This window comes from Populus trichocarpa, chromosome 1, assembly GCF_000002775.5.
Source record: "Populus trichocarpa isolate Nisqually-1 chromosome 1, P.trichocarpa_v4.1, whole genome shotgun sequence".
NCBI classification, from domain to species: Eukaryota; Viridiplantae; Streptophyta; class Magnoliopsida; order Malpighiales; family Salicaceae; genus Populus; species Populus trichocarpa.
Window position 1 is genome coordinate 12,609,353 of NC_037285.2, and position 143,396 is coordinate 12,752,748.

Genomic DNA, 143,396 nt, shown 5'->3' on the forward strand with positions numbered 1-143,396 from the left:
CTAAATTACAATTTACAACCCAAATCCATTCATCACAAGTTACAACCCAAATCACGGTAAAATGACAATAAATCCATGCATCACAACTCAGCAGCAGCAGCATCATTCTAAATTATAATAAATCCATTCATCACAATTCACAACTCATTCACAACTCAGCAGCAGCAGCACTCTAAAATAAATTACAATAAATCCATTATCACAACTCAGCAGCAACATCATCAATCATCACTCTAAATTCCAAATTCAAGGTAAGAAAAAACAGAGTCTCTCCGGTCTCCATTTAGACACTGTCACACACACATACTGTCACATACACACACACTGTCACCGGTTATATTTCAATCCAAAATTCGCAGGCATACTCTCAAATTGATGGACACTTGAATATTAACATGTCTCAATAACAGATTAGACATCATTAAACTGTAAAGAAACGGAATGGTAAGAAACTAAGAAGCTTACCTTTGTTCTGAGCAGTGAGCACCGACGCTGAGAAGAGAAACAGAGTAACGGACTAAGCAACAAGACTCACAGTGAATGTTTGCAGTCAAAGTTGGAGCATCTGAATTCAATCAAACTAACATTAACATCAGTGATGAGATTAATAAACGGACAGGGACGAAAAAATAACCCACTTGAAGACTACAGAAACAAGATAAACGGACACTATAACTTACCTCGTGAAGACTGGAGAGACGTCGTTGACCGTTGTTGTGTGGACTGTGATTCTCACAGTGGCCGGTGGAAAGAACGTCGGCGATGATGGAAATAATGCAGATGAGGGACGAGCGAGGGCTATGACGGTGGTTGATTATTGGCTGAGAGGAAGACTGCAAGAGATTAAAAGAAGACTGAAGAGAGAAGACTGATTCGGTGAAGAGAAGACTGAAGAGAGAAGACTGTTGGTTGTTAAATTTGGGATTTTCAATTTAGGGATTTCGTGAATTACTGAATGTCTGAAATTCTGAATTGTGAAATGTGAATGTCAAGAGAGAAGACTGATTCGGTGAGTCACAGACTCACAGTTACTTTGCCTTCGATATGTTCAAGCCAATAGGCGGGTGACACGTGGCAACTACACTGAATTTTGTTCTCCTGCGGGCAAACTCGTTCAATCGGTGGTGAAATCGCGATTTTAGGCGATTTCACCCGATTTTAACGATTTTAACTGTTTTTGATGCGATTTTACTCATTTCCGATTTTTATGAACGATTTAGCACGTAAAGTCTATATTAACTCGTAAAAACGTACGATTTTACGACTTGAATCGCGATTTTAACAACCATGATAGACCCTTTTGACTGGTTCATTTGAAGCAGTTTATAAATATGTTTCTATCAAAAAGCTTTGTAGCAATGAAAACAAGACTTTTGAGGTACTTTAAGATCTTTATAAAATTCAGAATCTTCCAAATAAGCCTTTAAATATGGCTAAACTATTCAAACCTCCATGAATTTAAAGTTATTTAAAAATTAGTCCATGTATTCTTAATTTCAGTTTTGACCTCCTTATACTTTGGTATTTTGAAATCAAGCCTTTTAGTTATTTTTTCCAAAATTCCCTCCATGTTTTGCATATAAAACTAATAAAATTACTTAAACACTCTGAACATCAATAATCTTCAACTTAATTGATTATTTTTAATTTTTTGATAGAATTAATTTTAAATTCTGAAAATAAAATAAATAAATTTAACAATGTAAAAAAAACACCTATTTTTGTACCAGTTCCAGAAGAGCAAAGAAAAAAGGGGAGTTTTGTTCATTATTTTAATTCTCCATCCAAAAATTTTGATTTTAATTTTTTCAAAAAAAAAATAGTAGCATACATACCTTTCTTCTTTGTCTAAAAAAAAACCCCTCCATTAGCCTTGAAATCTCTTCTTCATTTTTTTTTCAAAAAATTAATTTAAAACCAAAATTTCAAGATGGAGAATTAAAATTATGATAATAAATTTTATTTCTCAAATTTAAAATTAATTTCATAGAAAAAAAATTAAAATTGATTAGTTAGGTGAAAGGTTATTGGAGATGAGAATATTTAAGTCATTTCATTAGGTTTTATATGTAAAAAGAACCTTGAAAAAAGTAAGAAAAGAAAATTTCAAATATATCAAAGTACAAAGAAGTCAAAAATAAAATTAAGAGTACAAAGACTAATTCTCAAATGACTTTTTAAGTTCAGAAGAGGTTTGACCCATTTAGCTTTTAAATAATATTAACACCAAATATTATTTGAGAATAGCAATAACTATTTGAGAATCACAACTCTTGATTTAAATTCTTACCAGCTATCACCCAATCGATAAATACCTTGTCCCTCTAGTAGCAGCAAACCATGCTGATTGTAATGCACCTCCTATAAAGCAAACATGCAAGTGAAAAAAAAAAAAGAGGGAACAAAACTTGCAATTTCACATCACAAATTCAAGGGATAGCAGCCTCAAGAAGCTGACAGTTGGGCCTATGTGGTTAGCAAAACACGATACTTTGAAGATTATTGCATCATGAAGATGAACAGACAGTATATTCTAAATTATTTCCCTTAAATAAGTTCCTTCTGTACTTCAGCATTTGGCTGGACCTTAGATGTGGTAAAAACTGGAATTCACATTCTTTGGATTTTTAGGCCCTCCAGAGAATTAAACCAGTACAGTGGTGAAAAAACATAACAAACAAAACTTAAAACCTAAGATCTTGAAACAAAGTACGGAGTTTCAATCAACAAACAAGGGAAGCATACCTTCACATTAAGGAATTCTCCAGGTTGGAAATCCATTATCTGCAGGCAGAAAATCATACCAACCAAGAATCCAGCTTGTTAAAAAGAACACAACAATTCAGAACTTTGTCAAAGTAATGTTTATGATCCTATATTTCATTAACACTACCACAGAGGTTTCCTACATAATGTAAGAAAAGGAACCTGCACTCCCTGGCAAATGGCTATATGCATGGAATTCAAAACTTCAAAATTGATACCATAAAATTAGGAGTTTCTAACAATTTCAGAACTACATTCCAGTACTGCAGCATAATCCTAAATTTCATGTTAAGATATTGTACAGTACAATATTTGAAGCATTAAAATATTGAAGATCCTAGCTTGCTGGCCCTTTAACCGAGCGACTGGCAACTTGTGCCATGTTTAATGAATTAAACTAATTCTGCAAGGACTTTTTGCATCCAAATCTTTTGACAAGAATATTGCTGGGAAGCATGCAAATGACAGGTAGAGGTGCTGATCAAAACTGCTACTCAACCAAACAGGTTCATAAATCAAAGTTGCTGTGTGCAGAGATATCTGATTATATAATTTCCAAAATTTCTTATCATATAAGTGCTCATACTGTCTTGTCCAGTTCCAAACCCTATCTATGAGAGCAATCTAAACTAGTCTATGAAAAATGCAGCTCAGAAAGATAGGTTCTTTGCTTTTTTTTCCAAAATATTAACTTACAAAAGTATAAGGTCGAACACTAGAAAGCAAAAGGGCTTACATGGATATTGAAGTCATATTGCAATGATGGAGGCAGAAGCTTTCTAAGTTCAAAAACCTGTCAATTAGTAAAATGAGCAATTTTGTTGCATGTACACATGACTACCAAATAATATCATAATATGCTCAGGAATGGTAATGTATAATTCCTAAGCATAATTATTCTTTACAAAGAAAAACAAGCATTTCTATATCAGAAAAACAAAGCACTCTGCAAAAGTAAGAAAACAATAATTGAAAGGTACCTCGCCTGCTGCTGGTCTGTTGAACCAACAATTTGCTCAGTAACATGACTTTCTAGAGAATCATACCTGACAGGATAAGAAACCCCCTTGGTGATCGTAATTATTAAGGATAATGTAGTAGCTATACTACACTAGCAAGCATATAGTAAACTTCATGAAAGACATCATTTCGATGAGCCTGATCAAACAGATATCTAAATAATAATCCCTGCACCAATTCCTGGCCTTAGATAATCAACTATAATACCGTCATAAGCAGAACATAAAAAGTTGAATAAAGCAATAGCAAAGGTGAGACAGCTAGACATTCAGTTAATCATACTTCATGGAGAAACAAACCTGTGTTCAAAGACAGCAAGAGTAGCAGATGCACCACACTCCAGAGAATGTTCAAAATTTGGTGGTAGATAAGCGTATGAATCCACTTATAAAGCAAAGAGTATGACATCAAAATTTTTGAAGCCAGCATTAACAAATTAGAAAGATTCCCTTTCTCTAAAGCTGAAAGATATATATCTACATGTGCGAGTTGTTGAGCTTTCAAAAACATGGTATCAAGTATCTTGGGTTACAAAAGCATAATTCAAAAAGGAAACCAAATCTCTAAAGACTGCCTTTTGGTTCCTTTTTATTTCCAACTTGCCTTCTGTCAATACTACCAAAAATCTACCACATGGTTGAGGTTTTAAAGGTAATAGATTTATGAATATGTCTGTGTGGGGTGGAGTTCCCAAAACAATTAGTTCTGAGTGTCATGAATCTCAAAACCATGGTTTCGAAAAAGGTAATCAGTCGTCATATCTACCTTTCAATTTCAAACTTGCTTTTGTCAACTCTACCAAAAATCCGAAACACACTCTTAATATGTGCCCTAAATTTGTAGACCACACTTGCCGTCATTTGGTGGTGGGCACCATATGCATTACTCAGAGTTGCAGAACCCTGAACCACGAACAAGAACCTAATAATTTAGGAAGCATGGGTTAGCCAGGATCATACTTGGATCAGGCCCACTGATAATGGAAACACATAAAAAAATAAAATTATTCCTTACCTCTCTACATCATTTGGAGGGAGCCCAGACCTTGAATTTTCTGCACATGGTAGAGTTTACATCAGCAAGCAATCCAAATTAGCAGACATGCATAACAAGCTGCATCACATTTTTCACAAGAAAATCACACAGAAGATGAAAGATTAATATGTACTATAAAAAGGAAGGAAATGGGTTATATCCCACACTGAAGAGATTCTACGTATTCAGTAAGAATAAGAAGTGCCTCAACTGTATCCATGTATGGTGCACTTTCAAGAGAAACAAAATTATTCAGCCTAATCACAGAAACGCAATTACACAAATCCTACAGGATTAGAGCTCAGCTGATCTTTGTTTTTTTTATTATTATTATTATTATTATTATTATGTTTGATGAGAACAGAGTTCTGCTGATCATTAAGACTGCAAAAACTACAATGAAGAAAACTATGCAGAACTCAATACCCAGGTCAGGTAACAACATTCAAGAAATGTGTCCACAAGCATAGAACTTCGTATGTTTTTGACAAGTATCATCTGCATGATTACAAGGCGTGCCATCAGGAAGAACTTGAGGTTTCCTATACCAGACATCGGAACCTCACCCACCATAAGTTATAGAACATGTGTATACATAAAGAGAGAAGACAATCAATTCAAATTTCTCACAATATGCATTCAGTTGAGTGGTTGATAATAATTACTTTCGGAGTCAACCACACCGCATATCATTGATAAACAGTGTTACCAAGTCCTCTGGTTCAGAATATAGGGGCTATCTCAGGGATTATTCTAATTCGCAGGTGAGGGAATCAAAGGAGGGGAAGACATGCTAAGAACAAGTAACCTATGCACGAAACGATGCATGATAAGTGCTAATACGTGACTTGAGAGTTTTTTTTTTAAAAAAAAAAAATCAACTTAGGAAAACAATAATCTTGCAAATATCTTAGCCTGCTTCAAGCCAAAAAAAAAAAAAACAAGACATTAAACATCCTGGGCAAAAAATAAAATATAGTAAGTGATCAATAACAAAAAGAAACATGAAATAATTGAGAAGAGAAAACCTTGCATCTTTGCGAGGTACATCACAAAGTGGGAACCCATAGCTGGCGTCATTAGATATGCCCCCAATGTATTTGTCCTGTACACATAAATTTGAATGGCTATAGCACCGGATTTCTTTAAAATAAATGGAAATTCAAAGAAAAGAAAAGGAGCAGTACCATTCTGGTAAAGGACTGAATACATGACTTTCTGGTGTTATTAAAGCGTGGTCTCTTTCATAAACACTGCGTGTGAAACCTGGCAAGTCTGTAAAAAGAAGAAACAAATTAAGCTTGTATTTCATCTTCAATTGACTGCTTTCTGATTAGAATAAAATAAAAATTTATGGCTCAATTCGTGCTTTCTTTTGTAAAATGATATAATTCAAAAAAAATAATTGATAACAAAAGTTCATCAAATTGATAACAACTATCATACATTTTCTACTTAGAATTAAAAAAAAAATGTAGTGACCTTGAAGGTGAGAAGGAGAGAGTGTTGGATTAGTAACTCTCCAATAGAGAGGTTTGGAGGAGGCCGTTTCGGTTTCAAAAGGTGAAGGAGGAGCAGAGCAGAATCCTCCATCGTCACTCAAAGCAGCTGTAATTGATGATAGAGAGAGTAGGAGGAGGAGGAGAGACGGTAGCGTTGGAGTTTGCATGGTATTTTGGTTTTAGGCTGTTAAATGAGCGAGCGTGCTAGTTCAGTAGGTTCAGTCTGAGCCTGCGGATGGTGGCGGACTGGGGTCGTAGGACTACTGACAGCAAATGAAAACCTGTTCGTTTAAAAACTTTTTTTTTTTCAAAATTATTTTAATTTTAATATGATAATATTAAAAATAATTTTAAAAAATATATATATTTTAATATATTTTCAAATAAAAAAATATTTTAAAATACAATTACTACTACACTCTCCATATAATTAGAATATACAATAGAAAAGTTGATTATTTATTTTTTAAAATATTTTAAAATAATATTTTTTTATTTTTAAAAAATTATTTTTAACATTAATATAAAAAAAATTCATTATTTGAACAGCATCCGAACACTATCTTCAATTTACCCAAAATACAAGATTGTTCAAAGAAAAAAACATAACACCTTAATTTAAAAAAAAAAAACAAAAAAACTAAGAAAGAAAACTAAGAAAACTACGCAGCTAGAAAAATAAAATCTATAACTTTATGCTTAAATGCATTGTTACATGTAAAAATTAAAAAGTTAAATGAACAACACAAGTTTTTTCTTTATATAATAAGCACTTTTAAATAATATAAAAATTAAAATTATTTTTATATTTAGTTAGTGTCATAAATTAATTTTGTATTATAAATTTAATATAAAACATATTAGTTAACAGTTTTCATGATAATTTTTAATTTGAATTAAATAAAATTAATAGTCCACAGTTAAATTGTTATAAATATAAAATATTAAGATGATTATTATAATTTTGATTTTTTATAAAGAAAAATAGTTGTAATCTTCATATATATATATATTTTCTGTTTTTAATGAATGAACGTGTTTTAAAAAAAAATTATTGAAAAACAAACTAAAAAGAAAGAAAGAAAACTGTTTACGTTACTAAACATACCTAAATTTTTATAAAACATTTTTCTTAATTAAACATTAAAAATATTACCTTGAAAAATTAACATTAACATTAAAAAAAAATAACAGAGATAGTGATTTTACCATATATCATCTCGCAGGACATTAGCCATTAGAATGGTTTTTTTAATCCATGTTTCTTTCTTAATTTCATAAATTTTATTATTAAAAATTGAGTTTCATGATTTATTATAATTTATTTTCTATATAGTTATCACAGTTTTATAAATTATGTTGTAGGTTTAACGGATTAATCTAGTTGACTCGAGCTTTTTTTATTTTTTTAATTGATATTTATTTCTCAATTTCATGGTTCAACATCAGGTTGAATCAAGTCATTTTATTGTGTCCTATTTTTTATTGAATTTTTTTTATTTTTATCTTTCAAAAATGTGTTTATTGGGAATCGGATTTCATAATTTATTTATTTTTGCTTTATATGGGGTCATCTCAACCTCGTGACTCGAATTACGGGATTGGCAAGTAAACCCTTGTTTACTCAGGTTGTTTTTCTGGTTCATTTTCTATGAGATTACCTAGTCTTATGATCCAAGTTGTGGGTTTGGCGGATTAACCTAGGTTTACTCAAGTTTTTTTTCTCATTTTTTTATTATTTTTTCAATTTCATTATACTTTGATTGGGAATTAGACTTCATAATTTATTTTGATTTAGTTTCTACAGGGTTATCCTAATCTCATGATCTAGATCGTGCGCTTGGTATGTTAACTTGGGTTAATTTAAGTATTTTTTTAAAAAAAAATTATTTTTCAATACTGGGTTAATTAAGAATTAGACTTCATAATTTGTTTTGATTTGCTTTATACCGAGGTTATCATGGTCTCATGACCTGGGTCATGAATCTGGCAGGTTAATTCAGTTTGACTAAGGTCAATCTAATATATTATCGTTTTAATTATTTAAAAAAAATATGTTGTTTTGAATTTTTGTGACTCAAACTATGTTTTTACTAACCGTTTGAGTTGTTTTTAAACTCGTCAAGTTATTCATGTCACATCAAGTCAACCCCCTCACTGTTTAATATTTTTTTTCTATAAAAATGTTAGCAATGCTTGAGGTTTTTTTTATTAAAAAAATTAATTTGACTTGCAGTGTAACACAGGACAGTGATCTAGTTACAACTAGCATACATCATAAAGCAATTAAAAAAAATCAATATAAATGATCGTGTAGTTAAAACTAGTCAGTTACCTTCGAGTTGTGATGGAGAAGTTTTTAGCAATTTTATTAGACTCGTTCAAGCCTAATGGGTCAACATGATGACCCGTCAACTGGTCTTTAAGCTAGGTTGAGTTTCAAAGCAAATCAAGTGGGTTACCTTTAAACTCGTCAAGTTATTCAAGTCAGATCAAGTCAACCCCCTTACTGTTTAATATTTTTTCTATAAAAATGTTAGCAATGCTTGAGGGTTTTTTTTAATTAAAAAAATTAATCTGACCTGCAGTGTAATACAGGACAATGATCTAGTTACAACTAACATACATCATAAAGCAATTAAAAAAAATCAATATAAATGATTGTGTAGTTAAAACTAGTCAATTACCTCCGAGCTATCGTGGAGAAGTTTTTAGCAATTTTATTAAACTAATTCGAACCTAATGGGTCAACATGATGACCCATCAACTGGTCTTTAGGCTAGGTTGAGTTTCAAAACAAATCAAATGGGAGCTAACCTACTATGGCTAAACCAACTTGTCCTTAACTCAGTCGACCAGGTTAAAACCTGATTTTACTATTTAAAAAATTACAAACGACTTTGATCTATTGTTTTTATATATAAAAAAAATCATTGAAACGATGATGTTTTGGATTGACCAAGTCAAACCCAGTTAAACCACCTAATCCATGAACCAAGTCATCACACTAAGAATCCGTTTGGCAACGCGTTAGCGTTCGCATTTCTTCAAAAACGCACTGAAGAGACGTTTGGTTACAGATTGTATGATAAATAAAAAACATGGGTCCCACCATTTAAATGCGGCAGGACCACAATTTTGCCGAAGCAGTAAAATCCTGCTTTTGTTTGAGAGTTTCAACATGTGATAGGCACACTGTTCAGTGAATTGCACTGTTCATGTGAATAGTGCAATTCACTTGCACTGTTCACGTGCACAGTTTAGTGTTTTTTTTTTTAAGTCTGTTAATTTTTTTAAGAGTTTTTTTTGAAAAAAAAATAGTTTAGAGTAAATTAAATACACTCGCATTGTGATGTGAATAATTTTTTTTTTCTCGAAAAACTAGTATAGAGTAAATTAAATTCACTCGCACTGTAATATCAATTTTATACCTGATAATATTTTATTTGATTTTATTACACGCTCACAAAGTTATGAAAACTGTAGTTCTTATCGGATGAATTTTGTATGTAATGAAATTATAAATAGTTTAATGGAATAATAAAAAATATTTTATATCAAGTATTATTTATTTCATGATGTAATAAGAGTAGTTAATTCTATAATATTTAAATTTAAAACCATCAATATTAATATATATATATTTTTTAAAATTATTTTATAACCTCAATTTCAAAAGCATTTTTAACCAAACACGTTAAACTACTTTTTCTTCAACCTCAATTTCAACCACAGTTTTAACCAAACACCTATTTTTTCAAACCAACCTCAACTAAAAGTATTTTTTATAAAACAACTTTTTTTAAACCACAACCATAACAGCTACCGAAATACCAAACACACTCTAACTAGTTTTAATAACCTAGCTCTTCGCAATCTGTTTTATATTTAATTAAACGATCATAAAAATAAATATTTACATGAAAAAAAAATGAATACAATTATTAAAAATAGATGTATTTATTCAAATCTAAACTTCATTTCCTTATTAATGCATCTCTTAATTGTTTTAACAAAAAAAATAACTTTAAACATTTTTAAAATAAAAATCTATCAGGATCTCAAAAGCAAGTTTAAGAAAATATTGTACTGCTATCTTAATATTTTGTATGTGGTTAAAGAAAAAATTAATAAAAATGATAAATTCATGTAAAAAAATCCATCAAAATTTTAAATAAATAAAATTTTATTTTCATTGAATATTTGCAAGCAATTTTTTATTTCTTATTTTTGAATATTAGGTGCATAATAATTGAAAAAACATTGTACATTCTCATATGAAACAATAATATTATTTAAGAATAATGAAAAAATTGAATAGAGATTTAAATATCATGTCAAATGTTTTTTTTAGTTCATTTCAATCAAAATCCAAAAAAATTAAAAAAAAATAGAAAGGCGTTAGGCTCCTTAACTAAAAAGATGGGTCTCGTGCACCTAGGCCAATATAATTAATGTGAGGCTTACGCGCCTAGTCTTGTTTCTCATGTTGTCATCACTTTTACTTTTTTCTAAAAAAAAAATAAAACAAACAAGACGTGTCTTACTTGTTCATGTTCTGACCATTATAGAGACGCGTGGAAACCGAGATGGGCTTTTTAGACCTATAAAAACCATTTAACCTATTTTCACTTAGAAATGTCTAATCCTTAAGAACCTTAATGAAGCAATTTCCCAACTTAAAATAATTTTAAATCAGTTTAAAAATACAAAATTAAACTGAAAAAAAAATTTCTCAGCCCGGATTAACTTTTTTATGGTGATATGGAAGGTAAAAAAACATTTCAGCAACACTTTGTTATTCAAGAGAACACATTGACACCATATTTAGTTTTTTTTTTTTTTTTTCTAAAGGAATCCAACTAACTAAGTGCTTCTCTCTCCTTCATCGTTTTTTTGACAATTCTCTCTTTTCTCTCAAACTTAGATTTTTAAATATGAACTAAATGAAGTATCATATCAAAATATAAAATTTTCAAATTAAAAAGATCAAAAATAAAAATAAAAAAATCTTGGAGAGAGAAATTTTTTAAAAGAAGCTTAATGACAATATATATATAACAAAACATCCTCATGTTTTTTTGTCACCATCAAAATTGATTCCTCCCACATTTTCAATTTATTAGAAGCAATAATACCAATTTTTTTTTTTTTTGCAAGAGCATTAATCCATTATCAAGATTTTTTTTGGACATCATGATAAATTTATAAAAATAAATCAAAACAAATTATTAAGTCTAATTTCTATATAACACAATGCGAAAGAACAAATTAAAAAAATAAAATGGCAAGTGCCCAGATCAGAAAATGATTTAAGGACAAAAAGAGAAAAAGACAAAATACTATTACAATCCTAAGTGGTTTTGTCTTTAAAGCTACAGTGAAATCAATAGCTCTTTCAGATTTATAACTAGTTAATGGATTCATGCTTTGCTGTCAGACAAATCAATTTTTTTAAGCTCTAAAAAAGAATGCGTAGGCACCGCCAATATATTTTCTGGCGTTAATTTGTTTTTTTTTGTTTTTAATTATGAAATGAAAACTTGATACATGTGTTTAATAAAATAAATTAATAATTATATATATTAATAAATTTTAAAAAGAGTTGCTAACTCTAATCCAAGATTGAGTTGGAAACCAATAGGCAAAGTTGTTAAAATCGCGTTTTGACTTGTAAAATCGTATGATTTTACGAGTCAAAACATGCATTACGGGTTGAATCGCTTGAAAAAATCGAAAATGGATAAAATCGGGTTGAAATCAAGTGAAATCGCAAAAATCGGATGAAATCGCGCAAAATCGTGATTTCAAGACCCATTTTGCGATTTTGATAAAATGAGGCCCTGAAACAAAATCTCCCCCTCTTGGACAGCTGTCAGATGCTTTGGTAAGAGCAAAAGCTTCGCGGGCACGATTTGCTTTCCCTAGGATTTGGTTTAAGAAAAATACGGAAAGCCGTTCACGTTTTGGTTTCTTCTGTGCATATTGTACAACATGCAATTATTAACAAAAATATCTAAAGGTGTTTTTACTGTATACTAGGAGGTATTAAAAGGAGAAACAACAATGTTTTTTTTTTTCCCGTCCTTTAATTTTTTTTTTCCGTCCTTTAAATTTTTTCTACTATGTTTATTGATTTATTTTTCATTTTTGTTATTCTACGTAATGTTCACAAGGAATTAAGCTTAAAACTTTATTTTACTTTTTTTCTAAGTGGTTATCTTAATGTCAAAAAGATTATGTTATTGGGTTAATGCTCAATTTTAAACAAAACAATTTAGTTTCATTGCTTGAAAAAAAATTTAAAATTCAAGGACCAAAATTTATCAGGAGGCAAATATTACTTTTAATATTATGATAGATTGTTGTTTAGAAAATCGTGTTTGCAATTTAAAAAAAAATATTTTCATTAAAATGATTAAGAGATGCATTAATAAGAAAATAAAGTTTAGATTAAAGAAATATATTTTATCTACATATTTCAAATGCCTTGAATTTAAAAAAAAAATCTTTATTTTTATTTAAATCATGAATTTTTTTATATATATATTTTAAAATTCTTTACGATTTTACGATTTTACGATCTGTTTTTACGATCCGAGTTTGTGAACGGCTTTCCGTGTCTTGTTAAAATCGCGATTTTAACAACCTTGCCAATAGGCAGATGTAAATCAAAATACAACATCTCGTGTTTTAGGAATCCTTTGATTTTTTTATTTAATAATTATATGAAAATAATTTTTGTGCAAGAAAAATAATAATTTAAATATCAATGAAACTAAATAATTTTCTAGTATAATTCCTCATTTCCTTATTATTATTTTTTTTACAAAAAATAGAACCTTTTTGTCCCATTTTATTTATTTAATAAAAATCAAAAGCAATCAAAATAAATATAAAACAGTTAGATGATTTGAAATAATGATAAAAAAAATATAATCTAATTAAAACCCCTTAATCTTATCAACGTGCTCCTTTTTTCTCAACATTTTTGTACCATAATATTTGTTTTCTAACCAACACCTTGTCATAATCATAAAATTAAGTTTTAATTATATATACAAATTATATTTTATTAACTTTGCCATGAATGTATTAAAAAAATATAAGATTAATAAACTACTCACGCATTGCCACAATGAAATCTTATGTCAATGTTATTAAACCCAACGTGATCCCTTTCTTGGCTCAAGTTTTAAATCAATCTACATGATAGTTGACTCAACATGACTTTAATTGACATGATCAAAACCTAGTTTGACTTAAAAAAAAAATTAAAGACAATGTCATTTTAAGTTTTTTTTTTAAATATTAAGATGATGATGTTTGAATTGACCCAGGTCAAAATCCGTTAACTTGCCACATCTATAACTCAGATTATGTATATGCAGTTGAGTTTAATAACCTTATTTTTTGGAATCAAATTTTTATTTAATTATGTGATAATATAAATAGACGTGTAGAAAAGTAGTCAAATAAATTTTTTAAAAAAATTATCATGAAGGCTGCACAAAAAGAACTACGCTAATATTATAAAAATAATGTTATAATCTTCATAAAAAATGAAATTTGAATAATATTTAATTGAACAACATCCTAGACCAACACATCCAATCCATTAAAAAGAAGGCCGCAAGCAAGGGTTTGCAAAGCCAAACCTGCGTGCTCGAGCCATTTTTGAAAGAAAAAAGAAAGTGGAAGACACATTATCCACTAGTTTGATTCCGGCTACCTCTAATGGTTGAAAATTCATGATCCAACTCCTTAGACCATAAAAACTCATTTTTCAACTCATAAAAAAACACCCAAGAAACATCTCATAAACCCCAACAAACTCATAGTCAACCTCAAAACAATCTTTAATAGGTTAAAAAATCACCCTGAATCAAAAAACATTCTCGAACCCAATTTATTTTTTCTAGTAAAATAAGAGGTTAGAAACACCTAAATGAAAGTTTTATTGTCAAACGAAACCTATTAACACTAAAACAATTATTATTATTATTATTATTATTATTATTATTTTGCTAGAATGTGCAAAACAAACATATTTCTCTTTTTCTCCTTTGACATTTTCAACAACTCACTCTTTTTTTTGCAAAAATTTTGGACTGAAATATAAAACAAATAAAGTTTAGAATTAAAATATCAAAACCTTACAAAACATGGATAAAAAAAATAAGGACTAATATTTCAAAAAAAACGTCTCATGTACAATAAAACAAAGAGAAAAGGCTGCATTTTTATTTGAATGTAAAATTTGATTTTTAGAGTTTTAACTTACTTTAAACAATAAAATTGAATTCTATTATGCCAAATCAAGCAACAACCTAATGATAAAATATTTTTTTCAAAACCATGAAAATCATTCAAAAAGCTAATTGAAAAAAAAATATCAGTTTCAAATCCTAATAAATTGGATAAAATAAAAAAAAATTAGTGATAAATTTAAAATTTCCTCAAGGACAAGGAAAAAAGTAAACACTATTAACAATATTTCCTCTCACCAAATATAATGAAATCAACATATCTTCTAGTTTTTTTAATTGTAATATTTAACAAACGAAGATGAACGGAAGTGGAAGGATAACCAACCACGTTAGTAAACCTGTAGTGTAGGGGTTTAATTAAGAAGGTTAGAAGATGATTGATCATTTTAAGAAACATCAAAAGTTCAGGGATTCTTGACATCATTTACACATGGCTGCTGGTAAGATCTGAAAAAATGGGACTGCCAACATGATATGACCAACGAGGAGGGGCATGGTTGCAAGTTTATAAACCCTGCACCTAGGGTTTAAACATTAACGGCCAATCCGTTTTTTTTTTTTAAAAAAAAGGGGAAGGCAAGCCCAGGGTTTATCGGGGAAATTGAAGTAAACGTCCATAATCCCTTGTACTTCCTCGAGACCCTTATCCGTGAAGATGAATGCAGAAGAGAGCAATCCGATGGTCTCGATAATCTCCTCTCTATCTGACAGCTTCAAGCAAGTCCCTTTGGCAGCTCTCCCAGCAATGCTTGATTGCATTTTAGCATCAACTGGGCTATCTCCATCTGCCCTTTTTGCTTCACTTCTTGATTCATTCTCTAAATTTATCAAGGTAACTCCTTCTGTGCTTATCTGGGTTTTGTTTACATTAAATTTTTCGTGGGTTTTTTATTAAGTGGCATTTAGTGTAAGATTACCTACTTGTAGTTTTTTTTTTATATATATTTTTTGGTTTAGCACTGTTTTTCAAGCAAATGGAGACAGGGTTATTGAATTTTGCAAGTTATTTTCACCTTGCTTCGGTTGTTTTTTGAGAAAATGCCATAAAGAGCTTTTAAGCTGTTAACTTGGCTTTCATAAATTAGAAAATGCTTTAATACTTCTACAATTATATTTATTCACTCGTGGGTTTATGAAATAAAGGATAAAATCGCAAGTACTAGACGGAGCTAAGTTTTTCTATAAGATTACTAGGCTCAATTGAGGCGAGTTTTCTAATTAAAAAATAACGAGTGTATGATTGGAAAGTTTATTTTTCTTTTACTAAAAAAATTCGTAACAAGTCAATTCCAGGTTGTATTTTAGTTGAATCTTGGTCTGATTGTTTTGCCTAGGATGTTAGGGAGAAGGACTTGAAGTTGGACTCTAGCATGTGTAACTACATCACATCCATGGTGGGTTCGCTTTGCCATCTTCTAAACAAATTTGGTGAGTTGTCCTTAGCCCAGCATAGAAAATGAGTTTTTTGTTTGTTAATTTTTTGTCCACAGATGCATATCTTAGTAGAAGTATTGTGACAATTCCCCATAGGCTGTCTTCGACACTTTAAGCAGAAATATTTTTGTCTGTTAGATTGTTGGGAAACAGCATAGAGATAAATATACATAGGATCTTATAAAATCCAGTTTAACACCTGCTTGTTACAGTGTGTTTTTTTTTTTTTTTTGGGGGGGGGGGGTGGGGCGGCTTGCGGGGAGCAAGGAAATTGAGGGTGGAATACAACTTTTCCTTTATTTGGAAAACGAAGAGAAAATGGAGGGAAATGAAAGTGAAAGGAAAAAAAATCTCCTAGGCTACCAAAAATCAATTTCTCCAAAATGGAGAGATAGTGAGGGGAAAATGAGTGCATTTACCTATTTGCTCTATACAGCTATACAACAACTTGCCTTTTCAAAGAAAAATAAAGACAAATTTGAAATTTTGTAAATTTTCTCTTCATTTTCACCCCTTCCAAATTCCTTCCATCCAAAAAACAGAGGAGAAAATTACTATATCCTCAATAACTTTCTTTCTTCTCATTTATTGTGCTCCTAAACATTGAGGAAATTCCTATATTTTCATTATTTTCCTTCTCTTTCATGCATGATTTGTCCTCATGTTCTGTGGTTTTTTAGGCCCTGTTTGTTTCACGGAAAGTGGTTTCTTGGAAACCACTTTCCAAACTTTCCTGTGTTTGTTTGTCATTAGGAAAGTTGGTCAACGGAAAACACTTTCCAGTCAAAGAAAAATTTGGCTTGATTTCCAGGAAAGTGTTTTCCTTTTATTTTGGGCGGAAAACACTTTCTAGAAGTTGTGAAAAATTTAGAAATGTCATGTTATTTGCTGATTATATCAAATTTGGTCCTCAAACTTTTGATTGCTATATATTTTGTTTTGAATCTTTTTTTTTTCAATTTTATCCTTTAGAATTTGATTTAATTTGATTTTTATATCAACTTTGATTCTTATTTTTATGATTGTTATTTGCTTTTCTCGTATCATTAATTGAATTTTTTTATTTATCAAATTTGGTCCTCATTATTTTGATTGTTATTTATTTTATTTGAAATAATTTATGAAATTGTATTTTTTTTTTAATTTCATCATCTTTCAACTTTTTTATCTGTTAGATTTGATTTCTATTATTTTGATTGTTATTTATTTTATTTGAGATAATTTATGAAATTAGTTTTATTTTTTTCAATTTTATTCTCATTCAACCTTTTAATTTGTAAGATTTGCTCCTCATTATTTTAATAAACTTGAAAAAAAATATTAACAATTTATTTTCCAGCTCATTTTCCATGATATAGCCAAACACTGGAAAGTGTTTTCCAACTTATTTTCCATGATACTACCAAACATTGAAAAATAATTCACTTTTCAGGAATTTATTTTCCAAGGAAACCACTTTTCAAAAGGAAACTACTTTCCAACAAACAAACGGGCCTTTTTGGACCTAAAATACAAAACCTATTTTGTATTTGAGAGATTAAATACATAAAGTTGCTTTGGGTAAAGTGTGTGTGTGTTTTAAATTTTGGTTGGGGTGTGGGGGAAGGTGTTGGCTGCTGTAGCAGTAAATGTCAAGGTACAAAAAGTTAAGTTTGTAAAAAATGATTTGTTCATGCAAGTGTTAAGTGGTGTTTGGTTGCTATAACATTTTAAGCATGTAATGAAGGAATTGACCAGAGCAACAGTTGAAGGGTGAACAATTGCCCATAAGGGGTGAGGATAACATTGTACCCTGAACTTCACCTTCTGAGTTGTTGTCTCTTACAATTTTGGTTCACCAAGCACAAGGGAAGGGATGAATGACACTCCAGCAACTTTTCACCCCTGTTCTATCTACTGAATACACTAACAGAATCTCATGCACGCCTAATTGATGCAATACCGAACCTTCATATTGTAAGCCTAGTGGAGTTCTAAATGTGCGCTGTCAGGCTCAATGGTGGTGATAATTTGATGCCAATATGTTATCAGTTATTTTCCCACCATCTTTTTAGATCATATCTCCTTTCTTTTTTAGCCCTTTCTACCGTGTTATTTATCATTATATATGTTTTCATTGCTCATTATCATTATTGTTGTTAGTGTTATTATTTTCTTAATTTGGGTTTTTAAATTAAATGGAAGAAGCTTTCTTATATGGGTAAAGAGCAGGTTGCAGCTAAACGTACCCTTTCTTGTTTCTTATTAATGTTTCTCCTCAGGAAATAATACTGATGGTCTGCAGTCATTTATCTGGAAATGTTTTATTCCATTGATGAAGATGGTTCATGCTTTTGAGCGTGAAATGCTTAATGAGGTAAAGTATTCAGCTGTTGTCACTCATGCTTGCTGGGTTCTTCATCATCTCATTTCCAATTACTTGTTTCTAACTTTCTATTTGGTTGCTTGTTTTGCACACTTCTTGTCTTAGATTGCAGAGTCATTCTTTTGTGTCGTTAGCTCAACTCATTCCTGGGGTGTTTTGGAAGCAAACTTGGTACCATTTTTTCTAAGATCAGTTGGTCTTTCTATCGGCATGATTCAAAATGAAGAATCAGATGCCTTTGAATGGGATCATTTCTCCATTTACCATGGTTTAAGTGACCTGGAAAATGATTTCGATTTGGATCAAGAGCCCATGCTGTCCCTGTCAGGGTCCTTTCCACTACCAATATCATGCCATATTCTAACCTTAATCCTGGATGCTGCTCTGCAAAGTTTCCAGGCAGTTTCAAGCACAAAATCAATGTTGGCAAATGGGTTCTGTGATGTCGAAAAGCTATTTTCTAATTTGCTTTGGGATCTATGTAACATGAGTGAGCGATTGCTTTCACAAAGTTTGGAACATCGTTCTTGCACTATTGGATTTCTGCTTCCAATCATTTTCAAAGCATTGGGTTCTCAGCGCTCTTTGGAAATCACAGTCCATGGGAAGATGTTTATACTGTCCAGGTAATGGATACGTGCTATGGACATTATTACATGCAGGAGTCTTATTGTTTTATTGCCTACTTGATTGCACATGCTTTCTAATTATGTGCTTTATTATGCAATGCTGACCCATTTAAATATATTGCAGAAACGTTTTCTTTAGGAAAATTTGGAAGCTGTGCAGATCATTGTTTTCTCTTGGACATTTAGAGAGAAGAGATGCCTATAATGTACTCTCTTTATACTTGTCCTTTTTCTCTTTGACAGAAGGATTTGGAAATGTTGATGCAAGTGTAAAAGCAGAAGAATTTGATGTAAGAGCTGAGAGGGAGTTTTGGGATGAAATAAAAAGAGGCCTGGTAATTGAGCACTACTCTTCTTACCAATGATATGCTAGTGATGTCACTCTCTCTCTCATTTTGTGATGGGTCTGTCAGGTTGATGAAGAAGGCCTGGTAAGGAAGCAATCATTACACATATTGAAGACAGTACTACAGATAAGTGGTGGAAGCCAGTGCCACTCTGGGGTTTCAGAGAAGAAATCACAAGAGAAACACCCAGTTCCACATGGTATGACAAAGAGGGAAATGTGGGCTGACAAGGAAGCTAAATCCTTAGGTGTATGGGAACCCTGCAATTCAGCCGATTCTCCTTTAAACAGTCAGCAGCAGTGGGAAGCGTTTATACTCCTGTATGAAATGCTTCAAGAGTATGGTACGCACTTGGTAGAAGCTGCTTGGCATCACCAGGTGCATAATCAGCTTTTTTTTTTTTTTTTCTCATGTCATGAATTGAGTTATTTTGAACCTCCTATCCGGAAATATATGATTTCAAAAGGTACTATGGAATGGTGAAAGGGGCACATAGCAAGAGAACATAGTCTGGCTTTGCATAAAAGTTGATAATTCTTACTGTTAATTTATTGTTTCTCTTGCAAAAGGGAATGTAATTAGCACACTTAGTGTTTTTCTTGTGTCCTGTGCAACATTTAATTTATTATATACCAATGCCTGGTTTCTTGCAGCTAAACTTGTTGCTTCAGTTTTCTGTTTCAAACAATAATTTTACAAGCTATATCTTCAGAGGATTTCATCAAAAGCAGACTGATATTTTGAGAGAAGCATTTAGTTGGGTAACAATTTTATGGCAACTGGGCTTTCAACATGATAATCCTCAAGGTACTTTATCATTTATTGGCCTAACTATGTGATCAGATCAACAATTCTGATCATGGACAATACTATTTCATCGTGAATCATGCAATAAATTTCTTCGCCCAATTTTTCTTCTTTTCCCATTCCAGGCATGCTATAGTTATTTGATTTGCTTCCTTTTGTTTTGTCTATGATTATGCAGTTAGGTGCTTGATCATGGAGTCGTTTTTGGGCATTGAGTGGATGAAGTATGGAAACACTGCCAAATCAGTGTCTGAAAGTTTTGTTCTTGGACCATTCATTGAAGGGTTGAATGACCCTGTGCACCACAAAGATTTCGGTTTGTTTTCGATATTTTTGGCCATAAAGGCTATTCAGTGATTGAATACTTTTTCATGAATTATTTAGTTGTTTTTAAGTGGACTGCATGGTGCTGGCCACAGGCAACAAGGTGGTGAAGCCCTAGTGGCTCTAGATTTTGTTTGTCCCTGGTGCTTGTAATTTGTTGATTTTCTTGACTTTTACCTCTGAAAATAGAAAAGAAAGATTTATAGTGTTTTGTAATCATGGTCCAGTCCCAGAAATGATTTTATATGTTTGGAGTTTTTCTTCTCTGTAATTCACATGTGCTGGCTACTAATTGGGTGCGGTGCTAAAAGTTGAAATTCTTGTAGCCCCTAATCTCCCATTACTTTGGTGTCAACTAGCAGTTGTTTCTGGTGATCTCATTTTCAGAACTGCTGTGATTTGTATGCATAAAAAATAAAAAAAATAAAGTCTTTGGAATCCTTAAGGTTAAGGGGGCATTGCAACCTTCTTAAGCCCTTCATTGGAGAGGAAGTGGAGTCACTCTCTTTGAACTTTTCATAGTACTTCTTCAGTCAACAATATCCTCATTCAAATCTGCAATGAGTTGCTCAAAAGGAAGATATATCATGTAGTAAATTATTATGGATGGGGCCAGCTAACTTGACCTATTTAGATTTTCATAAAATCTTGAAATTCAGAAATAGCCATAATAATTGCAGTTTTGTTTTTTCTGTTCCTTTGTCTTTTTATGCAAAGCCATTCGGTGTTCCCTTTTGTTGAGATTTTTTAATTTATTCTTCTGCTCCACTCGAATTTCATTAGCAAAAATATGGTTGGAATATGATGTTTCATTAGATTAATTGTTAACATGTTTTTAGGTGTAAAAGGGTCTTACAATTCAAAGACTATTGAAGGTGCAGCCAGGTTCTTGCATCAATATACAAGTCACCTAAATACAAGGTATGCCATCCTATATGTGATGATTTTGCTACCCAAGTGTCAATTAACTCACTTGTTTGTTGTGTGGAACCTGATTCATCTCATATATGGTTCTTCAATAAACTTTATTAGTATAGTTTATTGGATCAACAGATAGTTTGGCCAGTTTTTTATAGTTTGGCTTACATTCAGGGTTCTTTCCCTTTCCCCCCCTTTTTTTTTGTGTTTGTTTCTCCTTGGGATATTGCAGAAATGGGTCTGCATTATTTTGCATCCAACACCTTTTTAATAGAATTGCAGAGTATAATGGATCATTGGATCCTTGTTTTTCTCTTTCTAGAATTTTTTGGTGAGCTTTCAAAATGTTGCCTCAAATGTTTAATTCTATTTATTAGTTGCTTAATTAGATGGACTGTTCTAGCATTAGGGTATTCCTACATTACTATTTGAATAAGATTTGGAGGCCAAAGGACAACACTCCAGCGCTTGGGGTAACAAGAAGAAAAAAGAAAAATACATTGTTTGTGAATTACTCTATAAAAAATAAAAAAAATTGCTTCTTGGTAAATAAAGTGGGTAATGCATGTAATACATTACTGTTTGACTAAGAAGTGGACTCCAAAAAACATCACTCCATTGAGTGGGGACGCATTAAACAATCATTGTCTGTGCATCACTCTATTGGAAAAAAAAAAAGATTCTTGGAAAAGAAAGTGGGTAATTCATGTAGTTGACTTCATGTGGTTTGCAGGGAAGGGATTGCTTTTTTGCATAGTTTAGCATCTGTTGCCAAACATCACTCTTTTGGTCGAGCTGGATTAATGGGTCTTGCAGAATGTATTGCTTCAGCTGCAAATGGAGTAGGAAGGCATGATAGTGGAGCAAAATGGAGTGAAGATGCTTTTCCTGATGAGGTGCAAGTGGAATCTTCTCCTGAAAATTTTTCTGATTGTAGAACAGCCTTTTTGGATGTTCTGAGATTTGTTATTGAGAGCAGCAAGCAACATTTCAACCCTTATTATCGTCTTCAAGGTCTCTCATATCTATTCTGGTCAGATAATAACATTTGTGCATTTAGTTGAAATTCCACCTTTACCTTCCTGAAAATGATTTTGTTGGTTCCTTTTATTTTTTTAACATTTCCAGTTTGTGAAAAAGTTCTGGAGGCTGCTACTTCGCTGGTCAGTACACTTGATGTGCCTCTTGAGATTCTCTTGCACTTCATTGCTACACTACCACGGGCATTTACTGATTATGGGGGTAACTATGCCATGTGGATTCATGGCTTCTCGTTCACTTCAGTAATATATTTGTTCCTGCTAGCTTGAGTTGTCTTACTTATTTGTTTTATGGTCGTTCTGCTCCACCATCAGATCATCTTTTCCTCTTCTTGCTCCATGTACATGCTAGCATTTTCATCCATGACTTATTACCAATAGGGAACCTCTGTTATGTTTGTACCCTTTGTTTTTTCTTGCGTTTACTCTTTATCAAAATGGTTTGTTGTGCCTTTTCTAAACATACATCATTGCATGTATATCTTATGGTTATGAAATCCTTTTTTAGCTGTTAAGAAATAGAAATCACGATACTGATTAGGTTCTGATGCCCTTGGAACAGTGCACTACCAATTTGGTTAGATGTCCATTTGAGTGGGTGCCTACTTTTAACTTAGTGAAGCATCAATTAAATTTGCTCCTTAGTGAGCTACTGAGCATGGCGGCCTTGTCCTAAAACAGCGAGGTGGGTCCTCGTCGACCCAAAGGGCTGGTGTGACTCGGGATAACTAGTCTCAAGCCATGGCCCTAAGGGACCCATAGATATCCAATTGCTTGTAAATATGAAAAAAAAAACACACTAAATTTGCTATTTTGGATCACATCCCCTTATCCATGCCTGTCCTGAGCACTGACATTGGATATGTAGTGAATATTCACAAATAACTCTGATGGTATGTTGGCATTGAGTATGATGAACTGCTGGAAATTGCAATTTTTCTCTCTCTAAATTTTAGTATTTAGTAGCATGGGTTCTTATATATTTAGGTAATTTCACCTAGAGCTCATCTTCATTTTTTTTTAATTCTGTTGTGGAGGATGTTTTCAAGCGTCTGTTTCTCCTCAGGTTCTTTAAGATTAAAAACACAAGAGTGGCTCTTGGGGTCTGCTACGGAACATTGTAATGTAAATTGCTGCGGTGCTGAGATTCAACTTCTGAAAAATCTTCAGGACTTCCCAGAAAGGTTTACAAGTTCTCAATACTTGGTTGATGGTTTTTTGAGTTTAGATGATGAAGACTTGGATGCATGGGAATCTGAATCAAAAAGATGGGCAAGAGCCCTTTTTCTTATAATCAAGGGGGAGGATCAACTAGCACCGATATTGAGAGTATGCCATCTTCCATTATCTACTGCTAATTCTGACTGCCTTTTATAGCATTTCACACTACATTTTGATGGAAGGGAATTTACTTGAAAGAATTGCTAATGGCATGTCTAAGCATCTTACATGTGGATAGGGGGCATTGTTTTGTGCAATGTCAAAAGTCTTTGGACCTGCAAGCACAAGGTTGTAGCTTCTGGTCAAGAGCAGCCACTTGCAAAAAATCCTGGAGGGCAGGACTGCCTCCAAGTTTTCCCTTGGATGTTATTAAAGCGAAAAAGCTGATGATATCTACGAATTTGACTTGTCATTAGTATATAGTCATATATATAGCTTGTTATATGCACACTAAAATGTTATATTTTGATGTGGAAAATTTATTGGTACTCGTAAATATTTGGGGTTCAGATAGGGACAACAGGCCCCATTCATGCTGTGTGAATTGCAACTTTTGTCGTTATGTTGACGACTTTCCTTTCATTCACAATAGTGACATTGTAGCTCTTGTATTTTATAACATATATATTTCCAGATTGTCAGAAATAGTATTCTGCTTTATCACTGTGAAACTCAATTGTCATGCAAAACATTTTGTGTCCGGGTGTGTGCTGCTAGGCGAAGCGGTGGAGTGCTGCACCCTAGATGGAGAGAGCCTAGTGGCTGAAAGCATCACTAGCTTACGCTCTGACCTGTGTAGCATGGGGCACATGGAATCCTATTGTGACTTCACTGCCTTAATGAGGCACATTTTTTTCTTAGTGTTTTTATTTTTTTCATCCAAGGTCTGGGAAGGGAGCCAATGTGAAACCTTTGTTTTTTTGTCAATTAGAAGGGAGAAAGACCAACCTGCTGTTTCCACATGAGAAACCTTATGGATATGATGTACTTGTCCAGCTGGGCTAATAATCATTAATTTGTTGGCCACTTGTTTAACAGTACAATATCCTGTTGCATTGTTGTCATTTTTGTATATTCTGACGCTTATGTGCATTTATTTTTGCAGTTTATTCAAAATTGTGGCGTCAACATCTGCAAACAACAGAGTCATTTAGAATGGCTACCTGTGAAGTTTCTTGTCCTTGCTAGGAGCTTGGTTGCAGAGATTCAAATAATGCAGGAGAGATCAGCCCAATGTGGTATCAAAATTAAATGCAGATCAGAGATTAGCTTGCTTGATACGGTGGATCAATTGTGTTATACAGAAGCTTCTATGATTAATGGAAGAATTCATGGCCTTTTCCTGTTCATATTGGTATTGAGAACTAATTCCACAATTGTCAATGCTACATGATTTGGCTCTTTGTAACTTGTTATTGATGGTACTCAATGACAACTCCTTTTTCCTTGTGGCCTGTAGGAGGAGCTGGTTTCTTTTGCCGACTTGTCTTCTTCCATATTTTGGTCTAGCATTACTAAGGAGACAACTCTTCCTGGTTCTGTGAGAGGAAAACTTGGAGGCCGTAGTCAACGTCGGTTGTCAACTTCTACCACCACTGCTATATTGCAAGCTGTATGTTTTCCTTAGTTTCTTTTGTTTAAACTTGATCTGTTATTGAAGCATGAAAAAGTGTGTTCATGTACACACAAACACACATGTTTGGGCTATATTGTTGTAGCTCCAGCATAATTATTATCTTCTACATTTTTCCTGGAGGTCCTAATATTTGTTCTTCCTCTTTGAACTATCAAAACTCTTCTACATCTTTCCTGGAGGTAATAAACTCTGGTCATTGCTATATATTAGTCACAAAGTGGAATCTTACAATGTCTAATTTTTCTTTTCCTCTTCGAACTCTTGTTTTGATTATTGTTTACTTGTATTTTTCACAAAGCCTTTTATTTAGATTCTATGTGATCATAATTACTGATTTCTTTTTCACCTTTTTTCTGTGGTTTTTTGTAGTTACCTCAAAAAGTAACTACTATTCTATTGGTTATTTTAAATTTATATCTGTTGTTGGACTTAAATCTATTGTAGTTTAGATCATTTTATTAAGGATCAGCCATTTTAGCTGAAAACAAATTCTTCACACTTGTAGGCCAAGCTGAATGTAGCATTTCCTTTTGAACCTTTGGATTAACAATTCCTTATTGAATATTTGCTAGGCTTTTGTATATTTTGGGTTATTGAGGACCGCACATTGTTAGCCGATATGGTTCACAACCTTTTCTGGGTTTGGTCAGTTAATGATCATGCTTCAGCCTTATTTTTGTTGCCTAACTTGTTTCACACTAAGACATACATTTCTGTAGGTATTGGTTTGTTCTTTCTTGAATTGCTTGCTTGCATTTTATCTGCTATTTGTTATTTATCAATAGCTGCTCTTATTGAAGCATGTTATGGATATGTTTTCCCTTTGTGATGAGCAGATAACATCAATACAAGCGGTTGCATCCATTTCATCATGGTGTGCACAGTTTAAAAGTGATGTTAAGCTCAGTTCTGTGTGGAACTTTTTGTGGAAATTCTTCTGGAAGACGGTTTCCTCTCCAACTTGTGATTCTGAGGTGCGTAATAACTTGACTGGACCTTATGTCTTAAATTTTTTATAGTTTGTTTGAGCTAACTACCAGATTGATTTAAATGCTTCATATAAGGCTGGAGCAGAAATTTGTCTGGCAGCATATGAAGCATTAGCTCCTGTTTTGAGAGCTCTAGTTTCAACATCCTCTTCACTATCTTTGGATCTCATTAGAGAAAATGATGAATTTTCGGCACCTGTTGTAGAAGGCAAATGCTGCTTAGATTCTTTGGCTCTTTCTTTTCTTCAGAATATCAATAATCTCCTTGCAGTTGGAGTTCTGGCACGAACTCGACGGGCAGTTTTGCTAAACCAGAAGGTAAAGAATCTTGTGTTCATAACTTCTATTTCAACTTCTTGTTTGGTGCTGGGATGGCTTTGGAGTGCTGGTTGTCATTGCTGTTTGTCTTTGCTTTGCGATATTGGAATTAAATTTTTTAAATATGGGAATTTCTGTGCCTTCTGTTCTGTTTTCTGATTGACTATTCATTCTTCATTAGTTTCCCCATCTTTATTCAATGTTATTAAAATGAAATCCCTCTAAATGTTCATGACCATGTTCAACAGTTAATGCCATTCGTGTGACTCTGAATTCCTCTTATTAATGACTCCCCTTCCTCCAAAGACGGATTCCATCTTTGTTTTCTAGTGACTTGTTAACATTGCACACATCATCTGAAATTCCCTTTATTCAATGATGAAAATAAATAATTGACCAATTTAATTCATCTGTTGGTATTCAGTGGATTTGCTTGGAGTCTCTGCTGTCTATTCCTTACTCTGCTCCTTGGAATGTGCTAAATTTAGAGGATGGCAGCTTGTTCTTCTCGGATTCAGCAATCAGATGTATTTTCAGTGATCTTGTTGAAAGGTAAGAAGAAAGGTGCTTTTCCTTTTAGCACTTATTTTCCTGAATATTTTTCATTCTCTGCCAGATTATTCAATTAAGTATGATAGTAATAGCAGTCATATAGCATGTGTGACATATTTTTCACTAATTTATTTATGGTTTTCTTATTGGTTACTTTTCAGATGGCTTCTTTTTTCTTTCTTACTCGTTTTTTTTTCCTCGCTTTTCTCATTATCAATAAGGAGTGTTTTTGTAGGCTTTATATTTCTCTTCCTTTTCCTCTTCAAATAGCGATTTTCTCAATTTTATTTCAGAAATGGATTGTTGCATAAAATCTCTTGGCAATGACTGGTTTGAAATAGTGGAGTTATGTTGCCTGTTAATATCCCAATGTTATTGTTGCTTACTGTTCATGTTGGGGTAGTTGAATCTGCATTTATAATTGATGTAATTTGAAGAAAAAATCTCTCACAAATTTTCTCACTAATTTGCAGTCTTGATAATGCTGGGGAAGGTTCTGTTTTACCCATGCTGAGATCTGTCAGATTGGCTTTGGGCCTGATTGCCTCAGGAAAGTTAGATTCACATGTTTCCTCATGCAATGGTGTGGATGCTCAGGTTCATCTCATATTTACTATTGTCTTTATTTGTTTGTGCATGTTGCCTTTGCGGGATTGTGTGCTTGACATGTGCATCTGTAATGCAAGGCCATAAATGCTTGTGACAACCCTATGCAGACAGAGGAATGTTCTGGCTACACCACGATGGTGCTATACTACTGATCATAATTCTTTTACTAGGAATGGGATTAGATGAGTCAAAGCATGCAATCCAAAACTAATAATTGGAGAGGTCCATATACTAACTAAGGCCCTTCCAAACTTTAAACTTGACCTAGATGACAGTACATGGACCTAGAATGCAGCAACGACAATGAGAAAACACAATAGTGGCATGCTCTAATATTATGTAAATAATGTCTCACCTGAAATTTTAAGCTGATAGATGGAGATGTCCATGCAATATCTGCAGCTATTGTAGACTACATATGATGGATACGTGGCTCCTAAAGGATGGAGTTTATTGGTTTGTGCAGCCTCTTTATGCATTTCTTTAAACCTTCTCAGTCAGCTTGTGAACCCTGCAATAGGTGGTTCCGGTCTTGGATCTTTGTAAAAGTTACGCTGTACTTTAAATCTTATAAACACTTCTACTTAATGGGAATGGATGTTTTGGTGGAAAAGAGGGTTGGAGTGTGCTATTTATGGCTTTCTGATGCATTTCCATCATTAATCCTTTCACTACTCTTTTCGACTTTTGATTTGTTGCTGATGCTTTACGAACATCTTGCTGTGGCTTTAATTTTGTGACACATCTTCTCTTGCTTTTGATGTCATAGTTGTACTTTCCATTCTATGCAATAAGGGATTTCATGATTCTAGATTGCCCATTCCCCAGGGGCAAGTAGGAAGAAGGAATTTGTAATACTCACTATATAGAACGCACAATGCCTGTTAGTTCTTTAGATGTGGTATCAAAATTCATAGATTGTTCACTATAACGGTTATTGATGTTATGTGTAATTTCTGAGAGGCTTGCCCTGGGTGGATGGTTGTTGGAACTTAAATTGGAATATTGGTGTTGAATTTGTAATTCATTCTCGAGTGCAATAGCTTGTATTCCAAAACTAATGTTTGCTTTTATTTTATTTTATAGTTTTTAGATTTTGAAACTTTTTTCTTATGAGGCATCAAAAGGTGGACAATGGCATTAGTGAGAATTCTGCCTTCGACATTTATTTATTCATATATTTTTGTTTCATACCTTCATCAAAAACTTTACGTGTTTGTCACATCAGGCCTTAATAACTTATCGTCATAGTTTGGCTTTATGCACTTATCGCTACCCTTGTTCTGAAGTGAACCTTCCTATTTTCCCATAATTTTCATATTTTACATCCTTTGTTGCTTGTGTTGTTTTCTTCAAATAAAATATCGGGACCTTTTTTTTTTGACATACCCATCGGATGGATCTCAATTTTGATGCAGATGATGTGGCGTTTGGTTAATTCATCTTGGATATTGCATGTCAATTGCAACAAGCGGAGAGTGGCATCTATTGCTGCACTTTTGTCTTCTGTCTTGCATCGTTCCGTGTTTACAGATGAGGGCATGCATTTAATCAACAATAGGCCCGGGCCTCTGAAGTGGGTATGTGTTTCCTTTATGTGCATGTGCATAACCACAATTTATACGTTCCATTCTCTAACCATGGTCGCTATGTTATCGATTGATTACTTTTGCAGTTTGTTGAAAATGTTATTGAGGAAGGTACAAAAAGTCCTCGTACAATTCGCCTTGCAGCATTACATCTAACAGGACTGTGGCTCTCTCATCCAAAGACTATTAAGTATTACATGAAAGAACTGAAGTTGCTATCACTTTATGGTTCTGGTGTGTGGCATACTTCTTACCCTATATCACTTTTTTAAGTTCATCTCTTTTCTTTGTTTATATTACAAAAATACTTCCAATCTGATAATTTTCTTGCTTAGTTGCATTTGATGAGGATTTTGAAGCTGAATTATGTGACAATCAAGATGCAAGCACTGAAGTGTCATTATTGGCTAAAAGCCCAGACCCTGAGCTGACTGAAGTAAGTTGTTCAATTTATCAATTTCATTTTCTTGTATGATATGGTCACTTGAGAAGAATTTGCATTTACAATTCATAAAATTTTGGGGCATAAAATCACCTTATAGCTGCTTTTGGTATGAGAAGATTGCCAAAAAATGAAGGGAAGGAACTTGTTGTTGTCTTTTATCAGAAGAAAACTATTGGTAAATGAGCTTATTTACCAGAAAAAAAACTTGAGATCCACCAGGCGCTCACAAAATGCTTAATATCAGAGACAGCGATCTGTGCTATAAAGAACTTAAGGGTAAACAAAATGTAGACCTTAAAACTGGCCCTATCTTCATAAGCTCGATAAAAGGGGAAAAAAAGCTCTTATTGATGCAGTGATTGTAAATGTTAAAACTTTTGAAGAATATTTTTTAAACGTTTTTTGTTTTGATAAATTAAGCTTGGTAGTTTAGCAAACACTTCTTTAACCTTTGCTATATATTTTCCAATCTTTCATATCACACTAAGAAATAAAGCACCTCTTTTGGTTAGGTTTCCTTCTAGTTGTTCATTTCTCTTGGAGGAGTTTGAAAAACATGTCACCTGACATCAATTTTGTTGAGCATCTAATTTGATGTTAATTTATTTGGGCATCTATGGAAACTGAATGATGGTATTATAAATTATTTGGTTTAATGCATGTACTGTTGCTGTATGGAGTTCCTTACCATGTTGCTCTGATTCACGACTTCTATCATAGGCATTCATCAACACAGAATTGTATGCACGTGTGTCTGTAGCTGTTCTTTTTTACAAGCTTGCTGACTTGGCCAATTTGGTGGGATCGGCAAATGAGAATGAAGATTGTCACGCTGCTCTTGAATCTGGAAAATTGTTTCTGCAGGAGCTTCTTGATTCTGCGGTATTAATTACAATTCTTGCCTCAAATGGGAATAATACTTTGTGTTAAGAGATGTTACTTTGATATTTTTTCTTGCGAGTCTTGACATTCTTGATCCATTATTATGCATTCTTATGTCCCACAACACATGCAGTTAGAATTTTGCTTCCAATTTTACGTAGTCAATAATTGGTAATGTGATTTATGTACTGCTTGGGTGTTTCAATTACTGATTTTAGTTGAATGTCTTGTGTTGTGATGGGCATTTGTGAATCCTCTCCATCAATAGAGTGATGATCTTCCTCAAGAATCTTGTTGCCAAAAGAAAATGCAATGGTTATTGAACCTCTCCACTAAATCTCAAGAAAATGCACATCATCGCTACTACTGCAGCCTCTTTACTTTGCGGAGAGGCTCAATCACACTTTTTTGGCTTTGCATTTTGTTTGAATTTTGTGGAAGAGTGTTTTGCTTTTGGTGGCAAGCATTTGGTAGTTCTGATTATGGTGGAGTTGTGTTGATTCATCTATTGGGTTTTGGTAGAGGAAAGGGATGCACACTTATACCAGAGTGGAAATTGATCCCTTTCCAGTGCCATTTTTTTTGCGGGGCAGAATTGCTTTATGAGCCATGTAAACATCTGTATGAAGAAGGTGAAATAAATAAAACAAAGTATAAATGGGTAAAATAGCTAAAAAAATACAATTTGGATTCGAATCATTGAATGAGGGGGAAAAGCCCTGTGTTTCAATTTTCAACCCCTGTATTTCTCCAATCGAGTATGCCTTATCCTCATTTAAAGTCTTCATTTCTTTCTATTTGGAAAAAAAGCTCTTCTTTTTTGTTTTGCATGGAAATTCAGTTTCTTGTCACGAGACAATTTGTTTGGTACACTGTTGATTTGTTCATCTGAATTAGTAAGTGAAGGTTTGTGTGCTTCTGTTTTTGTTGCTTGTAATTCCTGCAATCTGCAGCATCTATGCCTTTGGCATGGTGTATATACTACTGAGATATTTACACTTAGCTCTGTAGCACCTGTTTAGCTAAAGATCTAATGCTAAAATGATAAGTGTTTGTAGTGCATGGATTGATCTAGTGGTAGTGAAATTTTAGTTTTATCCTGATCTTTTTGATAGAAAATATTAGTGCAAAAAGATGTAAAGGAAGTGCAATATGGAAGATCAGGCTTTCTTGAAAAGAAAGCGATATCACTTAACATAAAGGAGTTGCTTCATTCAGAATGCTTGCATCACGTAATTTCTAAATACTATAGGGAGAGATGGCTAAATTCTTCACATTGCTAAGCTGGTGTATATTCGTTTTGTTCAATAGAATATCTCATACTATATCATTGGACACTGGTCTTGACTGCATTAATATTGATGCAGGTGAATGACAAAGATCTTGCAAAGGAGTTGTATAAAAAGTATAGTGGGGTGAGTAATAATTCATATGTGATTCACAATTGTGATTCACAATTGAAAGTTGGTAATTAAAAATATCTAGAATTATTCAAATCAAGTAAATGATGTGGAAATAATAATAAAAAATATGTATATCTTGCTTGGAAAAACAAAAGAACTTGTTGGTTAATGTGGTAATTTATTGTTATAACAAAATCAACAAATTGTGGGACAGTTCCATTATTTATTGGATTTCAAATTTTGAACACCTAAAAAGTTGGGAATCACATTGTCTAGAAAAGTAAAAGATTTTGAATCATAATGGTTGTTACAAGTTCTTTGCTTTTTATATTGTTTATTGCTGCTGTGCTATCTTAATTATTTGCACATATATATTGAACAGATCCATAGACGTAAAATACGAGCTTGGCAAATGATATGTGTTTTGTCACGATTTGTTACTGATGATATAGTTGCGCAAGTTACTCACAGCTTGCACATATCCCTCTATGTAAGTGATGCTCCACAACATTATTAGTCCTTGTGTATGCATAAAAACAATTTTTACTAAATGATTGACTAGGTTTTTATTACCTCAGAGTTAAATGTATATATTCCCTGTCAATCCTGGTTAGTGTGGAAATGATTTATATGAATCATGAAGTACTGCAAGTTTCCACTGTCAGTTATTTGAGAAAAAAAACAATGGTCACTTGTCAGTCAAATCCATAACCTCAGAAAGTGATAAGGCAGCCATTGCAATAATAAATACTGGTTACTGACTTATTGCTATTGTCTAACATGAATGATTTGCTGCTTGTGTCCTTTTCCAGAGAAATAATTTTCCCGCAGTTCGTCAATACTTGGAAACTTTTGCAATTAACATCTACCTGAAATTCCCATTGTTGGTAAGAAATTTTATGTTTGTTTTGGGTAAATCTAGAAATCTTTGTGCTTAGGGCTGTACTCCTTTTTCATTTTACCCCCCCCCCCTCCTTTGTCAAGCAATAAATTGAGTACAGAGAACTGGAGGAAAATGGGCCCTGCACAGAGAAAGTGTTATGAGAGGGATGCACTATAAAGATCTCTATTATAGACAACTGAAAGAAGAATAGAAGTGGAATATCTCGGAAGAATGGTAGTATTTGCATGGAGAGTGGTGTTGCCTTGTGTATAGTGGAACTTTGAGGGAATAACGAAAAATCTGAAACTACAGGAGAAAAAAGGGAGCAAGCTGAGATGGAAACCACATCCTTCTAGGAGTAAAACTTTCAATCAACCTGACAGATAAAAACAAATGTTTTTGTTTTTATTAGATAAATAAAAAATCCCTTTGTGCATATAGAAGGTTATTAAATAAATAAACAATCCCCCCTTTCCCCACCACCCTTAAGTATATCATCGAATTTGAGAATCTGTAAGGAGCAGTTAGAAACAAAGTAGTGTCAAATCAAAAGAATCTACTTTAAAGGGGAGTTGAAGTTATTCAAATATCCTTCTGGGAAAATCTGTTACCTTGGGCTTCTGCTGCCTTCTGCAATCATACAACTTAAATAATTTTAAATAAAGCAATGGATAAATAAATGAATGAAAGAAACAATAAGAAATAAATTTAAGCTGTCATGCTGCTAGTCAGATGCCAAATCGGAAATGGCATAAGAGAACCTTACAAGCTTGAGATTCTAGTTTTTTTTTTTTTTTGTTAATACTAGTGGTGATCTTCGTTGTAGATTGTTTAGAGGTTGCACAACACCTTACAGACATAAGGCTATTACCAAAATGACTTGATAACTGCATACACATGTAAGCTGTGTTGGTATCCAATTTCAGACGCTTGTAGTTGGCCTCTACGTGGAGAAAGCCACAAGCTTAAAATTTGAAAGTGTTTAACTCTATCATCATAATACCTTTTTTTCTTCAGAAAATGGATTGAAAAAGAATATCTTGCTTTCGATTTTGGCAAGCAGTTCCTTTTGCCCTTTTCCTTTCAGTTCCAACTACAAATTAATTCTTAAATCCCCAATTGCCTAAAATCAACAACCCTTACACCAATTGGTCATCTAAGAATTTTAATATGCTGATTCACATCAGGCTGTGAGGTGAGTCCATGAGATTCTGTGTCATGATTCTTCTGCATTATTGTAATTGCGACCTAAAAAATAGATTTGAGTTAGTAACTCAATATTGTGATGAAGTTTGGTGGGCTTTATGGTCCTTTTCTTTTTATTGCTTCCCATGTTTATGTTTTATTATCTCAATTGGTTTCTTGTGTTAAAGTTCCTTTATTCTAATCCTATATTTCTGCTTAATTCTCAGGTCAGGGAACAATTAGTACCTATATTACGAGATTATAACATGAAGCCTCAGGTAATTCTATTTTTGAGTGAATAGCCCTTCTCGCATCTTAACTTCTTGTTATAGTTTGATACACGCTGGAACAGTCTTATAGTGTCATAACATGAAAACTTGCAACTTACATGCTGGAAATGTAATTTCAGGTGAGATGTTCCTCATTTGGGAGCTTTTGCACTATGCTTCTTGGTAATGGGATAATTTTGTTACTAAAAAGAATAACTTGAATTGAGTTTGCTGTAACTCATAAATAAAATCCAGCAAAAATACTTTTCTATTTCATAGAAGTTGAACAAATTAGGGTAAGCAATCACATCTGAGATTACTTGATCGCATTAACCAATAACCATTTCAGGAGCCACAACTTGTGTTGAACATACCTCTAAGGTACGGTGGAAAACTATTAAGGCAACATGGACATGGAATGCTTAACTTATTAACAACATATGCAGCTTGTTGATGGTTACAACTATTAACTTTATAACACGTGATCTTTTCACTTTCCTTTTCTTTTCTAATGTTCTTTCAGTTTAAAATTACAAACAAATTTATTCTTGTTTAACCTCATTTTTAATGTTTCATTTATCATATCAAGATAGGTAGAAAGGGAGGTTAAGATTGGTGTTTTAAAATGTGCCATTGCTGGTTATAAATCTGCATGGATTATAAATTTGTCAACCTCATTCATGTTATGCAGCATGTCAATCCTTTGTCATATACAGGTTGGTGGGTAAACTGATGGCAGGACATGTCAGCACAATTTTTCCACAAACATGATTAGATGAACCCAAAATCAGCTTGTTTCATAGACATGTTGATATTGTCGCTATTATTTCTAAACTTACATTTACTTGTAGCAATGTTTTTAGTCAAACAAATAAATATCAACAACCATCCCTGAAACTTTTTTGTCCAATGGTCTCTTTTTTTAGCAGGATTGAGTGTAAATTTATCTGAAAGTGTTTTATCAATCCATTTTTATCCAAAATATATTCTCAGGTTTGAAATAAAAATACAAAATGCTGGTGTTTTCATAACTTCAAAAGGCATTCTTTTTATGTAAGCCCATTTTTAAGTATTGTCTTTAGTATCTTATTTATCTTTTTATGTCTCAGAATGCCATTTTCTGCTTCATATGTTCCTTTTAACATGTTAGATGGACTCGAATTATTTCAGGTTAGAAGTGCTATTGTATTGTCATGAGAGCCATTTACTGGCTGTAGAACTTGACATCCTACTTAAAACCTTTTGCCTTCATTTTTATACAAGTACAAAGTGCATGGAGTTTTTACTGAATGTGATGTGTCAAATGCAGGCACTCTCTTCCTATGTGTTCATAGCAGCCAATGTCATCCTCCATGCTTCTAATGCAAATCAATCCAGGCACTTCAATGAATTGCTTCCACCTATAATTCCATTATTAACCTCACACCACCACAGTTTACGTGGTTTTACGCAGGTCCTTAGAGATGCATAGCATTTTTCTTCCATTTAATTCTTACATCTTTGCCACATGAAATCTGATAAATGTCTCTGATATCCCCTTGCAGTTGTTAGTCTACCAAGTTTTTTGTAAATATTTTCCTATGTTGGACTATGGTGCCTCTGAAATGCCTTTAGAGAAAATGTGCTTTGAAGATTTGAAATCATACCTGGCAAAGAACCCTGATTGTAGGCGGTATATATTCTCCCCTTTCTCAGAAATGCTACTTCAGAATATCTTACTATCATAGAATTTTCTGTTAACCTTTTCAATTGTACCAATTTCCGATAGAAACTCAAGCAGGATAGATATATCTTTCACATCTGATCAACTCAGATATCATTTAATAATCATGTTTTATTTTTCAATTTTATTTAATCTGCCAAAGAATCCTTTTCTAGCCCAATCCCATGCATAACAGGTTGCATTATCAGGATTGTTTAATTTGATTTAGCACCTATTTTTCAGCAGGGCTATAGGTACATGTGGGGAAACAGTTTGTCTTCTGTTATTTGTTTCTTATAATGGGACATTTTACTTTTAGAGATTCAGGCAACATTCCAAGTCTTTGTAGCACTACTTTTGTTTACTTGTTTGGTACATGTACTAGATTGGCACGAAGAAAAAACCCCCAGAGAAACAGCACCTTTGAGTGGGAATTCTGTCATCAATATTAATACCCAAGTTTTCAAAACCACTCTAGTCGTTGAATTGGAGATTTAAATGGGGCTGAATTAAGCTATGAAGAATTAATATTTTTTTCTAAATATTCTGTGTACAATATGGGAGAGTTGAGAATGTTTGATATTGGATTAATTTTCCAATTACGAGCCGGGCACATAACTGAAACTGTGAGCATAAAAGTCAATATTTAACTTGTCAACCGTGGACTGGTGGATGGGTTGGCTGTCAAACCACCTAGATAGATCAGGTTTGACCATTTTCTTTACTTTGATGAACTTGGTTAGTCCTATGTCCCAACTGATCTGGCTGGTGCGATTTGGTTCATAAAGTACTGTCTAATACTTTCCTTTAGCCATCTCACTCTAATTCAATGACAAAGTTCAAGGTAAAGTAAAAATGTGAGAAGTCTTTACCAATGATTTCTTATTTGAATCTAAGTATACCTTTTATTTAACGTTTCAAGAATATTCATGCTTCAAGCATATGATATTCCAGTGGCTTTGCATGTTGCTCAAGTATTTGAATCTAATGATATTTTCTATATCATTCTTTATTATTTCTAAGGCCTTGCATTTGCTAATTTCATTTATTGTTTCTATTTTTTAAAGCTTACGAGCATCTTTGGAAGGATATCTTGATGCCTATAATCCCATAGCCTCTGGTACTCCAGCTGGAATTTTCATTGATCGGGTTGAGGTCGAGGACTTCTCTTTAACTTGATGTTTTACTCTGTTATAAATTGGAATTTTATTGTGGTGTTCATAATTTTGAGAAGACTAACAGACTTTAGGAAACCCTTCAATCAACTCAACTAAGCCTCAATCCAATGAAATTGGGGCTGGCGATCCACGTTTTCCACTCTGATATGCAAGTATACTAAATTCTATACAAGTTGTGACACTAGATCTCTCTAGGAAGCACTTGAAAACTGATTGGACAGCAATCAGACTCTCTGCTTTGCTTTGATGGCAATATGAGAATTATATACAAATTGATTCATATCTTTCCTGAAAGTTTCCCAAACTAATTAAGGAAGCGTGGCACAAATGTTATAACTCTTTAATTAATATGACATTTGAAATCTTCTGTACCTGTTATGCTTGTGGTTAGTCCTGAAAGGATTGAAGTACCCAATGCACAAAAAGTTACCCTTGCCTCCTCAAATTTGCCATAATGAAATATAATTGAAGAAGGCCTTGCATCAGGTGTAACAAAATCACTTCAAATGAATTCCTGTTAGTTTATAAGTTCTTAATAACCTGTCATTTGATATTTTTTATCAAATGATTTAATTGTCCATTTGTCTACTCAAATGACATTTGTTCATTGAACGATCTATTTTTGGGATGCCATGTGTATAACTATTGGAGTTGACATTCCGATATTACTTTGAATGTTTTCTCATGCTAATTCCTTACTGTATCTAATTTTGCTTTATCATCAAAAATAGTTTGAAGATGGAAAATTTTCTTCTGAACATAACTGTCATGTCTTTAAATGAACAAACATGTATTTCAATCCAGGTGAATGCTGTTTTCAGCTTCTGAATTACTTCTTTCTTTTCTTGTTCTAATGAAGGAACTTGGGTTTGAATGTGTTCCAACATCCCTCATGGAGGAAGTGCTCAACTTTCTAAATGTAAGCACATGACCATTTGTTAGTGCTTTCTCTTGTGTTAGTGGTATCTTAGCTTTCAAGGTTGCAGGATGTCAGGGAAGACCTCAGATGTTCAATGGCAAAGGATGTTGTGACTATCAAGAATGAGAGCTTAAAAACTGATGAAGATGGTAACTGCAGGCGAACAGTAATTGATTCCCAGCTGCCTAAAGAAACATCATTTGATTTCCAGAAAAAGCTTACTCTCTCTAAACATGAGAAACAAGACACTGATTCCAGCTCTGTTTTGGGGAACAATGAAGCATGCAAACAACTTTTAGGTATCCTACAATGAATTACATGAAAAGAAAACTCATATTTGCTGCTATTGCTAATACACTAGTTGTTAGACCATGTTAGTATCGGCCACTTATTCATCCTCTTAACTCTGATGCGGTTTCTCATTTGCACAATTTTTTTTTCTTTTTCCTTCTGCCTCATTTTCCTTCCTCAGCCTCTATTTCTTGGTTCAACAATGCCCTGCACTTGGGTAGCGTAATCTCAAATTGACATCTCTTTCTCATCAAAGTCCAAACTACTATAATCTATCTCCATCAATGCTACTTCCACTGGAAATATTATTAGATTCCATTTGGCCCTTTTTCTGGTATCATGCATTTTTCACCTTTATCAGTCGGTTCTTTCTGTCTTTTTCTTTTGTTTTGCGCTTTAGAGAACCGCTTAAACAATATTGTCATTTTGTATTCTGATAAATGTTAGAACCAATAGCAAACCTTTTGTCGTAGAAATGGATTCAGTGTTTGCCTTTCTTGAAATAACACAGCCCCCAAATTGCTTTCTCTAACCCAGTAGAGCACAGGCATTGTTTTTTATACAATGAAATTTTAGGATTCAACATGTTAAATGAGCTCTAGGTTCTGCACACACGGCCTATCATTTTTCCAAGAAGTTTAGTTAAGCATGATTTTTTTTCCTGTTTCTTCTTTGTCGGTTTTATTTATTTATTTTGGAAGATTTCCTATGCTTGATCTAGTTCCTCATATCTTTAGTAGATGCAGATGTGTTAGATTTTTGCTTGTTAGACTTCAATATAAGTCTTAACGCTTCTCTCATCATGTGATTATTGTGGCTGCTTAATCTTCATGTTGACTGTGTGGAATGCAGAGATGGAAAAGGAAGATGAGCTTCTTGATCAGTCACTTCAATCCAGAAGATTGACCATGGAAAAAATAAGAGCAAGTCGACAACAATTTATCCTAGTTGCATCATTGCTTGATCGGATACCCAATCTTGCTGGATTGGCACGGACATGTGAGGTATGTTGTAGTTGCTCATAATATATTTCGATTGCCCTTAAAACTGGTGCCTTTTGTATTATTTTAAGAACTTCATTATTTACCTTTTGTTCATGCCAATTATGTTCTTTGCAGGTATTTAAGGTGTCAGGACTAGCCATTGCAGATGCAAGCATATTACGTGATAAACAATTCCAGCTCATCAGGTTTTGACTATAACACACTACCATTTGCTGGGGGGGGGGGGGGGGGGCTAATTTCTAATTTTTAGTTACTTGAGACTCAAGTATCATGTATCAAAGTTAGGTTCCTATCACAATTGCATTCATAAAGATTGCAACAAGATGTTTGGATTGTGCTTTGCACTTCTGAAATAGGAATGTGAAATAACACCAGAAATTCATGTGATTATGGTGTGTTGTATTCACCATGTTTGTGTCAGAGTCAGACAGGTTATGGAGGCTACCTGACTTTGTTTAAGAGTTAAGACCCACCAGCCGTCATATGATAGCATTTTTTTGTGACCTTTGTTCACATCGATGCCAGTGACTGCTGTAGTCAATAAATTAACTGTTCTTTCTGTTCATTGGTTATCTGCATTTTCCAGCGTGACAGCAGAGAAGTGGGTTCCTATAATAGAAGTCCCAGTAAACAGCGTGAAGCATTTCTTAGAAAAAAAGAAACGAGATGGCTTCTCAATATTGGGACTAGAACAGACAGCAAATAGTGTACCGCTCGATCACCATGCCTTTCCCAAAAAGACAGTAAGTATTCTCAATCACAGCTCACAGTTTCTTCAATACTCAGTTTGGGCATGAAAGGAGATCTTTATATGCAATCAACTATCATTAGAAGAAAAAAAAATAGAATGGCGTATCATGTATGAGCTAAAAAGTACTAGCAAGAAGAAAATTCTCATTGCATGGTTCTTAGGAGGAAAAAGATGACCCATCACTCCATTTACTCGTGGCAAACATTCTGTCAATTGATTGTTGAAAATTTTCAGAGACGTTTGCTTATTTCATCAATTTGCTAGGTACTGGTCCTTGGACGTGAAAAGGAGGGCATACCGGTGGACATTATCCATATGCTCGATGCTTGCATTGAGATTCCGCAATTGGGAGTAGTTAGGTCGCTTAATGTTCATGTTAGTGGGGCAATTGCCCTCTGGGAGTATACTCGACAGCAAAGATCTCAATAATTATTCGCCCTCAAAGGATATCTAAAAGGAAACATACACCAATCAGCATACTCTAAATGATGCCTTCAGTGCTTATGAACTATCAGGCTGACTTTGTTCCTTGTAGTCGATTCTTTTCTGTAGTATTGTTTAGGTACAATTTTGTGATTTCTGGTCAGGTTGTCCTGTTGCTATCCCTGTTTAAATGAAAGGAATGTAGCCCGAAGAAAAATAAGATACCCAATATTCGTTATTTTCCTGTTTGTTTACCAGTGGCACTATTTAACATACAACAGTTGTCTTACCAACAACTGTAAAGGATTCATTGTTGGCTCAATCAATACGCATGATCAACGGGCTTTACACATTATTATTCCATATACTAAAGAAGCACCAGCATGTATGCAACTCAAACGGAGACAGAAGTTAGGTTTGGGATCCCGATGATGCTGTCTACCTTTTACATCAGCGCATCTTCTTCCCTGTCTGTTGGACTTGGACTTGGACTTGTTTTACTTGCAACGTTATAGTACAATCATCTGTTTGTATATTTTTGGAAAGGCCTTGCAAGCACCTGCGATTCCAGTTACGGTGAGGTAAGGGTAGATCACCTGCATGAACTGGAGGTTAGAAAATAAGAATGACATGAATGTGAAAATGGGAAAGGCGTTGATAGCTGAAATAAGCTTTCACGGTTCAGACCCATCACCTAATACACTTCGATGGCTCATGAAATTAACATGTTTTGCACTCGGTGCTCTGAAGAAGAGCAGGATTGATTTTAAGGTTTATCTCACTTAGCGTGGCAATGAAAAGAAAAGGGTCATTACATAACCCGCTTCTCATCAGCAGGACATCAGTGCCACTGACAATGTCTTCCATTTTCTCCTCCATTCTTTTCATTTCCTTTGTCATAATCGTTGATCCTCTAAGAGCTGAAGCAAAAGTTCTCATTGTTTTGATGGATGATGAACCTGTCTTCTCTTTCAAATCAAAGCAAGCCCATTCTAGGTGTCGCCCCTTTTTATATATATATATATAAAAACATATCCTCTTATGCTTGTTTTTTGTTTCTTTTTATTTATTTTTCCTGGATACTGATTTATGCTTGTTTTTTGTTTCTTTTTATTTATTTTTCCTGGATACTGATTTGTTTCACCTGTCTGCAATTTCTGTCTTTTATACTCTAGAAAATCAAATTTGACTCCGCATAGGATTGAGGAGGCATCTTTGGCATACAAAGAGAGATTAAGGACAAGCCATGACGTATTCTTAGAATCCCTGCTCCTGAAAGATACCTACAACAAGCTCTACAGCTACACTCATTTGCTTAATGGGTTTGCAGTCAATGTTCAGTCCAAGGAGGTATTCCTACGTACAAGAACTTGCTTCATCCATCACATATAAAAGCTTACAAAGTTATTAATGGGAACAAAACATAGTCGTGTACTTGTATTGTAGTCGAAGCTATATAATCGTGCCATCTATCTTTGATTCTTCACAAGGATTAACTGGACCAAATAGTGAAAGAAATGAGACATTTTACAGGTCCTCAGAACTCTGAAGAACGCAACAGGAGTTAGAGCTATCCATGAAGATGTCAAAATGGAGAAGTTTACAACACATACACCTCGCTTTCTTGGGATTCCTACTGGTGTTTGGCCAATTTTAGGGGGAGCAGAGAGTTCGGGTGAGGGGGTAATAATAGGTTTTATTGACACGGGGATAAACCCTCTCCATCCAAGTTTTACGGGTGGTTCCTCTGCACGATTTACAAACAGTTCCAAATTCAAAGGAAAATGTGTCACCGGAGAGAAGTTCCCTTCAACAGCATGTAATGGCAAGATAGTAGGGGCACAATATTTTGCTCGTGCAGCAATAGCTGCTGGTGACTTCAATGCAACACGCGATTATGCATCCCCCTATGATGCTGATGGTCATGGAAGGCAAGTTATTCCCAGCGCGGTTGCCTTCTTTTTGCATGATAGTTTTTATCTTTTGCCGTCATTGAGATTCTTTTAATTGATAGTTTGTTTTATACTGAGCTGAATTAAGTTTGTATTCAAATCTGATGTTTAACAGCCATACAGCCTCCACAGCTGCTGGAAACCACCAAATACCAGTGATTGCCAACGACTTCAATTACGGTTATGCAAGTGGCATGGCTCCTGGAGCAAGGTAAGCAATGGTAATCTAAATTTGGTTCTTTTTGCGAGCATACTATGTTATTATTATAGCCAGTTTCAGTTATTCAGGTTTTTGCTATACATTTTCTCCTTTTCATAAGCTAGTACTTGTTTAATAGTTTTTTTTTTCCTCTAATTAAACAGGATTGCTGTGTACAAAGCTCTTTACACATTTGGAGGTTACATGTCAGATGTCGTGGCTGCTGTGGATCAGGTTTGATGATTATGCAACTTGAACTTGTAAAAATGGATTAACTTAGAGAGCTTTACTTGTCTAATATCTACATCGCAAAAATTTAGCATACAAGCATGGATCCTTATCTTTTAATTTAATTTAGTAGCTTGGATGTTCAAATTTACTGAGGCAATTATCAACAACTTACACTAGGCAGTGGAGGATGGAGTTGATATATTAAGCCTCTCCATAGGGCCATCTAGTGTCCCATCTGGTCCTTCTGCCTTCCTCAATGTGCTAGAAATGGAGCTTTTATTTGCTACAAAAGCTGGAGTTTTTGTTGTTCAAGCTGCTGGAAATGGTGGCCCTTCTCCCAGTTCGATCCTTTCTTTTAGCCCCTGGATCACTAGTGTAGCTGCCTCCATCATCGATCGCAAGTACAGCAACTCAATCATTCTTGGGAATGGGCGAAGCTTCTCTGGCACTGGTCTTGCCCGTAATATTCCAACTCTTGCCCTTGTTTATTAATCATGCATGTATGAACAAATAAGATGGTGTGACTTGGTTTGCAGTTTAGATTTCCATTCATCCATTCTTGGAATTAATCAATAGTATATACCACTCAAATTGGTGCAATTCTTTGGTTATGAATAATTGTGCAGCTCCAACAGCAGGAGAAATGCCTTACCGAATAGTGGCAGCAGCTGATGTCTCTCATAGGAACACCACTAGTGTTCTAGAAGTTGAAAGCTGTCAGCATCCAGAACACTTCATCTTATCATCAGTTCGAAACAAGCTGGTTATCTGCACTTATACCTTTGACTTTGAATATGAGGCTGCAAGCATCGCAGCTGTTGCGAACACTATACAGAAGATAGGGGCTGCGGGTTTTATCATCACAATGGATCCTGACATTGGTTCTGAGCAAGTCAAGGGTACCACAATGACTATGCAAGTACCTGCCATTATACTGAACAACATACAATCTTCCAGAGTATGGCACATTACCATTCAATAAGATTTCATTACCAAACATGCTCATTATGATTCTGTAGCTCTCTGTCTATCCTTTTATTTTTCACACCAAATGAGTTAGTATTCCCACAGGATAAGTTAGTATTTCTCATTAATGCCATTCATTCCCAATTCCTAAAATCTCCTAGATTAATGGATGACTAATGAAATGGTTTATCCATTCGTTTACAGGCATTGTGGGAGTATTATAACTCAAATACCATCAGGAGTACCAGTGGACAAGCTGTGGGTTTTGCTGCCAGGGCAAGAATAATGGATGGAAGGCGAGCATTCTTTACTCGGCAGGCACCAATTGTTGCATCCTATTCGTCTAGAGGTCCCGATGTGAGCAATGCACTTTTGCAAACTGCTGATGTCCTCAAACCAAATGTCATGGCCCCAGGATCCTCCATTTGGGCTGCGTGGAGCCCCAACAGTGAAGGAGATCCTTCTATCAAGGGTAAGAACACTGTTTTTATGTTTTTTTAATGGGTAACTAGCATCGCTTATGCCCCTCCAAATATCGGATGACAAGTATTACTTATCCACATAGTTGTGACCGAGATTAAAAAACAAGACTTGATATCTTTATCTTGCCGGAATTATTTACGGAAGCAATGTCATTTTAAGTCCCTTAAGTTCGCAAACAGACACTCGATCTACTTTCATGTGCATCATCTGCTTCAATATCGAAATGATGATGATGATGTTGGTATATCTCGGGGAAGGGAAACAGATAATTCCATACCATCATTCTAGTTTGTTTTTCCTTTTAATTAATTCGTGCTGTCATTCTTGCAGGGCAAAACTTTGCGCTTGTATCTGGTACTAGCATGGCCACTCCTCACATAGCTGGTGTTGCGGCTTTAATCAAGCAAAAGCACCCTAGGTGGAGTCCAGCAGCAATCACATCAGCAATGATGACCACTGCTAGTACATTTGACCATTCTGGCTCTCCCATTTTAGCACAATTAACTAACCAAATAGCCCCTGCTACACCGTTCGATTTTGGTGCTGGATTCATAAACCCAGTTCATGCCATCGACCCAGGACTCGTATTCGATTCTCATTTTGAACAATATGTCCAGTTTCTTTGTGCTGTTCCAGGTGTTGATGAAGGTTCTGTAAGACGAGCAGTAGGAACTAGTTGTCCAACAAATAGAAGAGCATGGTGTTCAGATTTGAACACCGCAAGTGTGACAATTTCGAATCTAGTTGGGTCAAGAAAGGTGATTCGTAGTGTTACAAACGTGAGCAGCAGGAATGAGGTTTATAGAGTGACTGTGAGACAACCATCAGGTGTAAACGTAACTGTTTCCCCACGAGTAGTTGTGATAAACGGTAATGCTTCGAAGCATCTTAGGATTGTGTTGACGGCAATTAAGGCAACGAGAACTTACACATTCGGAGAGATGGTGTTGCATGGAAGCAGAAAGCATGTTGTTAGAGTTCCTATAGCTGTTTACGTTAGCACATCATTGAAAAGCTGATTTCCTTTAAGATTCGGGAGATAATTCTTCATTTTGCTTTATGATGCAATAATTCAAAAAGAAATCACGAGTCAAGCAGGTTTCGAATGAAAAACAATTTATGAACAAGTCAATAAAAAGAATTTGCACTTAGTTGCATACCATATGTAATATAGCACATGAAAGCATATATGTTGTTTTTTTGTCTTCATTTCCTGAAGTTACATAATTTATTGCCCTTTAATGGATGTGGGTTTCACAGAAACCATGCGAAACAATTCATCTATGCCTTTGCAGTTTTGAGAGCAGTTTCAGAATAAATCCCTTCTTCTTTTGTACCTAAAAGAATCAAGATTTTAGAACGCAATTCACCTATATTATGTCAAGAAGTGCCACCACTACTTGCCTCACCTCTAGGCTTTTCATTACAGTTATCATGGCATTGCTTGTGGATCCACTATGTTTCTTTTTCTTCTTTTGCTTAGCTTGGATACTTGTCAAAGATCTGCAAATATTCGGAATCAAGATCTTCCAATTGCCTAGACAAGTAGGACTAGTGCTCCTGGAGAATCTTGGCTTGCTTGGAGCAGCAACAATCTAGCAAAGGTAAAGATTGACATTATTGCAGCTTTCAGCTGGGAAGATAAATAATAGGAATAGCATATGATAAGGAAAAAAAAGAGAGAGTAAGAAAGCCTTTGTTTGACAAGACAACAAAGAGCAAAGGTAGTCTAAAACAATACCTTAAAGATGGTCTCTGGTCTGTGTAGGATATATAATTATACAGACAAAATTCAGGGTAGTGGTTGATATATTACACCAAAAAAAAAAATGAAAATCTTCATATGCTAGTTAAGTTGGTCCTCTTGCTTTGAAAGGTGGCATTAGCAGAATCTTATATATTATTGATATACCAAAAGTTATTAAGTAATCCAATCCAGGAATTAAATGCTACCAGACTCAACAAAATCAATATCATAAAAATGCAGATCATATTACCAAAATTGTGATAAGGATCAAAGTTGAGCTTCTCAATTCTCCTAGATCAGTGAAAGAACTTGAGAAAAGAAGAAAATTACGATGTCTGAATCAATTCTCTGGCAAATTCTTTAAGTCTAGCTGTCTAAATATGTCATTAGAAATAATATAGAAAAAATAAGCTGTATAAGTCCAGTACGTTTGTTGTGGGTTGGTGGTGGTGGTTGTTGGAAGAAATTGGCTTTGGTACTGAAGGGGAGGATGTTGCTGATAGAGCAGACTCTCGAAGGCGTTGAGAATAGTGAAGAAGCTCAGCTCTTCTACTGTATCCTTTACGAGAATCTCCATTCTTGTGTAGGTTTACCTCTTGTTTGATGACATGATGGACATAGTGATGGTGATGGTGATGGTGGTGATGGCTATTTGATGATGATGAGACCCTTCTTTTCCCTGGCCTCTCTTCATACACACTCACTATCACTGCCTTCCCCCTGCACAACTTTGCCTGAAATAAATCGTACATGTATATTGGCCATCGTTTACTTAAACTCTTCTACAGTAACAAACTGATATCAAAGGGAAAGAGAGGATTTTACCATTTTTCTTGGCATGATGATCCTGGCAGTGGCAGGCAGGAGAATGTTTTTCGTTTGTTTTTGGAGAGAAATGAAGTTATATAGGAGAATGCATCTCTCTCTCTCTCTCTCTCTCTCTCTCTCTCTCTCTCTCTCTCTCTCTCTTATATATATATATATATATATATATATATATATATATATATAGTTTTATTTTGTAGGCTTGCATGAGCAGGGCATAAATATTATTGTGGTAGATCAGAACCGGCGGGTGGAGACAGCAGGCCAAACAAGGGAGGCCAGAATGAAGGCTTTGGTTGGAACGAGCAACCGAACACATTGTTCCGGATTAAGAAATATTATACTTATACAATGCCAAATTCGATATTAATTTAAGCTGGACACTATGTTTTTTATATATATATATATATAATAATCAGGGCATGACGCCTTAAAAATTATATTACCCAATAAGATTATAATACAAAATGGAATATAAACTCGATGGGGGTCACTAAGAATCCTGCTATCACTATGAAGCAGCTGCTTTGTTAGACCGAAATTAGCTAGCCAGTCTGCAGAATTGTTGGCTTCCCGGTATGCATGCTGAACTTGAACATCCTATTCTCTAGACAAAACACTCTCTTGCCTTGGTGATTAAGGCAGAGTTTGCATCTGCTTTCACATATTCTTTTAAGAGTAAAGCAACTACCACTGCAGAATCCGTCTCTAGAATCAATCTGCGAAGACCCATTGACCATGCCAGCTCTAGACCAGTAACTACTGCCCATAGTTCTGCCTTGACAGAAGTGCACAAGCCAGTGTTAACCGCAGAACCCTTGATCCAAAACACAAATTAAGGCATATCTCTTCCCTCTCATCTCACCATCCAATCTTCTCCTTCCACATCACATGGCGATCCAAGTCAAAGACCGAAACCGGTTCTAACCAACACAATTGTAAAATACAAGAACTTTTTAAGAGCCAAAGACACTAACTAATATGAATGGTTCATTCATTCGACATTCCTACTGTGGTGAGACCAAAGTGTTGTTGCCTTTGCCCTTTAATGAGTTGCACCCCTCAGCACTCAGCAATATGAACCTGCGATCTCTTGAAGAAGCCACAGACAGTCATTTGAGCTAGAAGCACATTGATGATATGCATGCTTATTCTTTCATCTGTCATGTTTTTAGGACTTCCAGTTCCTTGAGATTGTTCTTGGCGTGGAATGATTTAATTAATAATCTAGTTTTGGCAAACAAGTGAAGGGACCCAAGATTATTTTAAAAAAATCTGATGCATTAATTGAATCCGGGAATCTAATTAGTGGATCTTGTAAGATCAATGGCTAAAATGTTTCGAGAAAAAAAATGATTGGGAAAAGAATCTTATCATAAGATTAGCATTTGTTGATTTGTCAAATTAGTCAAACCTTTACATGGCAAGTAGAATGAAAATTTCGGAGATTCAATGCACTCTACATTTGTTGACTATCTTTTCTTCTTCTTGCTGCTCCTTTGTTTTATAGCCATCCTTTTCACTTTCACTCTTTTGTTTGCTTGATTTGGCATAAGCTAGCTAGGGCAACCATGAATGCTCCTGCAGCCACCAACCGCAACTTTCGCCATGCAGCTCGCATTCTTGGTCTGGATTCTAAGCTTGAAAAGAGCCTTTCTATCCCTTTTAGAGAAATCAAAGTAATTAAAGAACCATTTCTCTTTTTGTTATCTGTTTTTCTTCTTTTTTTTGTTAATTCAACATGAAGGTAATTTGGTTTTGCAGGTTGAGTGCACCTTCTCAAAAGATGATGGCACTCTTGCCTCTTATGCTGGATTTAGAATCCAAAATGCTTGTGGCCCTATGAAAGGCGGCATTAGATACCACTCTGAGGTGATTTGCCCTCTCTTTCTCTCTCTCTCTCTCTGTTGCATGTGTTGATCAGTCAATGCCATTAATTTGCTAAAACTAGAAAATATCGTCTATGAAATTACTTGGCTGGTCGAGAAGTGAAGTTGCTTTTGCGTTTGGCTTGGAGGTGTGAATGTGTGGGTCCAAACAATAGAACGCATTCTTTCTGCAAAAAGCAAAAGAAAGATGTTCTTTCTATTTGATTCAACTACTTCGTTGTGTCATTCTATGGATTACCTATTCCCCCAGAAAAAAAAACATTACGGCTGCCATTTCATGTGGATGGAACGAACCCGTTATAAACTTACCGAGCTTGATTCCAGATTAAAAGAAGCTTAAGATGGGATTTATCTTATATTTTAACGTGCTTGTTGTAATCGGCATTTAATGGTGGATATCTACTCTTAAGAATTTATGTTTAACTTCTCTTGTCGTCATTAATTGTATTGAAAAAATGCCCCTTTCCCCTTTGTTTGGTTTTTTATCATGAATGCTCAAAGTCAGATCAACCGTGGATCCGTTAAATTAAATGAGCCTCGAGATATTCTTAGAAGGAAAGAATCTGAATTGAAAACATGGTCTCCGAGTTTGAGATTTTATGCAGCATTGTTGATCATGATCTACATACATATCTCTTGCAAACTCTACAGAAGTTTCTTGGCCTTGATGAATATTGGAAAAAAAATGAGCACTTTTGATGGTTTTGCCTGTAAATTTTTTCATTCAGTTGAACATGATGAAGTCTAATGCTTGGTATGGTAAAATCAAGGCTGGCAATCTCTAGGAGTTCTGAATACTTTAATCGAATTAATGTAGATTATCTCATTCTAGGTTGACCCAGATGAGGTGAATGCTTTGGCTCAACTGATGACATGGAAGACAACTGTAGCAGACGGTATTATTCTGCCATAATATAATATTTCACCAAACTTTTTCAAAGGATTTTCACCGAATTATGCTTAATATGTCACTGCGAGCCCTCTGGGTGAGGTGCTTTTCCCCGGGCCAATTGGTAAATGAAATTACCAAACAGAGCCTAAGGTGTTAGCTTGTTATCATGCAACCCCGTGAATGGCTAAAAAAGATTCAGGTATCATTGCACAAATATTCAAGAAAAAAGCATAGTTCTGTGCATTTGAACTACAAGGAAACCTGCATTACAACGAAAATTTCACTCTTATCAAGCGAAATTACAACAGTACACGAGAAATCATTACACAAGCAAAGGTTGAATTTGCCTTGTAGCTACTCATTTTTAGGGATGGAAGATGTCTCATCCTGCCAGGTTGCTTGCCATTGCCTGTCATAGAAGGTTGTCTCCTCCAGCAATGTTTTTATGGTTTCTAAATCCTCATTCTTTCGTATTAAAAGTACTCCTACCACAGCTACAAACAATAGAGTTTTGCAGAAGAAGTTGCCCATCTGATCAACGACACCAACACCAGTCAAGCTATCAACCAGGTAAGCCATGAAGAACCCAATCATTGCAGCACGGCCTGCATAAAATACAGGAAAGCACATTAGATAGTTTCACAAGAGCTAGAAGGGCTGTTTCCTCGTGAACATGGGAAGAAAAATATCTTAACAAACCATTGAGAAGTTCTGCTTCAGGCAGATGGAATCTTTTCATCCATGCCCACCATGGTATTATTGAGGTGTCAAAAACAACAGGGTCATCATTACTTGATGATTCTGGGTTACCCTCGAGCCATTTTCTCCTCCTAACCTCTGAAAAGGTTATTAAAGCATGTCAATGGATGTCGAGCAATACCATCAAGAGATACAACAGACTGGATGCAAGGAACTACTTCATTTAAAAACAACAATTAATGAAATTGACGAGCAGCATGTGGATGCTACAGCAAGGAATAAGGACAGCATGATCAATCATCAGGCGTTTTTCTGAAATACTAATTCTCAAGGATAACATGTACCTGGAGCACAGAAAGATATCATTTCATTTACATACATACAAGGACTCTGAACAACGATCTATAAAGAATAGACTTGTGCATTCTATAAAGTAACATCATGGACTCCAAACCAAATCAAAGCATAAAAACATTTTAGTGCCTGCCTCAAATATCGTAAATACAATATTCCTACATCGAGGAAAAAGAATGAAAAGAAAATAGTAATGCTACTTTGCAGCACTAATAATAAAAGAAGTTTTAAATGCAAACCAACAATTCCTTATAAACTTGTTATCCAAATAGGGTATGAATTCAGCACAGCTTTTGTATATGGTGGTGTACTCCTCCCTGAACAGAGGAAGCTCATTTAAGTAGCAAAGCTTGTGCAACTAATACAAATTATGGTGCACAACGCACTCTTTCTTTACATAGTACGTGGAATCATATCACTTACCTGACAGGAAACAACACCTATACAAGCTGATTCAATCCCATTATTCCAAGCTGTTGGATGAGCAGGTCCTGTCTGGTGTTCACAAAATGGACCCATTCATCCAGCCGCTCCCACTGTTACAAATTTTTTAAAAAATTTCTATGCACAGATATGTGAACAAGTTTGTGGGTGAAGAACATGACACCAGTCAATTCCAAGCCCCAATAATGCAGCCACTTTCACTTTTTCTCCTTTTAAACAGAAATCCACAAACACAGCAACTAAAATGGTCATGACGACTTCTCCTAAGAGACAGTTGGCCTTAATTACCTAGTCCATGTCTCACCACATCATTTAACCATCTGTAAAACCAATGCATTCTCAATTTTACACAATTGGCTCTATTCTGCTTCGAATCATGTTAAATTTTTCTTCAAAGGAAACACATTCTACAAAAAATTGCAGAGAAAAGGAGAGCAATTCGGAATACATATTATTTGAAATTACAACACAAACACCCAATGTTTTTGCATGAGAACTAAATGGTTAAATGAACAAACAAAAACTCAATCAGGAAACAATATCGAAGCATGAGAGATTCCCAAAAGTAAACAATGCATGCAAACAGGAAAAAAAACACTGAATAATAGTCATGAAGCAGATAATCAATCAGACTAGAATCTAAAACCCAGAAAAAACAAAATCTCACCAGCATCAATAACAGCATCCCAATCAGTTTTCCCATCTTTCTCAAACTGCTTCAAGTCCCAAGTCCCTGAAATCCACCTGGGGTCCTCAAATTTACTCACTTCAACCTCCACCCCTCCACCAGGAGCCACAGCTCCATTAGAGTTCTTCTCAGCCACAGGAACTGATTCAGAAGAATCTGGTGCCTTCTGCTCCAATTTTGGTTCTTCTACAGTGGCGGAAGAGGCTGAAACTCCAGCTCCTCCATCGTCTGTAGAGGCCTTGGAAGTGGAGAGGAGAAAAGGAGGGCTTGTGGGTCTGAGAGAGAGTGTGGGTTTGAAAATGATATGGTGCTTGGAAGAGAAGGAGAGTGGAAGGCGAGTTAGTGGCGGAGGGAACAAAGACATTGATATGGAGATTGTCTTCTTTTTTTGGTTTATGGAGTTTGAGCCTGAGCTAGAGCTTGTGTTTGTGTCAGTTCATGGATACGTTTGATCTAGTTATCCTCAGCCTTCCAAAGGGTATTTGTACTTTCTTTCCAGCGAGCGCTCGGAGGAAAAAATAATAATTCACCCCACTATACGGATAAATTAGAAAATTAGCATATAATAAAATCAAAATAAAAGGTGAAATTACTCGGAAGCAAATTTTTTGACGGAATAGAATATTTTTAAGATGTTGCAGTTTAGAATAATTACTAGTTACATCATCCGTGCAATACTGTGATCTATTTTTTTTATAAAAAATATAAAAAAAATTAAGATTTAAAAATATTAGATTTTTTTTTTTAAAACTATATCCAAGAGTATTAAGTTTGACAGCAACGCCTGACCCAAAAATAATATTAATAATATTAATAATAATATTAAACTTACATGATCTAAGTTTAAGTGAGTTTGGCTGCAACACCAGACCTAATAGCCTTGGATGTGGGTCTGGCTGTAAGGTCGTGTCATAAAAATATGATAATTAAATAAATTAATGAAAAAAAAACAAAGAAAAAAAACCAACATAAAGAAAAAAAAATAATGAAGAAAAAGAAAAAAAATCTGAATTAACTGGGTTAACCCTTCAACCCAGGTTAACCCGTCAAACCTGAGATTCGCGTCATGAAAGTTTGATAACTAAATAGAAAAAAAAAATTGACAGGTTAACTGGGTTAAACCGTCAAACCAGGTTAACCCGTCAAGCCCGGGATACGTGTCATGAAAGTCTGATAATTAAATAGAAAGAAATTTAACATTAACAAACTAAATTAAATGAAAAAAATTAATTAAAAATAAAAAAAGTCAAAAAAAAATTTCGGGTTAACCCGTCAAACTCGGGATTCGTGTCATGAAAATCTGATAACTAAATAAAAAAAAATAACATTAACAAACTAAATTAAAAAAAATTATTAAAAGAAAAAAACACAAAAACAAAGCAAAAACAAAATTAAATAAAAACAGTAAAAAAACAAAAAGAAAAAAGAAAAAAAAGACAGCTATATTTTAGTATATATTATTATTATTATATTATTATAAGTATAATTATAATATATAAGTTATATTATTATATTATAATTATAATATATAAGTACAGGCGTGTGGGGAAATCTACACGTATTTTAGAGTATTACTTAATTATATTTAATTAATATCATGGTCTAAAAATATAATATTTAAGTATTCACATATCAATTATAATTTTAATGACTAACAAGCAAGAAGGCACCAGAAGTCAGCATTTGCACTTAATTACTATGGCCATGCATGACCATCACCTTTGATAATTTTGTCATCATCTAATTATAATTATTATTGTGTGTATTATATTTTTTAAAAGGTAAAGAAATAAATGCATTACTGTAGTGAACAGTGAAATGCTTGTGAATAATAAATATACCTTGCATTTTAGTCGTTCAATTATAGGGATTCTGAATTATTTAAATGTGTGGTAATAATTATATTTTAAAGTATATTTATTTAGAAATATATTAAAATATTTTTTTTTTATTTTTTAAAAATAATTTTTGATATTAATATATCAAAATGATTTAAAAACAAAAAAATATTAATTTAAAAAAATATAAAAAATTATTTTTAATAAAATACACTTTTAAAATTCAAAATCAAACATGTCATCAATTACTTACTCTTTTTTTTTTAATGAGAGTATTCGAATTAATTTAAATATATTTTAATTAATATTTTATGTATTAAAATTAAAAATTATAAAAACTTAAAAGATTTAATCTCGTGATTATTATAAGTCAGTTAGGAAGATGACGTTATCAATTACTGACATTTAACCACACGCATCCTTTGGGAAGGTCGCTGGTACTTTGTAGAAGTCTTCCCCTGCTAGAAAATCAGACCCGTGTAATTAATTTGCTTTGAAAAGTCAAAACTGGTGACTTCATCAAGGATCAGGTTCAGATCCTATAAAAAATGCATGCTTCACCTGCTACCCCCACAGAATTACATCTTTGAGATTCTACTATTATTATAATTTTTTTTCTTTTTTTTTTTATAATTGAGAATCTCTTATTTTGATTAGGAGTTGTTCAAAAAATAATTGAGAATCTCTTATTTTAGTTAGGAGAATCTCTAATCTCTAATTTATAGTGTTTTTTTATTTATTTTAACCCTTTTTTTCCTTTGATTATTTTTTTTAATAGTCTTTACATCATGTGTTAATGAGGATTTAGTTAATAATTTATTTTAATTTATCTTTTATATGGTTATCATGATATCAAAAAAATATTTTAACAAGTAGGTATTAGAAAAATATTATAACATTACGGTATGATCTATTTTTTAAAAAAAAAAGTCTAGTTAAATAATGATTTTGAAAAAAAAATTAAGTTATTAAATTTTATGCAGTCAATAACCCGATTTGCAAGTTTGATGAGGTAACCATGGTTGCCCCAATTCACTGGTTTAATGGAATGCTTTTTTTTATAATTAAACTCAATTATGTGATCATCTATTTTTTTTATCATATAGTTAAAAAAATAAATTTGAAAAAAAACATGTTATTAAATTTTAGAAAGTCCATGGGCCTGTTGACGGGTTAGGCAAGTTTACTTTAAAAAAAAATATATTTTTTTGATTTTATCATTCGATATTGGGCTAATTGAGAATTGAGTTTCATAATTTATTTCACTTTGTTTTCTATAAGGTTATCATAATCTTAAAAAAAAAGTCTCAGTATTTGTTTGACGTTCGATTCTGCGATTATTTGTTTTTGTTATCGTATAGTTAAATAAATAGTAATTTAGAATAAAAAACAAGTTATTAATCTCAGTGGTATCCATTACCCAGTTTGCGGGTTTGACATGTTGACATGGCTTACCTGATTCACGGGTTTGCCCATCAATTCTAATATGTTTTTTTTTTAGTTTTTGGTCCTTTAATTTTTCTAATTATTTTGTTATTTCACTCTTCTTCAATATTGGATTGGTTGAGAAATGAAATTCATGATCTATTTTTTTACTTTATATAAGGTTATCAAGATTTCAAATAAACGTTTTTTTTTAGAGTTGGTACTCGATTTTACAAGCATCTAATTTTATGATAAAATTAAATAAAAATAATATACAAAAACAATAAAGTTATTAAATTCATCAAAGTCTATAGCTCAAGTCATGGGATGACCGAGGTCGAATCAAACTAGCATCGTCTCAATATTAAAAAAAAATTATTATCTTAAAGTTTTTTCTTTTCAGAAGCTATGTTATGTTTTTTAATAATCATCGAAGTTATCTTTGGACTCGTTATATTGAATGATTCACTTCGAGTCAACTTTTAAATAATTTAATTCGAAACTCGAGTTAGATAAGAAGTTAAAGTGACAAGTTTCATTTGATTTGATTTAATGATATTACTAAAAGAATATTCATACACTATTTGTTTTAAAAAAATAAAAATATAATTCAACCCACAATATCACAAGTGAATATCAATTACTCACCATACTTGAAACTTGAAGCTCACTTGCCTTGTTCTCAAGATGTGCAAATGCAAGTCGGATAAAAAAAATTAGCAAAAAAAAAAATTAGCCACTAGCAACATATTTTTTTGTAGAAGTAAGAATTTTTTATTGCAAGTTATTTTTTTTATATAATGAGTAAAAATCATTATGGATAGTTGTGAAAAAAGAACATTATCTAATCTAATGTTATAAAATTTCATGAAAAAAAAATATTGAATGGTATGTAATCAAACAATAAAAAACACAATGATTGAAAAAATATAAAAATAATAATTATGAAGGGCTATGAAAAAAGAACACTCGCCAATATATATATATATATATATATATATATAAAGCCATGATTTCATTACAAAAATTGAAATTTCAAAGGAATCCAAAAAACAATTCAAGTTATTTTGTATTCAATGTATTTAAATGGATCAAAATGTGAAAAATAAAGGGAAAAAAATATAGAAAATAAAATAAGTTACGCACGTGCATGGACCCATGCACTTGACCCATCAAAAAAAGGCTTGGCTCATGCACAAGCCTCTTAATTTTTTTTCCTTTGTATTAAAGGATGGATTTTGTGTCATCTACCTTTTATTTTGTTTTTTTAAATAGGATGCGCAGACAATGCATTGTCTACAGCTCTAAAAATCAGCAACCGGAAGGTTCCTAGAAAATCAGGTAGAAGTATTTTATGTCTAAAACTTTTATTTTTAATTTATTTTTTACTTAAAACACATAGAAAATTAAACATACAATGAAGCTAAAATGAAATACTTTCCCCTGTAAATTAATTTAAACAAACAAATCATTGTGTCATTATAATATTTTCCGTGAGCTTAAATTATAACACAAGTGATTTACATTACTTTTTTTTTTTTATTTGAGGAAACCCCACCTCCCGGAAAGCGTACTTTGTGGGCTCAGGTGAGTGAGTAAAACCCCGGCTATCCCAGGCTCTTACAAGAGGTGCACGCCCTGACTTGAACTCGAGACCTGCTGTGCAGATCTCAAACCCTTTGCCATCACGCTACACCCCTTGAGGACTTATGATTTACATTACCTTATGATACAACTAACATTTTCATCTATAAAAGAATTTTCTAGGTATGTGGGCAACTAGATAATTTTTTTAACAAAATATGTCTATTTCATCTTAATTAATCACTTAAATATAGTAATTATCATGTGAGGTTGAATTATTATATTTCCATGATTAATTACTGTTACTTCATGTGACTAAATTTGATGCCCCTAGACATTTTTATAGTCGAGAATGCTTTGGCTATTACTTAATTACTCAAATGCAAATATAAATATTACTTCAAAATTATTGACTAAATTTTATTTCAATTATGAATTCTTTATACTTAGAAAAAACCCAAAATATGCATAAGATCCCCCCCCCCAAAAAAAAAAAAAATTAAAAATTAAAAAAATTAGAAATTAGAAAATCCAAAATGGCGTTTTCTTCAGTGCACACCAATTTCCTTTCTTCCGTAGTAGATGAAGCGGTAATAACAGAACCACCAACCTGGTAACAGTCCTTTTCTTCTGGGAAATCACAATTTTCCACTCCAGCATTCACACGATCTTTTGTCTCATTAATCACTTCTTTTTTGACATTGGCTGGGACCCGATTCCCGTTGCCCGTTCGCGTAGTCTTGGTATGGGATTTCTCAGGGTTGTGACTCATTGTTGCTGCTTCTGGGTCATAGCCATTGAAATGGAGGGCTTGGAAAATATCAAAGAGTGATCGCCCGAGCCCCGATGACTGATCGAACCTTGTTTACCCTCTCCTCTTTGTCTTCGAATGAGGATTACAGAATAAATACAGAGATAATTGGTGATTAAATACATAAAGAAATCGAATTGAAAATGAAAAGGAAGAATCGGGGAGAAGTGACAGAGTGAGAAGACTGACTTCCTTTGTTTTTCCATTCTTTGGGGGAACTTTTTGCGCTAAAGCTTTAACAGAAGTGAAAAGTTTGGCGGTCTTTTTTCATATATTCTTACCACTGTTAATTTGTTTTTGGCGGGAGCGACGGAGAAAGAAGGGTGGGTAAAGTTATAAAGCTGGGCCTGGAAGCCAAGCCCGGTACTAGTTGCCTTTTTTTTTTAAGCATATCATTTCAATTTCATTACTTTGGCATAGTGATTGAATTATCATTTCCATAGTTTTAGAATTGTTTTTATTTAAGATTATATTTTTTTATTTTTAGATTATTTTAATATGTAGATATTAAAAGTAAATTTTAAAAAATAAAAAAATATTATTTTAATATATTTTTAAATGAAAAACAATTTCAAACATTTTTCTAAACACGCTTAAATATGTGTATACTTCACAAAAAAATATTTTTTTATAAACCGAATCCACACAATTTAAACAAAATCAGTTTCATTTTTGAAAAAAAAGGTAATTTTGTAAAAATAATTGGGCTTTTGTGTTTGGGCCTCTGAGCCTAATATGCGACCCATGAAACATTCAAAAGTCCGAAACCCAACAACAATTCACTTCACTTCGGTATCTTTATTTTGCTTCACTCTCTTCTCTCTCCCACACCCCCGTCCAACACAACCGTCAATGGCGGTCGCAACCGCAACGGCATCGACCGTCGTGTTCCACAGGCGTATGTTAGAATCAACAACGGCCTCTTCACGAACTACTAACCCTAACAGAACCCTAACGATCTCTTCTTCTCCATCTTCTTCTTCTTCAAGGGCCTCTCTTTCAACTTGCTTCCTCTCTCCCTTCGTCGGCGGAGGAATCAGGATAATAGTTTTTGTCATTGCTTCCAAAGCTTCCTAACAGATTGTGAATTTAGAAAGTTTCCCCAAGTCTGTTTACTGTGTTGGACTGGATGAGGGAGGTGTTTATGTGTTGGAGTATATGCATCTTCTTATTAATGTTAACCATGTCCATGACTCCATGCTAAGAAAAGAAGCAGTTTGCTTTCTATGTATTTATGTATGCTTCTGTAAATATTCATATGCATGTGATCGCATGAATAGTGCGCTTTAAATGCTCTATAGGGCAATACATTTATCATTGCCAACTCCAAAGTCTACTGGCTGATAGTGCGAGCAAGGACTTGTTTAATTCTGACGAGTAGGATATTTATATGTAGTGGAGCATATATTATAGTGGTAATAGTTTATTAATGACCTCTATTTAAGTGTGTTCTCTGCTTTGTGATTTTAAATTAAGCTCAGTGGCATTTATGAATGCAACAAGTAAACCTTCCCAAATCCCACCCATGAGGAAATTCTTGCGTATATTTTACACCACTGTAGGTATGTCAAGCCACCTCTATTTACTCTCTGTGTTGGTAATGCTCGGGGAGAAGCAGCCATGCTTTTGGCTGCTGGTTCAAGGGAAAACCGCTCTGCTTTACCCTCATCAACGATCAACGATCATGATAAAGCGGGTATTTTTGTGATAGGTGGTACTCTATTCTATCCCATCTTATATCTTGCTAGTTTTTCTTTCTTGACTGCAATCAGTCTCTAGAATTCAGAATCAAATTTTTCTGCACTTTCTCTATCAATCTACAGCCAATTGGGAGATTTCAAGGTCAAGCAACAGGTGTTGAACTTGCAAGGAAAGAAATAAAGAAAGTGAAAGCAGAATTGGTAAGATTAACGGTTACTTTTTAATCAGATAGTTATCAGTTTGGTTACGAACCTCAATCTATGGTTGCTGGTTACTAGGAACTGAAGTTCTTAGGCAGGGTTTGGTCCCTTTTGTTGTGATCTAGTCTGAATGATTACCCAGAACAGTAATGTCACACTGTCTTCTCATCTGTCAAAAATGAATGCTGAAAGATATTCTATTTTCCTCTTTTTAGCAGAGCTGGATGTGGGATAATGGTTGCAATTTTCCATGAGGAGCCACGACCTCATCCTGACCTCCCCTAACAAGGTAGCTCGGTGATCTTGAGAGTTGGGTTGGGTAGCATGGGTCTCATCTCACCTTGTTCTGGGGCACAATGGGCTTGGTGGGCTTTGCTCCAAAGCTCACAGACTGTATTGGTGGGCAAGGAAAAAACAAATTCAGGTCGAGTGGCGCTAATGACTGGGTTGGTTTTATACATTTTACTTGTACATTTGTATTACAGGATACAGAAGCTGTCAGAACAATGCCTGTTTGGCCTGCTCACAGTTGCAAGTGGAAGTTTAAATGATAGCCAGCAAATACAACTGCAGGCTTGCTTGCACATGTTTGTGTGTGTGTCTGTGTGCAAGCACACACTGGAGGGAGGGAGTTTATGTTTTGCCTATGGGGGAAGAAACTGGGGGTGTGAAGAGGGAGAACTTCCTTTTGGCTTCCCAAAAGTAACTGATACTTGATCTTAATCAAAGGTTTAGACACTTGGTTCAAAACATAAACAATTTAATTTCTGGAAGAAAATGACTTAGCATCACTTCCACAATTGAGAAGGCTTTAGAAATTTGCTCTCTTATCAAATGCATTTTGGCTGAGCAGCCTGCGCTCACATTTCAACTGCTGCTGCTGCTGCTGCTGCTGTTATTCTGCATGGAAAGTTTTAAGATGCTCGATTTATGGCACTTGTGATTTCTTGCACTACATTTGTAAATGCTCGATTTTCTGATGGCAGTGCCAAACTTGATGTATTTAGTTAGATAGTCATGCGGTGACCACAAGACTTCATTGATCATTTTTTAGAAAATTTGATGCTGAACATGCTTTTTCATGGCATTGTAATGAAATAATTTTTACTTCCAATGCGTTGATGTGCAAACCATTTGAACCCTCCAAAAAATAGAGATAGAGGAACCAACTCTCTAGAACATGCACATTCAATCACCGCCTTACACCTTTTCAATCGATGCACCAACTTTGCATCAGTCCTGCTCTTCACCAATCCACTGCTCTTGCTCTTGAGATCAAGCATGTTCTGGCATGAAATTAGTCCAATTGCTTGTTCTTTTCATGGGTACACCACCTCAGCATTATTGCTTCATATTTGTTACCTGAAACTTATTCAGTGAGACACTTGGAAAGTGTTTTGACTTGTATCTAAATTGCTGATTTGACAATATAGTAAGCATGCGTTACAAGTTGGATTTGCTTTTTGATTTTTCTGTAAAATTTGTTGGATCTTGAGATCCCTAGTGATCAAAAGAGGCAATTTGGTTAGTGGTGTTCCTTGTTATCAGGTAATAGGAGCTTCATCCCCTATCATATAAGACATTTTTCTCTTTTCTCATCACAGATTTGCAAGTGTAGGGAGGGGATGCCCCATACACATTTTGGCCCCAGTTATCAACAGTGCCTCTTCCATTATTTGCTTCAAGTGCTTATAGCCCAGTCTTGAGGGTGATGTCATACTTCACAAACCCTTTATAGTGATTGTCACCATCTTCAAACAGGCCTTCATTCTCTTAGGAGGGATCTTTGCGTTATGTGTGTGAACTGTCAAGTTATGAGTGAACCACTGAGCTCATAGTTGTTGAGAGTTAAAATTGCTCATGGTTTTGTACTTAAAATCCTCTATTTTTTTAGGTTATTTTAAAGAGTCTTTGGCTGGAGGATTGGAGATTGAATTGATGAAAGACTCAAGACTCTGACAAGCTGTGAACAGAAAACGTGTTTTGAAGGAGAAACAAGGCTGTGGAGATGAGAACCCCTGTGCTTCTGCTACATGGTTTTGGCTTTTACTTGTTTATTGCAAAGAAAAGATTGGAAATCAAAACCTCTTAATGACAGAAGAGACATTAATATCAATTGAGTTACAAATTATCAGCTTCTCGAATAATATTTTAGCATTCGAAGAAACCTTATCACTGAATGACCTTCTCGAAAATGCCTTCTCTCGTGGCATTTAGGCATTTTCATGAAAATTACGTACTCGGTGAGATTTTTCTATTCAAATAGTTTGTTCTTAGTTCACGACCGAGAACAAAACAAGTAAAAGCCTGTGTGTGTGTGTGTGTTAAACTTTACAAACAGATGTGTAATTATAGTATAATGTTATCTGACTCTCCTTATAATGTAATTTTATGAATCTGTTATATAGTTTTTATTATTTAAATTTGATTTTTTTTTTCCGAATTCGGTAACCTGCTTATTAAATGGATGAGTTTCAGATCTAAATTCGATTTGAAATTTATATTACTATTATTTCTAATAAATATGAAATATAAAAAGTTTTAAATATAAGTAATTAGAAAAAAAAAATAGCCCTAAGATTTGATTCAGGGTATTTTTACTCTCGATGCTAAATAACAACGTACTTTTCTTTTATTTTTTCCTCCATATTAACGGCTATTCTTTTAAACAATCACTGGATAATTTTTTTTTTAAAAAATATTTTTCAAGTATAAATTAATTTTGTGAAAAATTCTATAAACACATGAATAAAAATTAATTAACGAGTTGTTGCTATCATTGTACTTGTGTTTTTAATTTTCAACTTCATGATCCAATCTAAATATTTATCCGTTTTAAACTTGTTCTTTGTATAACATTAAGATTTTTTACATTTCAATCAAGTTGTATCTAAAGCAGGCATTATTATTATTTTAATTTAGATTTATAATGCTTCTTGCCTAATTTAAATTAATTTTGACCTTTCACGTCAATTTTTATTAGGATTATTAGATTTTGTTCTTTTTAATGGTGAGATATTAAATTCTAATTTTTTCTTAATTGTGATACCAAATATTATGATATTGATAACATATTTTTTATTAATATGGGTGTTCGAGTCAGTTTATGTGTACTTTGACTAATCTCATGAACTCTTAAGTTAACGACCATATAAATTTTCAATAACCCTAAGATTTGTAGGACTCAAACTAGTAATCTTTAAGAAACAAACCTAAAATATAATCAATTAAGTAAATTACGCTAATCAGGATTAGATCTCTCCTCTCTTACTCCCATGCATCCTGGTCTCACCCAGTAGAAACTAGAAAACCGCCACTTGAGTTAAATGTCGGCAGGTATATAGTGATGAACATTAAAATTAATTAATCTCATCTCAATTGTTTAGTTTTATATATGTTAGCCCTTTCATATCATGGCATTAGTGGTAACAGTCGAGAGTTCCTTGTAACAAAACTAAGCATAACATATATAAAAAGAATATCACCAAGTGGGTCTAGGCGCGGGGCGCGCCAACGAAGGCACATTGCCTAGAATTCGGCAGCGATGGACTGCGGCAGAAACGAATTCGGCAGGCAGCGTGCATGGTCTGTGCAAGTCTTTGAGCTGGCGACTTGGCATGGACGTGGGGCTTAGACAATGGACCTTCTAAGTCAGCAGCTGATGCAGCAGAAATTGGCAATTGGGGGCTGCCAAGTAGACAGCCAGGAAATGGGGGAAGTGGCAGCTTCATGGGAAGCAAAACGTGGGAGCATAAAATGGGGTGTTCTCCATGCCACTAAGTCCTGGAAACATGGGATCATGGATGAGAGGTAGTGCTCCACTATATCCTGAAAACATGGGATCATGGGCTCGAGAAAGTGCTCCACTAGGTCCCGAAAATAGGGGTTAATGGGGGGGAGCTTGCTGCTCATATTTGTCTATAAATAGGCTGCCAAGCCTCTGTTGTGGAGCTTGCGATTTGTGCATAGCACACACCATATTTGTGTATTCCTTTGTTGATGAGATAAATAAAGGTTGAGAGGGATTCTTGTAAAACTCTTGTGTGCTTGTGTTGCTTGTGTTTACTTGTTGTCTACGACGAGGCGAGTGTGAGAACCTCCTTGGGTGAGCGAAACACATAGTCGTAGGAAAACACGAGTGAAAGGGTGAGGCAAGGCTGAGTCTAGTTGGGACTAGACTGCCGCATTGGGTTAAGTTTCGTTGCGAAAAATTAACCCCGTGACAATTGGTATCAGAGCACGGTTGATTCTAAAAACGTGCAGCGAAAGTCATGGAAGCTATTCGGGAACGGTTGACGCGTCTTGAGACCTTGATAGGGTCGGAGGAAGAAGACGAAGAACGTTCTATTGTTGATCGCTTGAAGGAAGCTGTGGAAAGCGCTGAAAGGGCTGAGAGCTTGTACATTTCTCTTGCGGCAGAATCGAGTGAACGATTGGCTACTATCGAAGAGATAATTGCCATTCTGAAGAAGGCAGTGACAAGCGCTCCTATTGGGGTAAGTACTTCTAAACCTAAAGTGCCTGAACCAAAGTGTTTTGGTGGGGCAAGAAGTTCCAAAGAGCTTGAGAATTTCTTGTGGGACATGGAGCAATACTTTAGCGTTGCGAAGATTAGCGTGGCTGAACAAGTGGATCTTACCGTGATGTATCTCACGGGTGATGCAAAGCTTTGGTGGCGGACGAGAACCAAAGAGGACTTAAGTGCTGGACGTCCAAAGATTGAGACATGGGATTGTCTCAAGAAGGAGCTAAAGGAGCAGTTCCTTCCGAACAATACATCCTGGATAGCGCGGGAGGAATTGAAAAGGCTCAAACACGATAGATCAATTCGTGAGTATGTTAAAGCTTTCAGTTCCTTGATTCTCGACATTGAGAATATGTCCGAGGAGGACAGGTTGTTCAACTTCATGTCTGGATTGCAAACTTGGGCGCAAGCGGAACTAAGGCGACAGAACGTAAAGGATCTGTCCTCCGCTATTGCTGCTGCGGACAGCTTGATTGATTTTAAATCAACTACAAGAGAGGGCTATACATCAACCTCCTTCAAGTCTAAGGGAAGAAACAAGGAGGAAAGAACGAGGAAGAAGTTCGGTGGGGGTGCATCGAGGGCTACTGCCGCGGAGAAGGGCAAGGCCAAGTTTATGGGTGCACAAGGTAAGAGTACTAAACCGAACTTTACTTGCTTCATTTGTGATGGTCCTCACTTTGCGAGGGAATGTCCGAAGAGGGAGAAGTTGAATGCTATTCGGGCTGGGGATAGCGATGAAGGGGAAGGGGTAGTTACGCACGTCAATCCTATGCGTGTGATAAACTGCCTGGTAGCTAAATCAGAGGATGGGGCTGCCGAAACCCGCCCTGTCGATAAAGACTTGGCGAGGATTGATGCACTGCGGAAAGGGAAGTCATGGGCTACGGACAATCTAATGTATGTGAAGATTGGGATAAATGGCAAAGACGTAAATGCTATGCTGGATTCAGGCGCAACCCACACGTTTGTGGCAGATCGGCTGGTGAAAGAACTTGGCCTGCGGCTGAGTGACAGCCACACATCAATGAAGGCAGTAAACTCGAAGGCACAGAGGATTGCTGGGATGTCTTATGATGTGCCGATAATGCTGGATCAGTGGAGAGGCAAGCAGGATGTGCTGGTCGTAAGTCTTGATGATTACGATATTATTCTTGGCCTTGATTTCTTACGAAAAGCCAAGGTTGTTTTGATGCCATATCTCAATGGAATGATGATTGCGAGTGAGGGATGCCCTTGTTTTGTCCCATGTTGTAATATCACAGCTGTGAATGTTGTGAAAAGGGGAAAAAGCGTGGTCTCGGCAATTGCTATTGATAAAGCATTGCGGAAAGGAGGGGAAGTGTTTCTAGCGACAATAGTCGACGAGAAGGCAGACTGTTGTGGTGAGGTGCCGAAAGAAATTGCTAGCGTGCTGCAGCAATTCGAAGATGTGATGCCGCCTCAGCTACCGAAGAAACTCCCGCCCAGGAGGGCCATCGACCATCGAATTGAGCTGGTGCCAGGGGCAAAGCCACCATCTCAAGCCCCTTATCGAATGTCGCCAAGGGAATTGGCAGAATTGAGGAAACAATTGGAAGAGCTGATTGACTCAGGGTTTGTCCGGCCTTCCAAGGCTCCGTATGGTGCTCCGGTTTTGTTTCAAAAGAAGGCGGATGGAAGCCTTCGCATGTGTGTGGACTACCGAGCGCTAAACAAGGTAACAATCAAAAACAAATATCCTGTTCCTTTAATTCAGGATTTGATGGACAGATTGTGTGGAGCCTCAATCTTTACCAAATTGGACTTGCGATCGGGGTATTGGCAAGTGCGGGTTGCTGATGGTGATGAGCATAAAACTACTTGTGTGACAAGGTATGGCTCTTATGAGTTTCTAGTTATGCCATTTGGCCTAACAAATGCTCCAGCAACATTTTGTAATCTAATGAATGACGTGTTATATGATTTCTTAGACAATTTTGTGGTAGTCTACTTAGATGACATTGTAATCTATAGTAGAGGCATTGAAGATCATGTAACTCATCTCTCTAAAGTCCTAAGTAGGTTGAGAGAATATGAATTGTATGTAAAGAGAGAAAAGTGTGAGTTTGCAAAAGCTGAAATTATGTTCTTAGGCCACTTGATTGGAGAAGGACAGGTGAAGATGGATCCACGGAAGATTCAAGCCATCGTTGAATGGTCAGCACCAAAATCAGTCCCGGAATTGAGGTCATTTTTGGGGCTTGCAAACTACTACAGACGATTCATTGAGGGTTATAGCAAGAAGACAACTCCTCTCTCGGATCTTCTCAAGAAGAGTCGGAGATGGGAATGGACGGTTGACTGCCAGCAAGCTTTTGAGAAGCTGAAGACAGCGGTAGCGTCAGCTCCCGTTTTGGGGCTGCCTGATTTTGAGAAGCCTTTCGAAGTGCATACTGATGCTTCAGATAGGGCTATTGGTGGAGTGCTGGTGCAAGAGGGACATCCGGTTGCTTTCGAGAGTCGGAAGCTAAATGACGCGGAACAGAATTACTCGACGCATGAGAAAGAAATGACGGCAGTAGTGCACTGCCTTGGCATATGGAGAGTATATCTGTTGGGGCCGAAATTCGTTGTCAAGACTGACAACGTTGCCAACACATTCTTCTGGACGCAGAAGAAATTGTCGCAGCGACAAGCTCGGTGGCAGGAATTCTTGGCCGAATATGATTTTGTATGGAAGCACAAACCGGGAAGCCACAATCAGGTTGCGGATGCTCTTAGCAGACGCGAGGTAATTGCTACTGTTCTTGCTATTGCTCAGGTGGAGTCGGACATGCTGTGTCGACTTCGTCAAGCTGCGGGGGAAGACGCAGCGTACAAGAAACTGGTTGAGCTTGTACAAGAAGGGACAATACGGAGGTATTGGCTGGAACAAGACCTACTCTATGCAAAGGGGGGTCGAATCTTCGTGCCAAAGGGAGAGCTGCGGAAACATTTATTGATGGAGACTCATGATCCGCAGTGGGCTGGACATCCAGGTAGAGAAAGGATGGTTGCTCTCCTATCACAGACTTATTATTGGCCGAAGATGGAGGAGGACGTAGAACTCTATGTCAGGACTTGTCTAGTGTGCCAACAAGACAAGACTTTGCGGCAGCGTGAGGCAGGCTTGTTACAGCCGCTGCCGATTCCAGAAAGACCGTGGGTGTCGGTCTCAATGGATTTCATTGTTGGTTTTCCAAAGGTGGATGGCATGAACACAATCATGGTTGTTGTGGACAGATTCACTAAGTATGCGGTGTTTGTTGCTGCCCCGACGGTGTGTACAGCCGAAGTGGCCGCTGAATTATTCTACCGCAACGTGGTGAAGTACTTTGGAGTACCTTCTGACATTGTAAGTGATCGTGATGTGCGATTCACGGGCAGATTCTGGACAGCATTGTTCAACATGATGGGAACAAGGCTGAAGTTTTCCACTGCCAATCACCCGCAAACTGATGGGCAGACGGAAAGGATAAATGCTTTGTTGGAGGAATATTTGAGACACTACGTGACAGCGACGCAGCGAAACTGGCTGGAGTTGCTGGATAGTGCGCAGTTTTGCTATAATCTTCAAAAATCCTCGGCAACGGAAGCAAGTCCGTTTGAGCTGGTTTTGGGAGCCCAACCCCAAACTCCTGCGGAGATTGCAGTGCAGGTATCGGGTGGGAAGAGTCCAGCGGCATACAGGTTTGCGATGGAGCGGCAGGAGCTATTCGAGCAAGCGCAAGATAGCTTGCGCAAGGCAAGGAAAAGAATGCTCAAATATGCCAATCAAAAGCGGAGATTGCTAGAATTCAGTGTGGGTGACAAGGTGTTGCTCAAGCTAACTCCGCAGATTTGGAAGAAAATTCTGGGGACGAAGCACCGAGGGCTGGTGCCAAGGTACGATGGACCTTTCGAAGTCATCGAAAAGGTAGGCGCTGTTGCCTATAGGCTGAAGCTGCCCGAACGGCTGAAACTTCATCCTACGTTTCACGTAAGTTACTTGCGGCCTTTCTATGAAGATCACGAGGATCCGAAAAGAAGTAAGTCGCAACGAGCTCCTCCTACGATTCATAAACAATTTGACGATGGGATTGTCAAGATTATGGATCATCGTAGACTCGGCCAACATCGAAAGAATCGGCGGACAGAATTCTTGATAAAATGGAAGAAAAATGAGGAGGTTTCATGGGAGAAAGACACTGACTTGTGGCAATTTGAGGATCAAATACAAGACTACCTCACATCTATTCCGACGAGGACGTCGGACTCTTCTAGTGGGGGTGGTTTGTTAGAGGTCTAGGCGCGGGGCGCGCCAACGAAGGCACATTGCCTAGAATTCGGCAGCGATGGACTGCGGCAGAAACGAATTCGGCAGGCAGCGTGCATGGTCTGTGCAAGTCTTTGAGCTGGCGACTTGGCATGGACGTGGGGCTTAGACAATGGACCTTCTAAGTCAGCAGCTGATGCAGCAGAAATTGGCAATTGGGGGCTGCCAAGTAGACAGCCAGGAAATGGGGGAAGTGGCAGCTTCATGGGAAGCAAAACGTGGGAGCATAAAATGGGGTGTTCTCCATGCCACTAAGTCCTGGAAACATGGGATCATGGATGAGAGGTAGTGCTCCACTATATCCTGAAAACATGGGATCATGGGTTCGAGAAAGTGCTCCACTAGGTCCCGAAAATAGGGGTTAATGGGGGGGAGCTTGCTGCTCATATTTGTCTATAAATAGGCTGCCAAGCCTCTGTTGTGGAGCTTGCGATTTGTGCATAGCACACACCATATTTGTGTATTCCTTTGTTGATGAGATAAATAAAGGTTGAGAGGGATTCTTGTAAAACTCTTGTGTGCTTGTGTTGCTTGTGTTTACTTGTTGTCTACGACGAGGCGAGTGTGAGAACCTCCTTGGGTGAGCGAAACACATAGTCGTAGGAAAACACGAGTGAAAGGGTGAGGCAAGGCTGAGTCTAGTTGGGACTAGACTGCCGCATTGGGTTAAGTTTCGTTGCGAAAAATTAACCCCGTGACACAGTCGAGAGTTCCTTGTAACAAAACTAAGCATAACATATATAAAAAGAATATCACCAAGTGGGATTTTTTTTTTCTTCGTTATTTTGAATGTCCGAAGCAAGAAAATGTCATGATTTGTCAGCTGTCACATCACATTGAGGAGAAAACCTCTTCCCCAAAGTACAATAATAACAAACCATAAGTTGGTGGTAAAATAATAAAAGCTTGAGATCAAAAGGTTTGCTCTCTCTGTGGTTTCAGGTTTGAGCCTTGTGGTTGCTTATATGATGGCCACTGGAAGCTTACATGGTCATTAACTTCAGGGCCCATGGGATTAATTGAAGTGCGTGCAAACTGGTCCGGACATCTACGTTAAACTAAAAAAAAAAATAGCATAAAAACCATTTTGAATGCTTTGAGAATATTTTAAGCACGAGGAGTGGGCGAAAAAAGTGAAGAGAGACAACAGGGAGGCAGACTTTTTGCAAATGTATCCTCTTTCCAGTACACCATGGAAATGAGGTCTCGAGGGGTTAATAAAGGAGTGAGTCTACATTGACATGTGCACACCATTAACCTCATCCTACCACCTAATTAGTCCCATTTGAAAGAAAAAAGAAAAAAAAAAAGTAGCAGCAATTCCTCAATAGCTGCCACAGCCTCTCAGACCTCAACTATAAATAGGGTATTGTGAAATCATGCTTTCTCATCCATTTTCTTATTTCTCTTATTATACTCTCTCTCAACTAGTTACCTTTACTTGATTATACAAGTGTGGCAGTGTGATGATAATTATGGGGTTTGCGCTTAAATATGGTTATTCCATTCTTTGTGTCGTGGCAGTGGCACTACTGCCTGCAATAAGTCACTCCCAAGACTACACATGCTCAAGAGCAACTTATTTTGGGAGCCCTGATTGCTTAGGGACCCCAAGTAAGTATAAATGTGTGTGTGTCGAGATCTCCTATTTATTCAGAGTTCATAATTATATTGTTTATCTAGTTATGCAAATGTAAATATTTGTAAGAGGACTACTGCTGTGTAAGCTTAATTAACAACATATATGTTTTGCATGAAACAAGTACTGAAATGCATGCATGTAAATGTTAATGCAGCTGGAGCTTGCGGGTTTGGAGGATATGGAAGGACGGTCAATGACGCTAATGTAGCTGGTGTTTCAAGACTCTTCAAGAATGGTACTGGCTGTGGTGGTTGCTATCAGGTACTTGAATTCAAGGCACTTAATTATCAGTATTGAAAGTAATTAACTGTTACTTTCAGGGTAATAAACAAATGTGTTTAACTATTGATATATAATGCTGGTTTACATATCGTTGATTGATAACAATTTCAGGTGAGATGCAAAGCTTCAAACCTTTGCTCTGATGATGGGGTGAACGTAGTGGTTACTGACTATGGTGAAGGAGACAAAACTGACTTCATCCTCAGCACACGTGCATACGCAAGAATGGCACGTCCAAACATGGCCCTAGAGCTGTTCGCATATGGTGTTGTTGATGTAGAATTCAGGAGGATCCCTTGCCGCTACAATGGTTATAATCTCATGTTCAAGGTCCATGAACACAGCAGGTTTCCTGAGTACTTGGCCATAGTTCTTCTGTACCAAGCTGGCCAAAATGAGATTTTGGCTGTGGAATTACGGCAGGTACGTTTTGATTTCTTCTTCTGATATTCTTTTTTTACCTTTAATATACAGGAACTAGCATGTGAGAACTTGACGTGATGTCTTTAATTTAATTACATGCAGGAGGATTGCAAGGAATGGAGAGGCATGAGAAGAGCCTATGGGGCAGTGTGGGATATACCTAATCCACCAAAGGGTGCCATTAGCTTGAAGCTCCAGGTCTGTGGCAGCGCAGGGGTGACATGGGTCCAAGCAGATAATGTTTTACCAAGTGATTGGAAGGCTGGGGTTGCTTATGACTCTGCCATTCAGCTTCCTTGAAGATTGAAGGACTAAGTCATTAGTTTGCAGCTAGTCGGACATAAAGAAGCCGCTAGTTTGTTGTTTAATTTCTGCTTAGTTTGTTTGCCTTCGGTTATTATGTATTTTGTAATCCAGCAATTTCTCTTTGCTGTGAACAATAAAAATTGGGTTTCTGTACTTCGTATTGGTAAGGATATATATCCGTTTATTGGGATCTTCTGATAGTCTTGATCACTAAAACTGATTTTTTTTTTTTTTTTAAATATCATTACAATAACAATAAATAAAATGGTATAATAATTGCTACTGCTCATCTTCTTTGTACCTTTCCTTATTCGCCAAAGCCTGGCTCGAGATAAATCTTCCAGCGCCATAGTCATAGCTTTAATATTATGAAGGGCTGGGACCTTCTCCGACTCTCCCTGACCCGCATGGCTTTCTCAAGTTGCTAATTAATAATCTTATCAGAACTCCCTTGGAAGCTGACCCAGCCATGCATTAATCTTCATGGCATTCTTCATTTGATCAGCAGTGGCCGACATCTCCTCAAACGCTTTTCCTTGGCTGGCCTGAACACATGCTTTTGATCACCGGATTCATCACTATCACTAGCAGTTCCTCCAAGAGATACCTATATATTACAATCAGCAAATACCAAAAACCTGTGTCCAGAAACGCGACGTCATCTTCTCCTGCACGCTACATGCAACGAGTCAGAAAACCTCAAGATCCTACATTAGCACATGGACAGTTTTTTTAAAAATAAAATAAAAATAAAAGTAAAAAATTACACCTCGGGAACAAACAGATCCGATCAAAAAATCAAAACAAAGATAACCAAGAACCTAATTAAATACGTTTTTGTATACACACACGAGACAACAATCAAAACTATCTTGAAGTACTATAGCATGATATCTTTATTCTCTAATAAGATGTTTTTGAAAGTCTCCTAATAATTATTTTTAAAATATTTTTTATTTGAAAATAAATCAAAATAATATTTAAAAAAAAAACACTTTCAACCTCCTCTAAATAAAATAAAATAATTGAAGTCTCACCACCTTCGATTATAATCACTTCATCTATGATAGTTTAAGAAAAAAAAATACTTGAAGTCTTAGTACAAAATTGATTTCGCCATAAAAAATGCATCGGTGTCCACTCAAAAAAAACAATAAACAAACCAAAAACCATTCATTGATGTAAAGAAGAAATCTCATGAAGCAACAAGGTGTCTTGAATCCAAAAAGCTTTAGCCTGTTTATTTGTTTAAATGTATTTTTTTAAGTGGTTTTTTTAAAAGTGAGTTATTTTTTAATAGTTGATAGTGTTATGGAAAATAAGTTAGAAAAAACTTACTAGTGTTTGATCATGTCATGAAAATGATTTGGAAAATTATTTATTAATGTCTTAATTTTTTTTCAAGTTTATTAAAAGAATGAGGAAGAAATATTATAGATAAAAAAAAATTGAGGGATGAAATTGAAAAAAATCTAATTTCATAAATTATTTTATATAAATAAATAATAATTAAAATAATAGAGACCAAATTTGACAGATAAAAAAGTTAGAGATAATAAAATTATGTATAAAAAAAAATTTCATAAATTATTTTAAATAAAAATAAATAGTAATCAAAAGAACAATAACCAAATATAATAGATAAAAAATTTAATTAAAAAAATGATAAGAGAAAAACAAATAACAATAAAAAATAAGGACAAAAGTTGATATAAAAATCAAATTAAATCAAATTCTAAGGGATGAAATTTTAAAAAAAAAATCAAAACAAAATATATAGCAATTAAAAGATTAAATACTAAATTTGATATAATCAATAAATAACAAGATATATATTTCTGAATTTTTATAACTTCTAAAAAGTGTTTTCCGTCCAAAATAAAAGAAAAATACTTTTATGAAAACAAAATTAAATTTTTTTTAATTGAAAAGTATTTTTTATTGAATAATTTTTCTAGTAGTAAACAAATAGGATCTTAATAGTAAATTAATTAATTTAAAATAAAAAAGCCTAGATGATTGTATATTTAATAATCTATTTTCGTGAAATAGATTTGAGTTTCAATAACTTTTTTATTTTATTATTATATACCGAAGACCTTGTTACATAACTCAAAACCCAACAAACCTTTTAATGAAACATAAAAAAACAATCATTTGTAATTAATTTAATTTCCTCATAATATAAAAAGATGATGATGATGATATTGGATGCTTTAGAAGAACCAAATTATCGCTTGCCTTTGAGTTACATAGACGACGTGACGGTCATAAACTCACGGTTATGAGTAACGCGAGATATGATTCAACTATATTTTTTTAAAATTTAAAATTTAATTTTTTTAAAAAATATCTTTTTAATATTTTTTAATCATTTCTGTCAAAAATTAATTTTAAAAAATAATAAATAAATAAATTATTTTAATATATTTATAAATAAAAATATTTTTTAAAAAAACTTTATTGTTATTTTTTTTAAAAAAATTTAACCCAAGTCGTTTAAACAGAGGAAGCCAAGACAGGTCGTTAGGAAGCAGAAGTACACGATGTGCCCAGGGAAACAAAACGACAATTCGTCTTTATACAGATCAAAAATATATTATACACCATCGATTTAATCACCAACCGTTCAAAACAAATGGCGGGAAAATCAACTTAAAAAACCGAACCCCTAGAGACTAACTTTCCCTCCCATTCTCTCTCTCTCTTAAGAAAAAAGAAAACCTTAATCTTTGTCTGCAAAAATGGAGGAAAACGATCCTTTCGCTGCATTAACAAAGCTGTGTCAAGTCTCCGATTCCCAAGAACAACACTTGAACCAATGTTCCTGTGCTCTTGAACCACAAACAAACGACGAGTCTCTCTCCCTCGACGGCGAAATCACTGTCACCTCCACCGCCATCACCATGGTCTCCCCTCCACAAACTCCAGAGGATAACCTCAAAGACGACCCAAACGAAAATTCCATCCTCCATAAAGACGACGTCTTTTCCACTCCGCCTGAAGATCCCTCCCTCTCAAGCTCCCAAAACCAGCACGAGCAGCAGCAGCAGGAGGTCGCTGTTGTTCGCGCAAAGGAAGATCAGATGGTTGAAGGAGCAGGAATCGATGAAATTATGGCCGTTGATGGTGGAGATTGTGCCGGAGATTCGATAGAGAAGGATTTAGGGCTTACTGCAGAGGCGGAATTCACAGAGACAATTGAGGTTGAAGGCCATTTGGGTGGTGGTGAGGATAATTCTCAGGACAAAGAAGTAATTCACTGTAAGTGTACGAAAGGTATGGTTTTGAAAAGAGGATTACCTTCGTCTTCTTCAAATAATGTCTTCAGCGAGTTTTCGACTAAAAGATCGAAACTTTATGATAATAATCTGGGTTTTGTGACTCCAAAACCTAGTCTAAGAACTGAAATAGGGAAAAGTTTTGAGAGATTGGTGAAATCATTGGATAGATTTAAGTGGACTCCAAGAGCTAGTGTAGGGGCTGAATCTGTGAAGTGTGACGAGAGGTTACTGAAAACATTGGATGAAATTACGGCTAAGTCGAAAAGAGCAAAACGTTTGAATAAAAATCTGGGTTTGGGGAGTCCAAGAAGCAGTTTAGTGCGTGAAACTGAGAGGAGAAGAGAGAATCTCGGGTATTCTGTGGAGAAATTGGGTTCTGAGGGAGGGGGTGGTCCTAACAGTTGTTTAAAATCTCCACAAAATGAGCAAGTTGGAGAAATGGTGATTGAAGTGAATGGTAGAGGTAGTGAATGTAGTGGAGAGAGCTCAGCGAAGAGGAAGCTGGAATTTTCTACTGAGGTGATAGAATATGAGTTTGAAGGAAATGATGCAACCTTAAGATTTGTCGATGATGGAGTGGACGAGAGGGAAGCTAATGGATTTTGCAATACCAGGGAGGAACATTCTGCTAGAAAAAGCACAGATGACCTTGAAAAGTTTAGATATGTTGGTCCTAATGTTGGTACAAACGCTTGTGGCAAGGAGGATGATGTTAGAGAAAAACGTGTGTTGCCGGCATGTGTACCAGGAAGGAAGGAGAATGCAGGAGCAGGGGAAGCGGAGCATGATACTGTTTTGTTTGAAATGACTTGTATGGATCTTCAGATCACACTATTAGATGTGTTGAAGATACTTGCAGAGGAAGAGCGGTATGATCCAAGTTTGGAAAAGTTAAGTATCTTGGAGGCTGCAAAGATAGGTGGGATGACTTTTCCTTAGACCCTGTTAACGGCCAAAAGGGGAATATGATAAAGGCAGGGAGGTATGTTATTGCAGATATTGGTTTTTTGAGGAGCATGGATATTTTACTTTGCAGCGTCATGTTAAAAATCCATGATGAGGCAGGTAGGTTTCTGAACTTGGAAATTAGATATCGTTCTGCTGCTTTACTTCTTGCTGGATGAATTTGCAAGTTACAAGACGTCTCTAGGCCTTTTGAAGCTGGTTGTGACTTGTGAGGTGCAAGGCTGTATTGTATAGTCATGTCATGTGTATATAACTTTGTGATAAAATTGCTATTGTTTTCTTCTAAAGTTGTGGTTGGTTAGTGTCTAGGATACAAGTGATGAATATTGAAGACATGTTTCCTTTGTTTCAACTGTTTGCATGGACATGTTTTCCTTCTTCCTTTGCTTTCTCCATCGTTCCTTCAAAGTAGAAGTAATGATTGTCTAAAGTCAAGCCCTTGCTATGCAATCCAAGTAGACCTTGAATTTATTATGCACTGGCTGTCAAACAAGGAAAACGGTGAAAGGCACACGTTTTTTCTTCTATCTCCCCTGAAATCAGGGAAATCTGAAAATACTGTGAAGTTCTTATCATTGAATAACATAGCCATTGCTTGCTCAGTTGAACCAAACGAAGTCATTTGTCATTGTCTGTAAGTAGTTACAACGCCAAGCAAAAAGGTTGCCTTCCTCGGCCAGGATAAAAACACAATGGATGGCCACTGGCCCACCATGATACATGCTTTGGATGGACAACGTTGACTTCTAGAGTCTTCTTTCATTTGCTTCAATGGCACTGCCGAAAGGATTGGAGTGCGTTTTCCTCTATATATATATCCTTCCATCTTAACTTTGGGTCATTGGTCTTTGTCTATTGACCTGCTGTTGAACTTAATGGCTTCCCAAACAAATAGAATAAAGTGGAGAGAGGAGGAAGGAGGGTGCCCTTTGTGACTGTAAACACTGCAGGTCGTGATTCTTAACCTAGGTATGGATAATTCTATATTTCTGCCTCGCTGGGAGAGACTATATGAGCCATATGGGAGAAAACATTGCAGGGCATCACCTCATGTGAATAATTATAGCGATCAATGGTTTCATAAGAGCTCCCCAACTTTGCAGGGCAGCAATGCTTGAATGCCGCTACCTTAGTTAAGCATATGGGCCCTTAAATGAGTTAATGTGCTCCCATCTCAGTCTCCATTGCATTTCAACAAGACCTCCCCAACTTTGCTCTCCTATCAATTTACGAGAATGACAGTTAGAGCTATTAGTTTTTACAAGCAATCGGAGTTTGCTGGGTTAGAACACATCAAGATAGAGATTGTAAGCAATTATTGAAAACTATTTTCGTAAAACACTTAAAACTTCTGAAGCGATTTCATTTTCAACCAAAGCCATTGGAATCGTGACTTCATTCGATTCCTCTTATCTTCTTGCCACCCAAACCGAACATCAACATGATATAATCCTACGATGAAAAAAATAGACAGATCCCATCCTTTCAAATACCCAATGGGAAACAGCAAACTCAAAAAGGTAGGCGAAGTCCACAGTGATTGAAACCAACACAGGATTGCCCAACTAGCAATCTCTTGAACATGATACGAAATCAAATTCTCTAGAATTTGACTTATTCCCGATTACAAAGACAGAAAAGCGACACGCTTCAAATTTTCCCGCAACCAATCCCAGTGATCAAAGTTGGTCTTAAGCAAATAGCATTGAACCTTCTAGTCCAATTCAATGACAAAAATACGTCCTCATGATTCCTCCTCGTCACATTCAAAAACGTTATCCCATCGTGGATGCATATTCGTTTCTCTTTCTATCCTTTGGCGGTCGGTTGGAGTATGGAACTTGTAGTTTAGATGCAGACGGGCCAGTAGCAACAGGTAGGCATCCTCCAAAAGGCAAGTACAAAAGCTATTCTACTTTCTTCTCATGCATCCCGGAAAGCCAATCCTCCTGTTTTTCTTTTGGTTTTTACTCCCTCAGTGTTGGTGAGTAAAAAAGCAAACCAATGAATGGATATCTCAAACAATACAGCTACAATTGCACATATAACTCTTGAAATCACCAGCTGCTATGCATTTTTTAGCCATATATTACAATCTGTTGTCGACCTATACAAAAACCCACCAGGAGTCGATCTCTTAGCATACCCAGTTCAAAATAATCAAGGGAAAAACAGCAACCATCAAACCTCATTCACAGACTTGCTGATTTTGGCATGCAAAACATGTTTAACCTAGTCACCTGATTCAGCAGAAGGTGCATCTATCTGGCCCTATTGATTAAAAGTATCAATATAACAAACATTGTTAGGGGCAGCCTAGGTGCGGGTATATCGAGCTACTACTAGTGCTAGCCTGTTGGCCAAAACTATTATTAGTTGGGTAAAGGAGCTCTGCCTGTGCAAATGAACCATTGGATGGTATGTCCAGCAGCAGGTCCTGATCAGAACTTTCATCCACAAAATGGAGAGAATCCAGCATGAGGGAACTGCCATCAGGAGGCAAGGCAAATAGGCTTCTTGGACTAAAGCAAGAACCATCATTGTCTATGAGTTCTTTGATCTCATAGGTAGCCTTCATGACAATCCTCTTGGGGCTCTTCATTGACTTTGCTTCTGAGAGTAGACAAAAACAAGCTTATGAGAATAGTTGCAAAGCATATCATAAAAGTGGTTCCATACAAGAGAAGTGATGTCCATGGAAGACAATCACTCTTAACTTTCACCACTCATGCTGGTGGTGACTAACTTGCAATATCTCCAGGGGGATTCTCAGAATTAACTATGTCCAGGAAGCATGCAATTTCTACTTGTGGTCGGCATGTTTCAACGAGTGAGCATATACGTGTGCTCTCTATATGTGTTCTTTAACAAACACTGTTCTGATTAAAATGAACTTCTACATATGACGAGAAGGATTTGATACATCTCTGTTGCCACAATTCAATATAAGAGAAAGCAGCCAACATCAGCACAAAATTGATTTTGTGTGCCTATTTGTATCAGCATGTTCCTCTCCCATTAACAAATTTTTCTTAGCTTTTAGAAGTAGAATTTAGTTATTAAACTTTCAGATTCAATGTCACCATTAGTAGTCATTTGCTTCTAAGAGAAAAATAATAGAAAGGATCAACTTGCTCGATAATACATCCAAGATGAGTATATTGCTAACCTGAAAACTTCTGACTTAGGTTGTCACGTGATCTTTTGGCACCAATTAAATTACTCGATGCAACAACATTTGGATTTGGTCCCTTTCCAACAAGAGACTTCCCAGTGCTATTTTTACACTTCTGCAGCCAAAAGGAGAAGGCAATGAGCCATTAAAATCACATGTCCACCTTCCGAGGAATTGATGTTTTCATGCAACAATGTTCCTACTTTAAAAAGATCAATGCAAACCTTGAGTAGATGATAACGCTCCACCCATTTGGACTTTGACAAATTGGACAGTGTAAGCCTTTTCAAAGTCTTACAGTCCTCAGATTTTGCTTCTAAGGAGAGATCAAAGACTCCTTCTGAAAGCAGTTGCTGATAGCAATTTATGTTTTCCTTGAATTGTGGGCTATCAAACATGCTTTTGATGCTGCAAAGACAACAATAAATCATCATCAATCTTGGATTGAGTATATTTAAGTTGAGATTGAATAAGGGGCGATAGGATACTTTGTACAACACATAATCACACACCAAAAAAGGCAAACAGTGGTAATATCATTTTTCAGTGAGCTGACCCCACTCTAATCTATGCTTGGCACACTAAAGGCTTGGTTATAAATGCAAATGCTATCAGGTTCATGATGATATTGACAAATGCAATGACTGACTTGAAAGGCTAATGAATACAGATTTTTTTGAAAAGAAAAATAGATAAAATCAAATGGCAACTGACAGCAAATACAACGCCTTCTGTCTCCTAATTGCTAAAGTGTTCATTTCCCACCATATTAACACTTAGAAATATATTCAATAAGGCATAAGGCTAACCTGTTGGGAAGTTTGGCGGTATCAAGTGGAGGTAGATATTTTAGTAATTGCTGCTGCTCTTCATTTGTCAAGTGTCTTGCAAACTCCTCAAAGTTAAGAATATCCTACACAACCATGAGCAGAATCATGATATGCACACAAGGGGAATGATATTAAAGAATATCTGTTCCACACATATCTAAACATTTGAGACTTTGGTTCACTCCATGAGAGGATTAAATAGATGTGGGGGAAGAGTAGGAGATTATTCAAAAATGATTAGAAAAAAGAAGAAAGTAAACCTTGAAATTTCGGTCTGTGCAAGAAATTGAGTGGCATGTACTTAACAAAAAAGCCACGTGTGATTAGTGATGACAGGAGATAGATACACAGAGAGAAAAAATGCAACTTACATTCAAATCAACACTGCAAAGTGGTGAATTATGACTTCCCAGGATGTGTACTTTTTCATGTGGAGACTTGTCCCTGAAATTCCAAACAGTTGAAAAATGAACCACCAGTACAGTAACAGTTACCAATGTACTATCACTTCTTTCCCATTCCAATACCCCCTAGATCCTAGTAGTAGTCTGAAATGTAAACCTCTGATCAAACCCACTCATCAGCTTATTTTGTGAATATTCTCTATCCACGCTGAAACCTACCCCTGCCTGTATTTATATGTGCACTTGAATTTTAATCATTAGGAGGTGATGTTGATAGAAAAACATCATATCCGGGTTTGACACTGACACTGAGTTTCTTTCCTTGTTCCATGTATTAAAGAAGAATGCCTTTCAAAGTTTTGAAAACATGCGTGGATGAGTTACCTATTAAGTTGCTCTTGCTGCATCCCTTGTCCGCTGAGGTTCTTAGTTTTTACAGTAACAGGATATGTCATATTGACACTCTGGTTTTCATTATGTACAGGAAGGATCACAGGATGGGAATAGGCCTCATTTGTCGAGTATTGTTTGTTCTCGACAGAAAGGGAGCTAGCTTCGGATTCCTCATCTCGAGCTATTGAGCTTGGATGTCTAATGAGAACACTTCCATGTCCTATCTCAACAGAAACCATTGGAGTTTCATTGTCAAAAAGCAAATCCTCTTCTGAAGAGCCTGAGAAGCATGACGACTGCTGCTCATGCAAAATAGTATATAAATCTTTTGTAAGCTTCTCAACTGGAGATGGTTTTGGCCGATTGACACAGGTCCTCTTCCTAGAAGGTACCAAGGAGTCCCACACAACTGATTGGGCTGGACCTGAAGAAAGAACGAGAATACATGTATAAGTCAATACCACCAAGCATGATGAGAGCACAAAACACTGCATAAACCTTTCTAATTAAGTCACTGTCCCCTATAAAACTCAGTCAGTGATAGAAAGCCACGAGTACGAAGCAATTGGTTCCAAAACTGCGGAGCAAAAGTACTAAGCAAATTGGTTAGTTTGGCTCCAGTCACACTCCCACGCATCACTAGCCCCACTAAAAGAGGCGTCAACCGTAATACCATAGTATTACGTCTTTAGTGAGATAAAGTATCATAGCAGCCAGCTTCCAGTATGCTAGCATCCTAGAAAAGCAAGGAAGTCGCTTCTGTTTATTCAGAAAATCAGAGTGAGATTCTTATGAGATGTACCTTGCTGGCACATGGACAGTACTATGATAACCTCTCTTCTTTTTCATTTCCTATAAATTTGGAGCTGCTTCCAGAATTCATTACTTTCTTATACCAAGCACAGCATTCAAGTGAACTAGATATGCAACTAATCCACTCAATTTAACACATGGTAAACAATCACATTATTTGAGAGTCATTCTCTTTTGAGCAATCAAAACACAGAACAAAGATTGATCTTAGTGGGTGCTCAACCTGTCAAATCACTTGCATCTGCACTGCCAAATTGTGCACAACTCTCCGAGTTGGATATGGCTGACCCAGAACTTGACCTGTTACTAGTGTCTTCATCTACAACCTTTCTATAACCTTCGTTGTAATCCAGAGCAACACCTTCAGCAACCCTATGATCATAATTTGGCTTTCTTTTGAGCAGTTTCACTTCTCTGTTCTTGTTCATAGATATACTCTTCAACCTAGAGACCCTGTGATCCTCATAATCATCAGGGCCAGCCCGGGCATGGAGAGGGGTATAGTTTGCTAGTGTTCCCTTTGTCCTCCATCGTGATCCACATGCATTGCACAGAACTGGCTTCTCAGGAGGCCCATTGCGCCAAAGAGGTGTGCCTGTTGGAAGATAGTTGTCAGCAATACACATGCATGTTAAACAAGTTTATCCGCAAAATTGATAGGAGAAGCATTTTAAATTAATATAAATAAACCAAGGAGAAAATATTTCTCATCCAAAACTTGACACAACAAACAGATTAGGCTAGAAGTTCATGCATTTAAGGACTAAAACTTAGCAAATATGTGTGTGTGTGCGTGTGGGCATTAATGTGGTGGTATTGTCCGGCTGTGTCTCTCTTCTGAGAATGAATCACATGCGAGCAGCTCATAATGCTTCAAATGATGGGAATGAGGAGACTACATAAGAGCAAGCCCAGCAATTCAAACCAGAAAAGGCTCTGCTGGACACTGCTGACTCTATTTTATATACAAGAAAACTCAGGTCCACAATGTGATTGCCTCCTCACAGCTGCTAATCCGTCAATAATGGTTGACAAACCACAAGACATTAGCTATAGCCAAGCAGCATAAGCTGAGCTCCTTCAAAGGAGTTCAAGCTGCAGCAAACTTGAGATGAACTCATTTCTTTGGAGTTTACAAGTAGGACCATTGCACTCCCAACAAATGTAACCCAAACAATGACCAAAGTCCAATGGAACAATAAAGGAATTGTTTGATCACTTGGAAGTTCAGACTTTAGAGCAGATTACAGGGCAAAATAATGGAGATATATGTTTCACGTGAACTGAATTGAATTGTTTCAGAGCTTAAGCAGTATAAGACCCCAAAAATGTACAAGAATAAACTTGATAGCAGCAAAGCTTGCCAGAAATGCAACCCAAGAGAAAAGAATACAACAAGAAGTCAGTCAAGAACTCAATAGACAAGAATTTTATCAATAACTTAATAGGACATGCCAAGGAAGTACATTTTCCATTGGATCATTAAGTTCTGCAAAGAAAAACGATACACTTTGACTCGGAATTTGGTCTCCATAAAATCCTATACAGAAACAAGAAAGCCATACTGATCAAACATGTAGTTCCCCTGTATTCAACAGACTCCGAACCCAATTTGCGGTGATGTGATATGTTCAAGCTTTGTTAGAGCGGTCAAAAAACCAAACAAGAGACAGAGTGAAGGGTTTATAGATTCAATAACAAGTTGAAAACAAGAAACAGATGAGTATCTGATGTGTTCAAAGAAACAAAAGACACCCGTTGTTCAGAATCCATGTATAAACAAACAGAACAGCAAGTGTTCTCAATTTATTGTGTCTGTCCGTGTAATCTCTTCCTCGTTGGTCATAGCCATTCTATTTCAATGATACAATTATAGTTCTGTATATACAAAATCAATTACAAGAATATACAAGGAAGGGAAAACAAAAGGTGAACTAAATGGTAATCCAAGTTTTTACAAGAAAAAAAAAAAGAAAAAAAAAAGAGGAGAAACAAGAACTCACTTGTAACTCCACAGTGACAGCAAGGTCCTTGCTTGCCCATATCTCTCTCTTTTTTCCTTGAGTCAAGAAAATTAAAATTCAAAGAAATAATTTACAAGAGAGAGAGAGAGAGAGAATATTAAAACTCAATTTATATAAAGATATAAAAAAAAAAACAGTTGTAGAAAAGATCAAAACTTTGTATAAATTTGTTCTTTATATTCAAGCCTTATGAGGCATACATGAGTGCTTCTTCGGTATATAAGGCTATTTTGCAGCAAACCCAGAAAACAGTGTTTGCAAAAGAAAGTAAAAGCCAAGAAACCCAGAAAGAGTTCTATAATATATACATCACCATGTCTTGCAGTTGAAGGAGGAAAAAAAAATGAAACAAACACAGCAAAGAAAAGAAAAAAATCTAGCAGGAAATGGAAGAGTATTTTCAGCTGGGAATCTGTACAATCCAATGAAGAAGAGAAAAGACCATTTAGAGGAATCTAATAAAAGAGGAAGGTGAAAAATGAGAGAGAAGGAGAGAAGAGGTGCGTGTGTTTTTTGTCTATGTATATGACCTCTTTGTTGTTGTTGTTGTTATATTGTTTATGTAAATGATGATGGGGAGCTTTCTTAGCTTTTGCTTTATTTTATTTTGTTTTTATGTTTATTAAAAGGTTTCAGTTTTTTATATTTATATATATAGGGTAAGAAAGTACTTGATTTTTTAACCTTAAACTGTGAAATGGTTAGGGGAGGGGTAGATTAGTACTAAATGGTGTTTTTATATAAATTTATGTTATTTATTTAAATTATTTTTTATAATTTCAAATCGTTTTAATAATATATATTATTTTAATATATTTTCAAGTAAAAATTATTTTAAAAAACAACTATATTCATTCTTAATAATACTCATACCTCCCTGTGAATATTATTGCTTGTATGGTATTTAGGTTGACTATAGACTTTTTTTTTTTCTTTATTTTGAATTTATTGTTTATCTTTTTTAAAACCTCATAAAATATATAAGAATTATTGTATTTTGAGAAAAAATATGAATTTTTCCAAAACATTCTCTTTTTGTTTAAATTATTGTGATTTTTGGAATGAGCTTTTATGTATCAAAGTCATATCCATCTTGATTACATGTTAAAAATACTTTCATATTAAAATGGAGTATTTTTAAAAAAAACAATCCCTACTTTTATTTTAAGAATTAATTAAAATAATAAAAGAGATAGCGGTCTTATTAATACTCAAAAAATACATTAATTATTATTATTATTATTATTATTATTGAGAAGCACATTGAAATGAGTTGAGGAAGGTGTAAGAGAAAAGCTACAAAAAAATTTGAAAGAAAAAAAGAAAAAGAAAGAGAGTTTGTGTGGCTTCACTTTGTTTTGAAGGTTCTTACTCGACAAGGAAAGGATAATATATATATATATATATATATAGTTCGAAGACTCTTATTTATGTATGGGATGGCATGATGTTGATAAAAATTAAATGGGTCTTTTTCAATAAAGGCCAATGCTTAGACACCATTCCTCGTGACCATCCGTGGTCACAGCTTATTTGTTACCGTATGATTTGCTAAACGATTTGAAAAGGGACCCACTAAATGTGATTTTTGCCCTTTCTGTCCTTTTAGATCAGAAGGTGATCAAGCAAAATCTGAATGCATTGCAAATTCCTTCGAAAAATCATTTTTCATCCTTTTTCAAACTATGACCTGAACATACTAAAAAATTGGATTCCATGGATTATGTTATGTTATGTAGCTTCGTTGTTCATAAGCTCTTTTTTTATTAAAAAAAAATTAGCATTTTTTTTTCCTTTTGATTTTGTGTTTTTTCCTTTAATTTCATCCTTATTTTTTTTAATAATAATTTGGATTGTCTTTTAACCGATCAAGTCGATTGAATCACGTTAAAACTATTTATACACAGTTTAATTTTAAACTCGGGTAGGCAAGAAACTAGGTCGAGAGGTTCTTTCTGTCAATTTCATCTCTCTTTCTTTTCTTAATTTTATCCTCAAACTTATTTTGCCGGATAATCGGGTTGTTTTCGAACCGGCTAAATTGACTAGATCATGTCGAGACAACTCCCACACTATTTTGTTTTAAACTCGGGCTAGGCAAGAAGTTTGGTTGGCAAGTTTTTTTCCTGTCAATTTCATCCCTTTTTTTTTCTCAATTTTATCCTACCAATCAATAGGGGTGTCTTTGGACCGACCAAGTCGATTGGGTCATGCCAGGCCAACTCTCACATGATTTGATTTTAAACTCAGGCAAAATAAGAAGTTGGATAAGGAGGTTTCAAGGTTAACTCGCTGAGCCGAATTTAATAACAATCCCAAATATTTTTATATGACCTGGATATTTTCTTTTATATATATATATATATATATATATTAGACTTGCAGTATAGCGCGATGTGTAAACTAGTATTGTTTCTATTACAAATTTTTTTTAAAAAAAAATAGGAGGACATAATAGTGTCTGCGCATATAGATATCCCATGAATTTGACAAATTTTGTTTACTTTGGAATTAAGTTAGCTAGGGAGTGAACCCTATTCAATTTCTCTCCCCAATAATGAACTATGAAAATCTTCATGTCTGGAGGCAGCACAACAATTAGACTAGATAGGTAGCGTGCACTACACAGCAGGTCAGATCAAATTTTTTCAACGCAAAATAAAAAATATTCAAGCGACGATAATTTAAGACAACCCGAGTTAAATTAACCAAAACGTGACTTAGGATATGAGACCGAAAGAACCCGTAAAAAAAATTGTAAAGTTCAAGACCAAATAACCTAAAGTCAAGGATGAAAAAAAAAACTTAAAAAAATATAACGCCGAAGAAGAAAACTTGAGTCAACTCGAGTTAACTTGATGAACCAACAATCTATGATATGAGATCAGAATTAAAAAAAAAAAGAATTTCAAAAGGATGACATAGTAAAAAAACCAAAGTTCAATAAAAAAAACATAAAAAAACCCATGAGCCAATTCGGGTTAACTCTACCAACCCGCTCTCGAAATAACCAAACAGTAAGAAAAGTAAAAAAAAAATGACAAAGCTTAAGGACAAATAATTCAATGTAAAATAATGAAACTAAAAGAAAAAAGGTCATAGAAAAATCAAGGAAAAAAAATCTAAGTCAATACAGGTTAACTCGACTAACCCGCCACATGCGATGTGAGATTGAGATAAAAAAATTAGATCTCTAAAGGACGGGCCTAATAAAAAAGGTACAAGTTAAATAAAAAAAATATAATGAATGAAATGTAAGCTGACCCGGGTTTGCTTGACCAGCCTGCTCTCGAAATAAACCCCACGGAAAGAAAAGCAAAAAATCACATAGCTCAAGAGCCAATAATTTAACATCAAAGTATGAAATTGTTAAAAAAAAATCAATTTCATAAAAAAAATTTGAGGAAAAACAATTTGAAGCAACCATGGTTAACTTGACCAGCCTATTACCCGAGATATAAGATCATGATAACTCAACAAAAAAAAAAGTTAAGGGCTTAATAACTAAATTTCAAATGATGAATTTGAAAAAAAAAATTAATTTTCAATAAAAAATTGCTTTGTTGAAAGGCAACTACGAAAAAATAACAAAGTAAAATATTCAACCGTAAAATAATTTAAAACTCAAACAATACAGACCAAACATGGTATAAAAAATGAAAGAAAATAATTAGGGGCTAAATAGGAAAACAAAAAAAAAACTAAGAAAATGATAAAGAAAAGTTATTGAAATTTTGAAAAAAAAAAGACAAATCAAGAAAAGGATAAGAACATAGAAATCAAAAGAACAGGGACAAAAAATGAATTAAGAAAACAAATGCAATAAAATTAAAAGGGATGAAATTGTAAAAAAAAAAATCAAGAAAAGTATATAGTACAAAAATAGAGCAATTAAAAGTAGAGAGACCAAATCGGATAAAAAAATCAAATTGAAAAAATATCTAGGGTCAAAATTAAAAAAAATCCAAATTTCAAAAAGCATCAAAAACCAAATAAACAATAATTAACAGAAGAAGAATATATTCGTTTGGCATCCATCTAAGAATAGATCAATGCCTAAAAAATCATGGCTTAACCCGATGATCTTGATGCAATGATTTCTTGGAGGAAGAAAAAACCTTTTCTTTTCTTTTTCGTTCCTTCCCTCTTATTACACATAAGGTTTTGGGCTTGCTACGTAATTCTGAGGTTGCTCTCATTCGTCCTTTATTGTGAAAACATGTTATATTAAAATTAAGATTTAAAAAGGAAAACTTCAGTAAATCATGATAGATGTATATTTATTCTTCTAAAAAAAATCAATGAATTAACTATTAAAAATAATATAATCTTTTTATAATGTTCATTAGCCGTTAAGAAGGAACTTATTTTCTTATATTTTTAAAACATAATAAAATAATTGTCAATGAATTGACATGGTCTTTTCACCGTGGTAGAAAAAAAAATTATTTGGACGCGTCATAGCCGCGGGTCTTCAATCTAATATTAATTTAATTTGGGTAGAGTAGACAAAAAAAAAAAAAAAGTATGCAAAAGGTATTCAGTAGCATAGGTGGGTCCCAAGCAAAACTCACACCTGGTGCTGGTCCATGATCGACCGGTCTTCTTCGCTTCTTCCTTTTTAAAGTCTGCTTTAAGGCTAAATTGTTGCGTGTAAGAACTCACACTGAAAGACAAAAAAACAAAAAAACAAAAACCTCGTTTTTCACTGTTTAATAATAATAACTTGTAAATCATGGAGTAATTTAAATGACCATATGATATTGCAAAATTATCTCTGTTTAGTCTCATATTTAATTATTTAAATGACCATATGATATCGCAAAATTATTTTTATTATGATTGTACTTTTTACCTTTTATTAAAGATTTGTTGGTTAATCTTTAAAATTAAGTTGATTTTTTTTATTAACCCAAAAATAATCAAATTACACATGCCAAGATAATGAATTATGGAATATAAAAGTTAAATATCTATTTTTATTATAAAAAAAAACTAATCAACTAAATCATTTTTCGCTCAATCCTATTTCACTTGTGAATCAATAGAAAAAATTAAAAAAAATGCATTGCTTTCATTTAAACATAAAAAATTCTATTATTTTTTTATTTTATAATTCATCACAAAGATTTATTGATGCCTAGATGACATGAATCTTAAAAATAAATAAACCTTTCTTTAAAATAAAATCGAGACTTGGTTGAATTAGTTTCAAGAAGTCCATACGATCTTCATCACGCCACGTGTACATCTGAGATGATAGGGTGCATGATTGGAGCAATACAATGCACCGTAGGAAGCCATCTGTGATCTTATTAATTGACTATAAAGAAACCAGAAGGCGTCTTTAAGAGGGTAGAAAAACCTAATCTCAGCAACAACCAATGAGGACGCGTGAAATGTCCAAAAATGCCCTCACCTCATAGCGGTGAGAAAAAAACCGAAAAACTGAGAAAACTAAAAAAATCAGAAAAAAATAACTGAAAAAACCGAACCGTGAAAAAAACCCGATTAAAATTTTAAAAAACCAGCCGGTTCGGTTCGAACCGAACCCAAACCGAAAAAAAACCGAGCCAAACTGGTTTGAACCGGTTTTTGACCTAAAAAACCGAACTGAACCGAAACCAGTTGGTTTGAACCGGTTTCGATTTTTTTTTTAAAAATCAGTTTGGTTACTTTTTTTTTATAAAAACCGAACCAAACTGAAAATGATCAGTCTTAGTTTAAGAGTGTGATTGTTGTTATTTTTCAAAGTATTTTTTACTCAGAAAAATATCAAAATAATAATTTTTTATTTTTAAAAAATTATTTTTGATATTAACATATTAAAATGATTTGAAAATATCAAAAAATATTAATTTTAAAAAAAACTTTCAAACTTTTTTAAAATTATTTTTAAAACGTAAAAACAGCGGCTGCAGCCAATGAGATTGCTATTGCAAGTGTGCAGTGTTTTCCTGTGGCTGTGTCACTACACAACCATTGCCATCCATTTGATAGAATTATGAGTCACTTCAAGAGTCTTTGATAATGCGGCTTTTATCCTATTTATCAAAAATTTATATATTATCTTGAGATAAAAACTCAAAGTTACGCTTAAAAAAGAAAATAGAGCTTGAAAGCTAATATTTAAGAGATAAATACTTAAAAGTACATTTTAAAAAATCAATTTTATATATATATAAACAAAACTCCAATATGTTTTTATGTTAAACTTTATATTCACGGTAATGGATTTTCACATGTGGCTCGCACATGACTTACAAAAAAAAAAAATTACAATAATTAATGATTTTTTAATTTTAAAGGAGTTTTATTTTAATGTATTTTCAGATAAAAAATACTTTAAAAAATAATTACTAATACACTAACAAACACGCTTTAAACGGTTGAGATCATTGCTAGGTATAACTATTGTTTTTTTTTTATAACCAGAGATATCCGGGTCAGTTTACGCGCACCACAACTAATCTCCGGGTCCACTGAACATCTTGCAAGCCCAGTGGACATGTAAGGCACCGTGAGGGTGATAGACATGTACAAAAAGGATCGAACCTGGATACAAAGAAAGGAAACAAGTCCCTTTCCCTGCTAGATCACGACCTCAAGTAAACTATTGTTCGACAAGTATGGGGTGACACTGGGCAGGCAGATCATTGATGATAGAGATTAATTTGTTGGTGAGATCGATCGATCTCTAATGGTGTTGTTTTAGGCAAAGAGAACTTCAATGGCAAAGAGGTCAGCTTTTCCTTTTATTGATTTGTTCTTAGACTGATGCTAATTCGTCAAGGTTTGAATGGATCATGGGGCTACCTTGTCTCGAATTATCTCCTTGTTAGAATAGAATTATGCACTAATCAATTTCTTTCCGCCCCCCTCCCAAAGAAAAAACAAAAAAGAACAAAAAAAAAAACATATCCCCACGTCTGCCCTCTCCCTCCTTTTGTTATTTATTTATGTATCTATACAATAGAGGGCACCACACACACACACACACACACAGATATTTATATATATAGGCAAGCTGAGATTTCATAGTATAACTAATTCTTCATTGTTTTTACATTTTAAAAAAAATTTAAAATTTAAATTTTTTTTATTTAGTGTTTTTAGATATTTTAATATATTTATAAGTAAAAAGTAATTTAAAAAGTAACAAACGATTATATTTTTAAAATGACACAATTTTCCATCTAAGGCAGTGAAGCACATCCCACCAATCCGTCAACGATAAAGCAAGAGAGTGGGTGCATTGTTTCAATCATGACTTTTAATTTGATCAAAAGAATTCAGATAAGCTATTTGACCGAAGGTTATTAATTCTGTTTTGTTTTGTTTGAAATTGCTAAAATATTTTATATCAATTTAAAAAATGGAATAAAATATAAAAAATTTCATCTCATTTTAAATCTTTGTTTGTTCCGAATTTTTCGGTTAAATTCCGCTCGGAACGTTCCAATTTCATTTCAAATATTCCGTTCCGCTCTTGAAAAGCCATTGAATCAAATTGAACCTTGTTCAATTTGATTAATTAAACCACCCAATTATAAAAAGTTCTTTTTCATTACTATTTTCAATAACAATGATATTGATAATAATATTGAAAATTATTATTACTATTTTCATTAACAATGATATTAATTTTTTAAAATTAGATTTATCACTAATATATATGGTTTATATTCATGTTGTTTTTTTTCATGTTTATACTTTGTAGGAATTTGAGCAAAACAAGGGATGCTTTAGATTCCATTAGCATTGATAACATTGACTTAACTTTATATTTAAAATATTTGTGTTAAAACATTTTATTTTTATAATATTTTGATATTTTGTTTAAGTTGAATTATTTTAAGTTAAAAACCTATTTAATCTTGACTATTTAGGAATATTTTAAAATTTGAAATTATATTTGTTTGGCATTGTGTATGTATTGCATAATTTATAATTAATTTATCTTGAATTTGAACTATGTTTGTTGAATATATATATATATATAAACAATACAATCCCGAAACGGCACGTCGAAACACTCCGAAACTGAAACATTCCATTTCAATTGAAAAAACGAAACACCTATAAAAACAGAATTGACAACCTTGATTTGAAACTAAAATCATGCATGTTCATAAAAAAAATATAGATATTTTAAAACTAATCAAGGATTTCGCATGGATAATAAAGGACATTGTTCATAATAAAATAAATAAATAAAAGAAAAGAAAAGGAGAAAAAAGAACTCATCAAACCCCTCATTTCGAATATGAAATTCCAGTCTAATTAAGCTTGCACGAAATTCGCTAGCCAGTGGAGGCATTGGCGCAATATTGCTGCTGATATGTATTTTTTTTTTTAGTTTAATATGGGTGTCCGGGCCAGTTTGCGCGCACCTCGACTAATCTCACGGGCTCTGAAGTTAACGACCATGTAAGCCTCCAGTGGCCATCATATGAGCAACCACAGGGCTCGAATCTGAGACCACAGAGAAAGCAAACCTTTTAGTTCCAAACTTTTATTATTGGGCCACCATCTAGATGGTTGATAAGTACAATTTTTTTTTATTTTATATAAACTGACGCTAATATCGTAATATTATATATTCAGGTAGTCGGTAATTGATTAATGGCTTTGCTTTTTCGAATTTAACCTTTTCCTTGTAAAGTACTCTGTGCACCATACAAACGTATATTAAATAAGTTGGTGTGTTAAATTTTCAGAACACTTGTGTGTTTTTGTCTAGGATATTTTGTGGCTTAGGTCCAAAAAAAATTGAGCATAAAAATATAATATTTAGATCATACAAAATATTTTGATATTGTCAAATAAACTTGGTATAAAAAACTTTCAATCCAACTCTTTATCTAACCCAAATTTTAAATAAAATGTCTAGCATATTTTGAATCCAAGAATCTATTTTTTAAACCTATTTTAACCTAAAAACATCTAATAAACAATCTTAGAATCTTAATAGATTTGTTCTTGACTAAAAACACCTTAAATAGGTAAAAAATAAAAATTTATCAACTCTAATCTACTTTTTTTATTATTATTGTAATATAAAAACTCAAAAATATCTCAATGATGCTCCTTTCATCAATAGGAATACATTGACACCAAATTTTTGTAATTTCCTAAGAACCGCCTTTTCTTTCCTTTACTATTTTTCAATGATTCTTTCACCTCTCTCAAAGTCGAGGAATGAAATATGAACTAAGTAAAGTATTGTTTCAAACACATAAAATTATCAAACTAGAAGGATCAAGAAAGAAATTGAAAAAATCTGAAAAGAAAATTCTTTTAAAAAATTGATCAAAGAACAATGTAAAAAAAGCTTGTATTTTTGCCTCATCATCAATTCTAGTCCCTTTATTTTTAATTTATCACAAACAATAAATTTAAATTTATTTTTGTAAAATCAAGAACTAACCAAAATGTCAAGATGTTTTTTTTAGTCCATGATAACCCCTTAGAAAGAAATATAAAACAAATTGATGCAAACAAGAGCAAATGATTGTGATGTTTGTTATAAGTTAAAACTTTCAAAGACCAAGAACACTATAAATATAAGGAGACTCTTAAAATACATAATTTATTCATTTATGTCTTCACTTTTCAAAAGTCTATGACATCTCTTTATATAGAAAAAAAAAACTAGAAAATCCTAATAATATTGAATAGAAAAAACTAAAATAGGAAACTATTCTCTTAAAATAAGAAAGAAAAAACTGAAAAAGCAAGAAAACAAAAATAGAAAATAATAAAATTAACTAAGAAAAATATTTTTTCTTCTAAGAAGCTCTTGCATCACAAATTATCAAGTTTAATCCCCAATCAATGTAATATGAAATAATAAAATAAAAAAAATGATGATCAAAGTAAAAACAAACTTGAAGTATAAAAAATTCTCAAAACAACATGGAAATGTCATGTAATGGAATACAAATCCTCAATGTTTGTGAGGTGGTGAATAGTGAAATCCCATCTCTTTTGTAAGGTAATTAAGAAATTGTCATGTAATTTGTTGTGAGTTGAATTATTTTTCCAACACAACACAAAAAAAAAGTATTGAGGATCTGCAATGAAAAATAAATGTGTGTTTTTACTAAAACACACCTATAAACATACAAAAAAAATAATAGTTTTTCAAGTCAATGTTCATTATCTAATCAAGACTGGAGCCAATTTGATTTTTAAGAGCTTGTGGCATATTAACCGATCTCGATTAACCTAGATTAATTGTCAAATTCGCTACTCGATTCACAAGCATGACCACAATACACTAACCTAGTTTGCTAGTTGTCTCTTTCTTTTCCACTTTCCTTTTTATTTCTCGTGACGTACCTTCATTAGCCTCGGGTTAGACAAAACTTGAGATTAAATTAAGAGTCATTATAAAAATAGAGATAAAATTGAAAAATAGAGCTTGCCCTGGATTGAAAATTGGAATTCAATTAAAATTTTATTATAGATTCAGGGATTATAAAGTTAATTCTCAACCAAGATAGATAACTGTCAAAGGACTTAAATGAAAAAAAAACTATGGTTATTAAAAGAAATGAAACAGTAAAATATCCATGCCAATTAATTTATTTCTTATAATGTAATGTAATGAGTCTTTATTATAATAAGCACCACCGCCTTTTGTATTTATTTCCAAATCACGAAATGACCACATTGGCAGTGACTCATGATCTTGCACACATTTTAGGTCCAAATTTAACAGGTTCATGCACCAGAGATGGGCCAGGAAACCCCACTCAGAGCTTGAACGGGTACGATTATACAATGTGTAAGGGTGTCATTGGTGGAAGGAGGGAGATGCAGAGATGCTGAGCCAGTAGATGTCACCCACGTCAGCTTGGCAAAAGACAAGCTAATAGAAAGATAGCACTTATTTGCGTCATGGTTCATGCCCGTCCACACCTACCCATGACAGGAACTGTCCATTGAGAGTTGAGACTGCAAACCTGGTAGAAAAATATTGGAAAGATAATAAATATATCAATACTTTATATTGTTGGTTTTTAAAAAATATATTAAAATAATATATTTTTTATTTTTTAAAATTTATTTTTAAGTCAGTGCATTAAAAATAATTCAAAAACATAAAAAAATTAATTTAAAATAAAAAAATAATTTTTTTTTCAAAACGCTTTTGAAATACAAAAATAAACAGGTTCTAAAACACAGGCTTTCAATTAAAAATAATAAATGATTTTTTTTTCTTAAAGCAATGGTAATGATGGTTTTTTAAAATGCCTTTTGTTTTAGAATAAATTAAAATCATATATATATTTTTTTTTTAAATTTAATTTTTATATCATTGCATCAAAAATATTCAAAAATAAAAAAAATATTTTGAAGCAAAAAATCATTTTAAAATTTCATGAAACTGCGCAGGGCACCAAAAATCCTAAGAAACTACTCAATGAAATCTAGAGACTGAGTTTCTCCATTTCATTTGCTGAAAAAGTAGAAAACAGTGTCATTGTTTTGATCGAATATCAATTACTATCATTCTGGACCGACAATATGTTTTCATGACGACCTATTCTGGAACGATTAAAGAAAAGATACCAAGATTTCTTGGAGTTCATAATCAAATTATAAAGAGTTTTCTCACAGGTAGTGCCCTGTATACGAATTTTTGTTTATGAGAAGATATTCTGGGCATATGGGTATTTCTGCAAACACTCTCAACTGGTAATTTCACAAAATCCCATGAAAACTTCTCACATGCAGTGCCCTGGAAAAAAAAAAAAAAAACTGAGCTACTCATGCCTTGCTGATGATATAAGAAGCTTGAAGAAGAACACATGAGGGCTTAATGGGAATGGTCGAGTCAGGTGATGGAAGCCTCGCAGATATAAAATGGTAGTGTGGATATTGGTGGACTGTGATCAGGATCTGCAATTAGCGAGACACACGTTGAATGAGGCCAAAGAATAAGTTATGATTCTGAGGAAATTTCCTAAAAGATATCTACTAATTTCAAGATAATGCACTAATTAATCATGTTTTGAATTACCCTTGCACGAGACTTTGAGATTATACTTTTTAAAAAGGAAAGGAAAGCAGCAGCGTCGTCTACATTTTCACAGTTTTGCTACAGAACAAAGCAGCAAAAGTCAGATTTGGCACACAATCAGTTTTCTACTGCTACTTGCTCGGTTCTGTCCAATAAAAGAAAATAAATTGTACAGAGAATCCATCAGAACCGCCCCTTTGCTTATCTTGCATGTCAACTTCAACCATTATGGTTTCTGTGGGTAATAATGTATTCATATAAACATTATATTACAAGAAAAAAACTTATGTCGTGACGTGTTCTTACTGTTGAATGGGCATCATGCACTCTCGCATGAATTATTATAGATTGGAATAATTTATTTTTTATAAATTTTTAGTTTGATCCTTAATCTTTTTATATTTACAATTGAACCCCTTTTAGCCCAATTTGAACATCATTTGAAAACTTTATTTTAGTTTCTCATCATTTTTAATTAATAAATGACCGGTCCCTTTAGTTGTAAAAAAATCAATTTTGATACCAAACTTCATTTTTCTTGTTTTTTTTTTGTGTGAGTGCAGAGAAAGAGACTTATTGAATTCTAGTGTGGAGAGAAAAAGTCACCATCAACGACAATTTTGACCACAAAAAATAATCGATTCGGGTATCAATGAGTTCCATTTGATTAAGGGAGTTTCGCTTAGGTGTTTGTTTTTCTTTTCCTTGTCCAAGGATACAGATCTGACCATTGAAAGATTATTGAATTCTAATGTAGAGAGAAAAAGTCACCGTTAACAACAATTTTGACCACAAAAAATAATCGATTTGGGTATCAATGAGTTCCATTTGATTAAGGGAGTTTCACTTAGGTGTTTGTTTTTCTTTTCCTTGCCCAAGGATACAGATCTGACCATTGAAAGATTTTTAGGTTTGAGTTTTATTTCAGTTTTTTTTAGCCATTTTTTGGTTGTTTGAGGTCGTGATAGATTTATTAAGATATTTAGGGTATTTTCTAGATGTTTTGGATAAAAAATTAAAAACTCACTTTTCTAGTGACCTCTATTTTTCTACAAATAACAAGCGACATTTCTTCCAAAAAAGAATGGGTGCCCACTTTAAGAAATAAAAAATTAAAGTCAAGCCTAGGCATGTTGATTGGGTTGGAAGGCCAAGAGGCCCAAGCTGTTTTTTTAGGCCCGGGCATACTAGACTACCAAGCCCACGTGTCTGGGTTTTTTTTTAATCTTTATTAATAGTATTTTTTTATATTTGTGTCAAAAAATTAATAAAAAGTCATTGAACTCAATTAATTTCATGAGTCAAATTATAGGTTTGACGAGTTAATCCGCAATATTCAGACTATTTTTTTTAATGCATTTCCCCCTCAATTTAAAAAAACTACAATTTCACCATTTTGTTATTGATGATCTATGTTTTTTATTTAACTCAAAACTAAAAAAAATACAATTTCATTCTTTGTTATCGATGATATACTTTAGCTATCTTGGTCCTACGAGCCTATTATGTTTTTTTATATATATTTTAAAATAAATGTTTCATATAAAAAAAATTATCATGTGTTTCATTGTCATATAATTAAAAGAAAAATAATATCTGAGATAATTTTTTTTTATTGAATCTAATGACGTGTATGACTTGCGTCACGAGTTTGCTTGGTTGACTTGAGTTCACTTAAGTTTTTTTTAATTGATTGTTATTTCTTACCAATTTCATCTTTCAACATTAAGTTAATTGATGATTGAGCTTTTCAATTTGTTTTTTTAAGATTATTCCTACGAGTTTCGCAAGCCAGCTCGAGTTAATCCAAGTGGATTTAATGTGTTTTCATCTCAATACTAGATAAAAATAGGGTTCAATTCATGATAAACATCCATTTTTTAGGAGACACAATACCAATGCCTAGATATTTCTTTGTGCTCAAATCCTTTTTTTGCTCTAAGCCGTGATGTAGAGCGGGGTAATAGGCTAGCTAATTAAACAATATCTAAATGGTGTGGGGGAATCATTGTTCCACCACACCTAAATCACTGTGGATTACAACAGTAATTCACCGTGATTCTTACCCCACCTTTTTTTTTGCTAATTTTTTTTTTCAATTTTTTTTTTCAAAATTACTTTTTTTTTCAACTTTCCTAATTTTTCTTTTTTTTTTCATTTATTTTTTTTTTCAAAATTATTTTTGTTGATTTTACTTTTTAAATATTGACCTGGTTAAAATTTTTGCTTTGTAATTTTTTTCTTGAAAATACTGTGAATTGCTGCGATGTTTTTCCACATAGTTTTTCTATTTTATTTTTTTATTTTTCAAAATTATATTTTTCGATTTTTTTTTTAATATGGAGCTGATTGAGAATTTAGTTTTGTAATTTTTTTCTTTAAAACATTGTTTATTGCTACAGTGTTTCTCCGCATGGTTTTTTTTTATGATTTTCTCCGAAATTATCTTTTTTTATTTTATTTTTTAATATTGAGCTGGTTAAAAATTACAGTTACAATATGTGAGGAAAGCACTTTAACTTTCCTCGAAAATTACTGTTGGTTTCTACAGTGTTTTTTCCCACATGTTTTTTTTTCTGTTTTCGTTATGTTTTTCTCTAAAATTATCTTTGTCAATTTTATTTTTTAAATATTAAGCTGGTTAAGAATTGTAATTACGAGTAAATACAAGTTTTTCCTCAAAAAACACTATGGATTGATACAGTTTTTCCTCACATGGTTTTTTTCCAGTTTCTTTTGTGTTTTTTTTTTGTAATATTTTTTTCCAAAATCATTTTCATCGATTTTATTTTTTTAAATATTGAGTTGGTTAAAATTTAACTTTGTAATAAAGCTTAATCATGTGGGGAAAGTATTGTAGCTTTACTCATAAAACATTGTGGATTGCTACAGTGTCTCTCCGCATAGTTTTTTTTTGTTATAATTTTTTTTAAATTATCTTTTTCAATTTTATTTTTTTAATATTGAGTTATTTGTGAATTACAATTACAAGTCATTACAAATAAGGCTAAATCATGTGGGGAAGCACTGTAGCTTTCATCACAAAACACTGTGAATTGCTACAGTGTTTCCAACATGATTTTTTCCCCCTTTTTTTGGTGTTTTTTTTGTTTTTTTTTTCTAAAATTATCTCTGTTGATTTTTTTTTAATATTGAGCCGATTAAGAATTTAGCTTTGTTATTTTTTTTCTTTAAAACACTGTGAATTGTTGCAGTGTTTTTCCATGTGATTTTTTTATGATTTTTTCCAAAATTATCTTTGTCGATTATTTTTTTTAATATTGAGTTGGTTAAGAATTATAATTACAATAAAGTTAAATCACATGAGGAAAGCGTTGTAGTTTTTCTCATAAAACACTGTGGATTGCTACAATATTTCTCTAAATAGTTTTTTAGTTTATTTTATTGGGAAAAGCGCTATAGTTTTCCTCACAAAACAGTGTCAATTGCTGCAATATTTTTTCTCATGGGTTTTTTTCCTTCCAAAATTATCTTTGTTGGTTTTTTTTTAATATTAAGTTGGTAGAGAATTTAGCTTTGTATTTTTTTTTGCTTTTTATTAACTGAAAAGCTAAATCATGTGACTAAACACTGTATTTTTCCTCACAAAACATTGTTGATTGCTACAAATCATTTTGTTCAGTCTTAAGTTTTTGATCACCAACACAATTTTTTTTCCGTCATGAAATATTTGCTCGATCATACTTTTAATTTCTATTACTTATCTAGCGATGGTTCACAATTATAACACTATCAAGTATATTTGTTTTATAAGCCCACAGCAGCGCGCGGGCATGTCATCTCGTATATATTAAAAGATATTAGTATTTCGCTTAGCAATGACATGTTAATATAAAAATAAGATATCGAGATCGTATGAATTTGCTTCTCCAGATTATTCGAAGTCCAGCCAATGTCACCATGAACCAAACCTGGCAAGCAGCCATCAATGTCTAAAAGGATAATAATAAAGAAAAGGAGAAGATTAATTGATTGTTAGGAAGTCGTAGAGTCGTGTGTATATAATCGTTGGATTAATTAACCTAGAAGAACATGAAAAGTTGCCCACTAAATTATGATTAATTACTCTTTACTTATTTTAGCATTTTTTAAGAATGGCATCGCCCTAATTATTTTAGACCATAACTACATGTAAAAGCACAAGCTCCATAAAAAAAAACAAGGGCGTTGTTCATAATTAAATCATAACATTAATTAAGAATGGCATCGCCCTAATTAACTTAAAGGGTAACCTCACTTACAAGTCTGTAATAATTAATGCTGAAAACTTCATTAGAGCACCATCACGTAGCTAGCAATATTTCAAAGAGCTTTCCACTAGAGAAGAACTGTTTTTTATTTGACTAGAGGGCTGCCATTAATGCATCTTAAGACTTTCTTCTCAAGAATTTAAATCCAATATATATATATATAATTGAATGGGTGGCCGGCAGATCTAGATTAGAGTACTTCCTCCTTTCCATCTACTGTTAATTTCAAATCCTTATCCCATGAATGTGCTCATCGAGACAGCCAACAGGTGATCTGTCCACCTCCACCTCCAACTAATCTTCCATTTGTGCCAGTAATCCAAGATTAAAAATAAAAAAGAAGAAGCATTTTCGGGATGTAAACAGTGCAACAGTACTGATGCTTCAATGATTTGATGTTTGATGGTTTGAGAATATTTAGTAGATAAAAATCTATAAATACTAATTATAATTAGTTTTAATGATACATGCTCACCAGCTATCTCGTCGTAAGAAAATCTTAAGCTTTATTCTAAGCGCATCAAAACCACCCAGACGGAGGCGCCGTTCCAAAACTTCAGTATAAGCTTCTCGTACCTTTTGAGTTGCCTTTCTCCTTCGATGTTCTCTCCACTCTCATTGGAATTGAGGTCCTTCCCTAAGTGTATATTATGTTTTTAGATCAGGATAACAGGAATAAGGAAACAGTAAGGACAATTGTGGTTTTTCTCAAATCATCAAAATTAAGGATATATTTGATATCGGATCTCACGGGACAATACAAATGGGACAAGTCAATAGATGATTTTTATTAACAAAATTCAATTCCAGTTTTTAATATGTTATTTTATTTAATTTGGTTTTTTTTTTTTTTTTTTTTTTTATCTTTTGTTAAATTGATTGTTCTTTTCAATTTCACCCTTCAATAAAAAAAATTATTTCAATTTTAATTTTTATTCTTTTAATTTTTTTAATTATTTTGTTCAATTAATTTTTTTTTTCAATTTTACCCTTCAATAAAAATATAAAACTTATTTTGTATTTCAATTTTGATCACTATTTTTTTAATTGTCATTTTTTATTTGTGATCCCTTTGTGTAATTGATATTCTTTCCAAGTTAATCATTCAAAATTTAATTGGTTGATAATTGAGCTTTGTGGTTTTTCCAGATAAGATGCTTCCAGTTTAATACCTCGGGTCACGGGTTTGAAGAGTTAACATGGGTTAACATCATTTTTTTTTACTTATTTTATTTTCAACTTTGTGATTTCTTGCGTTTTCTTTTCTACTGGGTTATTTTGATCTCATGACCTAAACCACGAGTTTAACGGGTTAACTCAGGTTGACTCACCCCTTATTTCCCGAGTTACAAGCTTGTCAAGATAACTTTGATTGACCCAAGCCCTTTTTTTTGTCCTTTTATATTTAAATTTATTTTTATCCTTTTATATTTAATGAACTGGGAATTGAGCTACATCGACTGTATTTTTTTATAAAAATGATCCCCCCCCCCCCAATATTATCATCATTATTTTTTTTTAATTTGATTCATTTAATATCATTATCTATTTTTTTTATCATTCTATTAAAATAAAATTAATTTATTTGACTAAGGTTTATAACCCGAGTTGTAGATTTTTTTTTCTTTTGTAAAAAATGGTTGCACATAAAAGAGACCTGCCGCGTAGCACGCGCATAGTTTTTTAAACTTGGCCCAAGGCCCGAATCACAGGTTTTGCCCGGGTCACCGGGTTTTTATCGGGTCACTTGGGTCAACCTTGGGTTTTTTATAAATTAAAATGATATCGTTTTGGTTAAAAAAATAAATAGTTAACGGATTGCAACCGGGTTTTAACAAAGTCTTGCCGGGTTAGCCCGCTGGTTAGCTGAGTCACCCGAATTTTTGACTTCTTTTATTTTTTTTAAACCCGGTCTGATTTCAACCATAAATCAAACCGCCGGACCAGATTTTAACATGCACACGTACACATTTAGTTATTTACCATGTCAAGAAAATAAAATATTTATGTACCATGGGATTTTGGACACTTTGGTGGCTATCTGTAACTTTAGGAATTAATTGAAGTCGTTTGATACACGGAACTCGACAAGACACAAAAGAAATGATATGTGAAACTTATTGGTGCCCACAAGAGAGATAAGAAAAAAAAAAAAATTGGTTTTTGTGATGATTTTCATCAATTTTCGTTCCCCTTGTTCTTCTATCTTATGGGATAAAACTTACCTAAACATTCTTCCCAAAATCCCCTCCCAATTAATTAATTTTATTATCTTAATAAATAAATAAAATAAATAATTGTTTTTTAAAAAATAATAAATATTATTTCAAACCAATTTTTAAAACTGTTTTTTATTTAAATTTATTACATCAAAATATATAAATAAAACAATAATCTTATCTACAAAAGCAATCAAATATATCTATAAATCAAATAATTGATTTTCTTATTTACCAAATCTATTAAACAAACAATTCAATGAAAAAAATGTGTGGTTTAATAAGTAAAAAAAGAAGATAAATTAATTATTTTTATTTATTGCTTACAATAGACAGGATGACTGGTTGTTGTGGATCCTTTTCCTCGCAATCCAGTCCCATCCTATATATCTTGTTTGGAAACACGGGTCAATTTGTGTTTTCAAAAAATTTAAATTTTTTTATTTGTTAAAAATTAATTTTTTTATGTTTTTAGATTATTTTAATATGATAATTTTAAAAATAATTTTTTAAAAATAAAAAAAATATTATTTTAATATATTTATAAGTGAAAAATATTTTAAACCGTAACCACAACCACAATCACAAATAAGCTGTTTAACTCAGCACACTAAACACGCCCTAAAAGATATAGCAGCTGCAGATTAAAAATATAAACAAAAAAACCCACTGAGAAGAAAGCCAGCCCTAGATTGGATAATGCAAAGTAGGAAAGGCGATCTCATATCTTGGTCCGTTTGAATTTGGTGTGCTGGGGTCATACAGGTTATCAATGGCATGTGGAAGAATGAAAAACCATCCAGGAGGGAGGGACCTGTAGCAGTCTGTAATCAACTTTTGATAAAAATCACTGAGGCCCCATGCATGTATGATCAGGACAGGCCTTTATCTGTCTAGTTGTGGAGTCATGGACCTGGTGTTATGAAGCTTCTTCTGCATCTTTCATCATGAGTGGAGAGAAAGAAGAAGAAATCTGAATAGTTGATGGACAAAAACTGTCATTATACCAGCAAAAGGTTTCCAATATAAGATTTTTCTTGGATAGCTTTTTGCTCGAAGATTGGTGAAGAGTGACTAATGGTTAATTACTTGGAATGAGAATAGACAGCAGAGCAGGCAACAGCCTCTTGCAACAAGCAACACCTATCTATCACTGCTCTATATTAGAAAGCACAGTATGGATTCATAAAATGCTGCCTCAGAACATCCAAAATTTGTCACAAAGAAAGGAGAGATACACACTACAGAAAGAAAAGAAAAGAATCTAAACATTTCAGCCGAGCTTACTGCTTGGAGGTGGTTTCCATCTCCTGGTTACTTTGATCCTTGTCCCCATCATTCATATCTGCATTTTTTTTCCTGCTTCATGTTTCTCGAGCAAAGCCCGTCTCTGCACGACCTTCATCGATTTCTCCTCCCCTTCAAGCTGTTTCTTCATTATAAACTCAGCTTGCTTGTCGATTGGCTTAAAGTAATCTTCAAATGAGGCCTCCTGCACACCAGTAGGATGTTATTCCAATCTTGGATAGAATCAGGCTAAGAAATGCCATTTGTCAGGACAAAAGCATAAATATAAAGCTTACGTTCAAACAATCAGACTAGTAAAAATGCATCATTGAATAGGAAAGCACCAGGATTATGCCCCAGCAAAAGTAATCTCCAAAAACAACTAGTTTTCAATTTGAGTAAAGGTCTATCTCACTAAGATCCCCGCTCCCATGCCTCTTCCTAGTCCAACCCAATCTCTGGTTGGGCATTGGTTGCACTACCACTGTCTCTATTTACCAAAACTAAGACCCCAGAAGTCCACAGCATCAAGATTTATATGGGAAGAATTATTGTACTACCCTTTCTCTCCTGTGCCTATACTGAGAGAGAGATCTCATTAAAATGGAATGTAATGTGGAAACAAACTCATTGAGATTTCAGAACGAAAGGTGAGTGCAGTATACAAGAACTGACAATGTTAAAACATAAAATGGCTAGAATAGGACAGAACAAACAAAAGAAAAAAAAGAAGATAAAAAGAAGGATATGAAGCATGAAGTTTCAAAGTCAAAAAGCAAACAAACCAATAATATTTTGCTTGCTTAAATAGGATCATCGATGGAGCTTTAGCCCAGAGACTGGGCGTATCTCTTGGGCTCGGGTTTGTAACCAGAACATTGGACCCACATCCAAATCTCTTAAGAGTAAGGTAGTATGCCCAAGCCTAGATATTGGACACGCACCCAACACTCCCATAAGCTTTGGTGCTATGCTTGAGCCCAAGCGTTGTGTCCACACTGCCACTGCTAGCTCAGGCGCAACACTTGAGCTCAAGTACTACGCATATACCTAGTGCCCCTGCTAGCTCAGGCGCAACACTTGAGCTCAAGTACTACGCATACACCTAGCACACAGTGGGCTCTGGCATCGTATTTGAGCTCAAGAACATAGCCAAACACTTTTGGGTTCAACGTGTGTCCTAGCTCCCTTTGTGACCCAAGCCTAACCATTTTTTCCTCTCATTAATATATATATATATATATATATATATATATATAAAAGATATTTGTTTCTCATTAATATTTATGTCAGGAACATTTACCCTTTATTAATACATATGTAAGATATTTTTGTCCCTTGTTAATGCTTATATTATAAATATTTATCTCTTATTAATATATGAGTAAAGAATATGCATTCTTCATTAATGTTATTAAGGAAAAATAACTCTTTAGTTCATCTTCTCGAGCAAAAAAACAAGGTTCATAGATTATAAATACTACTTGAACTATTTATATAAAAGGTTTATAATTTTTATTATCAACATACACATATCATTTTCTTATAAAACCCTTGTTCTCACACCAAACTAAGAACAAACAATCTTATTCTTAGAATTTAATGTTCTTATGCATATTTATTATATTTTGCATAATATTATACAAAAATACTAATTTAAACATCTAATGATCCCTAAATACATTAGCAAGGAACTTTTTTGTAGGCATCAAAAGCATTACATAAAGTTATCATATTCCTTTATTATGGAGAATGAAAGTAATTTTAAGAATACTTGATTAACTCGTAATTCAATCACCAAAAAATTATATTTTTAAACATTTTAAATTTTAGAAGATCATCACAAGGGTTTGCTTACCATAGAAAGAATAATAAAATCAACAACATACAATATATACAACATGCAAAGATAGAAATAGCGTAGATTTAGATTTAAAAGAAAAAAAGAATGACTAGAACCATATTGCGCATCTTCAATTTCTAATTTTTTAACAAAGATGTCTTTATCGGGTGGTAAATGGAGCTTTATCCTATTTTTACTCTTGGTTTGTTTGGGAAGTAATAAATCGAGTAACCAGAAAAACATAATCAAGAATTTGATTAACATGACTTTTGAAATTAAATCACAATCTTAAAAACTGTTTTTATAAATAACTTATAATAAAAATAAGTAAAAATAATTTAAGTCAAAACTTGTTTGATAAAAATATTCAAAATAATATTTTGAAGAAAAAAAATACAGTATTAAATTAAAATCTATGAGTTTTCATTTTTTTAAATCAAGATTCTGATTTAATTTTATAATAATTTTTTATTAGAGTATAAATTATTTCTACCAAACCACATTATGACATAAACTTAAGTAACGAGTTTTAATGAAGATGAAATAGAGATTCGAGTTGAATGGCATTAAATTACTCCCATGCCGCTTGTCCCTCCCTCTTCCTACTAGTGTTTTTCTTTGAACTCGCAATTCTATTCGATGTCAGATTCATAGCTCAAGTTGGCAAAAAAAAAAAAAAAATATGCACAGGTGTAAAATAGAATTTGCAAAATGAGGTGACAGTCTCAAACACCAAGATGCACAGTAGAAGTAATAAAGCCTCCAACTCTAGTCACCATCTCGTAGGCAAATTTCAAGCATTTATATAAAACCAGGCGTACTAGTTACAAGTTTAAAATATTAACATCGATTTGGTTCAGTCAAGAAGCAGAGAGCTGGGTTCATATTACATAAGCAAGTACAAAGTCAGGTTCCACTCAAATTCAATCTCTTCTCTTCTTCTTCTTCTCCTTCTCAGTTGAATTCTTCAACTGCACATCAAACAGTAATTTATCAGCTAATGGAATATGATAACAGAAGAAAAACTATAAAGCATTGATGATGGCTATTCACTGCGGGCATTTCAGTTCAACTTACCATGATTATGAGAATTCGGACAAAAACAGCAACGAAGTCGGTGAAAAGGCTCAGGGAATGCTTCACATAGTCCAGATCACCAAGGTGAGCTTTCTCAATGATATCCTGGGTGTCAACTACCACATAGCCCACAAACACCAGAAGCCCAAAGTACAGCTGTGAACATTATCAAGACCAGAATAACAAGCTGTTAGAATCAGGCAAACAAAAGCAGCTAAACATGAACTATAAAAAACGATCATGAAAAATTTCATAGCCAGAGATACCCTACCTCAAATTTAAAGAGGGCTGCAGATCCCCCAAAGATGGAGGATGCAAAGTGCAGCCATAGAAGGATGGAAAGGCCAGATGAAAGCAAGCCACCCAAGTAAAGATATTCTCTACGCCTAGCCAACATAGCTGCTACTGAGAAACATCCAAAGGCCACCGCAGTTCCCACAAAAGCTGTAATCAGAACACTGACAGAACGAGAAAAGCATCCACATATCAGTGCTGTGCACCCCATCATCATGCTAAAAAGGACTACATAAGCATAATTGTCCTAGCAAAAGGAAATGTATCTAATGGGTATCATGCAGCCAATGGGCCTCCAAATGGAAAGACATCATTCCAAGCACGATAAGTTTCCTAGTACCATCGGACTCACCTAAACCAACTCATTCAGTGAGTGACCACACAACCGCCATCAACAGAGAATATCACCATTTTACAAATACACTAATTGCAGAATGTCAAAAATATGCACACTACCATCCATTTTACAGCTAAAACCCAGACTTTATTGTTTGATACCTATATATATATAAACATACACACGAAAATCGTACAAGTGACATGTACCTTGGATCAATCTGAATGGCCAGATCAATCAGAGGACCGATAGAAGCCCCTTCGAGGAGTGCAGTTGCCATCAAGAGAGCAACCCTCTTTTGCTGCTCATGAAAAAAACGAAAAGAAGGAAACACAAACACCAAGAAGAGAAACCAGGTCAATACCAGAAAAATGAATATGGACTGCACCCGACGGAAAAAAAAAGCCATAGAAAAGACCAAACAATACCTCTTCATAAGGAGATATGGAAAGTAGCCAAGCCATGCATCCAAAGCATGCGATAGTCGTTAAGAGACCACCAATATTCCACAGAATATGGAGGTATGCCCCAGCGGCAGATGCAACCAGTGCACAACATAAGGTCAGATAAACCTGCAAATTTAACAAGTTTAGATCACGAACCAAGAGATGTGGAATCGATAATCAGTTGAAATCGATTTCGAGTTTTTCAAGAAACCACCTCGCCTGGTTAATTAATAAAAAGACCCAAGAAATCCGACGCAAATTTGACATAAAAGCTCGATTTTTCTCAAATTATTATTTCATAATTGCCCCTATCACACGGATTTTGATGGAAACCAAAAAGATGTGTCCAGGGAAATAAGAGTTACCTGCTTGAGATGGTTCTGGACAAGAGGAGAGATCTGGCGTAAGTTCTTGAGAGAATCGTAGCTCCAACGGTTCCTTGAAGCCGATTGAGAGTCAAAGAAGGAAGCGAAGGCGTCCATTGTTTGGTGGATAGAAAAAGTCAATTGATCGAATTTTGTTGTGTATTCGAGAATTGCCTTATGCTTTGCTTTATATATGTGTGCGGGCGTGTCCGGTTGCAGTTTCCTTCGAGGAAGTTTCTGGATTCCCGAGTTACGATATTGCCCCTTTGTTTGATGCACCCAAGTTACAATTCTGTCCCTCTTGGAATCCTTGCAGCTGTCATTTTTGGATCGCTTCCACTTAACCCCGGATCGATGCTTTTATTTGTACCTTAATATATAAATAGTGATTTATTCGTACTTTATTCGGTATTATTAATAAAGTTACTATTTACAAATATTACCGCACCATATATTGAACATTGTACTTTATTTGTACTTTGGACAAAAAAAAAAAAAACTTTGATCAAAAGCAAGCAGGGGAAATGGACAGAGGGGCATTTAAGGAAATCAGGTCATTCTGGAAAGGTCAGGGTCAACACTTGAGCGATGTGGACAAGCAAGAGATCTTTCTCATATAAACATCGCTTCGTCACCAAGCAAAAATCTCAACCCCGGTGTATTTTACTACACTAGCCTTTGTCGAATGTTACGTCTTCCAACCAATAACATCTTGCCACGTCGCATCAATGGAGACTGCAGAGCAAATAACCATTAACCACCATCAACATTAATATTACCGTTAACAATTTTATTTTTAAAAAAAAAAAACACTAAATGATGTCCTCTCATGCCACTATGAACTTCACTAATAAACCAGGTTTGGGCCTTATATTTTAACTTCTTTTTATTTTGATCCTTTAGGATGTGGAAAAGTTTTACTGTATTTTTCTTTCATCTCTTTTGGTTTCTTTTGATGCCACAATGATTTCCATGATCAAGTTTTTAACTTTGTTGTTATTTTGGGTTCTTGGTGGAACGGTAATGTGGAAAACTAGTTGATTGTGGAAGATAAAACTCGAAATAATAACTATCTTAATTAAAAACCATAATCAAGATATAAAATAACCTAATCAAAGCTAAAATTATATTAATAGAAAACTCGATCTAATAACTATCTTAATTAAAAAACTGAAGTTATTGGATGAAAGACTCTTACTCTTTAATTATAAAGAATCAATAACTTAAAATATAAGGATGAATGTCATAAAGAAAATTATCTTAGTTCGATGAAGAATCAAGAGTATAAACAACATTGCCACACATAAAATTTTATTTTTAAATAATAAGCAATTTCTAAAAAAAAAAACCATTAATACAAGCTAAATAACCTTTTTTAATTCTAGATAAAACATCATTAAAAAAGCTAAAAGAAGAGTTCTAAATAAAATAAAATAAATAATCCTAAACCAATTAGAAAAATAATGCAATTCTCGCATAATATCTTCTAGGTTATATCGTAAAGTCTTCCCGAACCCCAATTGTTACGAAATCTTAACCTTATAAACTAAAGGCCTTTAGAATATTTTATAAAACTTTTAGCCTAATTCAAAGGTCGGATAGAAAGTTATATGTATTAGTGTAAAATTGTGCATCAAGAAAATTAAGCTCAGAATAACCTCTCTTTGTTCAACCAACAAGCTACCAAGATTTCTTACTCGATCCATAAGCTACTAGGCTTTCTCAACTCCTTCTCTTGTGTGGATTATATTAATTAAAACATGATTATTTTTTGAACTCGTCTTGATGCTTGTCTTCACCTAAATATTTTGAATTAGCCAATTAAATGCCTTTTTGATTTTCTTGGCTCTTGACTTTGTAATATGCCTAATTAAAATATCTAATAGATCATTTAGTGATGCTTGTTGATTCCGATTGCTCTCACTCCTCTAAAGAATTTAACCTTCAATTATCATTATCTCTTCTAGGCTATAACTTAAATCTTTTATAGACTTGAAATTTTTCCTTACTTATATGCTTCTAGACCCAATCATCTGGTTCAAAAACAACATGTTGGATAACCTTTATTAAATTTAGATGTATATTATTCTCTCTTTTTCTCAATATATTGCCAAACATTCTCATAGAGTGCTTTTTTACTACCATTAAAACTAACTCTTTCATCAACAGATAAATGAATCAAATCCAAATGGTAGTGGATTAAAACCATAAATAATTTTAAATGGTAAATGATTAGTAGTAGAATGCACACTCCTGTTATATGTAAATTCAATGAATGACAAATAATCCTCCGAATTTTTCATATTCTTTTGAATGAAAATACACAATAGAGTAGTTAAAGTCTTATTTAATTTTTTATCTGAATATTCATTTATGGATGACATATAGTCAAAAACAATAACTTAGTTTCTAGCTTTCCTATCAAAACCTTTTAAAAGTAGCTAAGAAATTTAGCATATTAAAAAACCTATCAAAACAAAAACAAAAAATAGAACCCCTACCCCTTTTGACCTAGATAAACCTAAAACAATACATAGAAATACCTACCCAATATTTTTTAGGCACAAGTAAATAATTATAAAACTCATACGGGAAGATCTTAGATTTTGATTGCCTATACATGACACATCTATCACGCACCCTTTTTGCATCACATTTAATTTTAGTCCAATAAAAATGGTCTTGCAAAACTTCTAAAATCTTTATAAGACCAAAATATACCATTAAACTATCCCTTTAAGCTTAACATATGAGCAGTTTCACATAGAACTATAACACACACAAAGTTTATTCTCTCTAAGTAAATAACCATCAAGTCTATAAAACTTACCATATGTTGATTTCTCACAAACATTATATAAATTAGCAAAATCATTATCATTGGCATACAAATCTTACAAATCTTTAACATACTCAAAACTTAGTAATTTCATATTCAAAGTATAAAGAATAATGTACCTCTTAGATAATATATTTGTCACTATATATCCTTACCTTATATATACTTAATAACATATGGAAAGGTTTCAATGAGTTCTACACACTTGGGATGCCTTATATTCAACTTATCATATCATTTCAAGTGTTTTATTGACTCGTGATCTGAATGGATAATAAATTCCTTCGACCATAAGTAATGTTTCCAAGTTTTCAAAGTCCTCATGAATGTATAAAGATCTTTATCATAAGTTAGGTAATTCAATGTTGCTCCATTAAGCTTTTCACTAAAAAAAAGGCAATTGGTTGCTTTTCCTGCATCAAAACAACTTCAATACATATTCATAAGACATCACACTCAATTTTAAAAGCTTTAGAAAAGTGTGGTAATGCTAATAAAGATGATGAACATAGCCTTTTCTTTTAGAAAATTAAATGCATGTTCTTGTTTACAACCCTATTTAAAGCTAATAGACTTCTTAACAACCCTAATATGTGGCGTGGTTAGTATGTTAAAATTCTTAACAAATCTCCTATAAAGATTAGCAAAACCATGAAAGCTTTTTACCTCGGTAATTTATTTAGACATGGACTATTCTTGAATAATCTTCACATTTTCCTCATCCATCTTAATACATTTTTTTACTAACAATATAATCAAGAAAAACAACTTTTTACATGCAAAAAGTACACTCCTTGAGATTAACATATAACATTTTCTTTCTCAAAACTTCAAGCATGCAACATAAATGTTGCTTGAGGTTTTTTTTTTTATCATCTAAGTTTTTTTTTTGTCCTTTAATTTTTTCATTTGTTTTTAGCATTCAATTTTTTTTTTGTTCTAATCCTTAGTTTAGCAAGGGACAATAACCTAGTATATTTTATCATGGAAACATATATAACACATGCATATATTCCCATCTATTTTTTTTATATATCAATAAGCATTCTCTTGTGTTTCCATCCTTCTTTTTTTTTTTTTTCCTTAGATAACAACTCTTCAATGTTAAAAAAAAATAACATTATTTATGGAGATTCACTTGTTTATATGAAAACTTTCAAATAATTTAAATTTAAACTCGAATTAGATAAGAAGTTAGATTATGAGGTTTTTTTTGTTAATTTTATTTTTTCTTTCAATTTTATCCTTCAAATGTTTTTACTGATCAGCTGAATTATCTTTGGACCAACCAAGTTGACTAGGTCATATTAGGACAACTTGAACACGATTAATTTTAAACTTGGATTTGACAAGTGTTGAATTGAGAGATTTTGAGATTCACCAACTGGGTTGGATTTAACAATAATATCAAATAATTCTCTATAATTTAAATATTTTTTATTATATTAAAAAAAAATTAATCCAACACACAACTTAACATGGCATGTGAATATATTTATAGTCATTAATTGTCAATAATGATCTTTCTAATTTCCAAGTTTGCCATGTACATCACACATGCATTCATTGCCTATTAAATTTCCATTCTTCAAGCAAAAAAAAAAAAAAAACTCATTGCTTCTCTTGCAACACACGATGCAAATTAATTGCATCAGATTTGAGTTTGATGGATTTCAAAATCCTTTTCATTAATCACACAAATTTTAATATTAATAGCAAGCACTTTAATTACCATTCCACAATGACATTAGATAGAGTATCGAAATCATTGAATCAGATCACATTCATTTAAGTGTTTTTTTTTTTCTATAGCTATTATATCTCGTATCTTAATATATGCACTCGTTAATATTTAAATTTTCGTTCATTATTATGCTTAAATCAAAATAGTCATTGTCTTATATTTAAATATTTAATTTTAAAAAATCGAATCAAGATTCTCTTAAAAAAGTCTATTATTCCATGTTAATTTCTCACATTCTTTTTCTCAAAAAACCTAAAATTACGCATACTTGAAAATCTATTGCAATTAACTTTTTCAAACAAAAGGCGTCGTGTAGAAAGCCTACTTGGAATAAATCTAAGCCCTCTATTAGCCGTATCCTCCATTTTCATAATAAGCTCTAAAATTAAAGAATTAATTAACTCTTATAAAACACGTAATTTCATGCACATAAAATTCTAAAAACCTCTCAATTAACTATCATGTTTATTATTGAATTTGTATATATAAGAATTTCTTAAATGTAACAATTGTAAACTCTTGTATAGCCTTATTACACATTATAAAACGAGTATATTATAATTCAGCCTCTCTGTTTTTTATAATTTTGCAAGTTAGTCCTTTTGTTTTTTAAAATCAAAAGTTAGTACCATGAACAGAGTTGACTATTATTAGTATTATTGAAATTTTTAAATATCCCTTTTTAAATGGGTTTTTAATTTTGTCTAGAGTAGATAAGATCTAAAATCTTGATAACAAATGAATATATTATAGGTAATAAAACAATTTAAAAAAAAAAAAACAACAAAAGGACATAAGTTACAATCAAATATGAAACAAATGAGTCAAATAATTATTTCATTTAAAACACAAGGATTAAATAATAATTTACCATTCTAAAAAATTGCAATTAATGTTTCCAAGCAGAAAACATTGGTCTCATTTGTAGTTGATTGCGACAATTGACATAGAAACTATCAAGGCTCAAGCTCTTCTAAGCGGCTTACATCGGGAAAAAAAGGCACAGTGTTAAGAAAACAAGGAAGCCCTTGCCCAAAAAACAAAAAAGAAGCAGCCTCAGAGAACAATTATTATTTATTGATTATAGTACACCACCTGAAAACAATCTTTATTCCAGTTGGTTCAGGTAAAAAAGTGGCATCGCTTCGCTTCACATGGAACGGAACTACAGTTGAAAAGGTATTCTGGACACGTCAGAGCAGTACGGCAGCCATATTTTCTTTTCTGGAAATAAAGCACTTGTGTACAATTATGTATTTCATTCTCGTAATCAGTCAAGGTACAACGCGAGTAAAAGATTTTACAATGGATAAAAAGGACAAGCTTCCAAGGGTACTACATTTACTGTCTTACAAGCAGTAGAATAAGCAAATATCCTATCGAAAAGATATGGGTACATGGTTAGCCTAAATCAAATGGAGTCAAGAGGACATACCGTCCATAAAGCTGATCAAGGTTGCCGTTGAGAAATCTTGATAGGTCTGGCAATGCTTTGTCCATGTGAAGGAGTTTTAGTTCGAGAGTCCAAGCTGTGTCCCTGCCTGAGCAGCTTCTGCCTTCGAAGGCTCTCATTGCATGGAGCAAAGAACTCGTGTTTTAGAGCATCATCTGCACTAATCCTCAATCTGGGATTCACTGTCAAACATTTGTCCACGAGGTCAATAAGTGAGCTTGGGACTGCATCCAGGAAATCTTGTCTTTTTGAGTTCAGCTTGCACCATTCCCAAATTGTCGTGGGTGGCAAAGATTGCATATTATACAGGTCCTGAGAAAGAATGAGCTCCTGAACATGAATCCATTTTCTTCTCATAATTCATGGAAGATCAAAACAAGTAATGGTAAATACCGCTGGGAATGAGGATTCTCGGTTATGTAGCTTTGAGACTTCCCATAGATCTTCACTGCCTCTTAACTTTGCTATGTCCTTTATATTCCTAATAACGACAGTAATATGGTTAGCAAAAGAAGTGGATGAAACGAAGTGCGCCAAAATTCTATTGGAGGTAAAAAAAAAAAAAATGTTCTTACTGTTCGGGATCACCATAAAAGGGCGTTTTTCCTATTATCAGGTATAATAAGGTGACCCCAGCAGACCAAATATCAACCTTGGGCCCTTGATGGAGAGATCTGAACAAGACCTGCGTGAACCACGCAACAAGAAACTCGACTTTACCACTTTGACAACAATAATAAAAAAAAAAAGCAAATGCCCTTGCTAAGGAGTCAGGTGTTCTTATCATTAAATTTTGACACGTTCCTTTCGTTGGGAAGTGAACCTGGAGAACACATTCTTTATGCAAGCCTGACCATAATTTATACTACCAAGTTCTAACTAAAGACCACGTTAGGCCTTGTTTCTAACATGAGCTTGAAGCATATACAAAAGAAATTGGTATTTGGTGACTAATTTTGAAGATCATCAGAAAGATATCAGAACATGAATCCATACAATATAAGATCATACTGTGAACAAATGCATCTGTTAGCGACTATGCCCATAATTTAATGGCCAGTGCACAATGTAACTATCTACCAACAACCTTGGAGTAGAATTCCATCCATTCTACGTAAAAAAACACGCAGTCATGTCATCTCAGTTGATACTCACCTCTGGAGCCCGGAAACCTTTAGTTCCAACACAAGGGCCTTCTTTCTTGTTCTTCCCATCACCACCTAATAACAAACAACCTCATTGGTGAAACAGAGAAAGAAGTGCTGACAAATATATTCTCTAAGGCACACACTATAGAAACTCACATTTGTTCTTAACTAAACCAATCCCAGCAACTGGTATGCCAGTTGAGTGCACAGGCATTGGAGTAAGATAAATATGTCTTCCATCTACTTTTCCAGGAGGCGCAGCTATCCTCTTCCTCATAGAAGCTGGAAAACTTGATGCTTCATGATTCGGACTCTGCATTGCTTCATGCAACAAGCTGATAAGCTCCTTCCTACCTTTGCTTGGCAGAGGCTCTTTCATCCTTTCTGCTGAAGGAGTCCTAGCACTTGTTGCATCCTTGACCGAGGTTATACCAGAGCCATCTGCTCCCTGACTAATCATAATATTCCTAACAGCCTTCTTTTTTACATTCTTGGCCTCCAAAGTAGACTTGAAGTCTTTTATCGCTTCCAGATCAACTGCATCCAAGAATTTACTACCTGGGAACCTCCTACTTTTCGAAGGAGGAACATATTTGGCATTGGAAGCTGCAACACTATTGAAGCTTACGTCATTAGCTGCCTTTGATTTGTCTGCAAAAGAAGCTCCATCAATTTAGGTTTTCAAACATTTGATGATAAACTTCATCAAACCTATGGTCAAAGAATCTGCAATTGAGCAGGTAATAGCTAAGTTTCTCCCAAGTCTAAACGCCTGAAACTAGAAGGTTTATCAAAAAAAGATCAAAAGATAAAAAGTCAAGGGAAAAGCAATTTTTCAAGTTTTTTAGTGGCAAAAAAAGTCCACGTGTAAAGTTGGCATTTCATTTTGCAACTTTACTAACTTATTATCAGCTAACAATAAAATCTTCAGCAGAAGACTGACTAATTCATCCTCTAAACTATTCCATGCTAATGTCATGTTTAAATATAAAAATCTCAAATAAGAATAAAGCTTACTAATTGTTCCAAGCTTTTGATGCAGATCCTGCCAAAACACAATAAAGACCAAGATAAGCTTCCCTAACTCTTTTAGAACAGTGAAGATGTGAAACAGTTTGGCACTTGGATAATCATGTAGATGTACCAAAAAAAATGTCACTAACCAGGGCAAGATTGAAATCGATGAGATAACCTTTATTGGCTTTGCAGGAGAAAAGGAAGTTGCCAGGTTTTATGTCTCTGTGGACCACTCCCTACTAACATGAAAAGAACTAATTATTTTTTATTTCTGTGAAAAAGCTTCAAATCGGAGAGAATGTGTGAGCAAAACTTCTCACCTGTTTATGAAGACTCGCAAGGGCTCTGAACATGCAGTACCCGTACCACCGGAGCTGAAAAACATCTATTTCCTTTTTCAACACCTAAAAAGTTGAAGCAAAACCAAGATCAATTAATTGATGAGACAGATATTATCCATTGAAGCATCTTTTAATCACCTCTGGTCTGTCATGCTCAACATACTCCAAAACAAAGCAGTCAGAATTTTGGTTCTTGAGACAGCCTTCAAATTTTATCACAAAATTTTTGCCCCTGGATTGGAAGAATTAACTAGCAGGTTAAAGACCATCAGTTTCCAAATTCAAAATGCAATATACATCTTTCAAGAGAAGCAAACTTCCCTATATGCTTACCCGAAGCGCTCCAGCATCCTGAGTTCGTTGCTAAAATGATGTCTATGAGCATTCTCATGAGGACCTGCAGAACCAAAAAGGGGAGCTGGATATTAGTAGGTGCTTTGGATTATCCCTCCACAGAAAAATCAGGCTGAATGCTATGACTTATCATTTCCCATTTATTGTATAAGCAGGTAAAAATTAAATGCATCAGGAAGCATATCTAACACAGTTGCTTCACTTGTTTACAGCTATATGAGAAGCGTAGCCGTTAACTCCTTGGAGTATTCACATGCTTTGAGAATCCACATTAACTTGAATAGAACAATATCATTGCTGACTAAAATTTAATTTATAAAAGGCAAAATGCAGAAATGCACTTGAACAGAATAAAGCAGAAACACAAATTTACAATATGGCAGAATGCATCTCCATGCTGAAATAGAGCGTATAGATTTCCAAATCTCCACTCCCCAATCACCCCCATGGCCCCACTCCATTCATTGGGGTGATAACTTAACCATTCCAACCTATTTCAAGGAAAATAAGAAAATATGAACTTTGCCCTCAAAAGCACTACTTTCAATATCCACAATGATTAACTTTATTATGATAGCATATAACAAGCCTTGTAACCTGAGTTGCAACTGTGATCCACTCAGGAGAAATCCCAATTATTTTCATTAATTCCATGATCAACAGTGCAGATTTCATTGAGTTCGAAACAGAGTTCATAAATTTTTCAAATTCCTATAACTCACCAGTATGAAAAAAAGAAGAAGTTAAATATACATCATCTGAGATTTGCATAAACATTTTCTAATTTACTGAATAATTTTCATGTCAGAACTTGTAATTCTAATAAAAAGTACAGACAAATAAACATTCTCAATTTCTCCCATCCTTAAATATAGGATTTTGGCAATCAAATGATCTTCAAATACGTCTTGATGGAGATGAACAATAAATGGATTGTATAACTTATGTATAGAAAACGCTATAAATGATAGTAGATTAGCCTTAATCCGATTCTACATTTGAATTTTCTTACATACATTTGATGGCAACTGTGGTACCATCTAGCTTCCTCGTTGCCCGGTAAACAGTGCCATAACCACCTGCCAGTTGCGGTTAAGAGGTGACTGTCAATTAACGCACATAATATGACGTGCCAGATTTGCCAGAAAATGAAGAAGGATTTCATACCTGAGCCTCCTTCCTCTTCAACAATATAAGAATCAAAGCATGGAAAGTCTTTGGATCCCACTCGATCCTGAAAAGAAACCATCAATAGATCTATCAATGAAAATGAAGACAGCTAATACTAGCTAACTCAGTGAATTAGCTCCATTTAGAACATACTATTGAGGCATACTGAACATGTGTAAAGCTTACGAACATGGAATTTGCAGGAGTCAAGCTTACCTTGGGAGAATTAAGGGCGCAATCCTTCTTTCTTTCTTTAGTATGAATATCATTGCATGTCTGCTTTGATTTTTGCCCCATGCTGATTTTCATGTGATCCTTCCTCCTGCGCTGGTTCTCTTTAGGAGGGATAACAGCCTTCTTTTGCTCTAGGGACTGGCAGAGAGCTTGCTGTCTTGGAGAAGCAGCAACACCAGTTGTGACCCTAATCTTGGTGGAGGGTTTTGAGTCTTTTAACTTCTTTGGAGGAACACAAAGCTCAGTAGTTGAAACCTTAGCCTGATTTTTCACATGGTTAGTTATTGCCTCTTTATCCAGAGAACTCAGCTCATTCATCCTTCTAAAGTTGCTTTCTTGTGGCATATTAAAAGTAGTGTTAGTTGACTGAAAATGGTTTATGCCTTCCCCTTCCATTTTACCATAATCAATTAACAGTTCTTCGTTGGTTTCAGTTCTTACAGTTTCAATACGACAGTCATTTGTACCATTACATGCACCATTAATACTCGTAAACTCCAACGAAAATGTTTTGCTCCATTTGACATCAGCCAAGCAACATGTGGCATTGATGTCTATTCTACTTTCAAGATCTATCTCATCCACTTTAGCCTCTTGGAATACAGCTTCGCTATCCAACATTACAATGGGAAGAGCAGAATATTCATCAAGCTCACATGCCATCATTCTCTTATCCTCCTTGCTTTCCACAATAGCCCCTGTATTCATCTCATCTTCTACATGTTCAATATTCCTTAATTTACAACCTAATTCGCTGGCTAAGGTTTTAACAAAAAAGTCGGGTGAAAGAAAAGAATTATTTGGCTGGATTAGCATGTAACTAGGCTCAACATTAATGCTGCTGCTGACATCCCCGGTTAAGTGAAAAGGTAGCTGCATGATTTACAAATAACACATGTCATAAAAATTGGATTTTGCAGGGTTGTATTACAAGGACCGTGTTACTTAGCTCCAGAAAAATTATTTCATCGATTTTCTTTTTGAACAGAAACTACTAAGACAGTCTTTCACAAGTTCCTAATAAACTTCTCAGTTCTCATGTACTTGCTTTGCAAACACAAGGGTCAACGAAAAAGACCGAAACCATTTCCAGGTTCTGTAAAGCCCATGTTAAATTTTCTAAAGTGAAGCAATCACAATGAAATTGTAGATTTTAGCTTTAACTCCAAAAAAAAGGTGCGAGCAAATTGCTAAAAATCATAATTAAGTAAACCGGTCAAGAGTTACCTTCCAGCAATCATTTCGAATTCTTTTCGGCAAAGGACAAACTTCTTGATCCTTATCGTACACTGCATAATAACACCACTATAAATTCAATAATCTAACAAGTCAATGATCGGAAAAGCCAAAATAAAATAGAAATTTACCATCTGCATAATCAAATCCAATTCGCTTCCGTTTCCTAAAATACATCCTCACAAGATCCTCCAAAGGAACCTCGAGGCCGCAGATTGCATGCCAGATCCGAGTCGCAAACGCTTCAATCAAGTTGAAATTGGATAGAAATTGATTCAAAGCGAAAAGACCAAGTGGAGAAATGGTGACCAGGAAGTTGTCGCTACTATTGTCATGGTTGGATGTCAAAGTGATTGGTGAGTTAGGGACAGAGCAGAGAGATTCGATGAGATCCGGTGAAGCATTGAAAAGAGTACAGTGAGATGCGAGGTCTGGAGCTGGAGTTGGGTTGCCGATTGAAAGGAGGAGTGCGAGGATGTGCCATGCCTTCTCTTGTAAATCGGATTCGGTGGTGGTGGTGGTGGTGGTGAGGAGTCGATGAAGGCGAGTTGCGTATTGTAGAGCTGAGTTTGCATAGCGAGTCTGAGTGGTGAGCGAGAGAGAGAGTGTTTTAGGGTTTGGACATAATTCGATTTGCAGAAATGTGGGGAGAGAGGCGCGGATTTGGGAGTTTTGATGTTTTGAGATTTGGCAATAGTTTCCCGCCAATTTTAATTAAAATTCGAGTTTGGATTTTGGAAAGGATTATTGTCCGCAATCGCTATTTGCCATGTGATTTATCTCGGGTTATATATTTTTAAAAAGAAAACGAATTGGTTAGGCAGGGTTTTTTTATGTATTTTTTGCCATTAAAAATTTAGAAGTGTCAATTTAAAAACTAAAATAAACATCAAATTAAATAATAAATCATGAGCTATCTCTACAAATAGATAAATAAAAAATTATTAATGATAACTAAAAATAAAATTAAAAAAATAAATAAAATATATAGATCAAGATATTTATTTCATAAAAATATGATATTTAATTAGTTATAATTGCTGAATTAGTTATTAAAAATATTTTTTATTCATTCAATCGATAATAAAAATAGATACACAAGTAAAATTAATTAAATAAAATAAAATAAAAAAATATTATGTAAGGTTATACATATTTAAAATATTATCTAAAAATAAATATATTTTTATTTTAAAAATGAAGTTCATTGATATAAAACATAAAAAAATTCATAGATGTATTGGAATAATATCTTTAAAAGATGTATATATACAAAATAATTTTAAACAAATCTCTATTCAAAAAATAGCTAACTAAGAAAAAAAAAATTATAGAAGATGGATATTAATTGAAACATAAATAAAAAAGATTTATTAAAAGAAGGTATCAAATCAAATAAAAACCAAGATTAAAATAAATATAAAAAAAAGGCAACAATAGTCTAGGTATTGCAAGCATATTTCAGATAAATAAAGAAAACAAAAGACACGAAATTAAAATTAATTAGTTAGTTCTATTTAAATTATACAAAAAAAATGCTTTGAAAATAAATTGATAAATTAATCTTTTATTAACTAATATATAAATTAATAAATTATCAATTTATCAAATAAATAATATCTTAATTAATTAATACATTTTTATGATCACGAGGTTTAACTGAAAGGTATTACTACTTCAATCAAATCACACTCTCGCCCAAGAATTTCCTGGTTTGATAGAGTATTACTCTCTAATTACTGATCAATGCTTATTAAGAACTACTGAAAATGTTCAATGATCAGTTGCTTCAGTCAACTGTTGAAAAGTTTGATTGCCTGCAACTTTTTGTCACATGGTTCTGAGATTAAGTTTATAAATGACGAGGATGCAGCACATGCGAAGTTGGAAGTTCAAAATCGTAGCTTAATTATAGCTGAGAAGAAACTTGGAATTGCATGGCCTCGGAGAGCAGGGCTACGACCAGAAGAGCTGCGGCGATCAAACTGGACACTATAGTCAGTCCAGTGGTGGTGACCGGAGACTGATTGAATCATGGTTTCTAGGGTTTTTGTTTCACAATGTTCTACTTATCATGATTTTTCAGATTTTGCGTGTAGATCGGTTATTAAAATTAATAGAATCAGCTCATAGAGCGTAGTATTTGTGTATATTCTCAAGGTTATAATTGATCGATTCTCTTTTAAGAGTGTGCAAATGAAGATGGATATTACATCTAAAGTACATTAATTTACAATTATTAACTTCCCTGTGTTTACAATTGATTATTGTGAGAAGGCAAAAAATAAAAAAGAAATCATCTAAGGTCAGCAAATTTGCGAGGGAAAAGATGAGAGAATCCACCTACTTCCTCCTTGGCTACAATCGGCAGACAAGACAAGCATTGATAAAAATATGATACTCCCTCACTGGTTTTTCCAGCATGCCGAAATTGGGTAGATTATTAAGTCTTCTGCATCCCATTACCAAAATCTCTTAAATTGAAGCACAAAAGAATCTATGTGAAGGTCAATAAAAGCACAGGTCACCCCGCATGGCAGTTAAGCAGCTACAGCATATCACCTGATATGAACAATTTTGCTAGTTCCAGAAAAATAAGAAATCCATCATAGTCTGTTCATTAGTTTCTTTTCCTTTCATCATCATTCTTTGACTGGTGAGGAACAGGAAAAATGGAAAAACTTATGGCCCGAGATATATGAGGCATAGCTGCTTACGTCTTCTTCATGAGATACCCCAACAATAAGCCAAGCAAGCCAATAATGATGACGAACATTAATGATGCACCAGACCGATTTTTGTTGCCTTGGCATCTCAGGAGCTCCTGCATCGTAATGTGTCATTAAGCAATTACCACTGTTTGAAGATGCTAGGAATCGGAGAAAGGCATATCAGAGCACATCAACTATCACATCAAGAAGCTTCAAAATTCTCATTCTTACATATGAACCTTTTGACTTAAAGAGATCTAAAGAACCAAGAAAAAAACAGTCCTAAAGCAACAGGTCATACAAACTTGCAGCTAATAAACTCCCTGACGATGTAAGCTGACAACAGGGTAATCAACAAAAAGCTAAAATGGGGATCTACTGAAACAGAAGGCAAGAATATATGAGAAAGGTGAGATAGTAGAGATTATAGCAGAAAGTATAATGGATAGAAGCACAACAGAAGTTACAGAAATCAAGCCTGATGACAAACCAAACATATCCCATCCAGGTATCCAGATGCATAGCATGTGCTTTTACTTTAATCGGTTTTGTGATGATTGTTATATTAATCACATTATAACAGGCATCAACTAGCTGTTTCAAACTTGAACAGATTCTGATAGAGCCATGAAGCCCACAAGGCACCATCACATCCTGTTTTAACTTTCATTTTCAATTTCTCTTAATATTTGGATGAAAAGGCACCCATATTATGAAAGATTAACCTCGCATCATAAAATCGTGTAACAAAGCAGACATTACAGGGACGGTAAGCATTTTAATTAGGGATGGACAAAGAAAAGAGAATACATAGCAAAAGATTCAGTAGAGTCAGCCTGAATTTCATACAAAAGTTTACAAACAAAATATGATGGACCAGATGCAGCTCATGAGTACAACGAAACAAGTTCTACAAGTATCATTTTCATCCCACATCTGGCCATATCAGTTAATTTCACTAAAAATAGCAGGAAGTCAAATAATTAAGCACAAAGGAAAACAAATGCATTGGAGATACTGTTTGATTGTTAAAAAATACCAAAAAAATGTTAAGCTACTGAATACTGATGTAGGTTTTTGCTGGAAATGTAACAGGCACATTACAGATTTGGAGAACCTACAAGTCTATACACCTTGTAATGCATATAATTTTAGAGAATTAGTAATGTTCAGATCTCAGAGATTAAGCACCTCTGGTTGAATTTCATAACTATGAAAGACAGAAGAGACAGATTGCATAGTTTTGTTTTTTCCATTTCTATGACTTTCCATGACAAACCAAACGTTCTACATGAATATAGAAAATGAGGGGCAAGTAGACAAAACCATCCCACAACACAGAGAGATCAAGACTTATTTGCAAAGCACATTGAATCTCCATAAAATCTGAACTTACAAGAGAATGGTCAAATGATAAACTTGTTAATGACTCACCAATTCTTGACGAAGCTTGTTATTTTGTTGAATTGCATTATTCCTTTCATCAGTCAGCTTTGAAATGAGAGCTCCTGCCTGCAATTAGGCCAAGTATTTATTGTAGGCGGTAATTTATCACAACCTTGATATCAAGACATACAATTCATATAAAAAATTCGCCAAAATCAGGTCCACTGTAGCATAGCAGCAAATACAGTATTCAAAGCCAAGTTAAAGCACATTGCAACATACAAGTAAATGTGAGTGTGTGTGCGTTTTGAGAGAGAAAGAGAGAGACAATTACAATTGATAGAATCAGAATCTAATAAATTATTATTTTTATGCTTCCTCACAAATGAATCACTTGATAAGTATAAACTATAAACCTTAAATTTCAATTGATAGAATCAGAATCTAATTTTACAGATGAAAATGAGAAGGAGTTCATTATATCCATCTAGGATGATTTACTGAAAGAAATAGAGAGAAAATATGACTCCAGAGAAGGATTACAATGAGACAAAATTAAAGTAGAGTTAACGCTAGATAAAGATTCAACCAGAAAATTGACAAGTTTTCCTATCAGAAGATAGAAAATACCAGTTTGATGGATATTCCATTGCAGTCATAACTAAAGAAAGAATAGACAGTTGCATAGCTACAATCCTGACCAGACTGAAGTTACACCCAATTCTTTTCCCCATCTCAATGAGCTTAATTAAAATTACAAAGTTAGACATCAACACCCATATAATTGAAACACCAAGCTATATGTCATTAGAACTTAAAAGCTTGCTTGTGAGTTATGAGATAGAACTCCATAATCATTCCAGCATAGATGTATAATGTATTAGCAGTCAGCGACTTGGCAGTGGCCTCATTAAAATCACATGGATGATTAACTGCTTCAGAAACCATAAGTTAAACAGAAGCTGAATGAAGGGTTCTATATAGAAACTCCTATCTAACAAAGCATGTAAACATGATCAGGTAAACAAATGCAGCTGAGTTTTACCTCCAAAGGTTTGTCTCGAGGTTCAAGATGCTCAACAAATGCCCTTGTTCCCTAAATTCACCAACAAAAAGCAAGCCATCAATATCTTTAGGCTAATGGGAGTTAAAATGACAACATCACTAAAAGATTGCTTCATGAACTCACAGTAGATAAATCAGTGCCATTAACATTCCCATTGTCTGACACAGAACCCCAGGGGGGTGACCCTTCCTCGGACCCTTCTAGAACAGGAGAAGGTGGTTGAGGGGGAGAAACATAAAGCACTCTCAATTTGCACTCCTCGACAACATGCCCTGCCTCCTTACTGAACTGCACAGCCAAAATTACCATACGCGCCATAACCCCTACAGTCCATAACTAACCCCACTTGCAAAATAAACAAATTACATGCAAGTTACTTACCATTTCTGCATTAATATCCTTTACAGTGACACCATCATTAGCTTTAACACTTTGAAGCAAAAACTTGTCCTTGCATTGCATGTCAGGAGGAGCTTCCTTTTGTGCTTGCATCGTGACTAAATCAAATCAATGCCAAAAATTACAACGCAGCACTAAAAATTAAACCACAAATTCGATTTTAAAAACCATGATAACAAAATGAACGAAATGGGCACCTATAACATCACATGTGGAGCGAGGCAACACAATCCCAGCATTTGGTCGGACACAGTACTTCTTGGGATTTGTTGTTTTGACCTAAGCATCAAATATAATTAGAGATTTGAATATCCCACAAAAATATACATTGTAAAATTCCAGATTTGAGTAGCATACTGTTCTTGTTATTGTTAGGCTATCATATCGCACAAAATTTAATAATTCATACATTTGTTGCATACCCTTTTGATCCAATTGAATAAAAAAAAACAAAACAGAGAGAAAGAAATGGAGAGGAAATATTAATTTACCTTGAAAGCGACATAATTATCAGTTTTATTAGACAGTTGAAGAGAACAAGAGATCTGCTTCTTCAATTCAACTAATCCCAAAAAACGAAGACATAAATTTACAAAGCAAAAGCAGATATAAAGAAAGATAAAGGAGTGAAGGATTTCATGCATCGGTGACTTACAAGGGAATTTGAGCTCAAGAGGTTCGATGCCAAGGAGCTCTCCCGTGCTCATCTTCCCGTCAAACAAAACAAAGTACTACTAGTGTTCGGAAGAAGAAGAAGATCCGAAAAAAATATGAGCGTGAAAAGCAAGAAGAATCTGTTTGGTTTTGTAAACCAGATGGATCGAATGGCGGACAGATCGAGTGAGAGCGAGACACGAGAGAAGGGTTGGGCTTTCAAGTGAAGAGCAAGAAAATCAAATCAAAATAAGATGTATTAATTAATTAAATATTTTTTAAAAAATAATATGAACAAAATACAATTTCAATTATCTTTCACATCACTATCAAATTAACCCCGGTACCAATTGTTTAGGCTATACTTGGTACCGTGTTTAGGGTTAAAATTTATTTTTTTTTATATTTAAAATTTTAAAAAATTATTTTAATATATTTTTAAATAAAAAAACAATTTTAAAAAGCAATTATTGCCACATTCTAAAATATTTTTTTAATAACCAATAAAAAACCTTTTTAATTACCAACAAAAATCAATAAAATTGTTTTAGAATAAATTACATTATGTTTGATAATGTCATTATTTTTTAAAATATTTTTTATATAAAAATTTATTAAATATTTTTTATTTTTAATATAAATATATAAAAAAATTAATTTAAAATGAAAAGTTAAACTTTTACCAAAAAAAAAATAAACACTTTTCAACTAAAAAAACAAACAAATAAACTAATATTACTTGACATCCGCAATTTATTTTTATCTGAATCCAGCACAGTAACCATCACTGACCCTCATTCTCCTTTAATTTTGTTATTAATAATCATAACCTTTAAAGTGCCTACTACTCAAACCAAACTTTTGACTCGGTATCATTACAGCAATAGATATAAAAGGGAAATTATCCTTTCCTAATTCCTGTTTTCAAGTACTTCTTCACTTAACTTAATGATGAGATTATACTAACCCTATGAAAAAACTAAGGTTATTTTTATATAGTATCTTACTGTTCATATAAACAATAAAACATGTTAATATATTTTTTAAAATCTTAATATTATAACAAAAGCTAAATGGTGTGGAAAAATTACTATAAATCAAAAAAAAATTTATTATAAATTGTAATAGCAGTTTAACTTTTAATTTCTCATCTTTTCACAAGTGAATAAACATTTCTTTGACTTTCTTCTACAAAGGTAATCAGGTTTTTTCAATTTTCAAGTACAAACAAATAACGTTTGGGGAAATCATTGTAAATCAAGAGACATTTCACCGTAAATTGTAATAGTAATTTCACTTTTAATTTCTCATCTTTTCACAAACGGATAAACATTTCTTTGGCTTTTTTCTACAAGGGTAATCAGGTTTTTTGAATTTCCAAGTACAAGCAAATAACGATTTTAGCCTTAGAAAAGATAATAAAGAAACTTTGCCTTTGGGGGTATTTTGGTGTTTTTAAATGGGTATTTTGTGTAATTAAGAGGATTATGGGGGCGTTTTAGTATTTTTCACGTTGTATTTTTTATTTTTAATTAAAAAATTATTGGCGTGTGTTCTAAACGCCCCCAAAGAGTGGGCGGCGCTCACACCATTAAGGAGGAGAGTGAGACGCTTTCTAGAGGCCAAATCGAGTCATCCATCGTATAATTAGATGCCCAATCGTGTCCTTTTCAACATGGAGCGGCCCGTGTAGACATATCATTGTTGGTTTGTCGCCGGTGATTAATTATTTGCGTTTTTTCTTTCTTTTCTCTCTCCTGACAACTAAAGTGCACAATTGTTATCTATTTGTTTGTTGTTTGCTTTGGTCTGACATAGGTTGCCAGACCCAAGGTGCCTAGGTCTGGCAGTTATGTTTAATGTCAGACCTAGGCGCAGGTCTGGCATGGCTGCCAGACCCAAGGTGTATGGGTTTGGCAAAATTGCCAGACTCAAGTAAACTTGGGTTAGGCATGTTGCCAGACCCAACTAGCGTGGGTCTGACATGGTTGTTGTTGTTATTTTCTTATTGTTATTATTATTTTTAGTGTTATTATTCTTATTCTTATTATACTTTTTATTCTTATTGTTGATGTTGTTGTTGTTGTTGTTGTTATTCTTCGTATTATTATTATTATTATTATCACAATCATAATTACTATTAACTATTACTATATTATTATTAGCACAATCACAATTACTATTAACTATTATTATTATTATTATCAAAATTACTATTAGCTATTATTATTATTATTATTATTCAAGTAAACTTGGGTAAGGCATGTTTGTCAAACCCAAGTAACATGGATCTTGATGTTGCCAGACCCAAGCACCTTGGGTCTGACGTGGTTTCACAGACTCAAGGCGTTTGGGTCTGGCATGATTGTTATTATTGTTGTTGTTGTTGTTGTTGTTGTTATTGTTGTTGTTGTTATGATTAATATTATTATTATTATTGGTGTTGTTGTTGTTATTATTCTTCATAACCTTCCGTGTTAGAATAAATTAGGTTTGACAGTCATGTCAGACCCAATTCACTTGGGTCTGGAATGGCTACTAGACCCAAGACGCTTGGGTCTGACATGACTGCTAAGCTCAATTCATTTTTTTTTTATGAGTTTCAACTTACCTTATATGATAGTTATGGTAAAGATATGATTATAAATGAATCCTTCCAAGTGGTTATAATTATTATAAAATTGTCACCGTCTTGGAATGAATTCAGGAATTGATTTAAGCATAAAAGCAAAAAAAAAAAAAAAAATTTGAAGACCTTATTTTGAGGCTAAGGGTAAAAGAGAATAATAAGTTGTTCAAAATAAGAGTTATCTCTTATGATATAATCCCCAAGGAAAAACCTTATACGAAGAGGATAAGTATTGCCAAAACGTGTAATGGCAAATATTTTTCTGTAATAAGATAGAGCACCTAGCCAAAAGTTGTATAAATAGGGCTTAATAAAGTAACCCAATAAAGGAAATGATTGTTAAAGCCAATATCAACAAGGTTGATCACCTTATTGATTAAGTTTTGAAAATGAACATTACTGTTGTTGTTTTCGAAGTCAACCTGATAAAAAATCATGAGCAATGATTTGTTGACATTGATGCAACTAGACATGTATGTATTGAAAATAGAATTTTATCCACTTGTAAAGAAGTGGTTGGTGAACACTTGTATATAAGGAATTTATCAATCTTCAAGGTACTAGGTGTTGAAAAGGCCATACTGAAGATGACTTTAAAAAAGCTTCTAACCCTTAACAATATGCTTCATGTTGTTGATATTAAAATAGACTTAATATTTGGTTCATTGTTGAGAAAAAATAGTTTTAAATTTATATTTGAGAGTGACAAATATATACTTTTTAAAAATAAAATGTTGATAGGAAATTGGTGTTTTAGTGATGTCATCTTCAAAATGAGTGTAATGACCATTATAACCATGGATGAGAAGAGTAATAATAATACCTCTTCTTCTCACATGTTTGAGTCTTGTGATATGTGGTATGACAAATTAAACCATTGGAATTATAAATCTATACAAATATGTGTTTGGTATAATGATGTACATGAAAAAATTTAGATAAATGATATTGAATATTGATGTCCAATACACATTATGTATGATAGATGGTTTGAGAATGTGTTTTTTTGTAGTTTTGAAAAAATTAGATAGGATCCCAATAAGGAAGGTGCTGCTAAAATATTATTAAAAATAGATAGATGCACTAATACAAAAACCTATAAATCATAGATTTTGAATTTAATTGAATATGCTTACATTATTTATTTTCTTTTGTATTATGTTTTAGTTAGATAATTAAAATACAAAGAAAAAGCTCAACATCAAGACAAAGCAATTATATTTCTTCAAGCAATAGTGTTTTTGAGAACTGCTGCACACATTACCAACACATGTTTATCAAATATGAGTTGTAGATCCGGTGTCCCATCTGCCAAAATTCCTTATTCTGACAAGTTAATAGTGGAATGGAAGTCAAATTTAACCATGTAAGAAAATTTATTTTCTTGAAAATAACATTAAAAAATTAATTAAGTGTTTATATATTTTTTATTCATTAATTGATTTTCAGGCTCATAAATATGAAAGTTATGTGCACAATAACATTAATGATAAAAAAAAATTAATGGAAGTGTCTTTGTTTCAATAAAGCTAACTTAAAGAGCATCCTGAATGGATGTCCATGGACCGTGGTTAAGGCTTGGTGGGGAAAATTTAAAGTTAATATATATATATATATATACAAACACACACACACTTTTAGTTGATATAAATGTTTTTTAAATTTATAAACTAATTATTTTACGAAAATGATTATAAGAAATTTTTTTGGTAGGATAAGACAAACTTTAAGGTGACAAGAAAAGTCTAGGAAAATCACAACACAACTAGGTAAGTTTTAATTTGTGAAGTATATATTTTTTGTAAATCTGTAATCTTTTTTGCATTTAACAAATTTCTAAACCAGATTACGTAATTTTTAGTATGACGTGCACATCTACACAAAGAGATATGCCGAGTCAGATAATTTTAAGGTGTAGAAGAATTTTAGACCTCCTTATATCATTTATAGTAATTAGGAGAGATATCATGAGTTCTAACGTTAGAGGGTTTTAGAAGGCGGCACAAAGTGGGTCCTCAAATATAAATAAGGAGACGTATGGTTCCATTAGCAATTATACCCGTGAATCATTTTCTTTTATTAAACATGCAAAATATCTGGTAAGAGCCTCCTTTATTTTCAAGTATTTTTCTTTAAATGTTAGTGATTATTTGTGACATCTACAGACTAATGTTTTATTTTACAGGCTACACAGTTTGGTGTGATCTAACTTCAATGAAGTTATATATGAAAATACATATTCAAAAGGAGGATAAGCAGAAAGGGGTGCAACCATTTATGGACAGCCAAGTCGAAACGTTTATTATAAGTAAACTTTAAAACATTTTGAATATTTTTTTGAACAAAAGCTTTTTTGTCAACATCTTTAACATGTTTTTTTATGTAAGAAACATTTAATGCTAACATACGTGCCAAATATGAAGAGGATCCTTTAACCCATTCGAAATACTACCTCGAGTTATGGTTGGAAGCTAGAGCAACCGGTGAACCAAATAGAAATTGGGTTTATAGTATCTTTATGACTATAGCCCAAGATATAAGAGCGAGTCGTAGTATATCGAACGTAAGAACCCTACAATCCAGCCCAAGGCAACCATTAACAACCATTTAGGAGTTGGTTCAATTACAAATAATTGTTGTGATGACCGATCTAAGGGCTGAATTGGAGGTGTAGTATGAAGAAAAAAGTAGGAAGATACGAGAGCAGATGATAGCATACATGGCAACTCATTATTCTCCGTCTTATAGACCTCTAAGAGATTTTCATCCCTCTCCACCTTAACCTTAGCTCCAACTTCTTTATAATGTATAAAGATATTTGTAATTGATTTTACAGTAAAATTAACAATTTAAAATGTGTTATTCAATTCAATTTAGTTGTTTAATGTCAAAATACTTGATCCAAATATGCATTAAAAAAAAATTACGTAAATACCGATAGAATCACAAAAAACCATAAAAATTATATTGGTAATTCTATCAGTAAAATAAACCTATTTTCCTCATAGAATTACAAAGAGTTGTAAAATATTTTGATATAAATCAACAAATTCACCGATATAAGATATCAATGATTCTATCGGTCAATTTGTTGGAGATACATGATTTATATTACATATGATTAGTTCGTTGGTGCTTCATCAATAATATTTTATCAACAGATTGACCAATAAAATAATGGCCGACACCAATTGTTTTTTGGCATGAACATCCTATCAATTTTTCTGCCAGAAAATAAATCACCGGTGGACTTATCAATGGACTTGAAATTCCTAACGAGACACTTATTGATTCTGATGAAATTACAGCTCAAACACCTATGGAATATTCTATAGGTGATATATATATATATAGACACACACACACACACACACGGAACATACGTCATGAATCAGAAAGAGTGGAATAATTTCAACTCGAAGATGAATTGCTTTGCCCTCCAAGAAAACTAATGCAAGAACTTTCTAGGCTTTTACTCTTTTTATGTTAATTTTATTTTTTTCCCTATTAATAGTAATATTAAATAAATTCTATATTAACTCAATAATTATTTATTGAAATCTTATACTAATAGAATTAATTGGTTTATTTTTTAAATAAACTTCAATATTATGACGATTTAATAAAAAAAAAATATTCTCTACTGAGAGAAGTAATCTGCGGTTTTTTCTCAAGCCATTTTTGTTCAACCCCTAGCTACATCACCCAGCTAAAGCGTTCAAGAAAGATTAAGAGTAAATTTGAAATGCAAATTTCAAAACCATGCGAAGAAAGATTTCATAAACTACAACAGAATATTTACCAAGTCACACTAACAGTAACATATCAATGAAATGAAAATATATTTGGCCAGCTGACCAACAACAAATATATATATATATGGAGGAAATAGATCGATGTCCTTTCCATCCAACAGAACCCCTGAGATTATATAGTAAAATAGACAGAAAAAAAATTCTCCCCTGAGGTCCTTGGTAGTGTCAGGTCATTCTGTAGACGGTGATGACAATGAAAGGTTCAAGAGGAAGCCGACCAAAATTCCAACAAGTCCAACCACGAACGCAAACATGAGGGAGAAGCCTGGGTCAGTCTTTCGATATCTTCGTCTCCTCAGCAAATCCTGTAGGAAAGAAAAAGCTTAGATAAATTGTTGTAAAGGTTTCCTGTGTTTATCCTACAAATGGCAGTAAACACATATTAGCTAGTACACAAAAACCTCTTTCGTACGTGTGGTGGGGTGTTGGGGTTCTAACATATGGGAAATTTGGTATCACAACGCTGTTTCTCAGCATTAGATATAATTCATTCGAATCCATTTGTTCTCAAACAGAAAACATCTAAAATATTCCCAGTGTTTTTGACTGTTCACATATCCAATGAGCTTTTTTACATTTTCAAGATCTCATAGCAGCCATCTGATAAACAAATTCCATGCCTACAAGTCATCTAATTAAAAAGTTCCTGCTCTGCTTCATTTCAATTGCATTATCACATTTGATCAAGCATTGCCTGCAAATGTCCATTATTGAAGGATTTTTTTGTTGTAAATAATATAATTTAATATTATTTAAGAAGTTATTTCAAAAGATCTCTATCCCACATTGAAAAGACAACATCTTCTACTTTTTAAGTTGAAGTTTTTAAATCTAATAGGCTTCCATTCCCACATTGGAAACACAAGACCTTTTTTCTAGTATTTATATAGTGAACCATGATATGAGCTACTAACCAACTAGAAAAGGTGATAGGCTCGTACGCATAAGGTTGGGCTGAGCAAGAGGAAACCTCCGTTTCCCTCCCTGCACGTGAAGCAACGCCGATACTTTCTAAGCCTCTTGTCTCCGATAATAATTTATTTTTTAACCTTTAAACTGAAATCACAGTTTTTGAAGCTCCTACAATTTATTTTCATAACTATATTTTTTTCCAACAACTATTTATTTTCTCTTATAGCTATTTTATTTTCTCTAACAACTATATTTTAAAGGCTGGTTACACTCTTTAATTCTTTATTTAATTTCTTCATGGATGTTACAGATTCTAGGCCTATATATAAACACCTGTTAAAGAGGAATATATAATTCATTTTAGGTTGCTGGACTTTTTTCTTTTGCTTTGCCTTGCTGTTTCTACTTCCCTCAATTCTAGAGGAGGAACCTGTTGAATCCTGGAGTATAGCTTTTTGTAGAGGAAATATCTTTAAGGACAGTGTTTGTAACACGCCTCATGTTTTCTATTTGTTGCTTTTCATCTTGTTCCTGTCTTCCCCCATTGTTTCTTTACCAACATTTTTAACCCTTAGGGGATGCTCCAAGAGGTTATGGATGCTCCAAGAGGTGTTTGAAAATGATGACAGAATAAAACTTGATTGAACATGTTAACCACCTATTATTTGCATTTAAATAATTATCATGACAAAAACAAAAATGTGATGATTTTGCAGTTGTGAGTGTCATAGTGAGCATGTTTCCCCTCTCTTCTCGAGAAAGAAGTGGGCTATTTCTTTACAGAATTGTGCTCAATTTCATGGTTTGAGCAAGAGGAAAACTGGCTCCATATTCTCAATTCAACAGAAAAAGAAAACAAATAATAATCAAATAACCAGGCTGAAGCACAAGGTGACTAACCAGTTCCTGCTGCAGCAGCTGGGTTTGTCGAACAGCTGCATCCCTTTCATCCTCCAGGTGCTGTACAGCCTGATTCAAACATAAAACAGTGTACTTGAAAAACTTATATGCATGTGTGTACGTGTATAAAAAAAAACCTGTTTAGAAATTAATTCAAGGATATGCTCATATGCTTTTCCTGCAAAAAGGCATGGTACAGAGCAAATTTACAAGATTGTTACAATTATAAACAAGATCAAGTTGCATAGTGCATGTTGAATGATACAACGTGCATATATAGATGTGTTTGCTTTGAGTAGTTAAAACTGACAATCCATTACAGTTATTCACAATCTTGGAGAATCCAAGAAGGAGCCCAATTCTAGCATATTCAAGTGCAAAGCAATAACAGCAGTCACATACTAGAAGGAGACTAATCAAAACTGCAGCAACTTTATACAGTTAACTTCCTCGAATGAAATTAGATCTTGTGGAATCATATTGGATAATTGACGATATATTCCACGCCTTGCTAAAAAACCGATCCTTGTTTACCAACCATACATTGTCTAACCAAATCCAATTCTCTCTCGATATGTTCCTCAAAAAATCTGATTTCATGCGGATTATGCCCCCAACTAACGAAGAGGTCTTGGCAGAACTCCCTTACATGAAATTGAGCACAATTCTGTAAAGAAATAGCCCACTTCTTTCTCGAGAAGAGAGGGGAAACATGCTCACTAAGACACTCACAACTGCAAAATCATCACATTTTTGTTTTTGTCATGATAATTATTTAAATGCAAATAATAGGTGGTTAACATGTTCTATCAAGTTTTATTCTGTCATCATTTTCAAACACCTCTTGGAGCATCCATAACCATTCTCATTTTTTACTCAGGAGCATTGTGTCTAAGCTTTGTTCAACTATCAGTTTAGGATCAAGCATTTTTCTCATCAGCACACTTCACTATCAAACCCTTGTGATAGAGGTCAATATGGCATTTTTTATCCATCTAGTACTTTCTTTAAGGAGCCTTTAGTTGCCTTTGTAATGATTCTGTTAATATGCAACACCAACTTGAATGAAGTCAGTCAAACTCCAGAGATATGAGTGCTATTGTAAAATATAAGATTCTATATTAAGTTGTCTAATGATTAAGAAATAGATTTGATATTAATCAACTCCACTCGTAATTAGGATATATGATTTGATTGTGTTATTGTAAAATATAAGATTCTATATTAGGTTGTCTAAGAAATAGATTTGATATTAATCAACTCCACTCCTAATTAGGATACATGATTTGATTTGGTTCCAGATTTCATACCTTGTATTCTCATTTAAATAGGAACCTTGTACAGCATATTTTGAATAAAGTCAATAAATTGAGGTACTTGAAAGGAACTCATGGAAAATGTTTGTTGTTTAAGAAACATGGATATTTACATGTTGAAGTCTACACCGATGCAGATTGGGTTGAAAGTATAACTGATAGAAGATCAATTTTTGGTTATTGTACGTATGTTGGAGGGAATTTAGTTACTTAGCAAGGCAAAAACATGTTGTAGCAAGGAGTAGCTCAGAGGTCGAGTGTAGAGAATTGCACATGGGATTTGTGAAGTTGCGTAGATTAAAATGCTTTTAGAAGACTTGAAGATTCTTAACTCCTCGCCCATGAAGGTGTACTGTGACAATAAGGCAACTATTTCAATTGCTCATAATCCAGTTCCTTACAATAGAACAAAGAGCGTGCAAGTTGATAAACACTTAATCAAAGAATGATCTGCATGCCATATATATCAACCACTGAGCAAGTTGCTGATGTACTTACAAAGGGACTTTACAAGAAACAATTTGACTACTTGATCGACAAGCTGGCAATGGAAGATATCTTCAAGAGCTAGCTTGAGGAGTGTTGTAAAATAAAAGATTCTATATTAGGTTGTCTATAAATTAGAAAATATATTTGGTATTAACCAACTCCTATAAATTAGGTGTCATCCTAATTAGGATAGATAATTTGATTTGGTTCCTGATTTCATGCCTTGTATTCTCCTTTAATTAAGAACCTTGTACCGACTATTTTGAATGAAGTCAATAAACTGATTTCCAGAGAATACTAATTGTCTTCAAGTACACATAAGTCCATGCTATTAGCTAAAATTAGCACACCCCAAATACAATAAAACTCACAGAGTTAGCATCAGGACTTTTTTCGGAGCCCTTCAACAACACTTCATCTTCCAAGTTTCCTTGAGTTGTAGAGGTGGGCATGTATACAACTCTAAGCTTCATCTCCTGTATCACCTTGCCATCACTATCCTTATTAAACTGGCAATAAAATCAATCATTGTTCAAATATAATATCATTTTGCAAAGTCAAGCTAATGAAACATGAATAACTTTTCTTCTTCAAGTTAACACCCTTACAGTATCTGGTGGGAGCTCATCAACATTAGCAGGTGGAGGCACAATGGTACTCTGTAAGAGAAACTTATCCTTACATTGCATATCTAGAGGATATTCTCGCTGAGCCTGAAGAGTAACTGAAAATCCAGTAGTTTGTAAACATCAAATATATTCTAACCAATTAAGAACTTTACAACAATTATGTGTTGGCTGGCACATGGCACACAAACAAATTCCATATATTCTGGTCAAGGATAAAATTATGATGCTTGATTGTTCTTTCATTTTAATAGGTGATCAAGGAAAAAACAATCCCAAGCTATTAAATGATCACCTAATAAACATCTCACAAATGGCTGGTTACCACTCTACCCACAACTCTGATGTGAGAATTGTAACCTTTAGTGGACATCAAACATAAATTCACATTTGAATAAATAATTCCTAGTTTAAAAGGACAAGAAAGTCCTACAAAAAGATAGTGACTGGGTAACAAGTGGCACCTTTAATGACAAAAGAGTCCCAAGGCTGTATGACACCAGTGTTGGGCCTCACAAAGTACTTCTTAGGTGAAGTGGTTTTAACCTGGCAAAAAGTGAAGTATTACAAAAATGAATCCATCAAAGGCCACCAATGCACATCAATACGGTCTTAATACAGTAGTTGAGAGAGTACCTTAAAAGCAACATGGTGCTCTGTGTTGTTCACAACTTTGAGATCGCAAAAGCTTTGCTTTTCCAGCTCAACTGATTACATATATAACACAATCATAAGTCCAAATGAACTCTATTGACAAAATCGAATCTGAAAGTTTTATAACACAAATGAATATCAACACTTTTAGAAGGTATCAACATTTTCAAGAATACAACTTATAATATTAAAGATTAGCATTAAGATTTGCATCAATTATCCATACTTGATGCCAGCAGATATTTGCCATGGATCTGTTTGCAAAATAATTTAATTTCTATCTTTTGATATTCTTTTATTTTTGACCAAGCACATCTCCTTACTTCAGCCAATCAATTTGGGTTCTAATAGTTGAAGTTTCTATGCCTGCAAAGCTTTTAAGTATCAAGAAAAGTGGATCAGATCCAGCTTGGTTTTAATTAAATTGCACTCCATCAATTTGATCTTCTTTAAATCCCCATCCTCCCTCTTTGAACAACTAATCATCTTTACTGTGTTGTGAGAGAAATCACTTGAATACTAGGCATCTATCTCATTGATGCAGATGACTTAAAAAACATTTGATAACATGTTAGAAGTTGAGAATGCCGCTTGGTACAGTAGTCAAATATTAGGCTAGAAATCTTAATTTTGCACGCAGGTTTGAGACCTGAGAGCAGCCACTTGACACAGAGGTGTCAAAACATAAACTTGTTACTTTTCTTTATAAATGGATTTATAAAGAATAAATGTGATTGATATGTACCTAAAACCAAAAACTGTGATTTGCAAAAGGGAGTTTTTAATGTCTTCATAACTTTCATGGAAGGGTTAGGTAATACCTTGGACTGCCAGAAAACTCGTATTCCATTTTAAGAACAAGGACATTATTAAATAGAGAATCCCAATTAGTTCCAGATCAAGAGCAGCCTAATGGATTATCAAAGTAAATTAAATAACGATTCACTGTCTAGTTGAGATGCTATGCAAAGCACGCAACCTTAAATCTGCTCTAATTCTCCCAATTAATGCATGGATTAGTAGAATTAAGCGTAACGAATTTTATTCTCCTTGCCATAAATGAGAACCCGATGCAAGAAATTAAATAGCAAATATAGCACATAAATCAATAAATTAAATCGTTATTTACAAAAGGAAGAAAGAAAGATGCAACGAAGAAAGTTAAATTAACGAAAGAAAAATAAAAACAGAAAATAAATATACGTCATGCAGATTTTATATAGGGAGAGAAGCTTACAAATGAACTTGAGGTCATCTGGATGTACAGAGATAAACGGCTTATCACCACCGGTTGTCATATCCCCCCCCCAACCAATATCACCAAATCTTCCACTAAAAAAATCCAAATCAAAACAATCAAATGAACACAAACATAACCTATAAAAAAAATTAAAACGCCCAAATCAATCGAAGAAATTGATGTTAAAAAGTTGTGATAGATTAAAGAGAGCGAGAGAGGGAGTGACATTAATAGTAAAGAAAACTAACATGTGCGTGGTTAAACGAGTGTAAAGGATTAGTTAAAAGCAGCGAGTGAATGAATGGATCGAACTTTCAGGCACCAATTTCGGCTTTTTTATCGGTTCAGGTGGTCTGTTCTTACTTATGCGCTCCGTTTAGAGAGAGAAGCAAAGAATCTCTCCGTTAAAAAGGAGTGAGAATTAGACAGAGAGGGATGGTAGCTTGGGGTTTTCGTGCAGCCTGGAATCAGAATGGCAGAGCTTTCTTTCTTCTTCAATATCAGTGAGACAGAGAGAGAGAGAGGGTGTGATGGAACTGACACGTATATATAATAAATAACCGAGGGAGGTTCCGTTCAAAAGTTTTTTTTTTTTTGGGATATCCCCGTTCCCCACACAGGGATCGGGTACCTATGTGCTATGACGTACCATTTCTAAAAACTTTTTAATTATTTACTTATTTATTGCTTTTGTGGTTTAAACCCGAATTAAACAATTTATTTTATTTTATTTTCAGGTAGTGTGTCATTTTAATAGACTAATTTTGTTTATTAACATAAAAAAAACTTTTAAATTTAGTAAAATAACATAAGTGCACAAAATGCTAGCGAAACATCATAGTTTATATTCGTCATGGTTCCAAAACATAATATATAAAAATATCATGATTGAAAAATATAATATTTAGTAAATGTCTCAATTACAAAACATGACATTTGACACATGCATTTTTAAACCACAATATCTATCAAACTACAACTTATCTCTAAATATTATACCCTAAACAAAATTCAAATTATTTGTCAAACTCTATCTAATTTCTAACCCTGATTAATGCCTGAACCTTAATAACCACTAACCCATAAATGATAAAAAAAAATAACTTAACTCGAATCCAAACCCTAAACATGCATTAACCATAATCCAAACCTCAAACTCAAACCCTAACACCATCCATAACATCCAAGTTACTTAAACATTAAAAACTAAAATTAATATAAACATTAAACACTAACCCTAATTTAAACATGAAGCATAAACAATAATCTAAATACCAAACCCTAATCCTAATTAATCACTAACCTCATATTTTAACCACAAAAAATAATCTTAATCCAAACATATAACCCCAAGCCCTAACAAAAAAAAAATCTAACATTAACTAATTCTAATATAATCGGAACATCAAAATCAAACACTAACCCCAAAACTTTAAGGCTAAATTGTTAAATTAGTTCTCCATGTGAAATTAGATACTATTAACATCACACCGTTTAGATTAGGTTTTTTTCTTATAAAATTAAACATGGCATAAAAGCTATATTTTTTGCAATGTTTCTTTTCTTGTAATTCGTGTGGTTTTAAAGTAGCTTTTAATAATAAAAAATTAGGATTTTTAATGAAATGAACTATAATTTTTGTCCAGTTTTCATTTCTTATAATTAATTACATTCAACGAGGAGAGTTTATTCTAGGTGTTCTTTGCCCTTCACCTTGCCAGTTATTGTAGATACGAGTTTGGAAAACTTCATGATTTCGGGTCAATTTTGGTTATTTTGGCCTATTTTGGGTTTATTTGAGATCATGAATATGTTAAACAAGACGTGTAGGGTGTTTTTTAGGTGTTTTAGGTCAAAATGGTTAAAAATCAAGTTTTTTAGTCAAAAAAACTCGTGGTCTGATTTTCTAGTAACCAGGCGATGCGTTATCTACCACAAAAGACAACGCATCATCTGTGTGTGTGTGTATATATATATATATATATATATATATTTAATAAAGAGAAGAGCTATACCGAAAGGCCACATGCTCGAGTTTTTTTAAAGCCTAGACACGTTGGGCAACCCAGTCTAAGCCTGAATGTCTGAGTCTTTTTTTTTTTTTGCCATTTGTTTTTTTGTTTTTTAATTTTTCCCTTGCAATCTCATCATTTAGTTATTTTCTCTTTCAATTTTAATAGATTCTTAACATTTTTCTATGATGTTTTTTAATAGAACATGATTTAATGTTTACTTAGTTTTCTTTCCAATTTAATCTTTGGTTAAATATCATTTAGTTTTTATTTGGTTTTCACATAAAATTATAAAATAATTTTAGAATATATGCAACCTTACATAATATTTTTTTTATTTGGTTTTATTCAATTACTTTCATGCGTGTTTCTTTTCTATCATTGTTTGATTGAATATAAAATTATTTTAATGAACACATTTGAGTACATGACTCGCGCCGCGTTCTATAAAATTTTGAATCTTTTTTTGTTTTAATTTTTTTTTATGTTATCAGATCATTTTGATGTGCTGATGTCAAAAATAATTTTTTTTTAAAAAAAACATTATTTTAATGCATTTCTAAATAAAAAACACTTTTAAAAAGCAACAACTATCATACTCCCAAACACACACTTTATATTTTAACCTACACCTATCTCTTGATTTTTTCCAGTTGAATCTTTAGTTGTCGTTAACAACTTTGTTTTTTTATGTTTTATTGGCACATATAATTATTTGATTAAATAAAAAATTTATTAAAAAAACAAAATTATTAAACATAACTAGGTCATGACTCATTTTGTGAGATCGAATTTCTTGATCTATATCTATCTCTTGATTTTTTAGTTTAGTCTTTAATGATCGCTAAAGATTGTATTTTTTTTATTTTATAAGCACAAATAATTCTTAATTTATTTTATAAGCTTTTTAATCTATGAATGAGAATTTCTTTATATTTAAAAACATGTTGAAAAAAACTGTATATTTATAATTTTTTGCTGAAAAAAATTATTAGACTAGTAGCAAATGGCCAGTCAAATAGTTAGTAATTATTAATTGGGGACCTATTTTTTTAGCCTTCCATTATATGTGTGTACGGTGGTCTGTATGCGTAAATAAAAGCTTATTTTTCTAGCTTACAACCAGAGAAAACATTGAAACATATAAAATGACCTTTCCTTTAGCCATCCTGTTTTTTGAGTCAACAAAATTACATTCAAGTATAAGTAATAGTAAAGACTAAAGATAGGCATGATTCTGACCATCTAGATGGTGGTTCAGTAATAAGAACTTAGAATTAAGAAGGTTTTGCTCTCTCTGTGGTTTCAGGTTCGAGCCCTGTGGTTGCTTATATGATGGTCACTGGAAGCTTACATGGTCATTAACTTCAGGGCCCGTGGGATTAGTCGAGGTACGCGCAAGCTGGCTCGGACACCTATTTTAAACTAAAAAACAAAAGAAAAGGATAGGCATGATTTTCACCTCAGCAGCTGCAATAAATTATCTATTCTAAAACTTAATAAACATATCATTAAATGGCATGATTTTCACCTCGTAGCTGCAATCAACTTGAACACTCATTTCCAAAGAAATATTATCTGAATTATCCTCTTTATGAAATTTAACGGTATCAATTCACTTGGACTAATTTAAGCACTGCAGACTGCAGAGTCTCGTAGATCTGGAAGGGGTTTGTTCTGCAAGTTGTGTTCAAATTCTCACGTTCAATTTTGTTGCTCAGGTTTTCGACCCAATATTAAGACCCTATTTGGGGTTCCGATACAATCTGTTTTTTATTAAAATTTATTTTTTTTTATTTAAAATTAATCTTTTTAGTATTTTAGGATCGTTTTGATGAGTTAGTATCAAAAATAAATTTTTAAAAATAAAAAAAATTATTTTAATACATTTCCAAATGAAAAACACTTTAAAAAATAACTTCTACTACACTCTTAAATATCCTCTAATATTCATCACATCACTAAATCCAAGAGTTTTTTTTAAGGAAGAGCAACAAAATCAAAAAATTATCCCTAATTTATGGTTCGGTCTCAATGTTTAATTTAAAAAATAAAAAAATTAAATTTAGTTATTTAAAAAAAAACCTGAACTAAACAAAAAATAGTCACCCTTTTATGCTCAAAATAATCTTCCATTGCAAAAGAGATTTGAGGTTTAAAATGGGAACAAAATTACAATATCAAAAACTATTTAGTTGTCAATCGTGACTTCGTATTACGGTAAGTGATATTTTCATCGCCAATTCATAAAATTGAGATTTCAAAAGTCGTGGCATTTTTATTTCCCTATTTATAATTATAGCAACCATTGGAAAGACTTAGTACCTTTGAACCTTGGCCGGGTTTGATTACTGGAATAGAATGAAAAAAATATAATAAAGATAAAAATACATTCGGTTGAAAAGATAAAAATAAATATATAAAAATAAATTGTTTTTGAGATAATTTTAGAGTGAATATTTATACTTTAAAGCAGTAGGTATAAAAAAGACATATCTTGAAAGACAATATTTATTATTTTTATTTTTAAAATATCATTGTAAAAAATTCTTAATTTCAAAATTGTTCATCTAAGATATGTAAGGATAAAAATAATTATCATCATATTTTAAAAACCCTACTCAAGGATCGATCCGGGGCAAAGCCTGGATCACGAGTCGGATTGACCCGAGTTAACGTAAGAATAAAAATGATTATTATTATAATTTTAAACATGATTCGGGAGTCAACTTGAGGCATGTCCCGGGTCACGAGTGGGGCTGAGCGTTGACTCGGGTCAATGTAAAGATAAAAGTAGTTATTATCATAGATTTTAAACCCGACTTAAGGGTTGATCCAGGTCAGCATAAAATAAAAGGTGATTATTATCAAAGTTTTAAAACATGATTTGGGGGTTAGCTTAGGAGAAAGCCCGAGTCACAGATCAGGATGGTCAATCTAGGTCGACTCGAGTCAATGTAATGATAAAAGTTGTTATTAGCATAATTCTAAAACCTAACTTGGAGGTCGATAGGTGCAAGGTCCAGGTCTTGGGTTGAGAGAGTCAGCACGAGTTGACTCGAGTCAGTGTATGAATAAAAATAATTATTATTATAGTTTTAGAATCCGACTCGGGAGTCGACTTGATGCAAGGTTCAAGTCACTGGTTAGGAGGGTCAACCCAGCTTACCGTAAAAAAAATAGTTTGGCCCCTCAGCAAAGCGTGAACACTAAGTCTAGTTTTTATATCTAAATGTAAATATACTTAATTTAATTTTAATTTTTGGAGAAATTAGTATATTTATTTTTCAAGCAAAACCTTATTTTTCAAAATATATATGCTGTTAATTATCTTTGTTTAAACCAAATTAAATATCATATTGTAAGCTTTAGATTAAGATATAATATTACACGAAAAAAACAATGAAAAGGTATCAAGTACTAGTTCAACCAATCTCCAATTCTTTTAAATTGTTGAAAATTTTACTATAACATATGAATCGGATTAGATGTTTTTTTACAACCTTATAATATGTCAACTACGCCTTTCATTAGAAAAAATGTAAAAATAAATGCTTTAAGGTGAGATATGTTATTAATGATGATGACAAATGCAATTTTAGCGAATGTTGTTCTAATAATAATTATATTGGTAAAAAAACTGGTGTTAGCAATGATAAAAGTCTTGGGGACAACAGTTAAATAGTTGTTGTAATAATGATTACGAGGCTTGAATAATTTCATTGATTACAAGTGTTAATGGTGACAACGACGATGTTAACGAGACAATGGTTGTTATTTTGATATACATGGTTTTCCATTTTTAATGGTCCCTTTCTTTCCATTTTTTTGTCATTATTTCTCTCTCTAATGACATGGTTTTTAT

General features: G+C 33.8%; 11 protein-coding genes and 2 long non-coding RNA genes across 17 annotated transcripts in view; 4 read left to right on the forward strand and 9 right to left on the reverse strand.

Annotated features, from left to right (window-relative positions):
* LOC112324487 (uncharacterized) overlaps positions 1–535 on the reverse strand; it is a 3,328-nt gene extending 2,793 nt beyond the window's left edge. Inside the window, exon 1 of the mRNA XM_052452378.1 lies at positions 1–535. This exon is cut by the window's left edge and continues 2,082 nt beyond it. The gene's annotated coding sequence lies outside the window, so the exon portion shown is untranslated.
* Positions 1–6,569, reverse strand: part of LOC18094552 ((S)-ureidoglycine aminohydrolase) — an 11,231-nt gene extending 4,662 nt beyond the window's left edge. Inside the window, exons 1-10 of the mRNA XM_052452381.1 lie at positions 6,304–6,569; positions 6,009–6,096; positions 5,850–5,926; positions 4,801–4,840; positions 4,637–4,707; positions 4,086–4,170; positions 3,731–3,812; positions 3,503–3,559; positions 2,746–2,784; positions 2,291–2,361 (exon numbers count right to left, since the gene is read on the reverse strand). Coding sequence (XP_052308341.1) covers positions 2,291–2,361; positions 2,746–2,784; positions 3,503–3,559; positions 3,731–3,812; positions 4,086–4,170; positions 4,637–4,707; positions 4,801–4,840; positions 5,850–5,926; positions 6,009–6,096; positions 6,304–6,490 — 797 coding nt within the window. The 5' untranslated portion in view covers positions 6,491–6,569. The remainder of the gene's footprint in view (positions 1–2,290; positions 2,362–2,745; positions 2,785–3,502; positions 3,560–3,730; positions 3,813–4,085; positions 4,171–4,636; positions 4,708–4,800; positions 4,841–5,849; positions 5,927–6,008; positions 6,097–6,303) is intronic.
* Positions 6,570–15,062: 8,493 nt separating this feature from the next.
* Positions 15,063–40,944, forward strand: LOC18094554 (uncharacterized). The gene is made up of 35 exons (XM_024610786.2): positions 15,063–15,425; positions 15,928–16,021; positions 18,289–18,383; positions 18,498–19,018; positions 19,146–19,356; positions 19,435–19,746; positions 20,022–20,175; positions 20,354–20,491; positions 21,339–21,420; positions 22,151–22,431; positions 22,546–22,659; positions 23,524–23,786; positions 24,784–25,032; positions 25,138–25,290; positions 26,151–26,288; positions 26,379–26,621; positions 27,046–27,173; positions 27,647–27,770; positions 29,201–29,362; positions 29,458–29,605; positions 29,707–29,807; positions 30,537–30,698; positions 32,066–32,113; positions 32,484–32,591; positions 32,914–32,988; positions 34,397–34,447; positions 35,748–35,891; positions 35,983–36,110; positions 37,208–37,295; positions 38,178–38,237; positions 38,305–38,536; positions 39,381–39,532; positions 39,647–39,717; positions 40,119–40,275; positions 40,548–40,944. Exons 1-35 carry the CDS (start codon positions 15,249–15,251, stop codon positions 40,710–40,712), a joined length of 5,529 nt encoding a protein of 1,842 aa, XP_024466554.2. The 5' UTR covers positions 15,063–15,248; the 3' UTR covers positions 40,713–40,944.
* Positions 40,945–41,079: 135 nt separating this feature from the next.
* LOC18094555 (subtilisin-like protease SBT2.5) lies at positions 41,080–45,813 on the forward strand. The gene is made up of 9 exons (XM_024610794.2): positions 41,080–41,702; positions 41,882–42,056; positions 42,240–42,637; positions 42,774–42,869; positions 43,022–43,091; positions 43,266–43,548; positions 43,715–44,046; positions 44,259–44,526; positions 44,868–45,813. Exons 1-9 carry the CDS (start codon positions 41,500–41,502, stop codon positions 45,554–45,556), a joined length of 2,514 nt encoding a protein of 837 aa, XP_024466562.1. The 5' UTR covers positions 41,080–41,499; the 3' UTR covers positions 45,557–45,813.
* A 4,258-nt stretch (positions 45,814–50,071) lies between these two features.
* On the reverse strand, positions 50,072–52,537 carry LOC18094557 (light-harvesting complex-like protein 3 isotype 1, chloroplastic). Its single transcript, XM_006368885.3, has 3 exons — positions 52,055–52,537; positions 50,590–50,727; positions 50,072–50,495 (listed from the first exon to the last, which is right to left on the reverse strand). The coding sequence occupies exons 1-3, from the start codon at positions 52,437–52,439 to the stop codon at positions 50,245–50,247; spliced, it is 774 nt and encodes a 257-aa protein (XP_006368947.2). The 5' UTR covers positions 52,440–52,537; the 3' UTR covers positions 50,072–50,244.
* Positions 52,538–58,534: 5,997 nt separating this feature from the next.
* Positions 58,535–60,748, forward strand: LOC112323623 (uncharacterized). Of its 3 annotated transcripts, XR_002977089.2 has the most exons (3): positions 58,535–59,444; positions 59,557–59,634; positions 59,853–60,748. It is a non-coding gene; the product is annotated as an uncharacterized LOC112323623 (long non-coding RNA). The 3 variants fall into 3 exon arrangements; XR_008059424.1 differs by having other exon boundaries at positions 58,535–59,634; positions 59,850–60,748; XR_002977088.2 differs by having other exon boundaries at positions 58,535–59,634.
* A 9,108-nt stretch (positions 60,749–69,856) lies between these two features.
* Positions 69,857–71,327, forward strand: LOC18094559 (expansin-like B1). Of its 2 annotated transcripts, none has more exons than XM_024608067.2 (4): positions 69,857–70,100; positions 70,271–70,377; positions 70,510–70,821; positions 70,924–71,327. In XM_024608067.2, exons 1-4 carry the CDS (start codon positions 69,941–69,943, stop codon positions 71,119–71,121), a joined length of 777 nt encoding a protein of 258 aa, XP_024463835.1. In that variant the 5' UTR covers positions 69,857–69,940; the 3' UTR covers positions 71,122–71,327. The 2 variants fall into 2 exon arrangements, with proteins under 2 accessions (XP_024463835.1, XP_006368949.2); XM_006368887.3 differs by having other exon boundaries at positions 69,859–70,088.
* A 6,095-nt stretch (positions 71,328–77,422) lies between these two features.
* On the reverse strand, positions 77,423–83,569 carry LOC18094561 (GATA transcription factor 26). The gene is made up of 8 exons (XM_052456002.1): positions 82,996–83,569; positions 81,216–81,587; positions 80,171–80,603; positions 79,754–79,826; positions 79,362–79,465; positions 78,777–78,960; positions 78,547–78,667; positions 77,423–77,990 (listed from the first exon to the last, which is right to left on the reverse strand). Exons 1-8 carry the CDS (start codon positions 83,033–83,035, stop codon positions 77,683–77,685), a joined length of 1,635 nt encoding a protein of 544 aa, XP_052311962.1. The 5' UTR covers positions 83,036–83,569; the 3' UTR covers positions 77,423–77,682.
* An 18,936-nt stretch (positions 83,570–102,505) lies between these two features.
* Positions 102,506–103,817, reverse strand: LOC112327459 (uncharacterized). The gene is made up of 3 exons (XR_002981684.2): positions 103,121–103,817; positions 102,681–103,029; positions 102,506–102,532 (listed from the first exon to the last, which is right to left on the reverse strand). It is a non-coding gene; the product is annotated as an uncharacterized LOC112327459 (long non-coding RNA).
* A 1,633-nt stretch (positions 103,818–105,450) lies between these two features.
* Positions 105,451–107,363, reverse strand: LOC18094562 (bax inhibitor 1). Its single transcript, XM_006368890.3, has 6 exons — positions 107,187–107,363; positions 106,804–106,947; positions 106,585–106,676; positions 106,016–106,202; positions 105,745–105,900; positions 105,451–105,638 (listed from the first exon to the last, which is right to left on the reverse strand). The coding sequence occupies exons 1-6, from the start codon at positions 107,301–107,303 to the stop codon at positions 105,591–105,593; spliced, it is 744 nt and encodes a 247-aa protein (XP_006368952.1). The 5' UTR covers positions 107,304–107,363; the 3' UTR covers positions 105,451–105,590.
* Positions 107,364–112,624: 5,261 nt separating this feature from the next.
* On the reverse strand, positions 112,625–119,392 carry LOC18094563 (uncharacterized). Its single transcript, XM_024606697.2, has 16 exons — positions 118,854–119,392; positions 118,714–118,775; positions 117,469–118,359; positions 117,250–117,316; positions 117,099–117,161; positions 116,062–116,125; positions 115,867–115,960; positions 115,708–115,791; positions 115,534–115,623; positions 115,388–115,415; positions 114,527–115,021; positions 114,378–114,442; positions 113,798–113,907; positions 113,616–113,703; positions 113,205–113,534; positions 112,625–112,993 (listed from the first exon to the last, which is right to left on the reverse strand). Exons 1-15 carry the CDS (start codon positions 118,897–118,899, stop codon positions 113,220–113,222), a joined length of 2,562 nt encoding a protein of 853 aa, XP_024462465.2. The 5' UTR covers positions 118,900–119,392; the 3' UTR covers positions 112,625–112,993; positions 113,205–113,219.
* Positions 119,393–121,158: 1,766 nt separating this feature from the next.
* On the reverse strand, positions 121,159–125,184 carry LOC18094564 (vesicle-associated protein 1-2). The gene is made up of 8 exons (XM_006368892.3): positions 124,940–125,184; positions 124,776–124,846; positions 124,482–124,563; positions 124,267–124,382; positions 124,009–124,173; positions 123,865–123,915; positions 122,868–122,945; positions 121,159–121,546 (listed from the first exon to the last, which is right to left on the reverse strand). The coding sequence occupies exons 1-8, from the start codon at positions 124,989–124,991 to the stop codon at positions 121,436–121,438; spliced, it is 726 nt and encodes a 241-aa protein (XP_006368954.3). The 5' UTR covers positions 124,992–125,184; the 3' UTR covers positions 121,159–121,435.
* A 6,135-nt stretch (positions 125,185–131,319) lies between these two features.
* On the reverse strand, positions 131,320–138,052 carry LOC18094566 (vesicle-associated protein 2-1). Of its 2 annotated transcripts, none has more exons than XM_006368894.3 (8): positions 137,768–138,052; positions 137,517–137,611; positions 136,262–136,332; positions 136,090–136,171; positions 135,608–135,723; positions 135,371–135,508; positions 133,195–133,263; positions 131,320–131,687 (listed from the first exon to the last, which is right to left on the reverse strand). In XM_006368894.3, exons 2-8 carry the CDS (start codon positions 137,575–137,577, stop codon positions 131,553–131,555), a joined length of 672 nt encoding a protein of 223 aa, XP_006368956.2. In that variant the 5' UTR covers positions 137,578–137,611; positions 137,768–138,052; the 3' UTR covers positions 131,320–131,552. The 2 variants fall into 2 exon arrangements, with proteins under 2 accessions (XP_006368956.2, XP_024453957.1); XM_024598189.2 differs by having other exon boundaries at positions 137,517–137,656.
* Positions 138,053–143,396: the final 5,344 nt, after the last annotated feature.

Excerpts from the sequence above, each read along its gene's own strand:
- LOC18094563 (XM_024606697.2), bottom strand. The coding sequence starts at position 118,899 with ATGTATTTTAGGAAACGGAAGCGAATTGGATTTGATTATGCAGATG. Across the intron at positions 117,317-117,468 it reads GCGCCCTTAATTCTCCCAAG|GATCGAGTGGGATCCAAAGA; the intron begins GTAAGCTTGACT and ends GTTTCTTTTCAG. Across the intron at positions 115,624-115,707 it reads TTGCGAGTCTTCATAAACAG|GGAGTGGTCCACAGAGACAT; the intron begins GTGAGAAGTTTT and ends TCATGTTAGTAG.
- LOC18094555 (XM_024610794.2), top strand. The coding sequence starts at position 41,500 with ATGAAAAGAAAAGGGTCATTACATAACCCGCTTCTCATCAGCAGGACA. Across the intron at positions 42,057-42,239 it reads TCAATGTTCAGTCCAAGGAG|GTCCTCAGAACTCTGAAGAA; the intron begins GTATTCCTACGT and ends GACATTTTACAG. Across the intron at positions 44,527-44,867 it reads AGGAGATCCTTCTATCAAGG|GGCAAAACTTTGCGCTTGTA; the intron begins GTAAGAACACTG and ends TCATTCTTGCAG.
- LOC18094564 (XM_006368892.3), bottom strand. The coding sequence starts at position 124,991 with ATGAGCACGGGAGAGCTCCTTGGCATCGAACCTCTTGAGCTCAAATTC. Across the intron at positions 124,847-124,939 it reads TCTTGAGCTCAAATTCCCTT|TTGAATTGAAGAAGCAGATC; the intron begins GTAAGTCACCGA and ends TTTTGGGATTAG. Across the intron at positions 124,564-124,775 it reads ATAATTATGTCGCTTTCAAG|GTCAAAACAACAAATCCCAA; the intron begins GTAAATTAATAT and ends TTTGATGCTTAG.
- LOC18094561 (XM_052456002.1), bottom strand. The coding sequence starts at position 83,035 with ATGGGCAAGCAAGGACCTTGCTGTCACTGTGGAGTTACAA. Across the intron at positions 81,588-82,995 it reads CTGTCACTGTGGAGTTACAA|GCACACCTCTTTGGCGCAAT; the intron begins GTGAGTTCTTGT and ends ATCTTCCAACAG. Across the intron at positions 77,991-78,546 it reads CCTAAGTCAGAAGTTTTCAG|AAGCAAAGTCAATGAAGAGC; the intron begins GTTAGCAATATA and ends GTCTACTCTCAG.
- LOC18094566 (XM_024598189.2), bottom strand. Across the intron at positions 136,333-137,516 it reads AGATGACCTCAAGTTCATTT|TTGAGCTGGAAAAGCAAAGC; the intron begins GTAAGCTTCTCT and ends ATATGTAATCAG. Across the intron at positions 135,509-135,607 it reads ATGAGCTCCCACCAGATACT|TTTAATAAGGATAGTGATGG; the intron begins GTAAGGGTGTTA and ends TTTTATTGCCAG.
- LOC18094557 (XM_006368885.3), bottom strand. The coding sequence starts at position 52,439 with ATGTCTTTGTTCCCTCCGCCACTAACTCGCCTTCCACTCTCCTTCTCT. Across the intron at positions 50,728-52,054 it reads GGATGCTGTTATTGATGCTG|AGGTTAGGAGGAGAAAATGG; the intron begins GTGAGATTTTGT and ends TAACCTTTTCAG. Across the intron at positions 50,496-50,589 it reads TGAAGCAGAACTTCTCAATG|GCCGTGCTGCAATGATTGGG; the intron begins GTTTGTTAAGAT and ends TATTTTATGCAG.
- LOC18094562 (XM_006368890.3), bottom strand. The coding sequence starts at position 107,303 with ATGGACGCCTTCGCTTCCTTCTTTGACTCTCAATCGGCTTCAAGGAAC. Across the intron at positions 106,677-106,803 it reads CCATATCTCCTTATGAAGAG|CAAAAGAGGGTTGCTCTCTT; the intron begins GTATTGTTTGGT and ends TTTCATGAGCAG. Across the intron at positions 105,901-106,015 it reads CAGCCCTCTTTAAATTTGAG|CTGTACTTTGGGCTTCTGGT; the intron begins GTAGGGTATCTC and ends TAATGTTCACAG.
- LOC18094554 (XM_024610786.2), top strand. The coding sequence starts at position 15,249 with ATGAATGCAGAAGAGAGCAATCCGATGGTCTCGATAATCTCCTCTCTA. Across the intron at positions 15,426-15,927 it reads CATTCTCTAAATTTATCAAG|GATGTTAGGGAGAAGGACTT; the intron begins GTAACTCCTTCT and ends TGTTTTGCCTAG. Across the intron at positions 39,718-40,118 it reads AAACAATTCCAGCTCATCAG|CGTGACAGCAGAGAAGTGGG; the intron begins GTTTTGACTATA and ends TGCATTTTCCAG.
- LOC18094559 (XM_024608067.2), top strand. The coding sequence starts at position 69,941 with ATGATAATTATGGGGTTTGCGCTTAAATATGGTTATTCCATTCTTTGT. Across the intron at positions 70,101-70,270 it reads GACCCCAAGTAAGTATAAAT|CTGGAGCTTGCGGGTTTGGA; the intron begins GTGTGTGTGTCG and ends ATGTTAATGCAG. Across the intron at positions 70,822-70,923 it reads TGGCTGTGGAATTACGGCAG|GAGGATTGCAAGGAATGGAG; the intron begins GTACGTTTTGAT and ends AATTACATGCAG.